This window comes from Lonchura striata, chromosome 3 (assembly GCF_050655825.1).
Source record: "Lonchura striata isolate lonStrDom1 chromosome 3, ASM5065582v1, whole genome shotgun sequence".
Classification (NCBI taxonomy): domain Eukaryota; kingdom Metazoa; phylum Chordata; class Aves; order Passeriformes; family Estrildidae; genus Lonchura; species Lonchura striata.
Window position 1 is genome coordinate 12,084,572 of NC_140705.1, and position 144,179 is coordinate 12,228,750.

Here is a 144,179-nt window from a genome sequence, read left to right on the forward strand (position 1 = left end):
ATGTACTCAAGGAAATCTCTACTGCTTATTTCCTGAAGCATATTCTGAATATTGTGTTGGTCAGTAACTATATGAATGTAAATTGAAAGAAGGGTCCTAGGACACCTGAAGAGTTCAGTGTCTCAGGAGTTGCTTCAGAAACAGTTCTCTTGCTGTATGTACATTTAACTCCAACACAAGCACAGGAAAACTGACTGAGGACCATTTCAGTTGTCTAGCTTGAATTTATTCTGGGCATAACTTAGTCCTACTGGTCAGCTGAGGAAAATAATTTTAGGAGCAGAACAACAATAGCTATCATATTCACTGTAGAGTTGTGGTTCAGCTTACCAGCCATGCTGCTAGAAAAAGCTTCATTTATTGTTGTTGCTTTGAAAGAAACCACACATGCCTGGCTGTTCAGACTATTCAGACTCTGTGATTTTGATCCAGGCTGAGAGCTCTTGAGGACCACTAATTTAAAAAAGTAGGAAAGAATAATCAACTTTTATAAATAGTTCTGCATTTATAAGGTATTATACATGGTACGTTTCTAAAAACAAGATTTGTCCCTGATGAACTCCATAGATCTTACCAAAAATTTTTAAAAATTGTTTTGTAATACTGTAATATACCAAAGATACGGAGTTTTCTGTAAGCTACCTTCTATAGCAAATGTAAAAAAAAATTACTGACACATAATCACCAAAATCAGAAGACAGCACTCTGAAAAATGTCCTTTCAATGACATTCACACATGATATAACATACATATATATATATATACAGTGCTTCAACTTCATATTATTGTAGATGCTGTGTAGCTTCTCAAGATTTCGAGTCAGCATTCCTAGGTGTGGGAATGAGGGGAGCCTTTTCTCCTCAGCTTGTCTCCATAAGTTATATGAGAGTTTGGTGAAAAATACAGGATTTTCAGCACAGAAAATAACAGAGAAGAAGCAGAGGTGTGGTTTGGGATAATCATGATGGCATGTGACTCAGGTGGGGTTGCTGCTTGCTTTCATGTTTGAGTAAAAAAATATGTGAATCATGGCAGGCACACATTTAAGCTGGATAAATACACTGAAGAAAATGTCTAACAGATTATATTTTTCAAAAATCAAACTCACATAAATTCCTAATCATCTATCTATAGCTCAGAACGATGGAAGTTATCCATCTTGTATTCTCGTGATTCCTGCAGTATTGGTTACCTCATTTGCATAAAATGAATAGAATAAATTGTTACGAATCCAAAAATATACGGTTGCCAGGATACATCTTGCTCGATGCAAATGAAAATGGGTTTATGCCGGCCAATTTAGAGCAGTTTGGAACTTAGGCATTTTCTTATTAACATTAATAGTGATAAATGAAATATTACATACCCAGTGAGCTATTGAAATTATCAATATTTGTTTGGCAAAAGGAATTTTACTTCAAGCAAGTCTGAACTACTGGTTGTACAATGTAATTCTACTAAAATACCCTGAGGTTTTACTGTAGAAGCAGCATTCAAAGTGAATATTCCATGCTTGCTTCTCTATAAACTTTTGAATTTAAATGGTAAGTTTCTTTAATTGTTTGTATGATTTCCAATGCTACAGCCTCTATCAACAAGCATCTATCGGTGTATAGAAATACTATTATTATGCTTTGCCCACGCATAATATGTGGGTAAAGTATTTATAGTTGACAACCATATAAAAAAAAAGTCTTAGGATCTAACCACATTTCGATACAATGACACTGACAAATTCTTATTTAATGTATAGTATTCTGACTTCCTAAAAATGACCAAAATATAATTGCTTTCTATTTTTAGCATTATATTTTACAAATCTTGATTTTTTTAAGCTGTACACATAAATATCAATATTTTTAAAAGCCTGCACCAAAAGTTAAACTATATCACTTTTTGGAGTAAATTTGTTTAATTTGCATTGAATGCCTAATGAAGATACTTAATGCATAAAATAATTACTTTTTTATTATTTGTCATTCAAGTTGTATACATGTCTTTAAAAGGGGATTATGTATCCTATATATTGACTTCCAAATAGGTAGATAAACAGGGATCAGCCTTCCAGCTGTATTCAGGTGAGACTCCAGTGTTTTTTGGTGAGTGGTGTAGCTGCCATGGCTACACCATGGTTTGTGGTCTAACCTGCCATGTCTGGTCCCTTGTCAGCAAAGGGCTGGCTGTCCATGCTTCTGCCAATGTCATGTGCCAGTGGATACAAGAGAGAAACTGGGGGTTACTACAGTCGAGGCTCAGTGTGCTCTGAAGAAAAAAGCCTCTTCATGCTGAAGATACCTGACACAATTGAGATGAGGAAGTTTATCCCCTTACTAACAGTTGGTTCTTTGATAGGAGAGCACTGTTCTTTCATAGGAAACAATTTCAGACACAATTTGGAGTTGTAAAATTATAGATTAAGTCCTCTCCTCTCCTCTCCTCTCCTCTCCTCTCCTCTCCTCTCCTCTCCTCTCCTCTCCTCTCCTCTCCTCTCCTCTCCTCTCCTCTCCTCTCCTCTCCTCTCCTCTCCTCTCCTCTCCTCTCCTCTCCTCTCCTCTCCTCTCCTCTCCTCTCCTCTCCTCTCCTCTCCTCTCCTCTCCTCTCCTCTCCTCTCCTCTCCTCTCCTCTCCTCTCCTCTCCTCTCCTCTCCTCTCCTCTCCTCTCCTCTCCTCTCCTCTCCTTTCCTCTCCTCTCCTCTCTTTTTTGATTTGTTGTGCCTTGGAAGCTACTGGCTTCACTCCTAGTTTTCAGTCACATAAGTGAAAAAGAAGATTATGTCCCTAAATTATAAAATAGCTCTGAGGTTCCTCTTCACAAGTTGCCATTGCAAACAATATCAGTGGTACTGTGAATTATACAAGTGATGACAGGACCATACTGAATATTCATATAATTTACTTCATAGAATATATAATTATCCTTTTTTTTCTGTGTTAACCACAAAAACAAATGGCTTCCAGACTGAGGAAATGATTAAGGGGCTGATTAAATGGGCACTGAAATTAAAGACCCTCTCCTTTGAGTTTGGTGATTGCTGAACAGAGCTCTAAAATTTTCTTTTCCTCAATATGCTCTTTGTAATAACCTGTTTCCTTTCAGACTGCACAGAGATAAAATAGCATGAAGATTTCCCTTTATTCTACAAATAAACTCCCACATGTAATACTGGAGAAAAGTGCTAGATAAATACATTAGTTCTACTTAGCAAGTTAAACATCAAAAGCTGAAAACTCATGTGCCCATATGTTTGGTGACTGCTGGTTGCGTCCAGATGATTTTGAATGCAATTCTGCATAAAGCAATGAATTTCAGGACTTGCAAGGCACCATACTCTACACAAGCCTAAACAACACTGTTCCAGGTAGATAAAAATACAAGTATTTACCAGTATTGCAGATGACTTTTATGAATCATTCTTTTTTTTTTTTTTAAAGAATCTATTTCACCATTTAAATTTCAGCAGATAAGGCCAACACCTAAAAAAATCCAGAGATTGCTGCTATGCTCCGATGTCCCAGCTGAGCCATGGTTGTGTATACATTGTCATAACTGTGAACTAAAATGTGCTAAAATCACCTCCAATTTCAGACTGCAAATCGATTTGAAGGGGATTCAGTATGATATTCAGACTTCTATGTTTTGGATGTCTGTCAGCAGGTGTCTTTAGCTAAGTGACTTAAATTTCCACTGCAGAGATGACAGATTCACTTAAGTAGCAATGAGCATTCTGACCTACATCTACATGTCACAGGACCTCCAGGTCTTCTGGAAGGTAAGTAGAAAATAAGGCAAGATACCCAAGGGTAACTTCAAAATCTCTGGATGTTTGTGCTATCCCACCCCTGGATCAGGACTGGGGTAGCTTTAAACTGTAATAACCAGACTATTACTGGCTGGCCCATTGCATTGTTCACCAGAGAACTGATTTTAGAAGCCTGCCTGCTTCTTGTGATGCGTGAAACTACTTCAGGAAAGCACTAGACCTGGACTTTAGTACTGCCTGTAATGGGAAATTAGACAGATAAATAATGTTTAAGAAATAGAGGTGTCTGTATACCCAAATTTAGAGGCACAATTCGGCAGTGTAAATGCAAGCACATCCTTTCACCTGAGAAAATTTACAGTTCTTGAGGTATTGGAACGGGGCTGGTAGAGATAAGACAGAAAATCATGGGTATCCTGAATATTTTCAAAGAAAAACTGGGTGATATGTTAGATAACTCACAGAGTCTAAGTGATAAGAAATCACTGAGGAATCTGATCCTTACCCAGTGCAAACTGAACTTGTCTCACACAAACACTAAGATAACAGTTTCACAAAGACAATTGTGGCTTGGCTACTATGCCAGTAAGCAGTTAAATAATTGTTTCCTGGTCTCTAATGTCATTGTCCAAAGCTGAGAATCTGAAATCCATCACCTGCCATTTTCCCTACAGGCTGATCAACTTTAGTCTTATGGTAGTATGTGATGGAAGCATGTGAACATGTAGATGGTGTACAGCTCATTTCATCAATATCTAGCAGTCCCTTTATTTTGGCAGGATTTAAAAGTTGGATTTTTCTAACTCCTAAATATTACCGGTATGCAGAATAAAAGTATTCTTCTGGCTAAGTCCTTGATGTATTCAGTGCAGACAACTTGAGAACATACATAGATAGCATGCAGTCAGAGAGTGAGGATATTTCCAAAAGATGGGTGGCAGCTGTGTCTTCTTTTGTAAAAGCATCCAGTTCAAAACACAACCATTATAAAGCAGTCAGAATGCGTGTCCCAGAAAAATAATTAAAAGGGGACATTACATTGCAAGCTGGGAATCTGAGGTTCAGTTCTTTTTCCTGGTTCAAGTTTTCCATGTGACTGTTCTTCCCACTTGAAAGTGGAGCAATGCTATTTACTTCTTTTAAAAGGTACTTTGAGACTTGTGGGTAAAAAATGCAAGCCAGCAGCTCAGTGTTCTACTAAGCTGGGTGCTGTAAGGGTAGCTATACTAAATGTGCTACAGCAACAGAGACACAGCCTTTTAATAGACTAAGTATGTCACTTGAATTATTTTCTAACTAGACAATTTGTAATTTTCAGACCAAAAGAACAATTCAAGGACATCTGGATCAAGCATGGGTAAAGGGAAGAAGTTAAATCATGAAAGTGATGCTGCTCTGGAGTGCTTGCTCAGAGGGAGTGACAAGCCAGAGGGTCAAGGCAGCAGCAGGCCCTACATTTTCACAGCTCTACCAAACCACTCAACTTCTCGCAGGCTCCAAAACTTGCCTTATTCATGAGAATCACACCTCTCTGAGCACACAGCTCTCCTCAGCACGTTTGCCCGGGGCAGAAAGCAGCTGTGAACTCTCAGGTTCAGTGGCACAGAGCTGCGATGCCTTTGAGGTCAGCATCACAGCTTCTCACATTTAAAGAGCTCAGCAAGCAAAGCCCTTTGAACAATTGAGCAGGTATTTCTGTACTGTACTTCTAATATTGTCACTTTTGTTTTTCTTTTCTTGCTTTCTCGCTCTAAATGACGCCCAGACTGGCTTTTGGGGAAGGGGGAAACCAAGTGCTGCACAGCCATTCTGGCGACTTTAACCTCATTTAACCCTCAGCACAGCCAGAGGAAGTACAAAGTATTTTCATGAGCTGTGAATGGGCTCAGATCTGGTTTTGACGTCTTGAGGAAGCGCTGCCTTCTACAAAGCCAGAAACACAAAGAATGTATGTGAAGTTCCGAACTCCAGGGTTGAGAGTCACAGAGTCACACAGACACCGTCCTTTACCACTTCCCCCCATCCCACAGCGGAGGCCACCGGAGAGAGGGGGATGGGATCCCTGCGAAACGGGGAGTGCTTGGGTCAGCGCCGATGTCCCCGGGCGGGGCGCAGCGCGGGTGACAGACACACGCACCCCTGCCCCGGCTCCGCTAAGCGGGCAGCCCAGCGCCCCGGCCTGTCCGCTGGGGAGCCAGGGGGTCCCCGCGTACGGTCTGCACGGGGCGGCAGACCCATCCCCATCCCTCTCCCTATCGCAGGGCGCCTCGGCCCGCGGCGGCGGGAGGCGGGTCCGGGGAGCCGCGCCCGGGGCGGCCGCCGGCGGGAGCCGCACGCAGCCACCGCGGGGCGGGGCGGCTCTGCCAGCGTCGCGCTGGGCCGGGCGGGCTGGGCCGCGCCGCAGCGCCGGCGGCTGATTCGGAGGCAGCGGCGGGGGATGGACGAAGGTACCTGCGGCGGCCAGCGGCGACGGGCGGCCCAGGTAAGAGCGCGGAGGCACGGCGGGGCCCGGGGCGGCGCGAGGTGGGCGCTGAGCCGCCTCTGCTGCTCCTTCTCTCGGCGCCCCCGCATCGCGGCGGGGCGGGGACGGCGGCTGCAGCCCCGGAGCGGCCCCGCTCCCCTCGCCCTCTGAGCCTCCGCAGCCGCCTTTGTGCCCGCTGCCCGGCCCCGGGGCGCCCTCCTCGCGGTGCCCCTGCCCCTCGCCCCGCGGGGGCTGCGGGCAGCGGCGGGGCGGGCCCGGAGGGACACGGCCAACTGTTGCCTGGGAAGCGGCGGCCCCGGAGCGCTGCCCGCGGCCCCGGGGCGGTGAGCGCCGGGGGCTGGCTTCGCCCCCAGCCCCGCTTGGGGAGGCATCGGGTGCGCTGCGAGCCCGAGCGGAGGTTCCCGATCGGCCGAGCCGAGCCGGGGAGATGCTTCCCCGGCCACTGGGCTCTCCCGAGTGGAAGTCTCCGGGTTTTCGCTGCCGGGCGGGGTGCCGGAGCCGCTGCGGCCGCAGGGACGCGCAGCGCCGGCGCGGAGCCGGCTGTGCCCGCGGCGCGGCCCGCGGAGCTCCGCGCCGGCCCGGGCTGTCGGTCAGACAGCGAGTCGCTGTGCCGGGCTGGGCTGCGTGCGGCGTGGGGGGTAAAGGGAGATGAAGCTTCCAACTTTGATTATTCGGAAAAGTTTCTATTGCAGCTGCTGGTGATTGCTGGATGCAGGGTGCCATAAGCGTGGTGTTTCCAGAGGGATGTACCTAGAGAGATGAAAGACGGGCTCTGTAACGCTGCATTCATCTCGTTTAAATCGCTGTCCATGCTGGGAGGTGTTAACAGCAAACAGCACGCTTGTATCATTCCTATCATTATTTTTCTCCTCATTTGATTCCAAGACCGTTTAGTTGTACTTATCTGGGGTTTGTTTTGCTAAGGTCTCAGTAATACATTGTGCTACTGTGTAAAATCGAATGCTCCATAATTCACTGCCAACACAGCGAGGCTCTTAACTGCACAGGCTTTTAGTGGTGCTGCTAATAACCTGCCGAGGGTGGTGATGTGAGTTCATTTCCAGCCTGTTCCTGGTCTTTAATTGCCATACAGGCCATCTTTACACTCTGTTTTTGTTGCCAGTTCTAAAGTCAATTTATATGTGTTTGGGAAAAGGGTAGGTTAAGGGGGACAGAGATATCTTTGCTTTGCTTTTTCTGTTTTGACCATCTGCAAGGCCATAAAAAAATTAAAATTACTTTAGCAGTGAACTCTTAGGAGGGAGATTTAGAATGAAATGCTGTCGTGACATGAGGTTGCCTTGTGGGCAAAGATTTTCACATGCTCAGCACAGCTATTCAAAAATATCCCAACTCCTATTACATAGGGAAGAACTGAGCTGATACTTCCTTTTTCTCTATTATGGTAACTTTCATATTTCTATAACATGCAAGGAAGACTGTTACATCAGCAATGTACTTTTTTAAAGTAATTTTAAAAATAAACCTTGTAATTTCTCGCATTTAAATCTCTTTTCTACACTTCTGTAATACCCCCAATCCCCCATCTCACCAGGCCCAAATTAAAAACTGATGATAAAGTCCTACTGTTTCCTATGGTAGACTTAAAAAAATGTTTTAATGAAACTAAATTACAGATTATGGGAACATCTTGAAAGGTTTGACTTAATTTTATAAAGAGCATAGAGTAGCAACCAAGAGAATTTTATTCTTCAGCTTAATCTGCTGTAGTATAGTTTAACTGCTGGTCTTTAAAGTTTTGCTTGATGTAAACTATGGCAAGTATAAGCAAGGCTGTCTGAGTTGCTTACATGTTTCCTCAAAGGCTGTGCAATATTTACTGTATTCCTCTCTGTACTTCTTCAGTACCTTCCTGTGCTGCTTTTGCAGTGATGCTTTGTTTTTTCCCTCAAGAACTTCTACTCTTTATTAAAAACTGAAAATAAACAAAAAACAAGTGATTGAAAAGACAGTGTATGCCAGTAATTAGAATAAACCTCTCTTGATTAAGTCAGAAAGGAAAAATAGTGATCATCTTGGGTACTATTGCATAATTACTGTTGTCAGATGTCATTTTGCCATGACAGTGAGTCTATTAGTGAATTTTACAGTGTTGTGAAGATAATTCATTGTTAGTGTGCTTTGCTTGTCCTCGTGACATCATTTTTGATGCTGTTTTGTCAGGCTGAAATATCTTGTCCTCAGCAGTGTGGCAGCCTTACAAAGGCATTGAGGATTTGCATGTGCAGTATGTTGCAGATTTACACATTGTGTGATATACAAAATGAGCTTAAATGCTGTATGTTATTTAGATGAATAACCATTCCTGTACTTTGATAGAAATAATATTTTTTAGGTATAGAGACACTATAAGTAAGATCTCTTTATCATATTTTTATCTACTTCCAAATGCCATTCTAATTAGATTTTTTGGAGAAATTAAAATATTTTTGTGGAATTACTCTCATTCTTGAGCACTAGATGTATATTGCATGCAGTAGCACGTGAACTTAATAATTCAGTTCACATTTTAAACAAACCAGAAAAATGCTATTGTATATCCAAACCCTGTATATGATGCAGACATCATTAGGTCTCCTGTTGAAATCCCTGGAGACAAACAGGGTATTTTGTTGGGACTATAAAGTCAGGAGATAGGGATGTATGGATGCTAACAATGTATGCTAATTTGAAGCAGCCAAATGCCTTAGTGTTTCCTCTGTACTGAATTCAGTATGTATTTGGATCCATTTCAATATTATCAATCATTCTTTTAGCAGTGCTTTCTACTCATGTTATCTAGGAATGCAAAACAGTAACACTAAATCAGAGAAAACAGTTTGAGAGGCATGAATTAAAATATTTAATATATGGGGCAGTTCGAGAGCTGCAAAAAATGTAGTCATAAATTTGAATTTTGTTGTTTAAATTAAAATTGTAATAGAAGCTGCTCTGCACTCATGTGAATGATGACAAGAGCAATCTGAATGATTTCAGCTGTACAGGTCCTAATTATTGTGAAGTACCAGGAATTTACCATTCCTCTACTTTGCCAAAATTCCAATTCCTGATTCCAGTTAAAATGAAAAACATGTCTTATTTTCTGTCTTTACATACTGCTCAATATAAATTCTTGATTTAACTGGTAGCAGTAGTTGATCCTACAGAAAAAATAACAGTAATATATATGGGACAAGAACCTTTCAGGACTGGTGTGACTCAGTGCAGCACTGACAGGCAAGTGCTTGAAAGATTTTTATTTAGTATTGTGGGTTTAAAATGTCTAGAAATGATGCCAACAGGAGGATAGCAATCATGAGATTTAGTTAAATATCACTCAGCCTTACCTTAACTCAGGAACGGTTACTTTGGCATGATAACAACTCAAATACTCTTGTCTAATTTATGGACTTGTCAGTAGACAAGTGCTCTGGGGGACTTCTTTGTGCATTTTACCTTTTTTTTTCTTCTGTCCATGACAGTACTTTTGTAGTGCTTTTCATCTTGGACGGGTTGACAGATTTTAACAACATGATTTGGATGACCAGCAGTGGCAAAGGTGAAGCTAATGCATAAGTCCTAGTCTTACCTTTGAGTAAATCTGTGTAAGGAGTTTGTGATGTTTATAATGTGTGAAATGTTCATTTTGAAGGTTCCAGTAGCAATGCAGCTTGTGTTAAGTGTGCCTATCAAAAGTGCTAGTCTGGTTTGGTTCAAGTCTTGGGTTAATAAATGTGATTCATGAAACTGTGTTCCTCAGGCCTGGTGAAGAGCATCCATAGCATCCATTCAGCATGGGAGTTGCTGTGTCTAGAATATGGCATGGAACATACTGAAATCTTGAGTTTGATTCCGTTTGTGTGTGATGAGCTCAAGATGACAGAGTGCAAGTTCGCACAAAAAAACCACTTTGGAGGTGGTTTGGTGTTTTTAAGGGAATGTGTAGACTTAAACTGACATTTTAGATAAAAGTCATTCTGTACTCTCCTGTATCTCTCTGATGCACATAGGTTTAACTTAAAGTTTAAATAGTTGTTAGAAGCTTTCTTATATATAATTTATAGGATTTGGTGTGGGGAAGAATTCTCTCTGCTGTATATTACTGCCTGAGTTCATAAATTATTTGAGTGGCCTATTTTACAACTAGATGGCTTAAAGCTGAGGTTGATGGTCCTAAAACCCATGTCTGAAAGCACACTTTTCTACATTTTTTACTGTGAAGAAAATGAGATACACAGGGCTTCTGTTCTGCATCCATCCATAGCTGTTAATCACTGAGACTGTTCTGGAAAGTGGAATCTCTCTCCTACTTCTTTGCCTTTGGCATCCAGAGATGGGAATGTTCCCTCAGGATTAAAATATCTTGTTTTGCTAAGAAATAAGTGTAAACTATTTACTCAATCTTGAGTAAAAGTATTTGCAATTATGTTAATCTCTCTTCTCTTCATGTTTTATGGTGCATTAGCTGCATCCCACATTCATTAAGTGTGACACTTTATTCTCTGTCCTTTTGAGCTCTAAGTGCCTTAAGCTCACATCACCATTTTCCCAAGAGACTGAAACAAGCAGATTGTCATAAGCTGTCCTTTATTTCACCTGCAACCTTTGGGAAAAAAAAAAAACAAAAAAACAAAAAAAAAAACCAAACCAAAAAACCCAAACAAACAAAAACAAAAACAAAAAAACCACAAAAAAACCCAAAACAGTAATTAGGCCAGAGGCCTAAACTCCTGCCCTGTGATTAAGGCATTCAGATGAGGGAAATCGGGTTTCTATAGGTGTTCCATACTTTCATCCAGTAAATATTTTTCCATTTCATAACTTCTGCAGGAATAGTCTTAGGACAGACAATGGTGGTTTAGGACTCTACCCTGGTGTGCAGAGATGTGGTTGGGAGGCAGTCTCTCAACCTGAAGGGAGTCTACCTCCCACTTCTACTTCCTCTGTGGTTGCTTTCCTGATGCTTTTAAATAGCTTGGTGGTGCTTGAAGGCATGCTCCTGCCCTCTCATCCAAAACTTCAAAATTGCATTACTCCTTTCCCCAGGAGCTTGTGAAAGGAATGTATCTTGCTTCTAGAGAGGCCTGAGGGTTTTACAACCCTTTTAATACCGTAGGTACCTCTTGAGCTTCCAGGAATAGGTGACATCAGTTTAAGGTACAGCTTCACAACTTTCTTACCTATTAGGTTAGGTGGCTTCCTGCTTGCTATCCCAGTTATCTTACTTTCCTTTCTATACCAAATTTTTTGTTGCAGCCATGCGCAAAATTCTCCTGTGAGTCCAGTTTGGGTTCCTAGACTTATATGGATTAGTAAATCTACGAAGAGTGTAGATTTTGAAGGGATGAAGGCCAGACTTTGGCAAGACTGAGAACTTCTGAAGAAAGTATTTCTTTTGGTTTTAGGACCAATTTGAGTCTGGTTTGATTGAGTTGTCCAGTGTAAATGTTTTGTCCTGGATGAGATGCTTTGCTACAACTATTGCATCTCTACTTGGTTAGCAGGCTCAAGGAGTCCAGAAGACCCATGTCCTGCATAGATTAATGGCATGGAGCACTTACTGGGATCTTTCAAAACAGCTCAGTGTCATTTGCCTCTGCAACTGAACTGAGCCCAGTAGTGTCCTAAGACTGTTGTTACCTAAACTGTATGTGGTTATTCTGGGAAGTGGGAGGAAAGGGTTGTTTTCATGTTTTTCAAAGATATTTCAGAGCTAACCTGCTTTCTGTTTTATTTTCTTTATTGTGAGTGTATTTAATACCTAGATTGATCATTATAATTTTCATTTTGCAGCTGCCCCAGATAAAATCTGGAAGGTGAGCTTGAGTTAATGGCTTTCTGGGAAGAGGGAAGAAAGTTCATCTTCTGGTTTCTCTCATGCATGTTAATAATGGTGTGGAGCTGTGGGGCTAAAAATTCATTACTGTTTCTTTAGCTGTTATCAAAATGCTGAGTGATGGTGCCACTTACAGACCAGAATTGGTTTTTGAGAAGAAGGAAAATTCTCTCTGGTTACTGATCCTTATGATTCCCTCTCCAGTAAATTGATTGCAAAATTGTATATAAATAACCTTCATGGGAGGCATACAGTAATATTTATTTGGTATGGATGATCTGTTGGTTCTGATTTTTCAGAGGGGATTGCTATAATACTGTGGAAACTGGGGAGGGAAGCAATGGCAAGGGGAAAATTTGATAACATTTCTCAGAGTTGTTGAGATCTGTTTAGATTTGAGAAGGATAGATTGTTAAATTTGTTATGTTTTATTTCCAGGAACAGTCTAATTTTGTATCAGTTGTACTTTGTCCCACCCACATACACACAGTCTGACTACTTGTACTGTATTGCTCTGTAATTGCAGTATTTTGCTTCAAGGATCATCTGTAGGCAGTTGGCGACTTCTTCAAATACAGATTTCATGATGGACTTTAGCATCTTTAGAAGCTTCTGGAAATAAGTCTGTAATCCTGTCCCTAAGAATTGATGGTGGCAGAGGAAATGAGTTCTGATATTTTGTAACTCTTAACAGCATTTTTTTTTATTATTATTATTAAAGCATAAAAGCCCTGTAGGACTGCCTGGAATCCTTCCTTCACCCTCTCCCAAGGTTGTGCTGCAGCAGGGCTCTGTAATAACAATTACTGCAGGGATGGTTTTGCTGTTCCAGATGAGATCATGATGGGGGAGCTGGAAGACAAGTCTCCCTAAAATTGTGTTTTACGCTCTGAACACATTAGAGATTGTGTTATTATAGTGCAATACTTAGGTCTTTGGGGGTTATGTTTTTGTTAGTGAAGGTGTTAAAAAGTCCACTTAGAAGTTTTTTATCAATATCTCTTGTATTCAACAGGAAACCAGAAAATATTTCCTGATCTTGAAGTATTTTGGGACTCTGTTGCCTGTAGAACTGATTTGTATTTCTATAGCTAGATAAGCTTCCTGCTTTTATTTATTTTATTTTTCCCTGAAAGACAAGGAGAGAGCACACATATTAGAGGTTCTAGATGTATAGGTAATATGTTTGTCTGGTTTTATACTGTGAGAGAAAATGATTTGGGTCTGACTAGTTATGCCTTTGTTTTACAGAGGTTTTGATTCATTGAGGCACAGACAGTATCATGTTGTCCTTTACTGAACTAGAAGTAAAACTGCCAAAAAAAATCCCCTTTTGTTCTGCTGCTGAGGAACACTGTGGGCTGCCAAATCCTGACAGTCTGAGTCACCACAATTGTAATAAAGTGTTTGTACTTAGTCGGTTGCTGTTATTCAGTGTCTTCTAATTTATTCATAAGGCAAAGGGACACCTACAGATTTTAAATACTACTTTTTAAAGAAATAGTCCATGTTTATAAAGAAATAACATTTGTCAATAGATAATTAAATACACTGTGGTAACACTTGAAAGCTTCTAAGAAGTAAATAGTTAATCTTTAACAATAAGAAATATACTATATACATATATTTAATAAATTCCATGTTTCGTGCAAGAGCAGTGCTAGATTTCAAAAAATGATGGGAGTATTTTAAATTCCTTTCTGAAGTCAGTTGTTTTGGCCATCTGATCTGACCTGATAATGATCTGATAACCAGAGAGACTGCTTCCTTCCTAAAAAAAAAAAAAAAAAAAAAAACAAAAAAAAAAAAACCCAAAAAAAAACAAAAAAAAAAGTTTTAAGGACAGGGCCTCTGACCATGGAAATGCTTATCTGCATTTTAGCTTTGAAGTGTGTGGGCCGTGACCCAGCAAGCCTAGCTCATGTAATTGAATTCAGTTGTTTTCAGCATCACTTCCAAACAAAGTAGTCAAGTTCTAGTAGTCAAGTTGTAATAGTCAAATATAACTCAGAACGAGCATGCGTAAAAAGCTGGAGGAAAGCAGGGTGGCTCTGACTCAGCGGTGGTACCTGTAAGGCTGACAGGAATGTTCCAAGACCCACAGCAGGTGTTCTGCCCATGGCCGTGTGCACACTGTGGTTCTCTGGCTGATGGATCCTGCTGCCTGTGCTTGGGTGGGAGTTGGGAATACTTATAAGTTCTTGATCCCATCACCTGTTAATGAAGAGGAGGTGGGTTTCTATATAATTTCTCAGTACTGAAGCTGTTTATGGATGTGAGTCCTCATATTGTCTAGTATCACTTATTGAGGCAGAAACAATGATTCCTTTCTTTCCATTGATAAAATAACAATAAGGCTTTTATTCTTGATACATAGGGAACTTTGGGTGTCATTTACCTTTCCCTACATTGAGCTAATGAAATTTACACAGTTCTCTCTCTCAAAGCACCAAATTTGCTAAACTGGACTATTAATTAATTTCCCCAATTCCATCTTGTAGGGCTGCTGGTGAAAAGGACCAGTGTGGGTGTGGGTGGTAGGCACTGGGGCAGCATGGAACACATGGAAATTCTTGCATCAGAAAGTACTATAATTTTAATTGCTGCTCAGTGTCATACTATCACTACAGCTGTTTCCCAAAGAAGAGGTTTGCCTGCTATTGACAGGACATTCATACAAAGGAAGGAGATGGTAGATAAGCAAATGCAAATATATTACATGCCTTCTATCCTTTGGTTTTTAATACATGCTGCGGTGATGAGGTCAGTGTGAAACATTCAGTGACATGTAATTATATATGCATTAAGTGGAAGTTGATTCATAGTGTCCCTCTCTGAGAGTACCTAATGCACTGAGGTAGGGATGTGAGAGGACCAGCACAGCTCTGAGCTGCTTAATTCATGTGGCACGGCAGTCCCGCTCAGCAGCTGACTTCCTTTATCCTTTTTTTTTGCCCATAAAAGGAGAAAAGTGCTGCCATATGACTCTCTTTAGAGAGAATCACAAGATGAGGTTGGGGCCAGAGGGAGGGGGTGGTGGGGGGGAAGTTATTCAGGTAGCTTTGTTTCTTGTACATGATACAAAACATTCTGCTTTCTGTGTTTAATATAGTGTTACTAGTAAAGTGTGTGGTAGTATTCCCTTCAACTGACATTGCAATCAGACATTTAATTATTAAAATAACTTTTTTTTTTTTTTTTTGCTTTCTGCACAGATGAGAGATTCTAAAGGGAAGGGATATAAATTAGTTTGGAAGGAGATAACTTCGGTTATAAGGGATTAGGCTGTCCTCCAAACCTGCAGACACTTTTCTGCTGGTTGTTAAGGAATGACTGTATGTGGTATTCTCCCATCTTGTGCCAGTGACTGTAGGTAGGCATGCCTGAATTCATTGCCTAATTTTGCACTGTTAAAAAGCTTCATGTCTGTTTTTTCCAGAAAGCAGATTAATTGGGTGATTCTCTGAAGATTTGCTCAGAGGTCAAATCTGGACAACTCTCTGCCTTCTCACAAAGTCCTTGAGATCTCTTTTTACAATAAAGCAAGAGATGCCTGACTTCCTTTGACGTATTCTGACAAAAAGCACAGTTTCTGATGAGGGTCACAATTTCTCCACAGAGTTGAAGGCAATTAGCAGCTCTAAATGAGTTCCACTCAGTTTCTGGCATGGGTTACTAGATGGTGTTTGATGGGCTCCTGATTCTGCATCAGAGTGCACAGCAAGCACTGGGATGGTAAACTCCCAACCATGCTGCCAGCTGAAATCCTGTGTGTGTGTTCAAAGCCATCTCTGAGTCGATGGTTCACAGTATTGATCAGCTTGGGCTTAGTCAGCCTTGCTGTTCCCTTTATTTACTGATGCTGTGAAGTGATTTGACATGTGGACATACAAATCAGCTGTCTCTCTTGTCCAGTCCAACACAAGATGTTTTAGAAATCACACAAAATATATGTGCAAACCACACTCTTCTCTTTGACAACTATGAAAAATGGAGATCTTCAATGCAAACATTTACTTTCATACAAAGTGAAGCATTTTGTCAAGGAGTCCAAAGGGAGCTGGAGAAAATTAACATCTTAGTAATGAACAGTCATTTCCTACATTTCCTAGCATCACCCTTTCTAGTATCACTGTAGGCAATCCTGAGCAAAAGGACCATACTAAGTATGGATCTAAAGTAATTTGTTTTTTCTCTAGCTGTTGTTTTTTGGGTGTTTTTTTTTTATATTAGAACTAGGATGTAGGCCAAGATCTATAAAAAACAGATGTCTGTCTCATGCCTGCAGTGTTATCATCACTAGGATTTAATAAATTTGTTACTTCATGTATGTGGGTGGGTTTTTATTGTGTTGTAGACTTCTGGTTGTTTTTCTTGAAAGATCTGACAGTTTTGTGGTTTATTGGAGTAATGGTCTTTAGTTGAGTGATGTCATTGTTGAGATATATTTGTCATCTTTTCATCTCTTTGGAAGACTGAAATTGTACCTGTAGTTCAAGGCACTACAGTTAAACTATTAATGGGTAAATCAGAGTGTGGGAGTTCATCTGGAACTATTAGGTTGGAGCAGATGGTTATTAGGTAGATTATTAGGTGGACTCACTGGACCAGATTGGCAGCTGGTGTTGCAGCAGTTATAAATCGGTGCTCAAGATTTTACAGAGTAATAAGCAGTTTTGTCAATATTGGCATGGGTTGACCCTGGTTGGATGGCAGGTGCCCACCAAAGCTACTTTATCACTGCCATCCTCAGCTGGCAGGGAACAGAAAACATAATGAAAAGCTTGTGGCTTGAGATAAGAGCAGAGAGAGATCCCTCACCAGTGACTGTCATGGGCAAAACAGACTCCACCTGGGGAAGTTAGTTTAACTTATTACCAATCATATCAGAGTAGGATAATGAGAAATAAACCCAAGTCTTAAAATGCCTTCTTCCCACCCCACTCTTCTTCCTGTGCTCAACTTCACTGTAAATTTTTCTACTTCTTTCCCTCAAAAATGAGAGAAGAAGGAGGAGAACGGAGGTTGCAGTCAGTTCAGCCTGCCTCTGCCACTCCTTCCTCCTGACATTCTCTTCTCCAGCGTGGGTCCCCTCCCACAGTTCTCCATAAACTTTCCTAATGTGAGTCCTTCCCATGGCCTTCAGTTTTTCATGAAGTGCTCCAATGTGAACCCTCCCAAGGGATGCAGTCCCTCAGGACAGGCTGCTCCAGCATGGGTCCCCCATGGGGTCACAAGTGCTGCCAGCAAACCTCCTCCAGTGTGGGCTCCTCTCTCCATAGGCCACAGGTCCTGCCAGGAGCCTGTTCCAGGGTGGGCTTCCCACAGGGTCACAGCCTCCTTCGGGCACCCACACCTCTGCTCTGGGGTCCTCCACGGGCTGCAGGTGGATCTCTGCTCCCCCATGGTCCTTCATGGGCTCTGGGGGCACAGCTGCCTCACCGTGGGCTGCACCAGGGGCTGCAGGACAATCTCTGCTCCAGCGCCTGGAGCACCTCCTGCCCCTCCTTCTGCAGTGGCCTTGGGGCTGCCGGGCTGTTGTGCTCATGCTCTCACTTTCTCTTCAGCTGCTCTTTTGCAGCAGATTTTTCCCCCCTTCTTAACTCAGTTATCCTAGAGGTGTTGGCGCCATCACTGATGGGGTCTGCCTTGGCCAGTGGCAAGTTGTATCATCCCATCCTGTTCCCCTTCACTGCCCTCCCCACTACCAAAATCTGGCCACGGAAACCCAATACACTGTGCCATTGCACTTGAGACTCCAGGGTGAGGAGTTGGCACTGAAGATGATGATATGTGAGGTCAGCAGTTTGTGAAAGGGTTGCATGTTTTTGTGTTGTCAGAAAGATTTTTCAGTCCCCTATGACACTGCATAATCACATCTATACAAAGTTTTACACACAGTAATTCTTGCCAAGTACAATATTTACATCCATATTTGCACCACGGTAGTTGTGTTTTCCTTTGTAAAGTTTTATGTGTCTCTCTTGTCTTTACAACAACTTCTTGCTGTTATCCTTTTTGTGTAAAATAAGGGTAAATGTTTTCAATTCAGGTTTGCATGAATTTTTTAAAAGTAATTAATTTGGGAATTCTGACTTGGACCAAAAAAAACAATTTGTGAAGACATATATAACTTTTTAAATTATTGAAATAAACCCACAGATCTGTTCCTAAAATGCTGATCTTGTAAGATTAATTTCTTCCTTGCCCATCACTCTTATGTGGGTGAAGTTAGGAGAAGCAGAATCTCAGCTGTGCATTGGAATGCAGTTGATAGACCTATGCCCATTTTATACCAGCTGACAATCAGCACTAATGTTCTACCGGCAGTCCAGGCTTGCCAAAATTAAGAAATCAGATGCTCATGTTCAGTCTATGTGAACACATTAAAAAGGTTCAAAACCTAGAGAGTGCAAATTTTCCTGTATGCTGCATATGATACTCATGGAAACTCAAATGCTCAGATGTTACATAATTATGTGGTTCTATTCCCCTGATTTGAAAGCAACAGCCACCTAGGCAAGGGTGATCTCTTAATTCTGAAACTCATTTGGCTGGTTATGGAATTAACTTCTAAAAATTATCTTCTCCAGAAGCAGCTGGGTACTGTATTTGTGATGCATGTTCATAGCAGGAACTAAATAAGGAGTGGGTATGGCATGCGACTCTACTGTTACATTTTTAGTCCTGCTCATGACACAGTTTTGTTCTATGCCAACTAACACTCTCCCAGATAATGCCTAAGCATAGTTCTGGGGTTGGGACAGACTATGGACTGTTTCCAAAACTCTGTTTGGATCTGGCTGGGCTGTATGGAGGAATAGGATTTTAGTTGTCCAGCTACAAGCTGTAACATGTTTGCTTGTTCCAAGCCCAGAACGTGGCTGTGTGCCCTGGGCTGTTTTATTTTTTGACATATATGTGGCCACAGATCCTGCTTTCCAGGAAGCTGGGATTCAGCAGCTTCTTCGGGGAGGCAGTGGCAGCATTGTCAATGTGCGCTTAGGAAGGTAGAAGAAAAATTCTTTCAAGCCTGGAAGTAATAAGCTGTCTGGGAAATTGGAAAAATGAGCCAGAGCCACTTAAAATCATGGAATAATTGAGTTTCATATTTCTTTTGTAAGACAAGCCCCGAGAATACACAAGTATAATCAGCCATTTTGAAAGCACTTGTTTAAGTAGATATATATATATATCTTTGAAGAATTATGGCCTGGCATTTTAAATCAAAATTAATAACCTGAGTATTAAACAGATGGCATCTGCAATATCCAGAGGATGTGTATCCTGGCAGTAGAGTAAAACTTATTCCTGACCTAAGCTTTGCTTTCTGTTAGCTAAAAGAGCAGTCCTAGTGCAAACCTGAGTTGTCATGATCCTTAGCTTTTCCCAGGGGAATCCCTGTCTTCAGCAGATGTCTCAACCCTCTTCTAATTGTCTGTTTGCCTCCTGTCTAGGATGTGCAAGTCTAACCTTACATTTAGCAAAAACTGTAGGGTGTGAAGTTTTGTGTGTGAGTTTTTTTTTTTTTCTATAAGCAGTGTTAAAGCTATTAGCATCTTAATGACTTAACAGTGTCTGGTCCAACAGACAGCTCAGGGGTTGACTCTAGTCTGTGGAGCACAGCCATCTGTCTCACCACCTTGCTTCTACAGGACATGAGGAGTAGCTGTTGGGATGGCATAGGCTTCTTGGTAACCTTGTCATGTGTTCCTCCACCTGGCTGTGGTCCAGCAATCCTGACCTCCCAGTCCTCACACGGACAGTGCCATTCCTGGGCTGGGAATTCTAGGTGCCGTTTGCAGTTTCTGTGGGGAGAGAATCAAAGCTCAGGTCAGGATGCTCTAAGGATGAACTGCCCTGAATTACTGGTATTGTCATTGCATTTATCTGTGTAAGATTTAAATAGTACCAGGTTGGTAATAGAGGTTTACATGAGTCTGTGTTTTTTTCTGTTTTTACATTGATAAATGTGTTCAGCTGCTACTCCTTTTTTGTTTTTATATTTTAACTCAGAATAAAACTCATTGCTTCATTTTGGAACTTGTACTTTCTACTTCTTGAGTAAAGGACTTCTAAAACATGAAATAATGCTGTGTGTAGTTAGAAGAGAGAGTTTGGCCTCTGATGCACACTTCCTCTCATTTAACTCTCCTCTTTTGCCTTTGAGCATTATGTAGTCCATTCTGTAATGCAGCTTCACTTAACTCCTTATTTCCGAATAGAATTAATTTAGCATCTCTGCTATTTATGCTTTGTGGAATACTGATCGTACAGCCTTAATTATTTCTTACACAGCAGGAAACTTTCAAAATAGCAGCTGTGTTTTTCCTTAAGTCAAATTGGTTGTGAACTACGACTGCTCAAATCCCTGGGAGGATAATAAGCTTTACTCCCAGCAGGTCCCCCAGAATACTACACTAAAGCAACTGAACTGACTCCCGTGTTTCATTGTATAAATGCATTTTAACTAGAGATAAATCTACTTGCTGCAGCTTCCCAAAATAGTAAAAGAGAATTTTCTCTTCTGTGTTAATATGTGATGGTTTGCCTCCTTGTTAATATCTTTCCCTTAGAGTTTCAGAGTGCCTTTTTTATTTCAGTCCATTTTTGTCAGGCTGGTGTTTAAGAAATGATGACTTTCCTTTCTTTCTGACTTGCAAATTCGCTCAAGAACAAGAGCAGTTGCTCATAAATACATTTCTTCACCATGTGGTTAAGTCACAGTGTTGTAAGAAAGTGTCTTGATACTTAGTTATTTTCTGAACTCATTAAAGTGTTCTTCTTCCTTCCCTCAGCTTTCCTGTAGAAAACACCTTCCAATCATGGGATGTTTATCTCCACTTTTAAAGGACTATTTTAAAGATACCAGACTGTAAACTAAACTTTTCAGAGTGGTTTATCCTCCTTCCCGCCCATGGCAGTGACTTTCTCACTCAATGGCATCTCTCTCAATCCAAATGTGATACCTCAGTGAACTTGCCTTGCAGCCCATTCCATGCAGTTATTGCTCACAGACAATAAGGCTTTCTGGCATCTGTTTGCAGTCTTTTTTTTAATGCTCATTTCATACCTGCTAATCACATTAACCCTGCAAATTACACTGACATTGGTTTTATGTCTCATTTGAGTTTGTGTTTAATTTTGTTTTATACTGAACGAAATTTAGATATCTGAGACAATTTTAAAAAAAATATTAAAAAGCAGACTTCCAGAATGTTGTATTTGATTAAAAATCTAGTTCAGTCCTAGCTACTACTTGAGTTGTGCTGTGGGACAGCTATTCTTTATAAGTTGCAAAGGTTTTGTGGTTTTATAATTCAGATGAACATCAGGAGGTTCTCCTTGATAGTTGCTGGGGTTTTCTTTCCAAAATTTAGTTTTTCTATATAAATGTAATTAATGCTGGAATTCCAGAATATTTCAGACCTGTGATTTTTGTTGTTGTTGAGTCAAGAGGGAAGTGGACATGTTTTCTTACGTGTTCAAGCAGTAAATGCTACACTAAACAGTAGTATTTAGAGCTGATTTTTGCAGCCCTGTAGCACTGGAGGGTCAGGAGTTGTCTCTTAGTCCATCATTGCTGTGTGGGAAAGGGTGAGTGTCTGGGTCTGTGCAGTGCTGCCAGTCCTTTCCCTGTCCTGAGGTGTTTGTGCAGCAGTCATTCACTAACCTGGTGTGCGCTAGTATGAGATTAATTGACCTTTGGCTCTGGGAGTAATGCACAGTAGAAGATGCCTTGCAGAGTACTCTTTGCTTTTGAAAAAAGGGAAGTTACTTTCTCTTGAAGGCATTTAAGTAACTTTTCTGATTTTTTACTCGTTAATTAAAACAGTTTCATTACTAACGATCCTTTTAAATAAATTTTAAAATCCACAGATTGCAGCCTCTGTTTAAATATTGGGAAGGCTCTGGATCATCTTCAACAAGGTAAGCGTCAACTCTGGTACTTTCAGACTTGCACAGAACAGCTGTGGAGCAGATTTGAACATCATCAATGATAAATGAACGCTCAGCCCTCATTGAATACCATCTTTTATGCAGTTTTACTTTGCATCTCACTGACGCTTTCAGAATGCTATCTGGGTATAATATTCTCGCCGTGAGGTTTTTATTTGTTTGCTTTTCTCATTATAGAGCAACAATTGAGAATTCTTCTTCCCATGTACTTTTTTCATTTACTCTACTGTTTGTTTTGAGTCATTTCACTGTTATTGTTCTGATCTGTTGAGACCCTTGGGACAGAATTGGCTTAGGCAGAGAGCAGGATTTGTTCACATCCCATTTGAAGTCCTGGTTCTATGATTTTTATGGGTCTTCTACTGCCTTTTTTTTTTTCCAAATTTTGACTGAGTTCCCATCAAAGTGTCTGAAATATAAGTTGCAAATACCATGCATTGCTACAGAACTGAAGAGAATTTGCAGCCAGCAGCAAAATTATGATAAAAAAAAATGTTCTTTCCCTAGAGAGAGGGAGTTCCTTGACTTGACCAGGTACTAATTGGTTCAAAGATTTGTTTGCACAGAGGAACTATTCCTAATTAGTTCCCTGTGTGGGTGTTCTACTTGGGCAATTAGTGTTACATTTTGATATAATTTAATCTGTTTTTATAATGAATTGTTACAATATGCAGTAAGGAACGTATTTTTAGGAAAAAAGCCCCAATCTGCACTGCACAGATAAATTCAAAGTGATAATTCCTCTTTAGGCAGCAATCAAGGTTACTATTTTGAAGTTAAATGAATAAAATTCCGTAATTAGATTAAACCCAGTTTTTGGTCACATATTTATAAATACAGCTGCAGAAACACAACTGTGTGTTTTTCAAAGCCAAAACCTAATAAAGTTGAATTAAGCTGATTTATGAACTGGATGGCTTGACCTCTGAGACTATGAGGATAGTGAAACTGAATATTTGGGAAAAGTGTTTGGGGAGCTATATTCCAAGCTTTTCTATAGTGGCTTTATTTTCCTTGTTACTTTCACCATTATTCTGGGGGCAAGCTTGCATCTCTCTTATTTTATTTAGAGAGTTAAAAAAGTAACATTAAAATAGATGTCTGTATAGAACCTTAAGAAGGACCTGGTCCCCTTGTTTTTCTAGTGATGTCCCCTTCTCCAACACTTGGTAAATGAAATTATCACTATTGGACATTTAAATTACATTCTTTATTTTAGTAATTTCAAAAGATTGGAAAATTAATTTCGGAACTTAGAACTGCTTTAACTGGACTTTTTTCAATATAAATAATGTTTTAAATGTAGCCTTTGTACTAAATTGCTAAATGTTTTGGAAATGTATTCCATTCCCATTTTTTCATTATTATATCTTTTAATTCTTAATATAATGCATGCCATTATTAGTGCACATTATTTTCCTTTGGCTGTACCAGTCTTGGCCACAGCTTGTTATAAAATCCCACCTTTCTGATGAATCTATTCAGTAGAATTATATGGGATAAAATTTAGTTTGAATACCTGATCATTTCAATCCTGCTGCATTTTTTAGTGGTATGACTACAAAAATTTTTGGATGTAACAAATCTGACTTTCAATAGAACAACTTCTATTTCTCGTGGAAATGTCTTTTTTAAACTAGAAAGTTTTATTGCAAAATTGAGATAGGGAAGAGCCAAGCCAACCCCAAGTGTAATCTTGAATGTTTTTCATGACAGACGGACGTTGAATGTTTAGCACCACATCTTTGGGTTTTTGAATGTGAATTGGAACCACTTTATTTCTAGGTAAGACATAACTGTGTGTCTGTATTAAATACCTGCTTCCTTTTATATGTGAATTGTGAGAAGGCTAAAGAGTGCACTATGCTGGACTTTTCTTTATGCAGTGTTTTTGTGTTTGTTAAATGAGTCCAATGTTACTTGGGATTTTAAGTGCTAATAGTTCATTTGTCCTAAATGTCTATATTCCCTGAGAGAAACCACACCAGCCACTCTGTATGGTCAGTATATGTACAGGACTTTATTTTGTGATCAGGTATATAGTTGTTCTATTAGCTCATTGCCATCTAGAAGGGTTAGCTGAGTACTGTCTGCCCCTTCTCTTGCATCAGCACCTTCACTCAGCAGGATGTGGTGGTTTAGGGAATTTGCTGCTGAAAATCTGTGGGATTGCAAAGGCTTCCCTGAGGATTACTCTTCTGTGAGTTTAGACGTCTGCATCAGCTCACTGCAGATTCACAGAAGTACTGGTGTCAACACAAGGGAATCAGTGCCAGTACCTGCAGCACCAAATTGTTTTATTGGCTTTAAACTTATTTCACTCTGCTTCAAGAAAAGGTTTGATACATGAGAAGGACTATGAAGAGGTTGTGAACAGCTGCAAACTTCAATAGCTGAGGGGGAAGCAGAGGGTGATAGAGATGAACTAGAAGGTTTTGATCTGGTGATATAATTAAAAGAAAATTTGTCACTGGAAACAAGCTAGTTCTTTGTGACATACTAGAGGTTGTGCCAGTCTGGCTCCTTGTGTTTTCTACAAAGATTATAGGGACCAGAAGGGACATCTCTGTCACACTTCACATGCAACTGAGTTGTGGTCAGCATGGCACTGGGGCTGCAGGGCTGAGAGTCACGGGCATCGGTTCTGGTTGTGACCCAAACTGTGCTGGCTGCCAGCCCTTCCTGGATTGCTGGGAAGCGTGAAGCAGACAGGACATTTGACCTGGAGCACTTGCAGCATCTAACACCTAAAATCTGAAAGGCAATAGTATCTTAACTGAACTGTCAGTAGTAAGGCTGTGTGAGATGGCAACTTTGATCCAGTGGTTTCTTGGAGAGATGGAAGCCATTGCCATTCTTTTAAGTTTACCTGCTTTAGTAACAGTAACATTCTTTAAGTTAACCCTGCTTTAGTAACAGTGAATGTTGTGATTAATTCAGCTTGCTGTGAAGGCATCCAACAAGTGAAGCTGTGGGCAAAAGACCAGGAAAACTTCCATTTGCGGGCAAAAACAAGCCCAACACAGCAGCAGCCTTGACTTTCTATCAAAGCCAGTTCACTCCCAGGTGGAGTCAGGACAATATGTCAAAAAGGTGTTTGCTGATCATGTGGAGGTTTGTTCAAAAGAAATAAAGCTACCTGCAGTGGTGGAAGGCATAGAGATTCATCACTTCGATGTCACAAAGGATGTGGAACCAGCGTAGCTGAAAGACAGCAATATTCCAGTTTCATTTCATTGGATGGGTCAACAAACCCAGGTCTAAGGAAGGAGGTAATGGGAAGGGTGGCAGGAGAGACTTAAGATGAAAGACTGCAATCAGAGCTTTGACAATTTCTGCAGGGTAGAAAATTATTCTCTGTGTTTTAAACTACTGATGTGAACTTGTAAGGACTGTATACATACAGCAAAGCTATTTTGCATATTTTATTTTTAGGTTTTACTTTCTCCATTAAAAGAGCTTCCAACCTCCTATTTTGTTACAGTGATATGGGAATTGAAATAGCAATTATGTACGTAACATACCTATTAAATTTTATAATAGCATTTCAGCTAAGATTAATGGCCCTGGATGATCCTGAGCCAGAGAGGAGAGAATCTCAAAACCAGGTGTTCAGCATGGACTTATCCATGTGTGTGACAGGACAAGTAAATGAAAAGAAAAAATAAAAGAAAATGGTAGGAGTGGAGATAAATACTCTTGATGTGACAGAAGAAACAGGAAATGGGGAGGGGAAAAAAAAAGGGTGAAATGAGGAAAGATTTGTTAAATTATGGACTATTTAATATTTATTCCATATAAAGTTAATAATACTATAGTGTGGTTCACTGTTTTTATGAAGTTCATTGGTAGAAAATAATAAACTGGTAGGAATTACACCTCATAAGAAAATTAATTACTATTTTTTTTACCTGATATATTTTTGAAGTCTAATTGTTGGCTGTTAGACCTTTTACAGTTAAGACTTTTTTTTCAAAATTAAACCCTCAAATATGACTTTGCTAATCTTAAAGATTAATTTTTTTTCAGAATCACCAAATACAAGCTGCAGAAACATATGAAGATTTTTGTGTAAAAGGAAAAGTTCTGAAAATAAAATCTTAATATAAAAATGAAAAGCCAATACTAAATTCTAAATACTAATGCAGCAGAAGCAATTTTTTCTGCTCTTAAGTGTGAAATGTTTGAGCTGTACTGGTAACTTTACATGATAAGGTTTTCATTTCTATCAGTACAAAGAGGAAAATTGAATCTTGTAGACTGTTTTTAAAATGGTCAGTATCCCTTAAAACTTTCAAAAAATGTGACATGAATTACTGCTTTAGTTCTCCAGAGTTTGAATGTCCATATCAGATTAAATAATAGTATAACTGTTTTCTGAAGCATTTTGTGTATGTTGTGATCTATTACTGTTGTTTTTTTAAATGACCTTGGGAGCGGGAGAATATGGGGTGGGAAGGGAGTAAAGTGGTTTTCGTTTTCAATTTCCCATTTTCTAAGAATACATTGGAAAGTTTCTTAATTAAATACTACCATAATAGACAGTTGGAAGATGAACTGATTATATTCAGGTCTTTACATGGTAGTATGTTCTTAAAATAGTAACTGCTTGACAAGAATTAGGCATCATTTTCCAACAAAAGTAGTGTGAAGTGTTTAAGATGAAGTTAGCAGTGCAGGGAGAGCAAGATGAAACATTTAGCCTAATCCAGACAATTAAGTTGGATGTCTGAAGTAGGGTTCACTAACTGGTTAAGGATTGATGTTGAGTGCCAGAATTAATATCTAAAGTCGAATCTCTGGAGTGAATTTGTACTTCACACACAAATGTGTCCTTAGTTTACCTTAGGCCATGTTAACTTACTAACATCTCAGGTATCTTGATAAAATGAGGAATACTGTGGTTGTAGAATTTCAGAATGCATTTCAAACATTTTTTTAGAAAGTAATTAAAAGTTTATAAACAAGTTGATAATGTTTCACACCTATTGCTGTATAGGTTTTGAGACGGTTTTTATCTCACAGGTCTTGTACAGGCATGTTCTGTATGGTTATGAGGAGTACCACATAATGAAGTTTTTAACACAGACTTCTAGTTAATTCATTGCCAGGTATTTTAGAGATACAATGCATAAATGTGTTTCAGGGAGAACTGTGAAGATAAGTACTGTGGTGATTGTAAGGGTTGCCTTGTATAGTTTGCCAGATGTGTTTTCCCAAGAACTGGGCACACTCTCAATCTGGAATTCAGCTTTATGCCAGATTTTGGTATGTAGTGCTAGACTGTGACTCAAAGCCTAAAATTAAAGTCTTTTCCTGAGTTTCACATCCTCAAAGATTGATGGTTTTCCAGTAGCTGTTAATGATGAGGCATCTGCTAATTTACAGGCACCTCAGTGAAACTTCATGAATTTTTTGAAATTAAGGGTAAAATTTTTCAGAAGTAGCAAAATACACAAACTCAGTTATTTCTTCTGAAACAAAAGCTCTAATTTTTCACCTGTGGGAAAAAATAAGGCCTTGTATTATCTCTTTTTTAATAAAAAAGTCTTTCAAATGTCGTTTTCTTTAATGAAAAAAATTGCAAACCCTTTTTTTGCAATGTTCACCTTCATTAACACAACTTGCTGACTTCCTTCCTCAGCTGCAGTTCTTCCTACACTCAGAGGTCAGCAAAGAGCAAGATCAACAAGCCACACATCTGGCTGTCTCTCTTTCCAACTGGAACAAAGAAACAATTTTTTAATGGCTTTTTGAGTTAATTGTAAACAATTTGGTTTTGGAGTCTCTGACTTGCAGCAAATGTTTGTCGTAGGCGGATGTAGGGAAGAAGGACTATGTCCTAATGCAATTCCTCTGTGGCCAGCGAGGAGAAAAAAAACACTTAAAAAAAAAGGAAAAGGAATGTCTTACTCCTTGTAGCATTGAAGTATGCTGAGAATTTTGAGTGCATATATAGGATATTTCACAAGCTTAAAATATATGGTTTGATGAGGCAGAGAAACAGAAGTCTTGCTCATTTAATTTTTCTGTAATCTTGTGTACAGTAATACTGATTTTTCCACCTCCTTTATTTTCATGAACTGTTTATGTATGAACAAACTGGCAGTGATAAAAGCTCAGGGACAAACAATAGGAATAGGGGAAAACTATTCTTAAATGAGCATTCTGTTCTAATACTTTCCTCTTTATATTTATATTGTTCCTAAAGGCATTTTTCCAGTAAACAGTTTTCAGAACTGTATATTTACTATTATTAACCCTTAATTAATATTTTGAAAGCAAATCCTTAAATAATTAGTGTAGTAGTTTTCTTACTTTCCTAGTTGTCATAATCTTTTATACTCCCTAGAATCAGGTAGCATCAGTATATCTAAATTATTAGAATTATCTTTTTTCTAAAGGTTTATGTAAATGTTTGGTGTGACTTTTGTACTTTTGCACTTCACAACAGGCTTGTTGATTTACAGCACCTCTGAAACCCCAACTACTTTTAAAATATCGTGCTGTAGTTTTATTTGTCTTAATTTGAACTCACATTGCACCCATATTTTAGTTGCTTTGTTTAATATGTTTGTCATTATGGTTTTTTTGTTTAATCTGACCATCCTGCTAAATATTTGCAAATTTGTTGATCTGAAAAGGAAATTGCTAGTGTTGTTTGGAATTATGCCAAAGCTTATGACAAAATTGAATAAAATTAATAATTCAAAGGAAATGTTTTCCATCTATTTGTTTGTGGGACGTTAAGTGTTCTGTATTATGATTATTTTTTGTCAAAATTAGGTGATTGGGTTGCTAATGCCACTTAGTGGATATCTGCCTTAACTGCAGCCTGTTCCAAAGCCAAATCAGGTTCCAGACGGCTCTCTTGATTTGTATAATGGAGTTTTCCTCCTGCCTAGAATATGTTGACTGTAGCATGTTTTCTAGAAACTTAATCATCAGGTGCATTTTAAGAAGTTTATTACAGCTAGTTCGGTTTTTTTATTAAATTTATTAAAATGTAGGAATTATTTATTACAGAATTTTGAACTTAGAGGAAAATAAGGATCTTATTTGCATACTTAATTTGATTTGAAACATTAAACAACAGTCTTGGTCACTTTGCACTGATTCTTTAAGTTAATGAAATATTAATTGATAGCAAGGTGATAATTTTGGTGGTGTAGGCAATGCTTTGCTTTAGCCCTTTTTGTTGGTGACTGGGCAAACACTGACCTGGAACAAGCTGATAGTTCAATAATTGATTAGAAGAAAATAGTGAGTACCTTTTGTTTGATATATCCAGAATGAGAGAGGGATAGGCCCTGCTGTAATTGGACTTTTTCACAATTCAGATAGAGAGCAGGACTTGATGGTCCTCATGGGTCCTTCCCAACCCCCAGAATTCTGTAATTCTCCTTTGGAAAATCTGAAAGGTGAGGTAGACACCAAATGCCTGTCCTACGGCTATAATTTAAAATTATCATTTCCTGACTATATTTTTTTAATAAAGATTCTTTTCTTGCTAAGTAGTTTGGATGGTAGTGTTAATAATTTGGTGTATTTGATACAAAATGTAAATGTATAGAATCCCATCTTTTATCTGATACCAATATATATATACATATATAATCTATATTGTATAATTTTTTCTAATATTATTGTTTAAAAAAAAATCTAGTCTATACAAAAAATATAATCCTTTTTGCAATTGGAAAGGGTTTTTTTTATGGAAAAGATTTTTTTGACTTTTGAAATGTGTATTGGTTTAGGTTGTTCAATTTCTTTTGAGTCCATGAACTCTGTTCTTTGAACTTTTTACTTCAGTAAATTTCCATTATTTTCCATCAACCCTAATAATCTTTAATCACTATGTATTTTTAACTAATCTCTCAAGCTTTTCTGTATGCTGTTTTTATTAGTAAATCAGTTGAATAATTTGCAACTAAAATAGTAATTGGCTCAGAGGAAAATAAACCAAAATTCAATTTGCAGACATGTTTTAGTGCTGCATTAGGGGCTGGTTAAATTAACGATGAAGATTGAAAGACAATACAAAGATTTTTGGTGTAACTATTTTTTAGAAAATTTCTTATCTTCCATTTGTTTACAGTGAAATTAGGTAATTGCAGGGTTTTATTTGCCTTCTGCCATCCTCCAGAGAACTCACATCATCTTAAGTCATGAGATAAGAGGGACCTGAGCTGATTCTTCTTAATGCGGCTGAAGTCACCCCGGCATTCCTCCTGCCCATAGACAGCTTTCAGTCACCAGAGAGCTTTGGTTAAGTCAATGTGTTTAATCTTTTTAATTTGTTACAGGTGTAATCTGGATGTATCTAACTTTTTAAATAGTTATTTATAATTTGAACTGTTCTCAGAAACTAGTGGATGGTGCCTTTTCAAGGATGTATTTATTTTAGATGTGACTTCTGTCACCTCTAAGTGTGATGGCAGGTTAGTTACAAGTGAAAATGAAACAGGGTTTTGTAAAAGTAAAATTTTAAATTTCGCTCTAAACCTAAATATAGTGTATCTTGTATAGTTCCTAGCTCTAGAAGGCATATGTCTTTGAAGTGGGATGCAGCAAAGGCAGTAAGAAAGTCTTGGATGTCACTGCTTCCGTCCATTTTTGGTAGCAGGTAACTGGCTAAAATTAGAGATCTTATCCTGTGTATCTCTTTTAGTTAGACTACAAAACCATTTATTCATTCTCAGCTTCTAAGCTGCTTCTTGAATTCAAAAGAAACAATGTTAATTCATACTTTTTGAAAAAGTATAAATAAAACCAGTGTTTCTGTATAGATGAGACTGGTGCCAGAGCTGATGTGACACATGGCAGATGCCAGGCAGGGATGCCCTGCTGAGAACCCTCACCCGCCTCGGGATCACAGTGCTAAGCTTGAGCAGCCCCCATGTGTGTTTCATCAACCTTTGAGTGGAAATGATGCTTCTGATAATTTCAGATGCAGTCACAGTTACTTTTAAGCTAAATTCTGAGTTTCAGCAGGAAGAAAGGGAAAGCAATATGATTTGGTTTCTAATACTGGTATTAGCTCTGAAATGTGGTTATTATAATATTGTCTGGATTAGTCTGGGCTTTGTTTGCATTGTAAGAGTAGAAGAGAAGGTCATGCCTTATAGCTGGAGCTCATGCAGCACTGCTGGCTGATCGTGGAGAGGGAGGTTGGTGCTGTTGGGCTGATTTCAGCTGGTGTGAGGGCTCCATGGCGTTTATTTAGGTGGGAAGGTGAGCTACGGAGACAGTCAGGGAACTGCTGCACCTCATTTATAAGGAAAGCCTGAGGGAGCTGAGGCTGTTCAGCCTGAAGAGGAGAAAAGTGAGAGTAGAGCCCATCAATGTGTGTAAAAGGGAGGATGTCGAGAGGATGGACCAGGCTCTCTTTGGTGGTGCCCAGCAGCAGGACAAGAGGCAATGGGCAAAAAATGATACAGAGGAAGTTCCACCTAAACTTGACAACGAGCTTCCTTGTGCAGGACAGATAGCCCGAGAGGGGCTGTGGATGTCCCGCAGGGGCTGTGGGTTGCCCATGGGGCTGTGGATGTCCCGCAGGGGCTGTGGGTTGCCCATGGGGCTGTGGATGTCCCGCCGGGGCTGTGGTTGCCCATGGGGCTGTGGATGTCCCGCCGGGGCTGTGGATGTCCCGCCGGGGCTGTGGGTTGCCCATGGGGCTGTGGATGTCCCGCCGGGGCTGTGGATGTCCCGCCGGGGCTGTGGATGTCCCGCCGGGGCTGTGGATGTCCCGCCGGGGCTGTGGATGTCCCGCCGGGGCTGTGCGTGGCTCGGCCTCGCTGGCGCTGTTCCCCGGCCTGGGGCGGTGCGGTGGCGGCCGTGCGGCGGCAGGGGGCGCTCCCGCGCCGTCCCGCCCGCGGCTCCGGGAGCGGCGCCCCCCGCGCCGCCCTGTCAGCGGTACACGCATGCGTGCGGGAAAGTGAGAGTGCGGCATAGAGTCACTACCGTGCATCAGTTTTACTGTCTTAATAAAAAGTTATTGTGCAAATTTCATTACTATACTAGGAATGGCTTCCAGGAGCGATTGAATTAATTACTGCAGAGCCTGCTAGGGTCATACATGCTTTCAGTTTTCATTTACACTTACAAGAAATCTAATTTTTAATTAAAAGGATGGTTTTACTTCCACACCATCCATACTAGTCCTTCCCTGTTTGTCATTTCAGACAAATGACAGAATTGTTAATATACCCAGAAAAGTTACAGTGGTTTTAGCAGCTCATGTTGAGGCACAAGGCTTGCTTGCAAATCAGTGTAAGTAAAACACATTTTTTGAAAATAGATTTACTAGAGAATGTGCTTCTTAAAGTATTAGGCACGATGCAAAATTAAGAATCTCTTTGTGTTTGCATCATTAAGAGGGCTAATGTTCTTGTCTATTAACACAGTTTTCAAGGCAGGCTCTTTTGCAGGAAAATGCCACCCACCCATTCTGCCCTGTATGCCTTAATGAATTGAGTCTTTAATTTTAAAGCATGTGCGCTAACAGAGTAATATCAGAAGAATTTAAAAAAATACATGGAATTAATTAAGAAAAAAAGAGGAGCTATTATTGAAATTTATACTTTTCAGTAACTCCTGCATATTTACAGGTTAGACTAGTGTTTTGGAGAAAACTTTCATTGTTTACTATTCAGACTCCTAATCCCTTAACTTGACTGTGAGAGCAGTCATTGAAAAATTCCAGAGTTTAGCAACTTTCTAACCTGCCTTATATTTAACTTGCAGTCCAGTATAATGATTAAACATTTCTTCCTCAGTCTTTTTGCTTACCAGTCTGTCTACCTCTGTGGCTTTGATTTGGTTTTATTGTTGAGTAGAAAAATTTACGTTTGTATTCATGGAATGTCTTCTGGATAATATCTCCAGATTATTCAAGTATTTTGAATTATGATACTATTTTCCAGAATATTTTAATTCTCTTCTAGCTTCATGCATATTTTAAAAGGGTTTTTTCTTTTTCTCTGCCTGTCACTAATTAAATGTATTGAACAAAACCAGATCTATACAACAGATACTCTATAAAAATACCATAGTCTTTTTTTTTTTTTTTTTTGCCAGTAAACTGCTGACAGCTGCTTTTTCAGATTTTCAGTGCTTGAGCAAATTTATGGTAGTAAATAACATTTTCTCTTTCCTCATCTCTAGTGCTTTGTCAAAGCTCCCGCTGTATATTTCTTCAAATCTGCCCTATGCTTATGCAGGTGTATTGATTTCTGAGGCTCCATTTTATGTCTCTTCTCCATCAGAATACCCTGTTTGTGAAATCAGTTTAATTTGCAGTTTTCTCCTTGTCTAGTAACCTCCTTCATTTCTAATTTCTCCCATTTCCATGCTTATATTCAGTTAATTCTCCCCATAACTACCATAAAATCAATAATAGCCTCTCAAAAGGACATTTATTAGTCCAGAAACCTGTAGAGATGCATGGTTAATTAATCCTCCTGAAGCTTCTTTCCCCATTCTGTTACTTGTGTGCCTCCATACTTCAGCAGAACCTTCATAATCACTTCCCTGGGTTACGTGGTCTCTCAACTTTATGTTTTGGGATGCTACCTGTTGTTTCTTTTTTTTTCCCCTCACCCAGACACACACAAAAGTTTTTCTCTTACCTTTTTCTGAAATTTTAAATACATTTTAAAAATATACATTATCCTGCAGTTTATTTAAAGTGGGTTTTCTTTTTTTTTTTTTTCTAGTGGAACTCTTGCTTTTTCCATCAGAAGCCTTGTAACAGCCTTGTAATAGATCAGCAAGTTTTCTTATTTTTGTAATGAGATATTAAGTAGGACCACTATGACAAATTTTTTAACTAAAAGCAGAAAATCCCTAGAAAGATCCACATCTCATCTTTAATTCCTCATATCTTGAGCTCTTGGTAACTATTGCCAGCCATAGCTGTCTTAATTCCACTAATGTCAATATCTTAGATTGAATTAATTGTCCTTTTAATATTTTAAGATGTTCTTTAACTTCTTTCTGCTTTCCTAGGAAACCATTATTGTAAAGACTATTCTGATCTATATTTTAGAAAATATTACCCTCCAAACCGTAAATACAAATAGCAAAATGCATTCTATCCTACATACTGACACATTCAGAGCAGATCACTAGGAAGTATACACTAAGAAATCCAGTCCCTGTTGGATTTATGTTTGACTTCCTGAGATTAGATGTGCTATTTCAGCATTTATGTATTAAAACAAGAAGAAAAATAGAAATAGGGAAAAGCTAGCATGCAAAGATTCACTTATGTTATCAACTGACACAACAAATAACTGGAAAATAAAATCACTCTGAGCAAAGTTTTTACCATAGCTGCCCAGAGAACCAGAATTATGATGATTTTCATCTTGTCTTTTAGATACTTGCATTGGATTTTCTGTGTGTATAATAAAAATACTCTGTGTGGCATAGTCAGAAGAAGTAATTTACAGGCAGAAAGAACCAGGAATGTTTTTTGTTTCTGTTTCTGAATTTTCACCCAAAAGTCGTGTTTCTGATTCTGATTCTTACCTGATCTAGCGTAGATTTTTCGCTCATTATATTCACAAGTATTGAAACCAGATACCTTCTCTATGTTCAGATAATTAGATTTCCAAAACTGAGTGAGTTCTAAAATGCCTTATTTCTTTTCCCACTATGAATTTGGTGGGAGATGATGAGGACAAGAAAACTTTTAAGAGGAAGATGGTAACGTGGCTCTCTTAGAAGATTTTGGAGGAACTAAGTCAAATTCCACTTGGGGCAAAATAGAGTGGTTTTATTTTGAAGGAAGAAACACTCAAACTAGCCAAACCTATCCTGTATCTTCTAAAGGTGTCTCCCTGCTGTGAAAATTAATAGAAGCTCCATTTGTTGTGTACAGAGGAATTGTGTCCCTGGTTTGTGTAAAGCATCTGTGCAGGCAACGCCATGTTCAGACTAGGTTACTTTAGTTACTCTGTTCAGGCAGTAGGATCAAAGTGCAGCAGTACTTTCTTAAATTCGGATATAATTTTACTCTAATTGCTTAATTGGATTTCATTCTACATTTTTTTTTGTGGTTTTTTGTTTGTCTGGTTCGTGTTTTGTTTTGGTTTTTTATGACCTATGAATCAAAATCCAGATATTTTTGATGCCTGGTTTTCATTCTTTCATGAAGGTTGCTCTGACATTATATACTCTGAAAATATGCAGGAGTTCTGTTCAAAGTAAATTCAGGTGTGAGGGTTGGCATATAGAAAAATCCCCCTGCTGGATAATTTTTAGGTTCATCTAAGGTAATTTTTTCTTTTTTACCTTTTAATTTTAGAGAAACCACAAGCCAAGTTCTGTAATCCTTGGGGCTACAGGTACTAAAGTTGGCCAACTCTAAACATTTTATGATTACTGAAAAACATATTTGTCATTACAACCCATTTATTAATTCCCTTTGAATTGCACCACTTTTTTGTAGTTTTTAATTGTGTCCTGCAATCTGCATATCAGTTAACAGCAAAAGCTCTTGGCTGGAAGTGTTCCTTAACTAGGAATTTTAATAAAATGGTTGTTCAAAGAGGGAATGATTCTTTTATCTTGAGTTACTTTCACCTTGAGCAACTTTCTTCTCTTATTCTGCATTTCACTTCTTTATAGCTATTTTTTGACTTTTAGTTTTGTTGGAGTTTGTTTTTGTCTGTTTACACTTCACCTGCCTAAGGAATGTGTGGCACTGATTTTTCTTTGCTTGTGTATAGGTTGCCACTTGGTGCTCTTTATGTATGTTGTTTGTATTATGAAAACCTTATAAATCCAGTGTTTAGAGGCCAGCATTGGGGATAATTTCTTTTTTTCTGGAAAATGAATATGGCCTGCCTTCTGAAAAGGGTTTGGTTATGTTTTTTTTTTATCTATGCCTTCCTAGAGAATACAGTACATACTTCATTATCAAATGTCTTTGGCGGTTTTGTGCAATTATCGCCTCAACACAAATGTATGCTGTTTTTACTTTTTTCTTAGTAAACATATTTTTAGAATAAAGTCCATAGAGAAGTAATACCATTTTAGAAGATGAACAGTATTTGCACAGCTGAGACTATTAAATATCCAGTGTTGTATTTTTTTCATCAATGCAACTGCTATTTATAAGATTTAAACACTTAGCTGTAAAACAGCTGAAGATAGTAACAATACCATAGCCATGCAAATGTTCTCAACTATAAGAAAATTGAAGAGATTATTAAAAAGAAACCTACTGTGGAATTTGATGGGAAGAAGTAATAGAAACATAGAATCATTTAGGTTGACAAGGATCTCTGAGTTCATTGAGTCCAGATGTTGACCTGATCTTGCCAAATCCGCCATGTCCGTAAGCACGACATCTACAAGTCTTTTAAATACCTCCAGAGATGGTGACTCACCCACTTCCCCAGGCAGCTTGTGCCAGTGCTTGTGCCCTCTCAGAAAACAAATTTTTCCTAATATCCACTATAAACCTCCCTGGTGCAACTTGTCCTCTCGTCTTATTGCTTGTTACCACTTCACTGGTCCTGCTGGCCACTCTGGGCCCACCGTGGCTCATGTTCAGCTGTTGTTGACCAGCAGCCCCCAAGTCATTTTCCTCTTGGTCACTTTCCAGCCAGTGTTCCCCAACCTGTAGCACTGCAGGGGTTGTTGTGACCCAAGGGCAGGACTCAGGACTTGGCCTCATACCATTGGCATCAGCATCAGTTCGGCCTGTCCAAATCCCCTGCAGAGCCTTTGTGCCTTCCAACAGGGCAACAGACCTGCCCAACTTGATGTTGTCTGTGAACGGGCTGAGTGCAATTGATCACAGAACACTGAGGTTGGGAAAGAGCTCCAAGGTTATCCAGTCCAACCTCTGATTGAACGCCATCATGCCAACTAGAGCCAAGTGCCATGTCCAGTTGCTTCTTGAGCACTTTTAGAGTGGTGACTCCACCACCTCCCTGGCCAGTTTGTTCCTGTTTTTAACCATTCTTTCCATGAAGAAATCCTTTCTGGTATCCAACCTGAGCCTCCACTGGTGCAGCTCAAGGCCGCATTCTCTCATCCTAATGCCAGTTGCCTTGGAGAAGAGACCAAACCCAAGCTGGCTACAGTCTCCTTTCAGGTGGTTGTTCAGAGTGTTAAGGTCTCCTTTTCTCCAGGCTAAACACTCCCAGCTCCCTCAGCTGCTCCTTATCAGACTTACGCCCCAGACCCTTCCCCAACTCCATGGCTCTTCTCTGGACATGCTGTAGCACCTCAATGCCTTCCTTGTAGTGAGGGGCTCAGAGCTGGACATAGCACTTGAGGTGTGGCCTCACGACTACAAATCCCTTTATCCAAATCCCTGCTAAATATGTTAACTGGGACTGGCCCCAGTACTGAGCCCTGGGGAACCCCACTCGTGTCCAGCTACCATTTGGATCTAACTCCCTTCACCACCACAGTTTTTTACCCTGTGTAGCTGTCCAGGCCATGAGCAGCCAGTTTCCCCAAGATAATTTTTTGAATCTTGCACTTCTGCTGTTTCCTCACAAGCACTTCAGCTAACTGTATGAGTGAATATCACAGTGATTTGGAATCATGCTAGTGATCTGAGAGATCTTGAGTTTGTTCAGATGCTGGTATATTTTTGAAAGCACGATTAATTATTCATGCAGTAAGGTCAGTTCCAGTGCTTTAATGATGCTGATGTGCTTAGTACATTTCCCTCAGACTGTGGACTGGATGCCTCCTGTCTCTACTCACTTAGGTGTGCCACTAGAAGTAATTGTTCTGAATCATCCATTGCCACTCCTGAGCTTGGAGCCTTTCTCCTGAAACTCCCGGTGGAGCTGCTCATGAAAACATACACAAGCCCTGCTTTCGTTAGGATGATCTAAATGAGGTTAAGCAGTAGGTATTTGCTGATCCAGCTCATTTTGACAAAAGCCTTTCAGACTGTGTTTATGTGAGCAAGATTTAAATATTATCTGGCAAAGGAGCACTGATGAGCTGCAAAGGCTTGAGATGGTGAACATGTCCTTTTTCACTAACACAAAGTTGTAAAGCTTTGTCTCTCTGTTACATCTTCGGTGTACTGCAGTGCTGCTGATGGTGTTGAATTGGTACTGATTAAATTAGTCCCGTGAGAGAAGAAATCAATCAGTACTTCTCTAGCAATTTGTATGGTACTGTAGCCGTTACTTGGAAGTGGTGCAAAACTCCACAGAATTGTGTAGTTGCTTAAAACAGTGTGTAAACCAAAATTTTAAAGAAGTGTTGAATAACATGATATTCAGTGTTCAATTAATAATGCCCAGTTTGGGAACACTTACTATATTTTCAAAACTGGATTTAAATACATAATAAATACATTTCAGCATACTTTCAGTATATATATGTAAAATCCATGGGAGATTTTTGGGGTTGAGTTCTGATTTTTTGGGGGGAGATAGTATTTTATATATTACAATTCAGAAAGAAACTGATTACTTTAATGGGGTAGAAGGAATTTATTTTCCCATAGAAGGTAATACCTTTAGAATGTTGAAACTAAATCAGTGACATTTTAGGAACACAGTTTTTTGTTGGAAAACCAGCCTTGATATTTTCTTCAAAGCTCAAGTTTTAACATCTGCTACTGGATAATGGTAAATAATATGCAAAATGCTAAATGTACCTTCCTGTTCATTGCTGGGTTATGGTTTATTTGTCTGTGTGCTAATTAAATGTTGGGCATAAAAAATTAAGCAATGAGCTTTAAAATGTCAATAATAGCTTAAAACCTATTTTCTATAAGAGTATGTAATATCTTAGGGTAAGCTTTAATGGTTTGGAAAACAATAAGGAAAAGTGCTGACATTGTTGTCAACTTGTGATAATTTTTAAAGTAGAGTTGCAAGTTGGAATTTTAAGGGATTTAGACACTAAAGAGGAACTGCTAGCATTTAGTGGTGTAGCATCAGCAATATTTTTATATATGCCTTGAGTCTCAGTTCAACATTTAAACTGATTTTACAGTAAGTAAAATAAAATGCTTTCCGGTTTAATGAAATAGACTTTTATGCTCCTACGTTAAACCTTTATGACTTGCTTCTGTACATCAGCTGTTATTTGCATTTCTCTTGCAATCACAGTACATATATATAGACCTACTCAGAATGTGTGCCATTAGTTACTTTGAAATCTCATTAAAATTATCCTGTAGGTGACTTTCGGTTCCTGAGGTTTGGAATATGTTATTAGAGTTTTTGAGGAAAGACAGTTTGAAAGGCTATGCAGAATAAAATAATTCTGTTTGAGGCAAAGATTTGCATTTATTAGCACTTCCTTTAAGTTTGGCCTTTTAATTTGAAACTAGAATTTAGTGTTGAATGATGAATTACACTTGCAAGTGGAAGTTTCATGGAACCCGATGTTGCTTTTAGTTTTGTTTTTTAGGAAACTATAGAGAAATTATATTAAAAATAATTAAAACATGTTTAGAGTGGCCTGAACCATGGTGCTGATGTTGAATATTACTATTTTTGGGGTTGATGTGCTTTGAAAAGAGCCTTCAGGATCAGTGGTAAATGCCACCTGCATGAACATGTGTTTATATAAGCTTGTGGCAGGCTTCGGTTCCATACTTGTGACCTGAATAGCTGGATCCGTTTCTACCCAGGGATTGAAGGAGAGGGAATAAAGTGAAAAACAAGCTAGGAAATGTAACACAAGTTCAGGAAAAATACTGAGGAATCTCCCAAGCCAAGATGTGCTGTACTTGTTTAATAAGATCAGAGGCAGAGCTTGGCACATGACCTGAAGCTACTCAATGCAAATGAGGGAGCGCATCCTCAGGTTTTTGGCACAAAGGGTTCCTTGCTGTTCGAAACATGCTATCAGCTAAACCAGCTCTGGATGCAGTGCAAGCTTTGGCAGCAGAAGAAATGCTTGGGTACTCTCTGAAGATTGAAGGCGATGAGGTAAGATATGGCTTAAAAAGAGTTGAAAGTGAAGAATCCAAGCTGAGTCAGTCATGTTGATTGTGATATTATTACATAATGTAATTTTTTTTCAAGATTACGAAAAGAAAAACAAGTGTGTGTACTTTATCATGTTTCTCCTAGCTGATGCTGATAAAATGTATTATACCAGTGTGCTGAAAATATTAATAATTGAACATATAAGTTTTGACACTGTATAAAATCTATTTTGCTCTGTTTGCATGTTTTTCCCCTTTCTGGGCTAATCAGAAAGTCAAACTCAGTTTATAAGGTGCTGATCTTGTTCTAAAAGTTGAAGTTTAAATATTTTTCTGCATGTAATGAATGTAACTTTATGAATAATGGAAAATGTTTCTTTGTGTTTCAATTTTGTATATGCAAGATGTTGCTAATTATGAAGGGCTTGACAGTCTGCTCACTGGATTTGTTCTGGAGAGAAAACTTTGAAGAAGTATTTAATGCAAAACAAAGCCATTTATTTAACAAAAGCCTTGCTTACATGAAATTACATGTTCTGAACAGACTATTGATTAAATTTATATAATTTTATGGTGTGGCTGTGGCTACTTTGAAATCTACAAGCCTCACATTACTTTCCTAGGTTTTCCTGATGTAGAAATACATCCTTTATATGCACATAGAAATTAGGGTTGATGATACTTTTCCTACTGTAATGCATGTGGGAAAACTTGAAAAAAGCTTTGTCTCCTCATGTGGAGTATCAGCCATGTACATGCTTAGAATAATTTTTGTGGTCTGATTTCTTAAGTGGGAAGAGTTAAACTGAATCACAGATGAACATCAGATGTGATCCCCAAGAGCCGTGGTTTAGAGTAATGAGAATATTTCTCTTTGAGGCAAAAATCAGTTTTCAATCTGTGTTTTAAATCTAAAATTACATTTTTCTACATCCCTCCAGGCAGATCTCTTTATCCTGATACGTGCTTTTCATGGTTTGACTTTTCTGTCTTCTGAGAAAAAGCTTTAAGTTTGACCAAGAAAGCTCTACTTCTACACAGTATTAGAATAATTTACCTTCCTAAAGACTACACTGGCAAAAAACCTTTTTTCAAATCTCTTTCCTTTTTATCTTCTGTTGAGACTTGCTTTTTTGAGACTGGTCACTTTGGCTTTTGAGACTTGTTCATAACTTGAAATGCAGAAAATTCCAAGATGATAAAACATAGGAATAACAGGTAAAAATAGGAAAATAGGATTCAAACCTCCCCTTTTTATTCTTTCTCTTTTTTTTTTTTTGTTTTTAATGCATATATACACTTTTAAAAGCTAAAAAGCTTTTTAGCTGTCCTTTCTGATAGAATTTTATAGAATCTTATTATAAGTTTATAAGTCTTACTGGTTAGAAACAACTAGATTTTTTCCCTTGTAGTGAGTTATTTTCTTAAAATGACATGGATTTTTTCTGAAGATCTAAGACAAGTGTTAAGATGTCAGTTTTTAATTGGAAATGGTATTAAGTAATCTGTAGTCCAGCAATTTAGAGAATTAACAAATTAAAGATATAGCTCTGAGTTTATTTCTCTTGCTAAGTGAATAAATTCATAAATGTCTGTTTATACACTGGGACGTTGTCCTGATGTTTAAATTCTAATTTTTTGAACAGAATTATTTCTGTGTTTATCTGAAGTCTTCCTCTTTCTGCGTAAATGTCACAGAATTGACCATCAAATATTTCTCATGGTCCAGAACTTGCCAAAATGTTGAATATATGATGCAGACTGTGTCAAGCTCTTAGCTGTAGTATTCTGAATTAATGTGTATAACTGTTTATGATTTTGTTGCATTTACTAGGTTTGCTGGGATGGGTAATCTTCTTAAGGTCCTTACCAGGGAAATTGAAAACTATCCACATTTTTTCCTGGATTTTGAAAGTAAGTTCAAACAATTACAAGGCAATGAGAAAATCTTTTCCTTGACTTAGCAGCAAATTGAGGAAAACTTTTAAAATCTGATTGCTTACAGTGTGTATTTTCCAGCACAACCAATCTGTCCAAGTCCTTGTCTCTAAAATAATTTGTTCACTCAGGACTCCTTTTCTCTTCCTTTTCTATTTTTCAGGAACCAAATGGGAAATCTTTTAAAAGTTCTCACTTGCACAGAGCTTGATCAGGGGCCAAATTTTTTCCTTGACTTTGAAAGTGAGCAAAGCTTCTTGCCTGGCTTGCCTTCTTTGCTTATTATTTCTTAATAAACTGCATGTGCTTATGCATCATAAAGCAATTCAAAAGGGATTTGCAAACAAATCAAATTACACTTCAGTAGAATATTACTTTCTGATATTTATAAAACCATACAAAATTACTTCATTCTGAGCAGAGAAAAGGGCAGAGAAGTAGTTATGCAAGTAAAATCCTATCTTGAATTAAATTCAAAACATTTCTGAGCCATTTTTAAACCTACATATGAATTGACTCAACCTCAGCTTTCTTTAACAAATCAGGGTTAAAAAAAAAATTATGAGTCTTCCTTGAATGGAAATACATATTGAAAATAAAAAGCTGAGAAAAAAAGTAGTGGAGGTGGAACTATTTTTGCTTGGTCTGGTGATGATTTAGCTGGGTTTATAGTCTAAAAAGTAGTGAAATGGTCAAAGTAGTGCTTGATTGCATCTCTCTAAATTGCATGGTTATCAGTTGCAGAACAGTGTTTCCTATTCCAGTTTTCTTGTCACATCTATATTTGATCCAAAGCAGTTTTCACTTTTGCTGAATACAGTTCCCTTGCGTCTACTTCTAGACACTATCACCAAATCCTTTAATATTGTTTTAATGTCTTCACTACATACGTGAAATATTTTATTTGAAACACTAACAGTGTGTGACGTTTTCTCTCTTAATACCTCTGTTCTAAAAAAAATACCAAAAGCTAACCAAAAAGTTTTGAGAAAATGTAGTGGTTTTAAAATACTTTCCTTTTGTAGCATGGTTTAAAAGAGCATTTCAGATTATTAGACACATATTTTGTCATCTTGAAGTAATTTTGTTTTTTAATAATTTATTTATGAATTATTTTCTGAAATAAGTAACTGACATGTTACGAGTGTGTATGTCTGTGTACATTCAGAAGCACTGCTTCAAAAAGTAATTTAAATACATATTTAAATCTGATGAAATTGTTCAAACATGCATTCTTAGATGAGAGCTAGAATGGATGACTGGAACTGTGCACATACCTTAATTTTCTCATCTAGAGCTTAATTACCTAATAATGAAAAACCAGTTTTAAAATACAAAAAAAAGGTTAATTGGTTAGTTTGGGTTTAGGAGGAGCCATATATCTATCCTTTCTTCTCTGTTTATATGATTTGGAAACTGTGTTGTCATCCCAGGATGTCAAACCTCTATCCAAACCAACACTTAATTTTTTTCTACCAAACTTTTGAGGGCCTTGGCAGTGCTCTGTGGCTTTGCCAGGTTATTGTGAAAGCTTTCAGCTGTTCTGAGCTTACAGGTTTAATCAGCCCCATTGTGTCCTTGTTGGCAAGAAAGCGTTCCTGACCCAGGCTGCAGGCTTGGCAGGAAACAGGTGCTCTGGCAGTGGGGAGCCTTGGTGAGAGGGGGAAATACCAAATTTGTTGCCTTGGCAGTGAAGGTTGTTTTTCTTTCCAAAAGCACGTGGCCAAGAACTGAATTAAGTACCCTCTCCCATAGGAGGTGCCAGTGGTTAGGGCACACTAGTCAGGCACACCTACCTGGAGAAGAACAAAACTGTCTTCTCCAAATCTGAGAGAATTTTGTGCTTGTAAGTGAAAATTTAAAAGATTTTCTCATTAAATACATTCCCAGAGGTTTTTAGTGGCACAAAATCTGTATTGGCTCAAAGGATGTGACTAAAAAATTTGAACGGCTATGGTTTTGTGCTTTGGTCTCCTGTAGCTGGCCATCATACAGTGGAAAGGGACACTCTGAGTGAGTGGACATGGGTCAGAGTCTGGTGTGGGCTGGACATGTGGCTCTCTGTGGCCTGAGCTGTCAGTCGAGCTCATGGGCGAACATGGTCACTGCAGTTGGGCATTCAGAGAGTGATGGGTGTGCTGAGCTGATGTGTTTGCTGTATTCATTGTTTGCATCAGCATCTTGCTTCTTATTTTCTGTGGGCTTTTTCATTATCTGGCTACAAAAAAAACGAAAAAGACAAAATCGTTTGACATCATCTCTTTTCCCCTACTTTCATGCAGGTGTCCACATTGTCAGTTGCAATTCTTTTTGACACCTAACATTATTCTTCAATTCAAACTGGAAACTCAGTTTTGTAACTCCATGGTCATACTTGAAAAAACTTGAATCCAGCATTAATTTCTGTTAATGCTGTGTAGCAAAAGTAGTTCTGTTTGCCCCCCAGTAAATATTTTAGAGTTGGGCAGTTATGCTGGGTCTGTGTGGAGAATAACATTCTCCATGCAGGTGGAAGGGTCTTTTCTTTAAAGGGGTGTTGCAGACTTAATGCATTCTGCCAAATTACTCTTTTTTAAGGTCTACTGAAAGGTTTAAATAGAAAAAAATTCATCCTTATTAGAAAATGCAACATTTTGCTGTTTTACACTTGAATCTTGATGGGAGTATTTTTAATCAAGCTGCTACCTTTTGGTCTGATTATATATCATTTAGTTTACCTTAATTCCTTCTTGGCATTCTGCTTGAAAATAGTGCTAGGAAAAGTGAGTGCCTGGCAAGTCTTGAAAGTGGCAAGTCTTGAGAATCTGTAGATTTCAGGATTCCACATTAAATTCTCTTGAAATGGATTTGTCAGTTTTGTCAGTTCAAGAACTGTTCAGATGTTGAATGTTGGCCTTATTTAAATTAGTTGCAGATCAGTTAATTCTGGGTTATTGAGCTCTATCTGTATCATCTTAAAATTCCTCTTTTTTTGCAGAAAATCTATTGTTAAACCACTGCTGCCTTTTTCAGGCAAAGTAAACAAATAATTCCACATGAATTCTTGGAAATAATTTGAAAGAGGCAACAATTTAACTTGAAGCTAAAAGACTAAAGCTTATAGATTATTCAGAGATGTCCTTAAGTGGCACCCACAGTCCCATCCTCTCCTCAAATTCTTTTTATCTGTTTCTAACCTTAATGTGAGCAGAGTAGGTTCATTTTTTTTTAATGTTAGCTAGTTGGATTTCACTTGATCTTAGTTAAATCTCTCTCATCCCCTCCAAGAATCTTATTTTCTAGGATTTCCCCCACAGACAGATTCATGAAATTTCAGTTATTATTCATTCACAATTAAAAGGGTCTATTATTAGAACATGTCTGGCAGCAGAGCAACTGCCCACTTTTCACATAATAGGTCATTAATTAATACCCTTGCTGCACAGGCAGCAAGGCTGGGGGTATAATTTGCACCCAGCCTGTGGGAGTTGCACTCAGTTCCTGAGCTGTGGAGTGCTCTGAGCCAGAGAGGTGTTGTGTGTGCATTCCCTGTCCACCACAGAGCTGAAGCTGGGCACTGATCTCCCTGGCACAGCATCCTGCCTGGAGCCAGTATTAACAATTTTGTGAACTTCACTTTATTCTAGCTAGCTTAGAAAGAATGAAGTTATTTTTAACCTGGAAGTTATTTTTTAGCCTCGATAGGGTACTCTTTCTATCCAGTACTGGGGATTCATTATTGTATGGAGTGTAGCAGGTTCTGGTACCCTCTAAAGTGCATTACTCACTGTTATTATAATGCCTTGCTCATTTCTGAGCTTTTGTTTTAATTTTGTCCCAGATTGGCATGGAAAAAAATCATTGTCATGGTGACAAATCTGAAATAGGACTTTAGCATTATGCAGTTAAATATGTGTACTGCTCTCTAACTTGCTGGCTGAGGTTATTTGCCATGTTCAGCAGTGGGCATGACAAGAAAAGCTGAAAGCAGAACCCATGAAAGCTCTTGTTTAACTCACTTTATTTTGCTATGCTGTGAAGGTCACAAGGGCATGGTATTTTTATGTTTCTACATGCACTGAAATGGAAGAGCTAACCAGCCTCAGTGGGAATCTTCTTAACCACCTAAGGGTTGAATAAAGTTCTCAGCTTTTGGTCTGCATTTCAGATTCAGAAAGGGTGTGTGAGTTGGAAGTTCTTCTTGTAGTCCTGTTCTTAGTACTCTTCATAGTACTGTTCTTTATTCATTAAAATTAATTACTGAAGTGTTTTTGCACTTCATTTGGTATTGGTAAAGGCACCATATCCTTTCTGTATTTAATCTTATTCTATGAATACTAATGCTTTACCTACCTAGAAGTTTCTATATTTGTTTCTAATGCACATTTGGTGAAGGATGAGGTAGATACCTCACACTGCTAGGAGAATTTTCTGAAACAAATGACAAGTATTTTGCTAAGAAAATAATGACGACCCTACTTTCACGCCCCACCATTCACCTGAAATTCTTAATGCATCCACAAATGAGCTGTAGTGGGTCCAGGTTTCCTCTTGTTCTTTGTAAAGTCTGAAGTTGTATCCAAAACATGGCATAGGCCATGTGTAAATGTGAAAGAGAGCATGTGTTCATGAAATGGATGAATTACCATGGTCTGGTTATTTCAGATGGAGCCAGAGGAAGTGTATTTCTTTCCAGAGCTAAAATTTTCACATTTTGCTGGTAGAATCTGTATATGGGATATCCAAGCCTCATCTGACGCTTGCATTAATTTGAAACAGAATTCATGTAGTTGTTTGGTTTAGGGTTCACATTAGAAACATTTGTCCAAAGGAAGTGAAAGGATACTCTATTTTGTCTTATTAAAGACAGAATACTATGATTGCTAATCATGAGCATTCTAAAAACTCAGCCTTGAAATGCAGTGAGTCTGGCCACTATGGTAACTTGTTACTGAGCAGGCTTGCATTCACCCTGGGTTGGCCAGTGGAAGTGGTTTCATTTATAAATGGGCTCAGGTTCCTGAAGCACGTGTTGGTTCTCTGGTGGTGTGGGGATAAGACATGAGCACAGCCAGCCACTGATTCCACACCATAGTTCAGGACTCGCATTTAATTCAGAGCAGAGAAACAAGCTTTGGTTTTGTTGAAATAGCAAGCCAGTTCTAAAAGTCAAAATCTGCCATAAAGAAGTCTCAATTCCTTTCAGTTGTTGCTGCTATTATTATTATTGTTGTTGACAGTAAGGTGAAATTATTTTCAAATTGATCCATTTCAGCTGACCATTTTTGGCAGGATCTTCTTGTAAAATCCCTTTTGAAAAATGGCCATGGTCTTATCAGAACATTTGTTTACATAACTTCTATTTCATAAATAAATGCATGGGTTTTTTTAAAAGAAAAGAAACCTGAATCATTCTCCCTATTTTTCTTTTTAAGCTAAATGCTTCCAACGTAAATACAAAACACTTCTGCAAGTGCAACCTAAGCCTGTTGCTCTGGAGCCTTTGCAGCCCTCTTCCTCTCCCTTCCCTTTTTTTCCCTCTTCCACACACCTACCTGCCTCTTGCTCCTACTCTTGTCTCCAGGTGCTGGGATACTACAGAAAGTTCAATGAGTTTCAAATATTCCTCCTTCCACCAACTTCCAAAAGATAAATTGGGAACTTTTGAAAAAGACTTACAATAAAGGGTGTTACTAAAGGCCTTTTTGAAGTCCCAAAGTTCTGGGCAATGTATAACATTTAGCACTAGTACTTTTAAAACAAATAAATTGTAAAAATTAACATAGAAGTACCTTGTTAACCAACAAGGTTAAACAAGGTGCTTCAGGTGACCTGCACATGCAAATTCTACATTAATAAACTTTACTAACAAGTTATTTATTCTCTTTTGTGTTAGTATTGACTGAAATGTTATTTTTATTATCTTGACTAATAAAATATAGATATTGATTTTTATGTGACTCCCACCTTCCCCTGCTCTGTTGTTGTATGGTATATAACTATTTCTCAGGATCACTGCATTCCATTAATGTCAGAAGAGTTTTCTGTTTTGCTTGTTTATCACAAGATGGCAAATTCTGGGATTTCTTGCAGCTTGAGGAAAAAACCAGTCTGGAACACTGTAAATTTAAAGTGTCTGATAGGTCAGTTCAACAGCCATGTCCCAGATGGGATTTTCCTGTGGGGAGATTTTCCCTTTGGTGCTCCTTTCCCTCACTTTTTGAAGGATAGTGGAATTTTTAAGTTATATGAAATATTTTGTTTATAAAATCCAGCTAAGTAAGCCCAGTTTATATTTATTTTCATTTCTTAAATAAGAGAAAGGAAAACTTCCAGAAAAAAGGAAAGTCCAATCAGTAATATGTGCCCAGTCTCAATGGAACTTATGGTGCCATAGGAAAATGGGAAGAGTTTTAACTACGAGTTGCTTTGAAGCTACAGACATGTAAATCTCATTTACTTTTGTGTCCTGTTTGTGCAAGGTCCATAAGTAACTTCATACATTTAAACAAATTATCCTAACCTGAAACATCATGGAGAGAATGCCTGTTTTCCATATACTCCAGTGTGAACCAATTTGTTCCTAATGGGGACTGTGTAAATTAATCCCATACTGATTCATGGGTAGAAAACTATAACTTTTCTTAACGAGATTGAGACAACTAAATAGAATAAGTGTTTTTAATATTTCTTGTCTATTAATGTAGAGATGAGTGCAGTAGCTCATCCTAATTGATGAGTTTTGAACTGAAGTTACCTCACTGCTTTAAATTCAAGCAAATAATCTTTAAGTTCTAAGATTCAGTTTCAAGGTATTTTCTTTCATAAAAATTAACATTCTGTCTTTACAAGCTAATACAAATCTAAGGGAAGAAACAGTTGTGTCTCTGTAGAGATGTCATTGTTCCTTCATATATAGACTGCAATCCCATATGTAGGTCATCCCATCTTTGGTCAATGCCTGTCATCTTTATGTTTTAAAGCAAAAGTAGACAGAAGATCTCTACCTTGTCAAATGTGTCAGTGTTCTGGGGATAACATCACTCCCTGGTGTCACAGTGCTGTGTAAATCCCATAGGAGGAGATTTGAATAGGAAAATTGATCTACTTTCAAATGTCATTTCTCTGAACAGTAAAGGTCTACAGGTCACTCATATCCTGAAGACTGATAAATGGCAGAGCTGGATTTATTTTAGTGGCAGGAATGATCCCTGACATACATAAGAAAAAACTTATTTTAATAGTATTGTGTCTGTTTTACAAAAGGAGAAATAAATTGCCCTGGTTAAGGAAACCTGGAGGAAAGTCAAAGTGGAGCAATATCCCACTGCTCCATCCATTGAATGGCCTGATTTTATCCCCAGGCTGCAAGAAAAGTGAGCAATTCTTTGTAATTGAGCCATGGAGCTCGTGAAAGAGAGGAACTGATGCATTATCCTATTTTCTAATAACATTGCTTTATGATACTGCTGCTCTTTAAAATGTTGCATTATGAGAAGAGGCATTATAAGCCAGAGCATACAAAAACTACTGTTTTTCCTTTCTTGCTATAAAAAGCAGAAGATTGGATGTTAGCAGAATGGCAGTATAATTGTATATTTGGAAAAAAAATAGTTTAGAATGGTTACACATACTCAGGCTGGATATGGTATTGTTAAATAGAACTGAGTAATCTTGCCACTTGTACTTCAGCTTCCTTTTGACTTAGTCCATTTTGCATTTCTCCTTCTTAGATGCACAGCCCACGGATGGAGAAAGGGAGGTCTGGAACCAGATCAGTGCAGTTTTACAGGACTCAGAAAGCATGCTTGCAGACCTTCAGGCTTACAAAGGAGCTGGACAAGAAATTAGAGATGTATGTTTATTAATGACAGTTCTTTGGAAGCAAAATCAGCAAAACTCGATGTATTCCTTGCTTCTGGTCTTTATCCAAGCACATTCTATGAACTCAAGTGAAAATCTCCTTAAAATGTATTTATAAAATACATAACAGATTATGAATAACATTCAGTATAAAGCTCTAGCTTGAAATCATTACATGATGGATGGCTGTTGGAACTTCTTTCAGGTTTTCTGTTCGTGATTAGTTACTATTTTTCACTTTAAGAAACACCATTTCATGTACCTTGTTTCATGTATCTCATGGCAGAAGTAATATTCAAGTGTCAGAAATACATGATACTGTTGCCCTGATTTTTAAAACTGTTTTCTTTTATAGTTCTTTCACAAGTTTTAAAGTTCTAATAAAACTTCTTTAGCTTTCTGATAATGTTTACATATTTCTACTGGAGTTCTCACGCACTGTTTATGTAAATAATTATTATTTTGCATTCTTCTTTGTGGGAGGAGAGAATTGATAGACTGTTGGGTGGCCATGGGGTTGGAGAGGTAGGAAATTCATCCTCCAATCCACTGTCACTTTTAGAATTCTATATATTGTGAAGTCAGAAATAAAATTAGCTCTTGTTCTCTCATGAGCTCACCAAGCTTCTCTGTACTCATTTCGTGTCCAATAACAACATGATACAGATAGTTGTTCTATTCTGTAAGTGGAATAATGAATTATAACTTCACATCCACTTCAGAGGAATCTTACTCTCTGAAACTGGTCCTGAAGTACACTTCTAAACTGTAACTTAGTATTTTCCTCAGGTGATCAGATTTGTAGATACTCCTAGTGTGAGGTGTTGTTTACTTAAAAACCTCAACATGTTGAGCTTTTCAAAAGCATTAAAACCCAAAAAAAAGGCTACTTTTGCAACCAGTAGTCACATAAAAAGTTTTACCTGATACTTTTACAATAGTTTTGCTCCCAAAAGAATATGCTAGAACATATTTCTATATGTCTGTGGTTCACCGTAATGAATGATTTTGAAACAGTACGTTACAGGGGCAGAGGGAAAGTGGAAAACATGGTATTTTTTTGAATCCTATGCAATGTAACTTCTCTGAATTCTTCTATGTTTTGCAATCTTTTTAAAATAATATAGGAAAAATCCAAACCACTTCTCTCTTGTTATTTATTTATCACAGGTCTTTACAGTAATATTTTCATTTCAGGCAATACAAAATCCCAATGATATTCAGCTGCAAGAAAAAGCATGGAATTCAGTCTGTCCCCTGGTTGTAAGGCTAAAGCGCTTTTATGAATTTTCACTCAGATTAGGTGAGCCCTGTTTTAATATTTCTGTTTTATAGGCTTTTTTATATATAATGAAAGAGGAAGTTCTGTCTTTCCACAAACTTCTAAAGCATTTTAGAGTTAATATTATTTCTGTTTGATATCAATGGACATTTAACTGCAATTGCATTTATCAAATTGTCTCTTTAATCTTAATTTCATGCTTGTTAGTTTGTCTGTATTACCTAAAAAGCATACAGGCAAAAAACTACATAATAAAAAACTACAAAGTTTTTCTGTATTTCCTGCCATGTTTCTGCACTTTTCTGGTCCATGTTATTTTTTGTAATTTGAATCCCCTGGAGCTTTAAAAGGATTGTAAGCTAGTAATACTTTGAGATTTTTTTTTTTAAGGCAGTGATAATGAGGAAAGTGTATCAATAAACTCTCTCACAGGGTGAAAATCCAAAGTTGGATGTGTTGTACACTGACTTCACATCCCAACAAACACAAAATGTGATGTGGTTACTCTTTGAATTAGGACTCTGGAATGCAATTATATGTATGAAGTGAGAGGGCTCCAAGTGCAAGGGGTTTCTTCTGCAACATCTTCTAACTATGTCTTTCACTTTTTGGATTATGCTAGTAATTACAGGCACAGAAGCTGATTTATATTGCTATCAGTGCCTAAGAGTACACTTTTAGTAACAGAGATGCCAGAATAATCTCTATACTGAGCTGATGGCTAATAGAGGAAGATGAAAGTGTTGAATATCTGAAAGCAAGAAAAATGCCTCCTCTAGAATTTTTGATAAGGATCCAGGATAAAGGGTGACAAAAATGGAAAAGAATTCTATGATACAAAATAGAGAGAAAATGGCAGAGCCTGAAGAGGCAGGTGTCTTTAATTAATGCTTCTCACTTCAGAATAGTAAGAAAAAATTTGTTTAGGGCTCAGCATGTTTGGAGGGTTTCTTTCCTTCAAATGCAGTATTTTTAGCTATGTAGTTAAAACTTTGTGTGCACTGACTACAATTTGTGCTTTTGATTTTTATTCAGAGAAAGCCCTGCAGAGTTTACTGGAATCCTTGACATGCCCTCCCTACACTCCTACTCAGCACCTGGAACGGGAACAGGCTCTAGCAAAAGAGTTTGCAGAAATCTTACATTTTACTCTTCGTTTTGATGAACTTAAGGTTAATAAACTCTTTCAATACATGTTGATTGTTGCTGTATATTTTGAACCAAAACTGATTATTTCCTGTCTCTCTTCCTGGAAGATGAGAAACCCAGCGATTCAGAATGACTTCAGTTATTACAGGCGGACAATAAGTCGCAACAGAATAAACAACATGCATGTAAGTAAATAAACTCTGATGTGCTGCACACAGTGAGGTATTTATTTATCAGGATGCATTTATGCCATTTTTGGTAAAGTTTTTGGTTTTGATTTAGTAGCTGTCATGTTCTCTCATACTGAGAGTTAATCAGCAGTCAGGATGAAGTGATTAGAGAGGACTGTTAAAGCAACAATCTGCTTTCTGACATGAGCATGTACTGCATCTTTTTCTTGCTGCTGGCAAGATTTTAAAGAGCTTTTCTGACTATTTTTCTTCTGTTTTCATCAGCTAGACATTGAGAATGAAGTAAACAATGAAATGGCCAATAGGATGTCCCTGTTCTATGCAGAGGCCACACCAATGCTGAAAACCCTCAGTAATGCAACGACACATTTTGTATCAGAAGTATGTAAAGGGGAAGAAAGGTCTAACATAGACATTCTTGATTTTAATTTTACAAGATAGTTTACTGAACACTGCCTTTTTCTTACCGTTTCAGAACAAAACGTTGCCAATTGAAAATACAACAGACTGTCTAAGTACTATGGCCAGTGTATGTAAAGTCATGTTGGAAACACCGTAAGTTTTATCTTAAATCTTGAGGGGTTTGTATGACAGTACTTATATTTCAATTAACCACCTGGGGTAACACTTTTTTTTCCAAGTGAATTCCTGTATCTATGCCTTAAGTTGTTACTTCTCTTATATAAAAAGCATGACCTGGTGTTAGAAAGCCTTGCCTCCCTTTCTAACCACCTTATGATATCTTTCATGAGTCAGTGTTCTGTTGGGGAGCGCTTACATGGTCAGTCTGCATTTCAACGAAAGGTTAAAATACGAATGTAATAATCTTATACACTTGCAGGCTTCAGTGTCTGTGTCTCGTCTAACCAGGGCTAAAGGCTGACTGCTGCCTCCTGCTTGCCTTTGCTGCTCAATTATTAGCACACAGAGGGCAAGACTTTGGCTCATTTAAGGAGATCTTTTTTTGGATGCAGCCATCTCATTCTAGATACAAAAAAATCACCTTCAGCTGATCAGCTACGAAAAAAATTATTTATACAAGTGTATTCAGCTGTACAATTGTGTTTATATCTGTTAATGTAGATAATAACAGCCAGTGGGGTTCTTCATTATTATTTTGCTATGCATTTAGTGGAGTGTATTTTAGGTTAGATGTCTCTTTGACTGGAAAACCCATGTAAAATAGAGCCAAGGTAGTCTTTCTGCCTATGAGTCATTTGTTCATGGAGCCATGTAAAGGGTAGAATTCCTGAGGTTTGTATTTGTTCATAAAAATTCTGAAGAAGTGTCTGTAGGGGTGGGACTCATCTCACAATCCTGAGGCATCATAGAAGTAGTAATTGAAAAAGTAGCCTTACGAGTCAGCTCATTTTTTGGAAAAGAGAAAAAAGCTGTGAGTCATCTAGATTGTTATCTGATATTTAATTCTAATTGTGGGATAATCAAGCATTTTCATGCCAAAATTTCTGTAACCTTTAAGTCTGTTCATGTTAAAATACTGTGGAAGAATAAAAGTTGAAGTTACTGTAGGCTGAGTGTTACTACAATACACAGAGGGAGAGACAGAGAGAGCATACTTCTGTTACAATCCACCTTGGTGAAGCCCTGAACTTCGTAGCTGCTGAACTTAGATCCCACTGAACTATTCCAAAGTAGGAATTTAAGCAAAAACAGTAGCTTTCCTTTGAGGTCCCAGCATATGGTGTATCTGAAATTAAACTGAAGTGTTTCAGATCAGTCTCCATCATATTTCATTAAGTTGTCTATGAAGCCATCATCACATACATTTTGAGGATCTCAACTCTGCCTGGGTATGATGAGAGGTTTACATCTGTGTGCTCTCTAACCATTCTTGTAAATTGGCACAGGCTTGCAGAATTCACAGATACTCAAATCCTTACTAATCTGCATCTGCAACCTTAAAATATACTTTTGGTTCAGATTTCACGGACTCCCAGTCTAGTTTTTAAAATTGTTTAGTAAAAGGTCTAGAATGTTTATTTCTTTTGTTCTGTTTTCCAGAGAGTACAGGAGTAGATTCACCAGTGAAGAGACCCTTATGTTCTGCATGCGAGTAATGGTGGGAGTTATTATTCTGTACGATCACGTTCATCCTGTGGGAGCTTTCTCAAAGACATCAAAGATTGATGTAAGAGAAGCCTTTCTTTAATACTCTGTAGGTTTGAGAGTACTAGTGTGCAACTCTTTTTCAGTGCAAGCTATGGCTTGGTATAAATAATTTTAATTGTTTTTGAATGGCAATTTAGACTTTGTCTTAACCTGCGCTCTTTAAAACATCAGGTTTTTTGAAAAGAAAATAAGGACCAGCTTTTTTATTTTCTTCCAGACGCAGATAATACTTTTTCTTAGTTACCTCTGATTTTTTGCTGACTGAACAGTTAGGCTAAAATAATTCTATATTACACTTAGCCTGGAATATGTTCTATGGTCATATTTTTTTTTTAAATCATGTAATGTATCAATGCTGAAATACTCATCTTGGCAATAGTTCTCTTTTAAATAAGTAGATGTTCGATGTTGTCTCTGCTTTGTCTGAGATCTGAAGTAACAGAACTGAAATGTTACTGTTGTAATGTTGATAATGATCCTTCTGTTTTATCTTTGGCATGGCGAGTCACAGAGAAATCAATCTTATTTTTCCATTTGAGAAATTGCAAGCACACATTAAAAGAGTACTCTTGTTTTTCCTACATGTTTTTACAAACCTAAATCTCACACACCACTTGTTTCAGCAGAAATAAGCTGTTAATAATGAAAAGGATACCAAGTCTTTCCCTTTACAAGAGAGATTTCTTCAAAAGAGAAGGAAAAAACCATATATTATTGCCCTCCATGACACTGGGTCTTCCTTAGCATTTTGCATCTGTGGATACCAGAATTTTGCCACGTCTCCTCTTTGACTGTCTACAGAGAGAAAGATTTGTCACAGAGGTGAATAGATTTGCTCAAGGTCATGAAGCAGATAGAGCCTGGGACTTGAATGCCGATTTCTTGAATGCTGGTTCAGTCTCTTGCCTACAGAAGCAGCACAAATGAAATTCTGATAGGACCAAATGTACATTGTGTGTACTTTGTTTCTCACATTTATCCTAAAGCCCTGTCATCTAACAGGAAAGTTACGTAGGTGTAAATGGGAGGCAGGAGATGTACAACTCAGTTTTGAAAAACAAGTACATGGTCCCAAATCTTGATTTGCGCAATTAACCGAGTGATTTTTTTTGTAATTCAAAAAAATCTCCTACTGTTTCAGATGATGAGTTTGTTTTGCTGTGGTAAACAATTCTTTTCTCCAAACTATTCACTTCAGCCATTCAAGCTGTTTCAAGAGAATTTCAGGGGCAGTGGAATATATTACCATTTCCTTACTCTTTCAAGACAGGAGACTGTATTTTAAGCTATTAATGACAGTCTCCTAGCTTAGGCATTTGTCTTCGTTTGCAAGACAGGTGTCTGCCAAGGAAGGAGGGAACTTCCCTTAGACTGGAAAATATGACCCCCTGCCTCTGAATTATTATAACTTTGAAATCAAGTGCAAGGCAAAGACATGGGAAATGGAGTAACAGTTCTTTACTAGTGTGTATAACAAGGCAAACAAACAATAACAATGGCAGCAAAAACAAACAAAAGAAAAACCCCAGAAAGAAGAAAGGCAGCAGGAGATGGAACCCTGCAATGGTGACGAATTCTCCCCACAGCCACTGCAGCCTCTCTCCCCTCTGAATGCCGAGAACCCATGAGAGCTGGGTGCTGCACCCAACCCCTTTTTCCCAGCCCAGTTCTCCTGGTGTCTCGGCCCTTCCCAGAGAAACTCCCAAGTCTCTGCTGTCCTCCCCTGAGCTGTGGCAACTTTTTTGTCTATCTTGAGTAGCTGGTCGTTATTGTCTCCTAGCAACACATATGGGAGAAAAATACCCCAAGAGAAAGAAAGAAAAGGAAGAATTATAAACCCCAGCATTATCCAACTTGTTTTAGGTATTCTGACTCTAACAGAAATGAAAAATAATTGTTTGAATTTTTATCCCCTTTGACTTGGTCTGATCAGATCTGCTGGGGCATGTAAACCAGTACTGTGTGATGTGCACATAGACTTGAGCTTCTCTAATTAAGGAAAAATAATGTCAAAATACATGGTGCTAGCCTTAGAATTTCATCAGATCTGTTATTTGCAAGGCTAGTTACACTTTGCAGGCAGAAGTGAGCCAGCTGAGCAGAGAGCAGTGTTTGTTGGAGTGCTCCCTGTCAAGGATGATGAGCTACATTTTCTGACTAATTTTTGCTGGCACATAAATGGACTCTGACTTAAATGAAGTGTTTCATCATCTGCTTCCTTAGTAAAGCAGAGGTGCTCTTCTGTTGGGGTGTGTTGGAAGGCACGGTGACAATCTTCAGCTGCAAAGAAAATTCTAACATGTAGATCTAGTACTCCAATGTGTCTTGGAAAATTAAAGGATTCAAATCTTGACTCATTTGTGTCTTTATCTGTAATTTTGAATAAGATGGAATTAATCTAGGCTAATTGCTGAGTAGCTAGATTCAATGTCTTCATAGCAGTGGGAAGAAATAAGTACTACTGGGGAAGATACCTTCTGAGTAGATTAGAAGAATTCCTTGTTTCTATTGGCTAGCTAGAGAATCCGTACAATGAGTCAAATGATTCTACTCCTGCTTTCCCTGCTTCATTTCCCCTTTTGTAAATATGGACAAAGTTTCAGCCTGTTTTTTACAGTCTCCACAAAGATATTTGTTCAGTGAGGTGTTAAAATCAACACCATGGACTTCTTAGGTTAAATTTTTAGCCACTAGTTATGAAATAAATCATAAGTTGTCACTGGTTAGGTTTACAACTAAAAACTGAATATTGAAAATTACTTCTTTGGATGCAAACATAAAAATAAAAGTCGAAGTTGAAACATCTCTTCTTATAATTGTTAACAGCAATGACACAGAATTTCCAAAATCTCTCATTTTCAGCTTCTATCAGATAGTTTTGATTTTTGTATTTTTTACTTGGAATTGAATAAATAGAGTGCAAGTTAAAATATAGACACTTGATACATAATTTACTCTCTGCAAACACTTATTGTAGTAGATGTTTTCTCCAAAGTGAAGTTTTTAACTTTGAGATAATTTTTAGCAAGTTGTGATGCTTTTATTGTGTCACGTAAAGCAGCATTAACACTCAGTAAGAAACCTGTATACGGTGAAATTTTTCCTTGTTTTCAGCTAGTGCAATTCATATATTATTGTTCAATAGTGGCATGCTTCTGTTCCCAGATGAAGGGATGCATAAAAGTTTTAAAGGAACAACCACCTGACTCTGTGGAAGGACTTCTGAATGCTCTCAGGTATGTGGGATTCAGACCTAAAAAATTCCTCTTTGTTTTTCTCCTAGTATCTTTAGATTTAAGATTCTTCACTTTAGAAGAATAATTTAATAAGATTATCCTCTCAAGTTTGCCTTTATCACCTTGGGTTTTTTATACTGATTTCTTCCCATTTAATTTCACTTGAATAAACAATAACTGTTAATATTGTAAACAGTATATCCTAGCTAATATTTGCTATATAGAACATTTTAGAAATGAAGTGTCGGATTTCTATTTCTCAAACTCTTAAGTACTTCCCTTCTCCCTTCCATCTTAATAAACCTTTTTTTTTTCTTTTAATCTTGCAAAATTATACAGCTTCCAGAAAACAGCATTCTAAATCCCAATCCTGTTTATGGTGCTGTCTTGGGAAGGAAAACACACAGGGGTCTGACACTTCTCTGAAGCTGAGAATGTTGTTAGGTGTCAAACCCAAGTTTTTCAGAGCTGTTTTGAGTTCTCTAGCTGTTGAATGCTTGGATAGAGCGAGAACTGCACTTCCACATTTGCTTATCATGTCTTTTGAACTAAAGTTGATGTGGAGTTAAATCTACAAGTATCAAGTGTGTTTCAAGCTTATGTTATAATCAGTCTCCCTGTTAGCATAAACAGTGGAGAATGCTTGGATTTAAATGGAAAAAAAGCCACACTAAAGCTCTTCAGTCCTCTCAGAATATATAAGAAGACTGCTTAGAGTCATAGATTATGCCAAAATTCAGTCTAGATTCCTAAGTGATTTTAGTATTTACCATGTTTCTTATGTCTTTTGCTTCTTTTCTAGAAAAAAATGAGAGATAATTTTGACCCAAGATTACAACAATGTCATAGGCAAATACCAAACAGAATTTAGCCACAGTTCTTGACCTTTTAGCAGGGAATAATTTATTGCATAGGGTATTTATAAGATAAAGAGGACCAGATTCTTGCCAGTTTAATTCCAGTGATCAGTAGAGGAAGTGTAAATTCCTTCTTTGTGTAACTGAACTGTGCTGATTTCAAAAACATGCTCAAGTGGTCAGACTTTTCCTATCTCTGCTCATTTTATAAATTATTGTTTTAACTTGTTATTTTTAGGTTCACTACAAAACACCTGAATGATGAATCTACTTCAAAACAAATTCGAGCTATGCTGCAGTAGTGTCCACAGACAAGTAGATGTTTGTATTGATCACAGATGTGTATGTTTACATAATTTAATACAGTTTGATGTTAATACTTGTGTGTATTTACATAACCATTTTCTTCACATTGCTAAAATATATGAATCTGTTCATAACCTGACTGACTTTATATAGTGCAACTTAAGTTTTTATTCTAGCCTTTATCTTTGACTTTTAAAATACTTTTTTACTTAGATACTTCAGTTAAAACAGTTTATCTGTGCATTTTAATCCTTAAACACCTTATCTATCAGAGAAGTAGTAGTGAAGACAAAATGGAAATCAAACTGAAATGTCAAAGGTACCACAGAAAAGGAACTTTAAAGAAGAAGAAAAAAGTTAATATAAGAGAAAGCAAAATTAATTTGGTATGTTTTGAAGAACATGTGCACAGTTTTTTGGTCAGTTTTAGGATCTTGTCAAACTAGTATGAATAGGAGAATAACTGAATGTTCATCACTCATAAAATGCATTGTCTTTCCTGTAATAAGTGGAGATCCACCTAATTTTATGAATTATGTGTTTGAAATACATCCAAAAATGTATTTCAAACAGGTAATTTTACCTTTTTAATTAAGTATAACCCCTACCTTTCAACAACTGAGGAAATTAATATCCTTTTTCAGATGCAGTATATATAAATAGAAAATATGGTTAAAGATCATTGATAGATTTTGAAAACTCTGTATAATTTTATTAGATTTAGAAAGGAAAAAAAATACTAATGCCTTGACTTAACTGGAAAAGGTTTGTCAGTGTAAATATTTCACAGTGAACTTTAACTAGCAGACAGCTCTAGCCAGTAATTTTTTGGCTGATCTAAACTAGTACACTCTTCTGTAGCAAACTTCCCTGGTGTCAAATCGGCTACATCAGACCTAGGGATGGTTTAAAATAAAGAGCTGATCTGTTCTTAGGAACTCCATTAAATTCTTAGTAGTGTTATTCATTAGATGAGTCAGAGTCAACACAGAAATATTTATCAGCTGACTGCTCTTCACTGGCTTTTGAGATGTGATTGATACTTCAAGAAGTTAAGTTCCTTGCTGAGTTGTTTGTTCTTACTTTCTGTTAAATTTTCCAGTTAATGGAATAGAAATACTTTGCCAAAAGTAGCAAAGTGCTCTGTTATGTGTGTCTACTGGGTGGTCTGCATTTGCTGTACATATTCTTGCAGAGGTCACGTTCTGAAAATGTGTTTGATTTTGTGTACTTTGCTTGCATGTATGTGTGGAAACTCCAGTGCTTGTGCACAGATTTAGATTTGTATTTGCTTATCCGCATATAGATAATCAGGGTTTGTGTGCTTTCACTGGAATTTTCATGCACATCTCTTCTAAAAACTTTATCTTAAGACTTTGAAAATGGATTTGGTCTGCTGGAACTTGGCTGCACTGTGGCAAACTGCGTCACTGAACTCAGTCCTTAAACAGTACTAATGCCACAAGTTCTCTGGAGTAGGGATTAATGTAAGAGTTTATTTCTGAGCAGAGCAACCCCTGTGAGGTTTGTCAGTCCTGATCAGAACCCACAGGTGCCAATGTCATGCATGTCCTGATACTGGACAGAACCACATCTCCAGCATTCATGTCACACCCCTGCAGGTGCAGCAGCCAGTTGTGATGTTGTTGTTAGGGAGAGAGAACTCACTCACATTAGATCTTCTTCTTTTTCTGAAAGCAATGACCACACTTTTTTCACAGTAGTAAATCCACTGTTTACAGGCTCCATTTTTAATGGAGGGACATTTAAAAATGTATGTTAGGGAAAATCCTGCTTTGTTCATAGTCACTTCCAGTTAGGTAAATTAGGTGGATGACAGGCCATTCTGTTGGGCTTTGGTAACTGAAGTTAACATATCCTTACCTGCAATTTTTTGTCAAACAATGAAATCTTATCTTTAAATACTGCAGAGAAAAACTATTTGTCACTTGTATAATAAAAATGTAAACCTTAAAGCATTCTGTGAGTTGTCATGTGCTGTTTCTGAAGTCATGGGATTTCTTGGCCTGCTTTGATGTTTTTGTACAGAAGTTTGTTTGAAATAATAAAAAATTTGGTACAGTAAGCTTTGGGACTCCCTATATTTAGTTACAACATAAACAGGTTGAGAAATACTTCATTTAAAGTTTTGGATCATATAGTAGGTTCACCTTTATGTGTCCTAAAAGCACTTGTTTCACTTGTGTGCTGCAACAGTATAACTTCACATCACTTAAAAAATCTTGTGTTTTTCTGGCATATATTAGTACTTGTTTGTCATCATGGCCAAGGGGAATTGTTGATACTGCTGAGGTCATGAATCCCTTCTCTGACTTTTGTATCTTCACATTAGTCATCCTGACCTATGGGGACCATCTCAGGTTGTGTTTATAATCAATAAGGATTATTGATTTAATTGTAAACCAGAGGATTATTCATTTAATTGTAAGATGAATTCAAATGAATAGCTTTCGGAAGAAGATCTATATTGACTAATGGTTAAAGTTATTGATCTCCATTTTGTCAATGTTTCTTATTTTGTCTCATTGTCATGTAAGAGTACATGTTTGTGGTAGGATAAATATTTAAGCCTCATAATGGCAGTACTTCAGGATGCTCATCAATGAGTGTGAATAGTTTGATTCAGAAGAGCCCTAAAAATTTTTCTAAGTTTTGTGGTGGAAGAAAATACTATTTTAGGGTTGTATTAATTTGAAAGACTAAGATTTGCCACTTTGAACAATAGAATGTGTTTGAAACAGAATTTATGACTGCTAAGCTTTCTGCTGCTACTGAATGGCTGTCATGAAAGGTAGCTTCTGAAATTGCATTTACTGGTCTCTGGTAGATCACATCACTCAGATAAATCATCTTATATTTTCCATGTCTACTAAAATTTACAAACCAACAAGAAGTCCTCTCTGTGTTGCTTTCTGTGTTGTATTTCAGCTAAATCTGAACTGGAAGTAAGAGATAAATGAATGAAATTGCTTGCATTCTTTCATTTATTCTGAATTAAACAATGTCAGACATAAATTTTTCATATTAAATTATCTGTCCAGTGCCAGTTCAGTAGATTCCCATTTGGGAAATGGAGCATTATGTTTTCATGCCACATCTGAACCAAAGCAGTACAGATGTCCATTTCTCAGCCTGTCAAGGTCCCTGTGAATGGCAGCACAACCATCTGGTGTATTAACAGCTTCTCCCAGTCTTGTATCCACTGCAAAATTCCTGAGGGTCATTCTGCCCCACCCTCTGGGTCATTTATGAAGGTGTTAAATAGTATTGATCCCAGTACCAACCACAGGGGAGCACCACTAGTGACTGTCAAGATGCATTTTGTGCTTCTGATGATACCCCCTTTGAGCTTAGAGTGCAGCCAGTTCTCGGTATACCCCACTGCCAGTTTATCCCATCCAGAGTTCACCAGTTTGCTTATGAGGAAGTTGCAGGGCCAGAAGCCTTGCTAAAGTCAAGATAAACAAGACATCAGCCAGTTCACTCCACAGGTACACCCCATCAGGTCCCACTGATTGTGTAGGTCTGACTTAAGTATTCCCACCCTGATCTTCCTAAAGTCTTTCTTGCTGCAGACTTTCTGGTTTCAGAAGCCTGGGATTCCTGAAGGCAAATCCTGCCATTAAAAGACTGAGGTGAGTGGACACTAAATTCCTTGATCTTTTCTGTATTTTTTGCCACAGGTCCCATAGCCCATTTAGCATCAGGCAGGCATTTTCTGTAGCTTACCTGTTGCTACTAATATACCTACAGAATCCCTTTGTTCTTGACCTTCATGTCCTTTACCAAATTTCATTTCAGAAGGGCCTTGGCTTTCCTAAGTCCAGCCATGCCCTCTTTGCTTGGTTTTGTGCTTGTCAGGAAGGACCTTTCTTGAGCTTGGAGGAGGAGGTGGTCCTGGAAAGTAAGCCAGCTCTCCTGGACACATCTCTCTGGGGTTGTATTCCATGCAATGCTTCCAACCAGATCCCTGAACAAGCTAAATTAAAATTCCCGTGTCTTAGTAAATCATCTTGTGACTGTGTAGTCAGAAATAGGCTTTTAATGTTTTTGGACTGTTAGAAGTGTTCTGTGGACATCAAAAGTCAAGAAATACAAAATCTTGCATATCTAGAAGTTTGCTTGTAGTTACAGATAGTTGGAAGAGGTGGAGTTTTGGTTCTTTTCTTTAAAATGTAGGACACTAATTATTGTTTCCTTGCCTCAGATGAATTCTCTTATCCAAAATTACAGAATCTGTTACTTGGTACTGTGATGCACACTGGGTAATGCAGTGAAAGTGAGCAGGCTGCAGCAGTGACATCAATTTGAATTGCCAATAAGAGAATAAAACCCAGTTTTGGTTAAAAAGCCAGTATAGCAAACTAGCATTTTAATGCAGCAGTCTGTAATGCTTCCTGCTACAGACTAATAAATGTGAATTCCTGGCTGCCACATAATCCAGATTCAGCAAACACAGAAGTTTTTCATATGGATTTGAGTCAAATATAACTCAGTGGACTTCAGTAGAGCTGTTTCTGATTGACACAGGCATAAACAATGCCCTTTGTCTTTTCTCAGTCGTGGCCTTTGACCCAGGTTGCCTATTACTGATCAAATTGAGTCTTCTCCTTGTGAGGATCAATGGAGTAACATGATAGTCTTGCAGAGATCTCCTGTGCTTGACTGCTTTGAAAGTAAAGCTAAAATGAACAATGTAGTAGGTGTTCTAGAAAATAAGTATATAGTTAAAATACAAGCCAACCAAGCACTATTCCCTAGTTTAAGAAAAAGAAACATTATTTTCCAAGACATGTTAATTTGGGTTCGAGCTGGAATTAATATAATAATAGAATTAATATAACTCTCTTCTCCTGGGTATTTTGGCTGTTGACCATTAAATATGTAAACTTGAGTATTAAGAACTTGACATACCTCTTGATATTTTAAAATTGCTCCCATAACTTGAAGGTTAGAATATTTGTATGTGGCTTGAAGCAAAAGTGCTATTACAGCTCATGATAATTCTCATCCTGTGAGGATCCATTTAATGTAAGATGCATATTGTTTTGGTTTTGTTTTCTTTTTATTTGGTTTTGGTTTTGTTTGGGCAAATTTTTTTGTATTGCATATAAGGCTGTGTTTAACTACAGGCACATTGACTATTAAATTCAGGCTTAAAAAATGCACAGCATCAGAGCTCTTTAATAGAAACCTTCCCAAATAAGATGCCTTACAGGGGAGTTGAATTAGGTTTCTTAGATTAACTTACTGGATAGGTAAATGTGAATCTAGTTGCTGAGATACTGAATATATAAGACTGAGGCAGGTATTACATCCCTAGGGAAATTTTTAGTTTGGCAATATACCACAACTTTTCTTTCCCCAATCTAATTGAAAGATTTTGTGGAGATTTTTGTTGTGTATCAAATTAAATGGACATATTTGTTCTGATTAATTTTGAATCCCCCATATTCAGATATACATTCATAGTAATGTCTATAATACTTATACAATGAGAGATTTTTTGTAACCACTGACTTAGTGGCTGTGTTTGCAGCTGTGTTTTGAAACTACAGAGTGAATGCCACATTTGTTTTACACAGCCTGTCAGATTGGCATTTGCTTTATTAAATTTGAAGCTTAAGATTCCTTTTGTTCAGTGGTTTCAGATTCACATTGAGACTCACTGTTATGATTATATGTTGTACAACTGTAATTAATTTAGATACACAGATAAGACCTTTTTTTTTTCTTTATTCTTGTCATTTGCTGTATAATTGACCAGAATTTTAAATTATACAAGTTTAGGTTAAATAGAATCAGCAAAAGTAAGTGCATGCTGCAGGAAAATTGCTTTAAATTATTTTGTTGAAAAATACTACTTCTGAGACAAGATTATTTTTCAAACAAGTAACAGTATTTTTATATTTTGTTTTATTCAAATAGAAACTGAGAGTTTACTGTTACACTTATTGCCTGAGTATGTGAGTAGTTTAAATCAAAAGGTGCAGTGTAACTGAGCTAAGAAAAGACAACAATTTTGTCAGAGTTTGACACAGGTGCCCAAAACACTGATAACTGTTCATGTTGAGAGGTTAGAGATTCCTCAGTTCTTTCATACTGATTAAATTAGAAGAAGGAAAAAAAAGTCATTTGTCTTTGACCCCAAGTGCAATTTGAAATGCCATACTTAATAAAAATTAGCCAGTCTAACAAGCAAACATTGTGGGTTTGAGCTTTGAAAGACACAGGCTTCAATTTAATTCAGATTATTTTCATGCCAGGTACCAGTGTGAACATTACCATGTGAAACAAAAGGCCCAGGACACAGCAGAGATTTGGCCTCTCCAAAATCATCCTAGGGGTTTGCGTGTATGTGAAGAGTTCAGTTCTTCTGGGGCTTTCAGTCAATTCTATCACAATTGTTTTGGAAACTTTTGCTGGAAGAATTCTGGGACATCTTCTATTGACTTTATGGATCAAAAAGCATAAAAATTAAAGATAGCATTGTAGACATAGCAGTGTCAGGTCAAACTGACAACTAATTCATGGTCATAATATTGGATCAGAGTTCCTAAAATGTCATCCTCTCCTTTTTAATGGCAGATTTTTTTTTTTAATTCTTTTTTCAAAATTAGAAAACATATTTTTTGCCTCCATTTGAAGTAGATCAGTTCTTCCACAGCTTTGCTTATATATATATTTACCTGATACGCTGTTTGAAATACAGTGGTTTTTTTCCTGCCTGACATGAACATCTTGAAAATACAGGTGACAGGTGTTACAAACTTACTTATGTGATATTTCAAGGCAGAGCACTTGAAACAGCCATAGGTTTTAAATGCTTGAGGTAGCAAATTATGCAATATATGCAGTTCTCCAAAGGGTATGAAGAGAAAGACCTCTAAAGACCCCTTGTTCTTTGTGTTAGGGTAGACTGATTTGTCCCCAGAAATCATAGAATGGTTTGAGTTGGAAGGGACATTAAAGTTCATCCAGTTCTGACCACCCTGCAGTGCTCAGGGACACCTCCTGCTGGACCAGGTTGCTCAAGAGCCCCATCCAGCCTGGCCCTGAACACTTCCAGGGATGGGGCACCCACAGCTTCTTTGGACAGCCTGTTCCAGTGTCTCACCACCTTCACATTAAAGAATTTCTTCCTAGTACCTAAACTGAACCTAATCTGTCTGAAGCTATTTCTGCCTTCCCTGTCACTTCAGGCTCTTGTAAAAACTCCATCTATTTTGATGGCTCCCTTTGGGTGCTGGAATACCACATTTAGGTCATCCCAGAGCCTTCTCTTTTTCAGGATGAGCAATCCCAACTCTCTCAGCTTTTCCTCATGAAAGAGATACTCCATCCCTCAAGTCATTTTGGCCTCCTCTGGACTCACTCCAACAGGTCCATGTCCTTCCTGTGCTGGGGACCCAGGGCTGGGTCTGGATCTGTTCATCCCCCAGCCTGGTGCGGCACCAGCACTTGGTCTTGTTGAAGCTCATGAGATTCCCATGGCCCCATTCTCTGTCTCTCCACTGTTGTCTGTTACTACCTTGGATAAAATGCCAGCTCTTACACTCATCTTCAGGAGAGGCAACAGAGCAGCTACGTGTTCTCAGTATCTGAAAGTTTTTTGCTTTGAGCAGTAATTGTTTCTATCCTGTACTGGGATTTCTGCAACAGCAAGAGGGAGGCAATACAAACAGCATTATAAAATAAATGACATGGTTTTCATTCTAATTTAGTTTATCTTTGAGGATCTGATTCAAAGTCTGTTTGAGTCATTAGCTTTCAAATTGCCAAGCTTAAAATAAACCTTAAAAAGGTCAAGCAAAACTTCTTCACTCTTACAAGTTGTACCTTTTTCTTCATATGTGCTTATAAATCATCTTCTCTGTCTAGTAGCACTCAGCTACCTGACAGCATCACCAGCAATGCTAATTTCCTCAACAGGGGTCAGCAGTTCAACCTTACTGGGTTTACTAGGAACTCCTTTGACTTACTCTCTCTGGTCTCTTCCATCTGTATCCACTTAGAATAAATGTCCTCTAAATACCACGTTTTAAGACATGTTACCTTACATTTGCCAAAACACAGGACTTTTACTCTGCCACAGTAGTGGAGAGTTACCCAGCATTTCTTTAGTAAGGTCTGGGTGCAATTTGCACTCATTGTATGTCTTAGTAACAAGAATTTTAATTGTAATTACAAGTAATTTTTAATTCTAATTACAAATAGTTGTTCAAATGGAACTATTCAATAGATAATCAAAGCATTTACATCAGCAACAGTATGCACCAACTCATAAAATCACAGAGCTTTTTTATCACAGATTCTAGAAACAGCAGCACTTACTAAAATAAAATTAAACAATAAATATAAATAATATCTATTTATATTATTATCTGCTGGGGGTTTGCTTGCATTTTAAAGCAAATATATTCCTCATTTATGCCCATATTGTGTTTGTTTTCTTTGAGATATAAGAAGTGTTTGCTGATAGAACAAGGTCTAAGTGTGGATCTGAAAGCACACAGAGGAAAGATTTTCTTCTGAAACCACTCCAAAACTTTTCCTCATCATAACAAAGAATAGTAAACATTCAGCTCAGCTGGAGATTTCAGCATCAGAACAAACTGTTTTGAAAGCTGTTCAATAACAGCTTTCAAAAAATACTGATATTTCATGTTGGAGTCTGCTGAAGAAATTTACACACTACTGATGGAAAAAAAATGACAAAGTAATTGAAATTTGAGTTTCAATTTGCATTCAGTGGAAAGACTGCATGAATCTTGTCTGACTTTGGACCAGCTTTAAGCTGACTTTTAATTATTACCTTTGTTTTGATTACATCAGGTGCAGCTAAACATACAGCTAATTCTCAAATTTATTGTAATAATATGAGTGAGAATTTTTTCAAGATGGGGGACTGGATTGTTTAATTAGAGTGAAATTGCTTTTATTGATTGTATTTTTCCCTGAGTTCGACTTGATTACTATAAACTGCAAACATTCTGCCAGTTCTGGGTGAAGAACTCTCTGCTGTCATACATAATCCCATTAATATAAGTGTCCTAGACATAAAAACCAGCCTTTATCACACATGTGGTGTGTTACATGAAGCAAAGGCTTTCATGTGCTATTTATATATCATGAAATGTAAGAGTATAGGGAAGGACAGAATTTGGCCCTGAGTTTAATCTTATTAGGCAATTATTTTTTCTGGGGTTTCATTGTGAGACAGATTTCTCTGTTATTACCAGTCCTACTCTGGCAACTTTTTTCCCCCTGTACTTAGATTTCACATAACTTTTTTATTTTACTTCTACTCAGATCTGCTTTTGTCTTATAGGGAAAGCAAACTAAGAGACTGGTCCGTTATCTCACATTTCAGTTAAGTCTAACATATATTTGCTTAGGGGTAAAAAAGGTTGAGGAAAAAAGGGAAATGTCAAAAATGAATAATAAATGGCATATAAACAGAAGCAGATTTTCTGTGATATGTTACCCCTGATAAACTTGATAATGTTTCCCAAATGTGTTGCCTTGGTTCAAATCCAAATCTACTGGTCAGGTTTTACGTGCTATTTTTAATTTTACTGCTTAAAAAACTTTACATCATCTTGTAGGAATTCCCTCCTACTGCATAGCTGTATCTAGTTATTTGTAGGTTAAAATTCATCTTAATATAGATTCATATAAAACATGTGTCACCACAGAGGCAGCAAAAAGGCAGATCTGGGTGGGTAAAACAAGCTGGATTTGCAAGGAAACTCTTTTTTTCTTTTTAATGAAATATGTTTTCCTTTGAGGTCACTGTGCTGTTTGATATTGTAGACTCCAAGGTCTTTCCATTCAGTAAACTTTCTTTGCCCTTTAAACAGTGAAATCAGAACGTGAGAGGTGAATGCAAACAACCAGAGACAGGGAGACCTGGAAATATTTAAGATCCACAAAAAGCCTCTAGAACTAGGCAGTGAACTTGAGACATTGCAGAGCAGTTCAGCTTTTTGGAATGCTTGAAAACAGAGGCTGTTTCCTATAAGCATTGACTTGGTAGAGGTACTCTACTTCTACATTGATAGTAGTGGAGATATTTATAGGGAAAGAAACTTTCTCAACATAAAATATTGAAAATGTGGAAGCATTAAAATGGATGGAGAAAGGAAAGGAATTATGCTTCCAGTGGCATGATACTGAGATGAGAAAACAAATCCCTCGTAACAGAAGAGCTTTGTAGTGCTACTTGCTGCTCAGTCCATTAGCTAGTGTTTATTCACTGTTATCCCACAGCAAGTAGGAGATATCACAGAATCACAGAATGTTTGGGGTTGGAAGCCCCGCAAGGATCATCAAGTCCAGCTCTTAAGTGAATGGCCCATATGGGGATCAAACCCACAATCTTGGTATTATTAGCACCCTGCACTGAGTAACTGAGCTGATCTCATACACTGCAAGTAATATCCTTAAATACTGATTCCATGCTTCCCAGCCTTAGCTAATTGCAATATTTTCAAGTAGGTTGGGCCTGATGAACTTCATCGTAAGGAATTTGACAACTGGGTTAGTACAGAGTGTAGTTACTTCCAAAGGGGAGGTGAGTCATGTGCCTGCCCTTGGAAGTCAGGTAGGGGTGTGAAAATAAGCCTGCATAAATAATATAGACCATGCTAGACCGTGTCCAAGCAGTATAGTTTCCTTAACAGAAGGAAGAAGCACAGAAGAAGCAGCAATATCATTTGCCTCCATGAGGCTTTTGATGCTACCCCACACTGATGACCTATAAGCAGCTAGAGCAATGTGGTCTAGATAAATCTAGACAGGGTAAATAAACCCCCTTTCTGGAATGCAGACACTCCAGCTCTGCAGGGTATAGGGTGAGGACTGAGAGCCTCTTCAGCCATGCTCCCGCCCTGTCACCCAAGAACCCACAAAGTCTATGTACAGCTTGAGCCTTTGGCTGTAGATACAAGTCTATGTACAGCTGTACATACATATAGATGTACATACAGCTGTACATACAAGCCTATGTACAGCTTTGAGTCAGTTGGGACTCGGTTGTTTTGGAGGCAGAGGCAGAACAAGGGCATGGCTGTAGCCACATCTTGCAAGTCAGCCCACTGGGCTGAGACTGTGCATGTTCCATTTATTAGTGGTGGTGTAGCTTTTTTGTGTAGACACTTTGGATCTTACTCCAGGTATCTGTGGTTCAAGGAGACAGAGCTTTGGGGTGGGGGAAAAAATGGTTAATCTGACAGGTTTTGTATTCCATTATAGCTTTTGTGTAGTTATTCCTTTAAACAAACACCAAAATCTGTTCATTTTTATGAAGGAAAATGTTTAATTAAGTGGTTAATTATGGATAGTCTCAGTTCAGTCAGAGAGAAAAAGAGATTTTTACCAGGATGAGCCTGGGAAAGAGTTCAAAAGGAATGTAAATAATTCATTATATCCCTTGTTGTTCACATTGTTTATAGATACGTTCTGCCACCGTGCATCATTCACAGTGCACCAATGGGGTGAGATGTTTTTACCTTAAGACCAATGAAATTGGTCTGCACCATGTGCTCTATAAAATGAGTGATGTATTTGAAATAAATCAGTTCACTTCTCGCCTTCTGACTTGGCGTCTTCTTTATCCCCATCCTGCCTCAACAGCGACAGTTAATAATTAAGTGATATTAAATAAAAATGTAGCTAGCTGATGAAATACAACCACTCCCATGTAGTCTAAAATGTGAAGCACTTATCATCTCTTGTACCCTGCCAGAACACCATAGTTGATTGAAAATGTAATAGTCCTGACTGAACTTTATGAATGTTAAGGCAAAATACTAACTTTCTAACAATAAGATTTTTAAAGCTTCAGTAGAAATTAGTGGATAAGATTTCCTTATGCTGGGTTTCACTTGGAAAGCCACCATTTTGCCCTTATTTACCAGTTCACAGAACAGGAATAATTATGCAAGGCTAGATAATCTAATCAGTGGGTTAACAGGGTTTGCATGAATACCCTGGAGTCAGAGATTACATTTGTTTTTCTTCCTTATTTGACTGCCCTTTAACTGTGAGTGGTTTGCAAAAGCCATGAATTATAATTAAATATAATCTGAGAAAGGTGAAGTGAAGCACAATTGAATATGGGTAAAATGTTACTCTCACTCCTATATTTCTAGCAGATAGTCAAAGTAGGTAAGACAAGAACAAATGAAAATATAATTGTTATAATGACAGATTTAATAAACTTAGATGCCAAACAGCCACAAAATTTCATGACCCATTCTTTATCTCACTTCCATCAGTGCTTGATCTTACCTGGGGATGAAAAGATTCCTCTCTTTTCAGCATAAACTGATGAGGACAATGTTTTGGCAGCAAACCTAAGTATGACATATTTTATGATCTCTTTCTTTTCTAATTTTTTTGTTTGTTTGGTTGGTTAAGTTTGATTTGTTGTGTTTTTTTTTCTTTTTTCTTAGTATGGATGTAGAGTAAAACCAGGGGCATGTGAGTTAGAGCTGACTGGCTAAATGCTGAGCCGTGGAGTTCCCCACCCTGGGGCTCCCTTTGCTGCCAGCAGCCACGGGTCTCAGGACCTGCTCGGAGGAGCTCACTGTCCCCAGCCAGGGCTGACCCTGCAGTGTGTTCCTGTGGTCTGCAGGCTGGTTTTCCTGCTGAAAGGCAGGAATCTGAGCTCTGATACGTCCTGCAAAGAGGCCAAAGATGGAAGCAGGATACAGCAGCAGTAAGAATAAAAGGAGAAAAATGGGCTGTGTACAGGACTGGAGGAGAGGAATGCAGAAAAAAACATAGAAGTGCCTCTGAGTGAGTTGGAAGAGGGAAAAATACAGCTTTTTACAAACCACAATCCATGGAGAATGATGTGTGTGTGGCTCAGAACAAGGGTTTCCTCACTCAGATGCCTGTGTAAACATGGTTGAGGAGCCAAGTCTCTTCTTTTGCATATTGTTTATACTTTTATGTAATTCTGTTAGTTTAAATCCCATCAGAAGGCAATTCTCAAAAAAAAAAAAAAAAAAAAAACAACCAACAAACCTTTCCTTTAATCTAAAAGTTAGGAAAATAAATTATCCCTCTGGAAAAAGTCTAAGAGGAGAAATCTCATGTTTTAGATACACATAATACTGCACCCTTCATAGTGGGAATGTAACGGGGGCAGTGCAGTACAGAAATTATATATTCCTTGTGTCCCGTTGAAGCATAGAAGGGTGCAGGTACAGGTTTCGAGTGCCTGTCTGAGAAAGCAAATTCATATAAAGATAGAATGATATCTAGAGGAGGCAGCTGAGATCTCTGGTGAACTGAACCCTTTCACAAGGTTTACACCTGAGTAAGGTCTTGAAAATTGAGGAGAGATCAATGTCAGCTTTAATTCCGGATATACAGCAGGAGAGATGTGTAGCCACCTAACCATGTCATTTAAATTGTGATTTTTGCTTGGGAGAGCAGATTTTCTGCTTGTTTTGTCTCCTGCCTAGTTTGAAAAGGCAGAAGCTGGAGGCTGTAGGTGAAACAATTCTATAGATCACAGGGATTGCTACAGGTGTTCTGTGCAGTAAAAAAACTGGCTGCAGGTTTAGTATCGGCTCGCTGACTTGTGGGACAGCCTACTCTCTGTTTTGCTCTTCTACTTAATCATAACCAAACTGGAAAGACAACCCAAAACCCACAATGGTAGCACAGAAGTACTACTACACAGAAGGATCAAGATGGTGCAATCAGAAGTCACCATGGGCTTTAAAAAAAACCAAAAAAACAGAAACTAAAACTTCAAAGGGAGAATTACAATCTTGTAAGTCATCTGCAATGGACAGCTGTATTTTTTAAGTACAGTACTTTACTCCTATCGTATTTAATCCTATTTCCAGTGAATTTCCCACTTGTAAAGATTTTGAATTCTTTTTCTGGTTTTCAGTGTTTATTGGGGTCCAATCGCAAGGTGCCTTTACAAGGTCTGTGGCTGAAATGACACACTATTCTGAGCCGGGTGTCATGTCACTTTCCCATATATCCTGTGTAGTGTCAACTCCTGCATAAATGTGTTTGAGAGAAAACAGGGGAAAACAGCACCATTTTTAGTAGCAAGATGTACTTGAGCTTTATTGTTGCATTTCCAGTCATTCCTACATTGCTATTACCTACAAATGTATTGGAAGTATTCTCTAGTCTCTGTGCCATGACTTTTTTTCCGTGAGAGAGGCAATTGACACAGATCTTTTGATAACCACCTTCCTTCTGGCAGTGGACTACTGATTACTGATTATTTTTCCTTTAAGAGATTCATTTAAGTGAATTATTTTGGATTAATATGGATTTTTTGTTTATTTTGTTGGTTTTTTTTTAATTTTTATAGGCAGATATGTCTACAACAATGTTCATGCTGAGTTGGTAATTCTAAGGACAAGTATTGTTTTGCAATTTTAGGGTATCCTTGGACAGGAGCTTTATATGTGCAAAGATGTTAAATCAAAAAACTGTCCCTGCCAACTGTGAGGAATATATTCCTTCATTAGTCTTCAAGGATGCTGTGTCTAATTTTTAGGAACTTTTTCTCCATGTCAAAACATCTCCTAATTTGGCACAAATCAGAATAGCTCTATTTAATGAGTATCTCTAATTAATCCAAGTACAGGATGTGAATTTATCTAGCAGTGCATTCTGAGGCAAAATATGGACAGTTTATGTTTGAACCCCATGGAACTATGTTGTCTGTGTAGAAATCCAGGCTCCTATTTTTGGTCTTCAGTTATATAACTATATTTAAAAAGGCAAAAATAGAAAACAGGGAAGATTTCAGTGTGAGCTGAGGGTAAAATGTAATTTTTTACCCAATAGTTCACAGCACCTACAGAACTACAACACTAAAAATGATGATGAGTGGGACCCCTGGACATCAGCAGCACCTTCATCAGTGCCAGGAAAGCTACACATGCAGAACCTGCAGAATGGGTTTCAGCTGTATTTTTGTGCAAAGCATGGAGGATTTTGGATGCATTGGTCTCTGAGGTCAGGTGGTAGGTGCTGCAGACTTAAAGTGTGCTCGTGCACTCTGCTTTCTGCTTCTCAGAGATGGTAAAATAAGGGACAAGTACACCATGCTGACTTCCCAAACAGAAATACTGTTTCATCATCACATCCTCTTTTCACCGGTCTCTGCTGGAGTGGACAACAATTCAGAAAACTTTGTCTTTCCCATGAAAAAAAACTGCAGTACCACTCTTTTGAAGAGATAGATTTGTCTGACTCTGAGGAAACTTTTGATTCAACTCTCAAAAAAATTAAACAAGAAAAATCAGGAGACGGGTAAGACGTATGTGCAACTTCATTACAAGAAAACAAGGCTTTTCCTGAGAAGACCCTGGTTTTGGAGGAAAGAGATCTTACATGTATGGGTGTGAGCCAAGCTGTGATCTTTCACATGGTTTATTTACAGGCACAGACATAGCCTGAGGTCATCAGACACATATTTCCCACTTTAATGTCCAATCTGCAGAACAAGTTGAAGAAATGTGAGTTGCATTTATGCTCTCTTCTCCATCAAATGAAATGTGTGTGCTGGGGGTAGGACTGTTGTGGCTCATTTTTCACAGGCAGCAGCCCATGGCTGGGTCTGAGATGAGGGAGAATGACATGGCAGAGTTTGCATCCATATACAGCAGGCCTGTGGTAATAGTTAAGCAACATATTTGGGTGTATCTGCCTTAATTTTTAAATTATCAGGGGAATGGAGTCTCTGAAGCAGGTCTCTGACCCATGTGGTGGAACTGTCTTGAAGCACACAAAAAACCCCTACTTTGCCCTGGTAACAAATCAGGTGATGTGCTACAAAAGTTTGCTTCACAGCTCTGTCTTCTCATGAGCATTCATTTCATGTCACCAGAATAGATCTGGCCTTATGTAAAACCTCCAAAATGCACATACAGGGGGCATCATGTCAGCACCATGAATTTTACTCTATAGATTCACTCCTTTTCAGCCACAAAAATAAATTGGGTCAAATACATTATTGTTTAACACTAGTCAGAGTTCTAGTATACACTTGTTACAATGCTTTTTACCACAATCAACTGGACAAAAGGCTCAACCACTTCCCTGATCTCCCAGCAATCACAGGAAGATGTAACAAAGAGTTATACCAAAATCTATCAAAGTCCAGTTCCCTACAACCAGGTGAACTCCTCCTGCTTGTGAAGGTCAGTGAGTAAAGCACGCTACTATACAGCAGCTTACTTCCAAATTAATTTCATAAAAATGAACTTCTCCTTAAAATTCTGCTGATGCACTGTTGAGTAACAAAACAAAGTCTCACCATTCTGTAAAACTTAGAATTCCTAGGAAACCAGTCTGAATTTTTGCCCATGTCTGGAAGTGTGCTTCACTGGAGGCAATTTCACCCAGCTGACTGAGCAGGGATCCTGTTCAGGAGGATCATCCCAAGGGACCAGAACCCAGATTCTCTCTCCACTTTTTTCCATGTTCATCTTCTTGTTTCTAGCAGTTGCTTGTAATAATTTCCAAGTGTGGAAGCTGATAGGGTGAAATAATGGAGAACCTTTTGCTGTCAACAGCAACCTGAACTAATTCTGCTTTATTAGCATTGTGCAGGATAATTTCTTGCCAAAGTGCAAAGGCTTCCTTGGGAATATTTTCAACAAAATCTTCTAGAAGTTGGTTTCATCATGAGGTACAGATGTTTTCCAAATTCTGTACTATATATTTTCTGTCACAAATATTTAACAGCTGATTGTAATCTCATTAGGAATCTCAGTAATCCAAAATTAATATATGTGTATAGAAAATTACTCATAGCAAAGATTTTCATCAGTAAGAACGGTAAGAAACAAGTTGGAGTTTTAACACGTGGACAGGGACTGTACACAGAAGGATCGGGTACTATAATTTATGGGAGCATATTATCATGGTGATTCAAAATAAATAACTTTATTATGCAGGTATGCAAACATTAATGGCATGATGTTATACCATATGGTAATGCTCCTCAGAAAATTAGATAAATGTTTCACAATTCCACTATGTGAATAGTTTCATTAAAACCATGAGGAACACATGAATGACAAAGCAAGCGGGTTTTTAATTGTAATTCAATATTTTGACTATGCACAGCACTGCTTCTCTGAGTCCTAGTGAGGAGAGGTATTCCAAGGGTTTCTGTTCAGCTCTATTCACTCATCCAAGTCAAATTCTTTGGACTGGATCCAGCAACTTTACACCAGTGCAAGTTCTGCCTGCTGGAAATGCCAAGATCACCTGTGATTTCAAAGAAAATCTGATGTGCTTGCAACCAGTTGTGCTCCAGCACCCCAACAGCCTCATTAAAGCTGGTCTCAGGAATGCAGAAGTCCAGCACCAGAAGTGAGCAAGTTAAAGGGGGGTGCAGGGGGAACCTGTAAGGCAGAAGTTAAGGAACTTCACCGGTGTCCCAAAACTATATCTATTAGCTAATCTTGGTAAAATAGAAATTGTTTTAACCACTTATTAATTATTTAAAACCATTCTCACTTTCTGCAAAGTATCACAGAAAATTATTCATAGATATCACCAGTTCATGCCTTAAACTGAGCACAGGAGAGTGTTTGCATCAAATTCATTGAACAGTGTAGAAATGCCAACAATGGTTTGAGAACAAGCAGCCTAAAATAATCTGTTGCAAGTTATAGAAATAAAGGAATTGGGGGTTTTATTTTTTTTAATTTAAATCCATACAGCTTGCAGCTGATATATTCAACAAGAAGGGTAACATTTGGTATACAATGCCAATCAGAACCTGAATTTTTTGAAAGTTTCTATAATACTGTATTGAATTCAATTTTTTAGAAACTTAAAGTATCACTGCCTAAAATTACTGCACTGCTTTTAAATGGCCTGTTTATATGCTGACAAAATCTAAATAAAATCTGACCATCAGCAATATGAAGTGTTTAATGAAATTAGCAAGAGCAGGCCTGTGTGTTTTGTGAGGTTAGGAAATTGTCAGACTTAGGAGCTAAAAGTTGATACCAGGTTTTCCCTTCACCTGTGGAAGCAGGAGAAGTTCACCTCAACTTTCAATCTTGTTGTTTTTTCAGTGCATGTAGCAGTTGTTCACTGGAGTTTCTCCTTCCGTGTCTCAGTGTCATTGCCGTGTAGCAGCCTGCATTCCTCGTTGCTCACCTGGAGTTTGGGTGTGTAAGCTGTGAGCTGTGGAACCCTGCGGGCTCAGAGGCCTCTGTCCGTCAGTTTTGCTGTGTTTCATTGAAGTATTTTTGGGTATTGACTGTTACTTGGGCAATACTGGGTACATTGGGCAAGGTTTATCAGGAGCAAGCTCAAGACCATTTCTTGTTGCTTCCCCAAGCTTCTTTTTGTCTCTGAATCATCATCTACAGGTGTAACTACTCCATCCTATGTCCACATTGAAGATGAACATTTAGTCCTCTCCCCAAAACACTGTCCCCCTCCTGCCAAATTAGCTGTGCTCAGTGACTGTTTTAGGGAAAACACACCCTTATACTGGTGCATTCAAAAGGCCATGGATGTGGTTTTTCGAGACTTGTTTTAATGACAACAGTTAGAAATAGTCTCAATTTTGTACACATAACTCTCCATTAAACTAAATTCTTTTTAAACATCACTTATTTTCCATTCTGTCCTTATCCACTTCCAAGGCTAATTACATTATCTCTTTTATAATATTTGTACTTAATCATTCATGACCCTTCTTGTCTGATTATCTGAACTATAATAGAAAGTGAGTTAAAAAATACAGGCTAAACTGCAGGGTAGTTCCTGCTTTCTAATCAGAGATCTTTTTTAGCTTAAAAGTGGCACTACTGATGTGCTAACAGAATTTTTAAAGCTTCAGGGTTTTTTTTTCTTGGTAAGTATGAGTTTGAAGTACATATCCAAGAGAACTTTACATACTTCAGAGCATCAATAGGGCTACAAAGATGATCGGGGAGGGGAGCATCTCTCTTAGAAGTAACTGCTGAGGGAGCTGGACCTGTTCAGACTGGAGAAGATGAGAGGAGACCTCATCAATGTCTGTAATTATCTGAGGGGAGGATGTCAAGAGGATGGACCAGGCTTTCCTCGGTGGAGCCGAAAAATGAGAGACAACAGGTGGAAATTGATGCACAGGAAGTTTAACCTGAACATGAGGGAAAATTCTTTACTATGCAGGTGACCACACACTGGAACAGATTGTCCAGAGAGGCTGTGGATCTCCCTCACTAGAGGTGTTCAAAGCTACCTGAGCACAACTCTGAATTACGTGTTCCAGGGAACCCTGCTTGAGCAGAGAGGTTGGAGGACATGACCTCCAATGGTGCCTTTCAGCCTGAACTATTCTGTGATGCTGTGATCTTTGACAGCTTTGAGGGAAGTGATTGAATCACAGAGTTAAATGTTTCTGTCACTGGAGAGCTAAACAAGCTGCTGTAGAGGTGGGGATAATTACTCATATGGAAGCAACTAGACTGGAAAGTCCTGACCTGCCAAGGAGAATAGATAGTTTCTGTCATTTTGGACAAGAATCATATATGTTCACAGGCTAAAATGTTCTTGAGCTGGGATTTGTGAAAGACTGGATTCTACTGTCCAGTGAAGGATGAAGCAGGAGGAATCCACCTCTTGTTCTCCTGTCCCTCTCCAAATGTCTCCCTTCATGAGCCTTGAGGAGTACAATCCATAACATTTGTGCGGTAGTCACAGCTGATGTCAATGACAACCACACAGCACAGGAGTACACAATGGCTGAGAAGGCCACCCAGTGCCATCAGGGACTAAACGTGTGAGGGGTGACGGCAGCCAACACCCAGGAACACGGATCACCAAAAGGTCTACAGGCCCGGTGCTCTCAGCAGATACCCAGACCACTGTGACACCCGGACAGCAGTGCCACCCCCCAGCAGTGTCACGCTCCCCAGCAGTGTCACGCTCCCCAGCAGTGTCACCCACCCCAGCAGTGTCACACAGCCATGCACTGCCACCCCCCAGCAGTGTCACACCCCCCAGCAGTGTCACCCCCAGCAGTGCCACCCCTCCAGCAGTGTCACACCCCCCAGCAGTGTCACATCCCCCCAATACTGTCACCCCCCAGCAGTGTCACACCCCCCAGCAGTGTCACACCCCCCAGCAGTGTCACCCCCAGCAGTGTCACACCCCCCAGCAGTGTCACCCACCCCAGCAGTGTCACCCACCCCAGCAGTGTCACACCCCCAAGCAGTGCCACCCCCAGCAGTGTCACACCCCCCAGCAGTGTCACCCCCAGCAGTGTCACCCACCCCAGCAGTGTCACCCACCCCAGCAGTGTCACACCCCCAAGCAGTACCACCCTGTCCTGGGTTGTAAGATAAGCTTGTATTCTATTTGCCATCTGTCGAAGGTTGGGCAAGTTTGTTATCTCTCCCAAAGACAATGGTTTGCCCCGTAGAGGCAATGGTTTGTTTATACACTATTGACTGACTCACTGCCGGGCTGGTAAATGTAACATCTCCCATTGTGAGGGGTCCCACCCAGAGGGGGAAGCCAAGTACTCTATTATTGTATAAAGGGGTAGCTTTTTGGGGAGACGAGGCAGCTCTCTTTGCGGGACTCCCAGAGAAGCAGCTCTCTCTCTCTCTTCGCGGGACTCCCAGAGAAGCAGCTCTCTCTCTCTCTTCGCGGGATCTCGCAGCGAAACAGCCGGGGAGGCGGCGGCGGCAGAGCTCGGAGGCAACCCCGGCACAGAGGAAGACCAGCCCCACTGCCACCAGATCTTCAGGGGAAACCTATACCCTTCAAAAGATCACCACTGCAGCTGCAGTTCATCAACCACTGCAAGGGGAGCAATCGTCCCAGCAGGACTGCCACTGGCACCCCGAATCCTCAGGTTGTGGACTTTTTCACTGGTTTTGTTTGTACCAATTGCATTTGCCTTTTTAAATTGTTGTCTAGTTTTTCTCCTAGTAAAGAATTGTTACTCCCATTCCCATATCTTTGCCTGAGAGCCTTTTAATTTAAAACTCCTAGTAATTCGGAGGGAGGGGGTTTACCTTCTCCATTGCACAGGAGGCTTTAGCCCTCCTTCACAGACTCCTGTCTTGTCGAACCAAGACACACCCCCAGCAGTGTCACACCCCCCAACACTGTCACCCCCCAGCAGTGTCACCCCTAGCAGTGTCACCCCCCAGCAGTGTCACCCCAGCAGGGCCGCTGGGGGATGGTTTGGGGCAGATGTTCTGCGGCGTTTCCTTCCCTGCGGTTCCCTCTGTGTGGTGTGGCTTCCGAGCTGTGCCAGACGCGCCGAGCGTTTTCCCGTCACCGCCAGGCTCCGGGCCCGGCTCGGCTGTGCCCGTACTCTGCTCTGTGGGATCGCTGGCAATATGGACAGTATGGACAAAGCCACACGCAGCTCCCTGAAAGCTTTTTGCTATCCGTTAAGCACTGAATGAAATTGTAAATTTTCTATTAGACATGTAAGAAGTGGTGTGTCAACACTGAACTACAGGGACAGGAGTCTGCATCTACTAGCAGTCTGAACATGGACAACCTGTTCTGGAAGCACCAAGAGTGGTGATGAGTGATGTCCCTCAGGGTCCCTATTGGGACCACTGCTGATTAATGTCTTCATTGGTAACATTGGGATCAAGTGGGAACTGGGAGAAGAACTCATTGAGAGCAGCCCTGCCGAGAGGGACTTGGGGGTGCTGTGGGTGAGAGGCTGGACATGATGCAGCCATGTGCCCTTGCAGCCCAGAATGACAAACGTGTCCTGGGCTGCATCCAAAGCAGCGTGGGCAGCAGGGGAGGGAGGGGATTCTGCCCCTCTGCTCTGCCCCAGTGAGAGCCCACCTGCAGTGCTGCACCCAGCCCTGGGTCCCCAGCATGGGGAGGACATGGACCTGTTGGAGTGAGTTCAGAGGAGGCCACCAAGATGATCAGAGAGATGTAACACCTGCCCTATGATGACAGGCTGAGAACATTGGATTGTTCAGTCTGGAGAGGAGAAGGCTTTGGGGAGATCTTAATGCAGCCTTTCAACACATGAAGGGAGCTGATAAGAAAGATGAGGACAAGACTTTTTAGTAGGATCTGTAGCAACAGAACAAGGGGTAATGATTTTAAACTTTAAAATAAAGTGTAGAAGGATAAGGATGGTGGAACAATGAAAACAGGTTACCCAGAGAGGTTCTAGATTCCCCATCCCTGGAAACATTTAAGGTCCTGTTGGGCAGGGCTCTGAAGTACCTGAAGAATGCCCATTTGCAGGGAGGTTGGACTAGATTGCCTTTAAAGATGCTTTCCAACCCAAACTATTCAATGGTGCTAATGGTGCTCAATACTGTGGACACAGTCAGCTCATGCTGGTTGACCTGGGAGCCCAAGGACAGGACTTTGTCTCTTTTGTGCTCCCAGGATTGAAGTCGCCAAGGAGCTCACATGAAGAGCAGAAAGTGAGACTGCAGAAGGTCCATTGATATAACAGTGCACAAAAAGCAAAGGCTATTTGCAAAATTCATGTCTTCTTATAAGGTCTTGAACTATCTTGTATGGAAAAACATAAATTTCTAGGAGAGGGCTAAGAGTTCCGGAAATAAAATACAGTCATGGTTTCAATCAATATTATTCCTGCATATGACCAGTATGGTATGGTAACCAAACTGGAATTTAAATGCTATGAAAAGAAATGTCTTTATCATGTTAACATTAGCCTCTTGCTGTTATTTCGTCATCAGTCAAAACAGGGGGATTCTCTCTCACTTTAAGTCATTTTGTATTAATGGGCAAAGGAGTTCTTGATTAGTGATTCTTTGGATTGTTTTGGGTTTTTGTTTTTTGGTTTTTTTGTTGTTTTTTTTTTTTGTCGGAAACCTGCTACCTTTGACATTCCTCTTTCTGGAGTTTTTCCAGTGACTTTGGTTTGCACAATATTCACTTAATGACATGCTTTTTGAAATCCCACCTTGGAGTTTTCATTTAGAAGCTGTTGGAAAAATCGGATTTTAGGGGGAGACAATCAATAAGGTTGACAGAATGCAAGTAATGCATATATAATAAGGGAATATAATGCATTTTCAATCAGTTTTTAAAAGAACTAGGGAAGAATGGACTTGCAAACAGATTTCTACACTGCAGGTTTTCTCAGTGCAACTAACCCAACCAAAGGTAATTTTTGTCATTAATGCACAGGGGGTCTGGAGGCACAGGTGTCACAAACACATGCACTGTACTCTTGTGTTTGCTGCTAGCTTGAACTTAGCTGAAGGTGAGATTTTGCTTCTCTTGACCCATAAGAAGATGCAATTCCTTAGAACAGAGAGGCTACAAAATACTAAAATAAGAACAAATATCTACAGCTGCAAGTCTCATTAAAATACCACCCATGAAACGTATTTCAAGGAACGAATTTTGAAAGCAAGGATCCAGGACTTCTTATGCCTGGTGGCCCATAGAAACTTCTCTTCTAGCATTTGTGTTCATAAACTTTTGATGATCACTGTAGCATAGCATATTTTTCCTCCTTAGCAATACTGTTTTAAGTGTTCATTGGCTTCTGCCCCCTGAGATCACACAAAATGCCAATTATCTAGCAGTATTCCCACTCCCTGCTCCCAGCTGGCTGGTGTTATCTAAAATCAAAATTCTTGTGGATAGACTCCATGTGCCATTTTCTGCAGTAGCAAGAAAAAAAAAAAAAAAAGCATCCCAACAAACCCAGGTCACCCCCCCAAACCCAGAAAAGCCACTTTTCAAGACTTCTTAGACTTCTTTGTGTGCATAAGCTTGACATTTTAAAACTTTGTTGTGCTACATATTGAATATGAGAAGAACAGATGTTCTGGTGAGAAACAAGGTCTTTTGGTGGGATGTACAAGCTCCTTGGGTGGAGGTAGAGCTTAGAAACAGAGCTACTGGAAGTAGTGCTCAGCATTTACTGAGGCTGTTCACTTGAAAGCTGAAGTATGTCTTTTTTAACTCAGGAGATATTTGCTAGTGCTTTTTCTATGAAACTGACAATGGACATTGCATTTCAGAAGAGCATGAGCAACTTCGATGAACCTGACTCCTGATTTCCATGTATCCCCTGTGACCAGAGTTTCAAGGCTTAGTGCCTGCCAGCTGAAGGTCAGTAGCTCACATTTTGTGCGTGCATTTAGTTTGTAGCAAATGTGGGTAAAAGGAATTTCACCAGACCTCTGTGAAAAAGGTAATTCTTGTGTGTTATCCTTGGTGGCAGCAATGGGCTGCGACTAAGTACACAGGAGCTGCTGTGGTTCTGCTGATGCAAGGTAACTCATTAATATTCAATGACTTGATCATGTGTCAGAGCCCTCTATTTTCTTTAGCTCCTTTAAAAAGTCTTAGGCAGGGATTGTACCTTGGGAAGGACCTTCCACCTTGGACAGGTAGGATTTTCCCAGGAGTTTAAGCCTGCAGCAGCTGGTGGGTGTTCTGCCCCTGAGATTTTGCTGTGAATCACATCTAAGTAAGAAAAAAATTCAAATCCTATCCTGGCCTATGGCTGCTGCAGTAAATCTGTAAAAATCACTCCTGCTGAGCTGTATGGATCCACATAGGCCTGTGCAGAATGTAAATCACATAATCCTGAGAAAACTGCCAGGGCCGCAGAGGAGAGAAACTGCATCATGCACAGAATATGTAAATGTGTGTGGAGAGGGAGATTCTTCCCCCCACAGGTGATTTGTGAGAGTTAACATTTGGGTTGTGAGATATTTAACCAATGCCTTCTCCTCCCTCAGATTTTTTGGTAAGAGCTAGAGGGGAAGACACAAGCAGCCCCTTGAAATACAAAAAAAACCTGAGCTGGGGGTAAGGCAGGGGGACAGGCAAAAGTAAGTTTTATAAAGCAGATTTTTTTAAAAACAGGCAATTAAACTCAGGATGTTATACACCTTCTGTCAGCTAAAGTGGATTTTTATGGATATTGGCTCATGGCGCTTGACTGAAGGTATGCCAGGAATGCTGGATAGGTCAGCTGGGTGATGAACTGACACGTCCTAAAGGAGTGAGATAGGATGCCAGAGCAATACCACCATTAAAACATGTGTTAGGGTATATCAGTACAGAAAATTATCAGCATCTCCTACTTTTAACAGTCCTCAGTCTGCACAGCAGCAGTGAGTGGACCATGAGATGTTTTATTGATGACACCAGGCACTGTGAGACAAACTCCATAGATAAAGATTTTCAAGTTTGTTTTATGGTCTTTCCAATAAGGAGTAATCTATTTTTCAATAAGACAAGAATTATTTACAGTCATTTAAATTATAACAGATGCCTGAAATATACATTAGCTAATTTAGCATTAACAGGAAGATAATTACAAAGCCAATACATACCTATTGATTGCTGCAAGTGTGTTTACTGACCTTCATCATCTATCTACTCTTACATGCACACAGTCTGCCAGATCGTTCATTTTTTAGTCTTAGAAGAGGACCAATACTAGGGATATTGATAAGGTTGTTAGGTATTAAGGTCAGAGGAATTTCTGCGTACAGGAAACCAGTTTCAGTTATTTCAGTTGTTTAGAAGTTTTCCTATTTTCTTGGCTATTTTTTTTTTTAATCTGAGTCTGTCTTGTATGAAATTTGGTCCATATGCACATAAGTTTTTATTGAAAATTCTTCAGCTGTTTCTGAAAACTAATACAAGAGTTTTAAGAAAAGTATATGTTTTTATAGCTGTTACAGAAAGCTGATTTACTTCAATCGAGTTACCCACATGCCATGAGACTTTAAATATGGAAAAGGGGGAGACTGTGCATTTTACAACATCTTGGTCTTCATCTTCCCACAGCAGCAGCACATGTCACCACGTTCTTCCTGTAAAGTCATTCCTTTTATAATTTCATTGTCTGCATTTTTACAGACCCACGTGTTCTCAGGCCAAGGCTTTTTTTGTACATGAGTGGGAGCTTGGACATAGACCTCCCAAAGGCCCAGCCCAGGTAGATGGTTTGACCTCTGTTTCTCTGCCCAGCCTCAGCTCCTCACATCCTACTCACAATTTCCTCCCAGTCTCCTGCCACAAGCTGCTTTTTTATATTGTTATTGTTGTTATTATTATCATTAACTTGTTTTGTTGTCTGTTTCTTTTTTTTTCACAGAAACACAGTGTGAAGTTCAAACTCTCATTTCATATTCCTAAAGCTTTTCTGTTTGTGAAGTTTATTGTGGATTTCTTTTCCCTACAATTTTTTTCCTCAGTTTTCCTGAGATCTTTTCCTTTTCTGAGGCACATTTAAGCCTGTCTGGATTCTTCTAAATTCCTGTAGTGCCATGCTAAAACTGCAGCCTTTTCCCTATAGGGGACTAAAAATATTAGGAGTGGTAAAGCTCCTTGAAACTTCACCTGCACACCTGCACAAGGGTGAGGCTCCATTTTTCATCCTCAGGGCTCACTTACACCTCATGACCTCATCCAAAATCCTCACTCAGGTAAAACTCCCCTTGAAATCAATAGCTGCAGAGACTAATTAAGAACTTCTGGATTGGAACAACATCTTGTTGGAAGCTAATTAGGGATGATTCAAAGTTGATTACCTACAGAAAAAAAAAATAGGCATTCTTGATTTTCTTTTATATTCTTCTGGGAAAGCTGAGAGTGGCTGCAGAAAAAAATGTTTGTGTTGATGTTGTGCTTCATGTGTGGCTGTATGTAGGTGGTTTCTCTTTGTGACTCTTCAACACTGCTGAAAACTTCATGCTAAAAGAAAGAAATAAATGATAATAAAATTTTTAAAAGGTGCTAACACAGCACTCTTTCACAGCCCAGCACTATGTCTGGGCTGTGTACAGTAGGATATAGTTCCTGTAGGCACAAGAATTCCTGTAGAGTACTTAGGATGATGTTGTAGAAGCCCGGGTGCTGATGCCAGGCAAGTTGGCTTGAGTATTTACACTACAATCTGAGATATGTAGTTTTCAATGAACAATACCAAAACACTAAAAATTGTCATTTACAATTTATTTTTTCTCTCAATGACCTGTAGAATTTCATTCATGCTGACAATCATGGACTGCAGCTTTCAAAAAATAAGCACAGAACAGTAGGTTTTTTTGTGCAATATATTTCAGATGTGGCAATCTTTCTCTGACTCCATTTCTTTCTTTGACCAAGTGGGGGTGTTCTTGGCATAATATTTATCAAGAATGCAATCCAAAAATATGTGAAAATTCTCTGCTGCCACCTGAGAAGAGTTGGTTCCTGTCTATCTTCCAGCTCTGACAGCAACCAGATCACCACTTTGACTGGATCTAAGAAATGGTCTTGTTCTGAGAGTCCTATTATAATAAAATACACAGCCATAGTTCTGGAGCAATGCATTATAATTAACATAATAATTGGAAAAAATATGAAATAATTGCCCTAACAAAAATGTTCTGCTTAATGTTTAAGTCTCTAGCTGAGGGAAGTTTTTTTAATTTTTTTTGTTTTGTTTTGTTTTGTTGGTTTTAAGTGATGGAATTAAATAAGAATTCTGCAAATGGTTTCCTGTGGTCTATGAAAAGTTAGCCTTTTTTCTGAACTCAGTTGTTTATCCTATCTCTGTGAGTGACTAAATAGCTCTGGAATTATATTAATCTTGACTTAAGGTTTACATGGGTGTATATAGACTTTTATGATTTTGTACCATTACACCTAAAGAGAGAAAGGAGTCATAGTTTGCAAGGACCCTGTTAGGGTGAAAAATGGTACAAGATTTCAAGTCACAAGGAAAGGCTGTGACCAAGTCAGGAAATTAAGTCAGGGTAGTGCCAAATATAACACCGTCTTTTCTATTTTCTTGTCACTCTTTAATGATTACTAAAAGTAAGAATTAAGTAGGTAGCTCAAAAAACTGATCCACTTGACCCATTGCCAAGAAGGACTGAGCATGAAGAAAATTAATTTTAGTTTTGCAGACTTTTATTAGAGCTGTGGACTTTCTCTTAAAGGGGACTTCTGCTTCCCAAAAATGAAAGATCTGTCACCTGAAATATCTGCTCCACAGTCACATAAGTGGGATAACCAGCAATCAACAATCATGGCCATCATCATCATATAAGGTGAGAACCCCTCAGCTTACAGGGACAGTGAAAATGTGATGTGAAAGTAATGAAGAGGCTAACAATGTGGATGGAAGGAATTACTATTTTCTTTTACGAACAGGAGCTGTAGCTGAAGCTGCTCTTCCAAATAAAGCATAAAGTTAGATTGCATGTTTCCTTTGTCCCACACAGTGCTCTACCCACAAGCCTGGACTGGCTCAAGTGAAATGTGTGTGTCTTCAAGAACACATCTGTACTCACTGTCATCTTGGCAGACATCATCACCCTGACACAGGCATGTTTCAGCTTTTGTTATTTAAATCACAAGCCAGTATTTCCCAGAAGATAATGCCCTAGGCCCGTGTGATGGTCCCTGCAGTAAACAGTGTGAAATTGCACTCCACTTGTGCACATACTTGTGCACGTGGGTCTGCCATAATGTTCATCTACATCCCAATAACTTCAACCCAGGACAGCAGTAGTTAGCAGATTAAGTATCCACTTTTGTAGGAACAGGTGGCTGAACAGGAAAAAGAGGTGTCATTAGTGGTCTAATCAAGCCAGACCTTCCCTGATCAGAGGTTGCAGTGTGCTCTCCACCCACTGCAGAATTCACAGAGAAGACAACTATTATGACTGCCCCAACCACAGGAAGAGTTTTAATTGGTACTCATACCAAAGAATCCAACCACAAGGCACAAATCCATTTAAAAACCTCAAATTTCATTAGATCTGTTGCAGATGGAGCTGCTTGTCTCTTTAGGAACCACCCCTTACTTTTATTTGTGGCAATTTCATCAGACTTTTCATGTTCCATTTCATTTGAGCTAATCTCTCTCCATCACAGCTGGCCAGCTGAGCTCTGAGGAACAGATTTATGTGGTCCCTGACTGCTGCTTGGCAAACTTGGCTTGTGCCATTTCAGTGCTGAATGATTCTGCCACATCTGCTCCCTTTCTGATTTCTGAGCACTTTGAGCTATATCACAGGGCAGCTGTGGATCAGTGAAGGTTTAACAGAGAAAAAAAGATTTACAGGGGAAAAAAATGTCTGCAACTCCATTATTTGTCTTCTTTTTCCAAAAAGACCCCCTTCAGTATCCCAATGTTTGCTAATGGATACAGTGAGTTGGTTTTGGAGCATATGTATTTCATCCCTAAACTAAATCCAGTTGTCTGAGCAAGCTTGGTACAACATCCTTTTACCAACAAAGTGTTTTTTCCTGTCTCTATGAACTGCAGATTTTCCTCTCCGTGTGAATTGCTTAAAGGATTGCTATCTACAGAGAAAGGCAGGCACCTCTGCAGGCAGACATTCAGGCCAGCTGCTTTTAGGACATATTGTAGGCACTCCTTCACAGTGCCTGTGTATAATACTAATGTGCAGGAGGGGTGTTTCTTGATGAGTAGCTTTTTGCAACAAGATCTAAACTTGAACATGGTTGAAAATGTTACAAAATATTACTCAAAATATATGGACTATAACCTGTCACATACATAACATAAAGCAGAACATAATTTTCAAACCTCCTTTCTCAATTGGAAATTAAGTGGTTTTTTTTGGTGACAGCCCAATCCTCATTTGAAGTAAACTGGCATCAGCAGCCATCAAAATCAATAAGATCATGCAATAAAACAGCAGCTAAGGATGTGGACTTAACAGTATTTTATTTTCACTAGGTAGAAAAACGTGGGGAGGCAGCTGTGGCCTTGAGAAGAGCCAAGCAAAGCCATACCTGCTCTATGTCCATCTCTGTCTCTAGGGAAGAAATGCTGACATGAAAGAGTCAACTCAAATGGACAAGAGGCCAGTGAAGTCAGTCTGTTTCCACCCCAGAGTGGACAAGATACAACTCTCCATGATGACAATGGACTCGTAGAGGTGTTAGCACAAGGAGCTACCTCATGTTTGATTTGTAGTGCTCTTTACCTATGGAAGAAGGAAGACCCTTAAGCTATCATCCTTAGGTTTAAATCAGATGAGCTACTTTGACTACCAGAGTCCCAAACTCCTCTAAATGCTCAGGCCCTTTATACAGGTTACAAGGAAAAGCAACAGTTAATGCTTTTTCAAAATTATATCTTACCCTTATGGGATCTAATAAATTCTTTACATCTTTAATTATAATGCATCCTATTTTATATTAACATATACATTTTTAATTCAGATTACTTTCCTAATAATTATAATAAATATTAATCTCTTTATCACTTTTAAATGTAAAATTCTACAGTATATTGCAAGTACATGACAGTACCACTCCAGATTTTAAGACAGGCCAGAGGAGAACAGCTGTAACTTACTGAGGTAGCTGAGAAATTTCAGAAAACTGCGTATCCCCAGACAGGTTTAGCTTCAGATTAATATATTTTTGCCTTGGAAAATAGGCATTGCAATACGCAAAAGCCTCCATCACATTTTTGTGTCACTAGGGGCAACATCATAGATGGCTTTAACAGAATTTAGGGAAAACATCATCAGAATTTTCTGAAATTAAATTTAATCTTTAGGTACAGTTCTACAAGTCCTTAATTTATGTTAGATCTGACAGGATTGGTGACTACAGTGGAGCATATTCCATTATGTGTGATGCATGGTATCCTTTCATAAAATCAGGTAAATGGAAAGATGGGACCACAGTAGTCCTATTACCTTGTAATGTTTTGAAACCTTAGAATACCTGAATTTCTTACTTTAACATCTTCATGTGAATATCAAGAAAGAAATGGCCCCTCCTGACAGATGAGCATGTTCCTGGCAAGATGCCAGGTGTTCCTGTTTGGTTACATCACAGCGCTGGCACCAAGACAAGGAATCAGCAGGTTTGGTTTCCATGAGGAAAAAATTCTTCCCAGTGAGTTTCTGTGTGATGGGGTTTTGATGTGATCCAGGATGTTTCTTAGGTCTGTAAGTATTTTCTGCGTGGTGAAAGGAAGCGTTATGAGGAGGAAGGCCCTAAAGCCTGGCAGTCAGGGTGGTTTTGGAGGTAACCCCACCCCTGCTCTTGGCGTGCTGCCCCCCCTCTGCTCAGTTAATGACATCCATAGCTGGGGACTTCAGAGAGCTGTGACAAATGCAGCTGATTGATTGCATTTCTCAGGCCTTGCTTGCTGCTTTTCAAGTGCAGACCAGCTGCTGGAAGATGTTGCATCAATTCTTGCTGTAAGGCACAGCTCTTAGTCTGAGGCACTACTTCAGCCTTTTCTGGGAGCATGAGTTCCCCCAAACTGAAACCTTGGGCACTGTACAGGGATATTTGATTCATTTTCTTTTTTTCTTTTTGTTAAGCAATAACTATTAGCATTCAAATTATTCTCTGCTTCCTGCAATGCTCCCTAAGATAAGAGTGGTTCAAGAATGTACGTTTGTGGTAATTAAACGGTCCTGAAAGTGCAATGTCAGGAAATGTATGGTTCTCTACTCTTTTTTTCCTTTTTCTTCCCCCCTCCACCCCCCCTCCCCCCTTTACCAGCTACTTGTCTATTTCTAGAAATACACCTCACCATTTACTTCAGAGCAGTGACATGGAGAAGCAGATATTTAGAGGAAGTCCATTTGCTTCACAAAAACATCCATTACCTTTATCACGTGAGGAGACAAAAAAAAAAAAAAAGAATCAATTACAATACTTCACTTAGGAATGACTAATTGAATTGTGAAAAATATACTGATACTCTGAAGTCACTGTGGTGAGCTAAATACTGGCTCTTGTAAAAGGCAGGAAATGTAGATAAGATGCTGATTCAATTGATTTGAGGTTAGAATGCATTTTCAGTTTGTGTTGATGTTTTAAGCTTGTCTAATTTCCACCAAGTCTTATTAATCAAGATTCAGGGAATTAGAAGAGAAAACTGCAGAGGATTTGCACCTACTTGGAGAAATTAACTCTGAGTGCTAAATACACCTCATGCCATCCTGCAGTCAGAGATCAGCTGTCAACTCCATGTTTAATCACAGATCCACTTAAATTAGTCATTTGGCTGGCTCTAGTAGGTCATCTATCTTATGTCCTCTGCCATCATCCACACTTGCTAGCACCTTCAAATCCTGCAGGTGAAGGCAGAAAAAGAGGCAGAGGCTGTTGCTGGATGGTCTCAGCTGGATGTGCTCGGAGTCCTGCTGCTGTTTGGCTGTGTCTTGTATTAGTGTACTTTGAAAAGCTCCATCGGATGTTATGGAGACTGGAACTTCATCACCTGTGGTGTTAAATTCTTAGGAAGATCCTCGGCACAACTTTAGCCAGAGACATCCTCTCTATCCCGAGTGCCTCAGAAATGCTCAGAAGTTATCACAGGGCAAATACCAATTCCAGGAGGCTCTTTGGGTGAATGGCTTCCATTTGGGTATTCATGCTGGGTGCAGTGTTCTCAGTTCAGGTTTTACTTTGTCCTTTGACTTCATTGGGAGGGAATGATGTGGCTCAAATTTCATTTACAGGTGCAAACATTGCTTCCATGCTGCAATAAATAACTGTTCAAAATAAAATACTGAAACTCGGGAAATCTAGCGAAAAAAATTGAGGTTTTTTAATATATAGTGCAAAATTAATCAAATAATGTGCTAATAAATGTCAGTTAATTCAAATATGAAAAGCTGCAGATGGACATAATATAATTACTATGCTTCCTTAGTAACAAGCATGTGGTTCATTACTGAAGGAGACTTACATGTGCTCCGGAGATCCTCTCTTTCCCATTCCCCTGAGCTGCAGGAAGGACGAAGGAATGACCTTCCTGTCCCAGTTGAGTCCACCCTACAGACACATCCAAATCAAAAGGTAGCTTTTATTTCTAGGGCTTTCTGAAAAGCTTCTAAAGAGGAAAATGCTTTGGTCTTTGCAATGTCCTAGGGGCCTGATCCGAGCACTTTGCAAGCAAAGAGAATTGCTGAGTTTGTTACAGAAGGTGAAATCTCAGCCACTGAAATAAATGCTGTCATCCCCTGATCCACTGAAGTTAGAATTTAAGTTCATTTCTACTTCAGTTCATCGTATTGAAGAATTCTATCTCCATATCTCATAGCTTCAACACTTTGAAATAACAATAGTTCAGCAACATGCTTCAGTTTACCTACAATGAAAATAAAAGAACATTCTATAGGCATACTTAATTTAAACTGGTTCCTAATTTATTTTTCTGTTCTGGTTTGTAAGATAAACTTGTATTCTATTTGCCATCTGTTGGAGGTTGGGCAGGTTTGTTATCTCTTCCAAGAACAATGGTTTGCTCCGAAGAGGTAATGGTTTGTTAATGGGCCATTGACTGATTCAATGCAGGGCTGGTAACGTAACACCATCCCATTGTGAAATACTCCACCCAGAGGGGGAAGCCAAGCACTCTTTTTTTTTTTGTATAAAGGGGTACCTTTTGGGAGACAGAGCAGCTCTCTCTTTGCGGGATTTGGAGAGAAGCGGCTCCTTCGGCGGGACTCACAGAAAAGTGGCCCCTTCGCTGGATTCCCAGAGAGACAGCTCTTTTTTTCTCTGCTAGATTCCCAGAAGAAGACCGGCCCCACTACCACCAGATCTTCAGAGAAAACTATACCCTTCTAAAGATCACCACTTCAGCTGCAATTCATCAGCCACTGCAAGAGGAGCAGCTATCATTTCAACCGGACTGCTACCAACACCCCGAATCCTCAGGGTGTCAGGTTGTGGACTTTATCACTAGTTCTGTTTGTACCAATTACATTTGCCTTTTTAAATTGTTATTTAGTTTCTCCTAGTAAAGAATTGTTACTCCCATTCCCATATCTTTGCCTGAGAGCCTTTTAATTTAAAAATCCTGGTAATTCGGAGGGAGGGGGTTTATCTTCTCCATTGCACAGGAGGCTTTTGCCCTCCTTCACAGACTCCTGTCTTGTCAAACCAAGACATTTTTCTAATATATTTCTAATATAAACACTAGAAGGGCTGGTCTTGTTTGCAAGATGAAGTGTTAGATTCTCTGGATTCTCTCCCTGACTCAGTATCCTTTGTATCTAAAGGATTTGTGATTCATCATGGTATTAAGAAGGAATACTTCTGTTAGAACTGATCAGGTTATTCATTACAGGAGAAGAAAAAAAAATCAGGAAATAAATGTGTGTTTATGACCTATGATCTGAAGAATAGAAGCTTTGAAAGATAGAAGGGAAGAGATTGTGTCTAGTACTAAGGCCAAGGTGGAGGTAAAGGGAAGAGAGAAAGAAGAGAGGTAAAAAAGGTAATCTATGCATATTTTTAGTCCATGTTTACATTGCAAGATGCTTTGATGCTGGACATGTCATGAAAAATGGTGTTTTAGGTACATTCTATCAGTGTGGAATCACTGGCCCAAGCACCTTTCCACTTTCAGGCAGGACCAAGGTGTAATTTTACATTAGAGTGCACATGGCCCACTGGATGACATGATTCTATTGAGTGGGACTTGGCACTATTCCTGGGTCAAGCACTGCTGGAGAGAGCAGAAGCCATAATTTACATGGACAAATATCAGGGGAAGAAACACCTGATGTTGAAGTAACTTGCCTGGACAGACAACAGGTAGCTGGCAGGACTGGAAATTAAACTGGATTTTCTAACTCTTAAATCCATTCCTTGCTTGTTCAGTGACAGCATACAGAAGTGTAAAACAAAACAGAAAATGCAACAAGCCCTTCCCTTCCCTTCCCTTCCCTTCCCTTCCCTTCCCTTCCCTTCCCTTCCCTTCCCTTCCCTTCCCTTCCCTTCCCTTCCCTTCCCTTCCCTTCCCTTCCCTTCCCTTCCCTTCCCTTCCCTCCCCTTCCCTTCCCTTCCCTTCCCTTCCCTCCCCTTCCCTCCCCTCCCCTCCCCTCCCCTCCCCTCCCCTCCCCTCCCCTCCCCTCCCCTCCCCTCCCCTCCCCCTCTAGTGACTCAAGGTCAATAGACTAAAGCTTTTACATAAAACATTACTTCCCAGCTAAATTGTTTCCTTAAATCTCATTAAAATGAACTTTGAACCAATGAGGATACAATTTTGTGTCAGATAATTTTTGATCAGCTTTTTCTGCTTGTGAATAAGATGCAGTGTGTTTATTAATATAAAGTCAAAGCTGAGTCCCAAATGTAGCTTCAGAAAAAGAACTTAAAGAACACAGCCTTGCTAAATAGAGATGCAACACATTACTGTGTTCAAACACAGGGAATATAGCAATTCTGTATTTTAGAAACAGGTTTCCACACATGGTGTGGATGCCTAAATGAACATGTCCTAGAGCTCTTAAAATCCAACAAATTTAGAAAATTGTGATGTCATCCTGAAAAATCAGATTTTTTTTTTTACGGGGGAGTTCTCAAAGTGCATACAAGAACAAGTACAATTTTTTTTTTCAGTTGTGTCACATGCAAAAAAATGACAGTCACTCCAGTATTGTTGCCAAGGGTTTACACCACATATTTCCAGTGCACCTGTTACATGAATAAAAGTTGCACTGCCAACTGAAATTTTATCTGACCATGTCCACATTCTATACTAAAAGCTGGCCTGCAACTGAAAAATGAAACTCAAGAGCCTGATGGGACTGAAGAAATGCTTACACGGACCCTCACTTTTCCCATGTTTTCAATTAATTGCAGGATGAGCTACTTAGATGAACTTAATTTTGTATAAAAAGACAGTCATGAGTACAGACATACTGTGGGAAAATGAGTCTGGCCAATGAACTGGAATGAGATGGACAGGAATGCAAGCTGTAATTCTTGCAAAGTCCTTTGGCAACATCTAGTTAGGTTTATCACAATACAAGAATGATATTTGACACAGTGAAGTCTTTGTTTGTATTCTCTTGTGAATCTTTACACTAGGACAAATTCACAGTATTTCCATTTCCTGAAAAATTACCTTTAGTAATCCCTTATGGGAATTGTACCCATGTTGCTGTCAATATATTTTACATTGTCCTTAAATGTTGACAAGTGTGCAAAGACCCCAACAACTGGTTAGAGCCTTGACAACTGCAAAACAAAGATGTTCTGTGCTGGCCTAAGCTTGAGAGAATGAGAGAAGTGCTGGAGCCAACTACATACTTTGGGCGTTTTCCAGCTCTGTCAGAAAACCCTTTTATTTTCTTGTTTGGCAACAAATGGCATTAATGAGAACAATGAATTTCAGTAATTAGGTTAAGAGGCTTAAACAAACAACCTAACTAGAACAATGAAAGATTAAGATGGGAATATAGATTATTGTGAGTTTATTGTCATTGTAGACTGATGAAAGTTTAGTTAGCTAGCTGGCATTTATATTATTCATTTAATCACAAAGTTCATTCCAGACCTGTCCATTTCTCTATCTGCTGTTTGGGTTTAAGAGCAAAAAAAGTGCATAACAGAACTGGAAGAAAGTAAATCTGAGAGATGCTGGGGGGTGAATTGCCTGCACAGGAAGTATATTCAGCCAAGGAACAGCTGTAGGTTTTTTCAGAAAGGAAGCTCAGTCCATGAGTTAACATCTCATAAGTTTTTGGAGAAGAATCCCTCCTCTTCTGCTCACTTTTTGATCTTGAATAATTCACTTGAAGTTTCCCATTAGCTAAAAATGGTCCTTAGATATAGAAACAATTCTGTCTTGCAGGAGTGTTGCAAAGCTTATGACATGCTCAGATAAGGAATTCATTTAAACATCTTTCAAACAACTGTAATATTGCAAATTACCCTACTCATTGGCTTTGGCTGAAACCTGAGGCCTTTGCAGGCAGGCTGATGTTTTTGGTGTTCTTTCTCTGTGATACTTTTCAATGGCTCTTTACCTGTGAAGCTGCTGTATGTTTTCCAAATTGCCCTTTTTTTTTCCTTTTTTTTTTTAGTTGTATGTCATGGCAAACACGTTTGAAAAGAGAGTTTGTGTTTAGAACAATTAGGAGAGAAACAAGGAGGGACAGTTCACTGGAGTGGCAACAACTTCATTTTAGTCTTCAGGACAGAAGCTGATGTAGTCATAAAATTCAGTTTTGCGGATAAATTTCTTCAGGAACAAGTGAAGCTTCTTTGTACATTTTCAAGCTTTCATAGTGGTGTAACAGGATGTGTTAAGTGGTGAATAAATGTAAGAATAGTGTTGGACTGGAAACATGCTGCTTTAAAACCACTAATTGCAATACTTAAATATCTCAAATATTATTTAGTATTTTCTTCAAAGTGTTTTCAGAAGGGTTCAGTTTATAAATTCAAAACCAGTTTGATGGTGAGGAGGGATTGGACTGGAAATTAGGCTGATAATGCATTTTGCTTTGATGCATATTTGCTACATACCTAAACCCTCTAATAATGCACATCCAAGACTCTCAATTGTCTATAAATAAGACTTGATAACATTATGAAGTAAGACAGGATTTGGGAAAAAAACAAAACACGTTATACAATATGTAACTTGCATGCTAAAAGATACTGAAAAAAATAATGTGATAAACTAAAAAGATTGAGGAAAAATGTTAGCATGATAAAATGTAGGTTTGTAATGTATGCTGGTATAAATGTATATCTGAAGATAGAGTGATGTTGGAAAATATCAGTGTCATGATGTTGGAAAAAAATGATCAAATACTTCTTAGAAGACATAGAATAGTTAAAATTAATTTTAAAATGGCTGGATTCCTAGAAATAAAATACAGATGCTGTACTTCTACCATATAAGAAGAACAAATTTCTTTGTGGCTTGTCATGGTCTAGGGAAAATACAAAGTAACTTTATGTAGAATTAAACACTTTTCACTGGAAACAGATGCTTTGCACACAAATTGCTCTAGGAAATCTTTAATTTTTAATCCTCATTTTTAACAAATTCTGGAACACCAGGAAAATTCCAGAAGTCTGAAATTGGGTTTGGAGTGAGGCAAAGCTAAAAAAATTCTTACAAGATGACTGGAGTTCAGTGTAGGTCAATTAGTCTGACATCTGTTCCAGAAAATATAACAGAAAAGCTGGGAAGAGAATCAGCTGAGAAATAATTAAAGGATAGAAATAAAATTATTTCCAGGCAACACGGTTTTATGAAAAGCAGATCATGTCAAAGAAATCTCACTTTATTCTTTGATGAAATTGCAAGCTTGTTTGAGTAATCTGATTTTTGTAAAATATTTGAATTTGGCAGCACAGCATGTTCTGATTTAAACATTGGCATCATATACTATTAATAAAGCAAATGTTTTATGAATTAAGAACTGGTTAAGTGATAGATCTTAGAAAGAGATTGTCTCCAGGAAATGATCAACAGCTGAACATACTTATAATGGAATTTCATGGGGATCAGTAGCAGACCTGATACTATTCAACGACTTCACTGATTATTTTTGAAAATAAATAATTAATCACTTATGATAACATTTGTAATTAAAACTGAAAAAATAAAAGCAAGTTGGTACAACTTGCAAGACAATGAGGCAAGATGATCTTTTCATAAACAGGACCCTGCAAAAGACCTAGGGATCAAAATAAAGGAGTGACCTAATGTGAGGTCTCAGCATGGTAGAAGTGCTGATAATTAGCTGTAATTGCAGTCTACCTGCAAATGTAGCTCTGCTCTTCTCTGGGTCCTGGCTTTTCAGTGTGCAATCAGCACTGGGGTGTCTGTGCTGCACTTCTCTGCCCTTCCTCTTGTGCTGGTTTGTATGAACTGAGACAGCTCAGATGCTTTGGATGCCTCTGCCAGCATGATGTAATTTTGCCCTTGATCACAATCCCACTACTTTCACAGGGAGAATGTAATGGGTATTAAATAACCCTTCAATCTAAGAGGAAGGAAGTAACAAGAAGCAATGTTTGGAAGTTGAAGACGTGCTCATTTGAGTTAAAATGTATTATTGTTCCTATATACACATCACTGGAAGAGATTATCAGGGGAATGTCCAGCTTTAGTCAAGCCTGTGCCTTTAAAGGAATGTAATTTTGTGAAAGAGGGTGGCAATTTCCATGAGACCTAAGTGAAAAATGCACTGTATAACTTTCTCATTATTGTTTTTAAGAACAGAGACCTGGTGGCAAATTCTGTTTACTGCTCAGAACAGTTAGCTTGTTGAAACTGATTTTGGAGGGGAAAACGTTGGAATCTCATATTTATAGGCAAAGTACATAATATGTACAGAAGAATCTGTAAAGAAAAAGAAAGTTCATAATATAACACACTAAAAGTCAAATCTGAAGCTCTGCTTTCAGGCAACAAGCCTGCCAATTGAAAAAAATCTTGGATTGCCAATGCTTAATGCTTTTCAGATGACAGAAAGGGTATGACTTCGAGAGGTCATCCCCTATCTTAAGTCAAGATCAACTCCACTGAAGGCTGATTAAGAGAAAAATGAAATGCCAGTAACGTTAAACTCACAGGTATAAAAAATGTCTTTCCAGCAACAACATAAATGACTTCTAATCCAACTGAGGTCCCTCTGTCCCACGCATTGCAGGGAAGTAATAGCAGCTTCTCATAAAACCTGTGAATGTTTGGACGCCTTCTTCTGCCCACTTTTGTAACTAACCCTTCTGGATTTCAGTTCCTGTAGAACCACTTATCCTATCTGGCACTTATCCTTAGGGATCTTTAAAGATTATTGATTTGAAAGATCACAGTAGTTTGCAGTGAAAGAGTGATATTGAAACATTTTCTTGATAAAATGACCTTAAAAATCACAGCTGATTCAGTATTTTTTAGATGGTACATAGTTGTACATCTTCAGTATAATTTCATTTAGGAAATGTTGCTGTAAGATGGGCTGACTGGGAGAGCATGCTGCTGGCAGTGTTCATTTTCCATAATGAATTATTTAGGGATGTAGATGTTCTCCCATTAATGATTTGAATACAAATATTTAAATATTGACACAATACTTCTAGACAAAATAATACAAGAAATAAAAAATCACTGATACTGATACAGCTGCTTCGGGAACATCTGAACTCTGACTTGTGTAAGACAATGATTGACACAATCCACTCAAATTATATCTTACAAATCCCAGACAAAGAGATAAAGAAATGTAGAATTGACAGCCTTGCATCAATTTTAATAAGCAAGGCTTGACCTAAAAATAGTCCAGAGGAAACCACAAAGATGCTTGGAAGACTAGAGCACCTCTCCTATGAAGACAGAGGGAGAGGGCTGGGGCTGTTTGGCCTGGATAAGAGAAGGCTCTGGGGAGGTCCTGATGAACATTTCAGCACCCAAAGGGGCTGAAAGAGGGTTGGAGAGGGACTTTTGACAAGCGTGCATTACAATAGGGGGAACGGCTTTAAACTGAAAGGGGGCAGCACGTTTAGACAAAGTATTAATGAAAATTTCTTTCCTGTGAGAGCTGTGTGTAAGAGACAGTCCAAAGTTTCCTTCATTTGCCTCACAACCGCCACAAGGACCCTGAAGACCTCTGAGAGGAGCTCTGGCCTGGCTGAAGTGGTTGTTTGCCAAGTGGCTGTTTGCAGGTGCACTCGCTGTGCTTCTACAGAACATTGCATTTGAGCAGGTTGTGACAAGCGGTGGCTTGTCCCTGCATGCCAGCACCTGCTTCACAGACCAAGGGGCTCTTCACAGACCAAGGGGCTCTTCACAATGGTCCATCAACCACCCCCACCCTGTGGCCATGTGCCACTCACTTTGGCTAAGGACTGTATAAACTGTAACTTTCTGAGAAGACTTTGGTGAACCCCCACGGACGACGGTGAATCCATGTGGCTGGACCATTGAGGACCTCGTCTCAATGAGGAGTAGCTATTTCTCTTTCCCTTCTTTTCTCTTTATTTCTTTATTTCCTTTTTTGTCCCCTCTATTGCATTTGTTGTGATTAAACTGATGGTCCCCTGCTGTTTGGCTTTTTGCACGTTTGGGATCAGTTAACGACCATCACAACACCCCTCTCCTCTAAGCAGATTGTGACACTGTGTGACACTGGAACAGACTGTCCAGAACAGTTGTGAGTGCCCCATCCTGGGAAGTTTTGAGAACAGTTTGGATGAGGCTTTGAGTAACATGGTCTAATGAAAGGTGTCCCTAGTCATCGCAACAGGGCTGGAACTGAATGATCTTTTAAGTTCCTTCCAGCCAAAACCATTCTATGATCCTGTGAATTCCACAGGATCTTTCTGCTCTCATGCATTATCACAGTGGTGTCTGTCAAGAATAATGTATTTTACAGAATCACAGAATATGCTGAATTGGAAGGAACCCACAATGATCTTCAACTCCAATTCCTAGCCCTGCTTAGGACACCCCAAGAGTCACCCTATGTACCTGAGAGCACTGTCCAAATACTCCTTGAACTCTGGCTGGGTGGTGCTGTGACCACTTCCCTGGGGAGCCTGTTCCAGTGCCCAACCACTCTCTGAATGAAGAACTTTTTTCTGTATCCAACCTAAACCTCTCTTGACATGACTTCAGGCCATTCCTTTGGATCTTTTCACCAGTCAGCACAGAAACCTATGGTTTTGAGTTTACAAAGACTAAGAAATTACATTCATTATTTAAGGGAGAACAAATTTTGAGAAAAGGAGTATAGACTCCATCATAAAGCATTTGCACTTGTATGAGAACCTGTATTAATTGGGGAGAAACTGGGTAAGGAGAGAGCAGGATTAGTCTGTCAGCAGAAGGGTAGGTGAGCTCAAGGCAGCTGTGAAACCACGCTTGAAGTTCCTTTTGTCAAGTTAGCTTGGATTCCCCAAGTCCCTGATGGACCAGCTGATGTCCAAGGCAATCAAAGAGGTCTCTAGGCAGGAGTCCTGTTTTACATAGGAGCTCTGGCCACACATCTGTGCAGCAGGGTTGGCTCAGGCCCTGGCTTGATCTCACACTGCTCAAGCAGTGGTACAGACATCACCGTGCTTCACAGACTCTCTTATGCTGTTTGTGATGCACACACAGTGAAAACATTGTGCCTGGCCCAGTTTTAAAATATCTGAAAAGTTGAGTCTAAAGTGAAAGTTGGCAGAAACCAACAGATACAGAAGAGAGAGGGGAATTACCACTGGAACACCAGATCAGCTGTCCTTCCATTAGCAGCTATTTATTTATACACAAGGTGGGAATGTAGCCTTAGCAGTCAACACACAGCATATAAACCACTGCTCGAACTCAGATCACACAGATGACACTGGCAGTGTCTCCCAACACCAAAGTGAGTACAGCAGCAGCTTGTGTCTCCTAGTGCTTCCTCTAAGGGGCATCACAAGCATTCTCCTTTGGGATAATGTTTGCTTTGCACTGCCAATCCCAACCAATAGACTCCATAACAACTCTGTGGTCACAGGCCAGAGCAATCCTTGATGAGAAATATCAAGGAGGTTATATGTTTACTATCCAAATTCCAGGGCTTGCTGATCAGGAGGATGGAGAGCAGCCAAAATAGCTTTTCCCATAACATTGAGGGATTACTTCTGCTTCTTTGTGGGTTTACCAGAGTGTCTTCCGCAGGTTAGTAAACACAGGTGGAGGAGACACCCGCATTACTCCATCCCTGGAAGTGTTTAAAGGCCAGGCTGGATGGGATCCTGTTCCACCTCATCTAGTGGAAATTGTCCCTGCCCATGGTAAGGAGGTTGGAACTGGATGATCTTTAAAGTCCCTTCCAGACCAAACCATTCTATAATTCTCTGAGTCTATGATTCTATGAGTCTGTGAATATATGAATCTGTGAGATGAAACTGATGAAGAGAAAGAGAGGAATTTATATAATCTCTCTAAAGGAGGTCAAATATTACTTTTCTCAAGTAAAAAAACCCCTAGAATCTCATGTATCAGAGGAGAGGAATATGCAAAAGATTTCATGTAGAAGATAGAAGCATTCTTATAGACTTAGGTTCTATTAACCCTTGCTACACTATGTTATTTATGTGGACACTAAATTTCTCTTTAAGATTATGTGTTGACTCATTATGACAGACCTTAAAGGAAAACCTTTAAGCTGCCTCAGGCTGTGTTCAGCAAATGTGTTTCTTAGTTTATTCAGTGAAGATTGGATTAACTGCTCTGCTTCTTGTCTAAAAGGTTATCTAAAATAGACTCCTTAATAATTCTGTTGGAACTCTATTCATGTTTTACTATAAACACAAACTTCTATTGCTGTAACTTTCTAAAGAGTTACTCTGGCAAAAACTCACATAGAGATTCAGTTACAGGAGTGAACAATAGCAGCATATTCTGTCTTCACTGGCTACCCTCATCTGAACACCTCTGTAGAGATAGTTCTTCATTGCAGTAGATGCAATGAAGGTAGATGCACTGTGCTCAGTCAAGCACTGTGTGCTGTACTGTTGTCTTTCTCACCTGGGGCAGGAATTGACCCTGAATTTTTAACTTGAACCATTAAACGCTAAAGGTGGTGTAGCTGCAGAATGACATCTTCCCCTCTGTACCTCCAACTGCCTGCATTGCACTCAGCTTTGCAGAATGCTTTGAACTTACAAGTTCTCTTTGCTACAATGCACAAGTACAAAGAGTGGAGGCTTCAGCTGTGATTTTTCATATATGTGCAGACTTCAGCAGTCCTGAATGCATAAACTTTACCAAACGTGATTTGGTTGATTAATTTAATATTTATTCAAACACTGTAATAATATTTTGTCATGGAACATTCCTATTATGGGCTTTGCTACTCAGATGTAGCTAATGCAGAACCAAAAAAGAACAACCAGCTCAGAAAGTGAAGGAGTGGATGTCAAGTAAAGGGCCACTGTCCAGCAGAACATGAGAAAAGAATTAACACATTTTGAGAGGACAGCGGCTGGTCTCTGAAGGATGAAACACAGTTCAGTGTTTCTGTCATTGCTCCAGCTGGCTGACCTACAGATTGGCTCCAGACCTGGGAACAGCTTGACCAGTTATCAGCCCAGAAACTTCATGCTTCAGCAACTGAGCATGTCAAATAGAAATGTGACAAATAAAAATGCTAATGAGATTTTATATAGAATTTTGTGAGTGAAATATAGAAATAATGAAATATCATGTCAAAGGGGGTAGTGCTTTGGAGGGGAAAAAAGAAGAAATTTTTTCTGAGTTTGGAAAGGGATAAATTTAAGAATTTAGAAAGTAGCAGATATTAGATAAATAAATAAATAATGAGGCCCACATAAATGAATAAACTTTACAGACTTACATTACCAAGTATACTAAAATGAGTGTTAGTAATTATTAAACATACTTCCTAATTAACTGGTGGCCTCTTTAGATCTGTCTATTGTGGAAATACAGAATCTCATTCTAAATCTGAATAAAGTGGCATATCCACCAGGGGAACGTGCAACCCATACAGAGAGGGTGCCTCACTTTGCAACTGTGTAAATACATCTGTTCATTACATAAGTAAGTAAATGAGTTCATTATGGGAGGAGTAATTAGCCATTGGATAAAGGTAGAGCAACAGTTTGTGCACTGTGTGCTCAAAAACTGGGAGAAAAGGCATAGATATGCTTATTTCTGCACACAATCTTTAGTAGCTATGTAAAAATCTATAGAAGCTCTTTTTTCCTCCATTGCCTGAGTCGCTGAAAAATTAACTGTTGAGAACTACAATAATGCAGAATGTTTCTCAGCTATTTGGAGAAGTAAAGAATACAGGAGAAAAGTGAAGTAGACTCAGTAATGAATAATGCTGAAAGGCTGACTATTACAGGAATATAAGAAAGGCAAAATATGCCAATTCTGTGGGCACAGGAAGGACTAAGCACCAGTTTCTTTAGCAACTGGAGATGCTGCAGTGATGTCTCATGGACGTGGGTTGGCCATTGCTACAGCCTCAGTGTTTCATTCAGTAGTAAGATGCAGGATTGATGTACTGGTAAATGGTTCCTGGATGATGATGTTTCCTCAGTCTTTTCAGACTGTGTTGGTGTCTCTAGGTCTTCTTTTGTGTCATCCCGATTATCCTGAAATTACCACAGCATTTGCTTCCTCAAGTGCTGCAGTTAGTTCTGCAAAGGCCTATTTTGGTACCTGGTGAGTCCTGTTTAGAGGATGGAGCATAAATCTGCTTAATCTGTGAGCAATGGCATCACAGGCCCAGCCACAAGTCTGGTGCAGCAAAGCAAGAAGTTGGATTTCGTGTTTGGGACCTGATTCTCCTCTCCTCCCTGCATCCTCAGGAGAGACTCAGCTTTAGAGATATGGACTCTAGTTTGGATTTAGGCTATCTTTTCCCCTTTGGGTTTCTGCAATATCACAGTATCACAATAAAACAAAAACAAAAACAAAAACAAAAACAAAAACAAAAACAAAAACAAAAACAAAACAAAAAAATACTTAAACACCTGAAGTAATAAAGACTTCTCTGCAAAATATGTTTCAATATTTAAATAACTATTTCTGGTAGTCTTTTGGGTAACAATATAGTTTGATTGCTGGCCATTTCCTACTATGGAAATTTAAGGGACATCCTGTATAGTTTTACTGTAATAAATAGGATCTGAAAAAAGCAAACTCTAAGGCAGCTAAGCAGATTGTTTTCCTGAACTGCTTTTCTCTCTGAAATATTTTGTTGGCATGACATATACTGTTTATTGTTTTACATGTCTTTATAGCCTTCAGCCTCTCTCTCTGTCAACACATTACTCTTCAGCTTCATTGTGCTCTTCTGTCTTCTCTGGTGCCGTGGGAACATAAAGCAAATGGTTCTACTGTTCTCAGCCAGAAATTGTTTTTCATTATAATTTCAAGAGGGGCTTTGAAGTATCTACTTAGGCTCTCACGGCTAATAAGAGACAAGGCAGTTGCTATGCTACTTGTTGATTAAATGAAAACCAGACCTGATAACATGTGAAATCTTCCTGAGGGAAGTGTTTCTCTTATGGAGATGAGTACTGAACAGTTAAGACCTGAAGTTGTATGTCTAAGGTTAAATGCCTAAATGGTCATTTTAAGCTCTGAAAGCAATGAGCTGGCTATCTGGAGTCAGAGTGTCAGTGGGTGTAAGACATCACTGACACTTCCTGAGCATTTGGGAACTAGGGGCTTTGAGGACAAAATGTTCATTTTGTATTCTGAGCATTAAAAATCCTAAAATTTCATTTAAAAACTGGGTGAAAAAAAAATTATTCTTCTGACATGTAATGTGACATAAAATTCTAATGACACCCAGGAGAAGATACTCAGCTCTGCCAAAACCAAGATATCATATTTGAGGCCATAAATAACATGTAATATGTATGAAGCAACATTTCATACTTGCCACAGTTTGAAAATGAGTTTATTGTGAAAATCCCAAAATAACACTTACATTTCTGTAACATAATATAGACCTCTAAATTTAAGACATCAATCTAAGCTAAAGCCCTGAATCTGTTTAGAAATTGAAAGTTTCTTAATGTATGGGATTTCTCATATATATGTTTCTTAAGGGGTATGTTCTACCCCTTAAGTCAGATTTAAGACATTCTGAGAGCACCAAGTGCAGAATAAAATAAAACAATAAATTTCACTGTGAAACACAACAAAAAGAGGTTCCAGAGCATTAATGGTTTTGTACATTTAATTTAAAATATCATACTTAAACCTGCAGCTCCCTTTCTTTTTCCTTTGCTGTTGGAAATGGGCAACTCTGCAGCAAAGGATATAAGAGGCATGAAACCAAAGAAAGAACAGGCAAGAGAAAGTATAATTTTATAGTCCAGTGATTTAAGCACTGTTGGAAGAGAACAGAACTGGTTCTGCTCTGAACATAATTTCCTTTTATATGTGTTTGTCTGTTTCAGTGGAAATGCAGAAGCAATCCCCAGCAGCAGAATAGAAAATGATATTACACCTTGTCTCACTTGCTGTATTTTTGGTCCCACATTGTGGTTACCATGTGAACTGCTTTGAAGAGTGGTGAATATACCTATAAGCTTGTGTTTATCATTTTAGAGTAGTGATATTAATTTAGTTCCCTTAAGCTAAGAAGGGTTTTCTTCTATTCTGGTTTTTGGTAGCAAAACACCTGACTTTGTAGCTGCTCACAAACAAATAGGATAGCAAAGATCAGCATTCTGGCTTAAATGAGAAGCAAACATCAATTAGATGAAACCATTGGTTGGCAAAATTTGAGACAAAGAGAGATGAACATTTTTCAGATACGTTTCTATTTCCATCTGGAAGAATCAGCCAGCTGCTGTCAGCACCTTCCTCTCCCATATGTGTTTCCCACCCCTTCTCCAGATTGTCTAGATTTTAGGTGGTACATTACATTACATCATAGGACTTTCTGGGAATGGGGTTCTGCACAGGGGTCATCAAGATGTGTTATCTACCAATGTATTTCATGCATGTGGTATGCTAAAATTTCAATGATTTCCTTAATGCCTTCCTCTGTGTACTAGGAGAAGAAATGACAGTTCACTATCAATGTGTCATTAGACAGTAAAACTAGAATTTTTCTGAAAACAACAGTTTTTCAAAGAAAAAATACTTTAGAAGTTAAAATAATAGAACATTTAATCTATTAATTTGTTCTCTCTGAAAAGGGCATGAAAGTAGAGAGATTATCCTAGAGCAGCAATGTCCACAGACCTTTCCCACTTTATACCTTTATTTCAGGTTCATAAAAGAAAAATATCTGCTGGGATATTTTTTTGTTTGTTGTGTCAGATTTCCTTTATTGCACTTGGCAATTTCATCCAATCTGTGCACTGAAAAAAAAAAAAGAGAAATCTTCTATTTCCAAAACAAACAAAAGCTCCAGTTGCATGGTTACCAGCCCACATACTAAGCCCTAGAAATATCAGATCCAGAGGGCTCAGGACTTTGCCAAAGAAACAGAGTGCTTTAAATTGATTTCTTCATATGATAATAACAGGGGGTTTAACCACTACATCATAAAAAATTATGCTGTAGCCAAAACCTTTACTGTCACTGAAGTCAAGGGAGTTACATCATTGGCAAAGGGGATTCTAGTTCTTCCCGAGCAGTTTGTCCTCATGCAGCCTGCAGAGGGAAGTTTGGCTCCATCACAGAGGGCAGGTCTCACCAGGCCACATGCCTGGTCTGTCAGAAAAGAACTTTAAAGACACTGTGAACTTTATATCCAGAGATTAAGAGGGCATAAGAATAAAGGCCATGGGAGGATGAAGAAAAGCCCCTCAATGGTGGTTGCCATCCCTCTCATATTAAGAGATAAAAAGACAGACATATTTGCATGACTTTTCTCTGCACATTTCATGATAACTTGATAGTTTCAAAGGCTATAATTACTTTGGCTCTCCTGATGATGTGGAACCACTGGAGATATGTTTTAAGAAGCTGGAAGGAGCCATTAAACTGGTGGAAGTGCCTTGCTAAGGATCACAAGATAGGGTATCATGGGTTAACCCCAGACAGCAGCTAACTACTGTGCAGGCACTCATCAGTCTTCCCCCCTTCCCCAGTGGGATGAGAAGGAGAATCAGGAACAAAAAAGTAAAACTCATGGGTTGAGATAAGAACAGTGTAATAATTGATACAAAGTAAAATACACCAATACTATTAATAAAAAGGAGATGGAGAGAAAAAATACAAGAAAAGCAAGTGGTGCATGGCACCATCCACTGACCAATACCCAACACATCCCCAAGTACCAATTGTCTCCTCTCAGTCAACTCTTCCTCAGTTTATGTACTGCTCTCTTAAGCAAGAGAAAAGGTCCTAAACAAAAAATTTTCTTCACAGTTCAGTTTGTAATTCTTCATGAATAACAAGCTAAAAAAAATTCTTATTCATCATGTGTGGGTTCTCTATAATCGTGAACTTAACAAGTGAGCTAACATCAAAGTAGTCATTGAGATGTTCTTGATTTTCTGCCTAGCACTGAATGTGCCTTGGACTATGGCTTTCACATCAATGTTTCATTCAATTATAGTTTTTGATTCAGGTAAATCCTCAATCAACCTTTAATTCACAAACCATGGCTGGTAGGATTTTGGAGTGAAAGAATAGTATCTGTGGCAATGGAGGTATTGCACATTGAAATCAGTATTGGGTATTCAATAGAGGGAGCTGGAAATACCTGACACAGTACAAAATTTCAAGTAAGGTAAAGATCACCGTCACTGCTAAATTCATGCTTGATTGGGAAGGATACACCTGACTATTGCTACCAAACTTTGGAGACTGTTTTGATTCCAAAGTCAATTCATTGTGAACAATGGATTCAAAGTGCCATTTTCCACCTGTGTTCTCAGCCTGAACACACATACACACAGAGGTACATGGTATTCCAGGGGTATGCTATCTCACAAGTGTATGAACTCCAGGACACAACCTTAATAACTGGGAGGACTGGAGATTCAGCAGACTGACTGGTGAATCTCTGCTGAAATGAGCCATATTTCATTAACATCTTTTGATTTGCACTCTACACACGCTCAGTTCTGTGAGCAACAATTGGCCCTCAGATTTTCCAGCTCAGTCTGGTACAGCTGCCTGTGGTCTTTTTCATTGCTCCTCCATCTCTAATTCCTGTCCCAAGTCCTTTACTTACTGCCTTTTTGATTCTGTGGATGCAACAGAAAGCATCTCTTCACACTTTCAGGTCTGTAAGTTTGTCTCTTGATTCAGGTGTTTTTGTCCTGCTAACCACAAAAGCACCACCCAGCCACAGCCCCAGTAATATCACCCAGGTTTGTCTAATCTGTCTGGGCACAAATCTGGACAGCACAAGGGCAATGGTCTCCTGCTCTGTGGTTGTCACTGAAGGATCTATGGTACCTGTGTTCTCCAGGGTGGACTATCAGACTTCTAATGGTTTAGTTTCAGCTGGTGTAATTGATTGACCTGAAAAGCAAATGAGTGAAACTCAAACTCTTTGATCTAGGTATGGTGCTCTTGCAGCAGATTTGCTGTTGGAATGAGACAGGATTCAAGAGAACCAGCTGGAGTCTGGTATGTAGGATTTTCTGGACTAAAGCCAGGGAGCTTAGTTAATAACTCAGCAAGACAGGCTGCTCCATCTTCTAATTGGCTGCCAAATTCAGGCCCTGAGTGCCCAGTTATTCATGCTGGAACCAGCACAACTGGAAAAGTTCTGTATTGGTACAGATTTTATGGTTGATTTATTCTGTCAAAAGTGGTTGAATTAATCTGTCTCTTTGCATATAAAACATAGGTTTCAAGTGGCTTGTGGGCTACAGAACCTCTGACTCAAACCATGCCCTTGTCTCCATTTGAGCATCACCATCCTTATAAAGGGCTGGTGTGAAGTTCTGTGTTTTTCTCTCAGAACAAAAACCTTCTGTGTTGTGTCTGTCTTTCAACCTGAGCTGGAGATAAAACAACCTGGGTGATACCAGGTAAGAATATTCTGTTCCACAAAAGTGTCTACACTGTCAGTAGTTGTGAATCACAAATAATGGGGGACAATATCTGATTGCCAGGGGTCCTTCTCTAAGACCTGTCCTACTTGAATCTTTGCTTTTGGACATTTTGTTTCAGAATTATGGTCTGAGCTGAGCCTCACAACCAGAAGCCTATAAGATCTTTTTAGACAATATGAAGTTAAACACCTTGCTAAATGTGTAGAAAACCTCCTGTAAAGTACATGCATCAAAACCAGTGCCCTTGTGATGTTCAGGCTGACAAAGGATTTGGGGAAAACTGGCTTAGGAGAGATGTATTTATGTCCAGGACACTGAGGTGAAAAAAACAAGATTTAGGAGAGCAATGCTGGTTAAATATCTCTAAATAAATGTTGAGAGCCTGTTCTCAAAACAAAGAAAAGAGAGCTTATCAAGAATGATTTTTCTAGGGGGTAAAGTGCTGGCTGAAAAAGGCATGAAACTCTTCTAACAGGAAAAACCTCCTCTTGTTTGCTTCATCCTAAATTCAGTTGAACAGAACTTTGTATAATCTGTAAATAAAAGAGACTGGTGAGACACCTGAGCTGAGTGCTCACACCTCCTGTAAACTAGCTTCAAGGTTCAATTGTTTTCTAACCAGGTTCTTCTAACCTATCAGAGGAAGAACTGTAGAGGGTCCCTTATGGAATGGAATTCAGAACAGACAAAATCCTTGAGCATTAAACAGAAAAGGGTATAGCTAAATTGTCCCTGTGGAAAATCATGGCACTGCAGAATAGAGAAATGAAAGAGCAGGAAAGACACCACGACAGTGGCAAGACAAGCAGAAAACAACTACAGCTGTATATGAAATTATGTGGAAAATAAGGGAAGAAGGGAGGTCATGTAGTCTTAGAAGAGAAATTATGCCAAACAGGCAATATGTCTGGGCGGCAGGGATCTTGAGGATGAGACTGATTTTGTTGGTACTGTGGAAAAAGGAGCAGCAGGACATTAGGGTGGGAAAAGGGGTGAAAGAAATGGAAGGTGACATGAAGGTTGAAAGCCTGAAAAGAGAAAGAAAATGTTTCAACCTCCAAAGATCCGACTGTGATTATGCAGCTGTCAGCCCTGCCCCTTTAATTAACTAATTGATTAATTAAAATAAAGCACTTAATCTCTCCATTTACATATTATGCCTCCCACTAACCAGCACTGACTGCAGGGTCCTCATCAGAAAGCTCCTTCCTATTTGAATTCGTGTTGGTTCCCAAACATATTACTTTGTAAATAGGAAATGACAACATTGGCTCAGTGCCCCACTATCCTCGCAGCCCTGCCATATGTCAGTATCATGCTAAACATAGTAAGCAGAAGACCCAACAATATAATTATTGAGGACATCTGTCAGCAGCACAAGCTACATCTGGGATTAGTAGCTGTAATACTGGAAAGACCTATAAGAAGCAGGAAGGAAAGTCCTTTTTTGTTTGCTTGGATTTTCAATAGGAGCCAGATCCTCAGCTGGTGTAAATTTAAGCCATTCAAAGAAGCTAATGAATCCAGCATCAGCTGATTCTAGCTGAGGATCTGACACCGAAAATGAGGCCAATGTCATTAAGTATGAGGTTTACTATTTTCTGTATAAAGGTAGAATGCCTCAAAACATTTTGAGTTTAGAAACTGGAAGATCATTTATTAGTGGGGCCAGCAGGTACAGACTGTCTTTTATCTCAGATCTGAAGGATTGTGGACAAGTTTGGAAAGCTCCTGAAGAATATTAAAATTTCTCTTTAATGTTCTTTGTATATGAAGCATGTGATAATTTTATATTTCAAATAATTATAGGTAGAAAAAAAAATCTTTTGAGCACATTTAATAACACTTGCTAAATTTTCTTCTTCCATGGCAGAGTTTATCTTGTAGTTTGCAGAGGCAGACTATCCTGTGAAGCCAATGACACATACAGATTTATTAATCTGAGGGCAAGCTCCTGTTGGGAAGCCAAGTAGCTGCATTAATGGAATGCTCCTTTTGAGTTAATATCCCCTGTAGAAATCATATAACCATGTCTGTACCATGCTGTGCTCATTCTAACATACTGTAGCTCTCAGCAAGCCTCAGTATTTCAAACCCCATGTTGTCCCAATATTGGTTATATGGCAGCTGGGATGGAGGCTACCTATGCTTAAATACATGGCAGAAAAGCTTCACTCCACGGATCTGCACACAAGCCCTGAGGACTTGCAATCAGTTCCCAGCCCTGTTGTTTGAACACCAAGTATCTGATGATGACTTGGATCACTGCCTTCAACAGAGAAGCTGAAGAATTATGCCTAAGAAATGTTAACAGGCAGATTTTGTGTGGCACTAAGAAAAGTTGCTTTCTGAAGCCTCTAGTGATGCATTAGATGAGAAATGAAAGAGAAGAAAAGTTCATCTCCCCAGAAAAAAGCTCTTCCTTCATGTGTCATATGAAACTTTTCACTCCTTTACGCTCTGTATTGACGAACAAGGGTGTCGCGTCTTTGCCCTGAGTCAGGTTTGTAATATAAAGAAAATGAGCTTGAGCACTGATATCTCCCCACTTTTTACATTTTTTTGTTTTACAAGGTATCTTTGAGCCTTATATCCATAACCTACATATAACAAAGGATTACAATAAAACAGCAGATTACAGAATTGACAGAATGTAGGGGTTTTGTTTTATCCTTAAACTGAGAAAAATATTTCCTTATGTCAATACACTGCAAATTTGGGGGGGGGAGGGGGGGAAGGTCTAAGAGCGTTATGCTGCTTCACCTCACTCATTCAGTAGGAGATTCACCAAGACACTTATCCTTCTAGTTGGATATCTTTGTGCCTGTACATGAGCTAAGTGTTTAAACTCTTCCTGTAGTCAGCAAAGACCCATCCCAGGAAGCCTGTAGGTCTACAGAGAGACCCAGCTGACTAAAGGGTCTGCTTTGATGCACTGAATTGCCTTGCTGAGGTGTTTATTGCTCTCTTGTGACTGTAGAGGAAGCATATGGAGCCTAAAGCCATAACTGAGTGCCTCTGTACAGCCTCCCAACCCATTCCCTGCTCAGGCTGGCAAACAGGGTAGCCAATTAAACAAGGTTAGAAATATTAGTTATTGTGATGAGACGTGAAAAAATAATCTGATACAAACCTGTGACAACACCCAAGCCATCAATACGTTTTCATTTGCATAACACCTAAAGAACATTTTCCTTCCAAAATCCAACTGTGTCCTTCCTAGACAGGAGGGAAAAAAGGCAGGAGCCCTGAAATGCAGAGGGCTCTGTCTTGCTCCTGTTGGTGCTTTTCAGTGGACTCTGCTTGAACCTTGCGTGAGTGTAGAGATGAAAACACATGATTATGCACTGGCTGCATGTATTTTTCTGTCAGAGGCAGGATCTGAATGAGCAGTGGCTTTGTTTAATTACATTTTCTTAATAAAACAAAAAATAAGTTTTCTTAATAAATCAGAAAAAAACCCACTCCTTTAAAAGTGTTTCAGGCCTCTGGTCTCTTAACAATACATCCTTTCCTCTTCACATGACAGATCATCTGAGAATATTTTCCCTTGGGTAGAAAAAGAACAAAAAAAAAAAAAAAAAACAACCAGCAAACAAAAAAACTCAAGAAAACCCCCCAAAACCAAACAAAAACCCCAAACCAATCCCCTTTCCCCCTCCAAACCGACCAACCAACCAACTAATCCAGCAACCCTTCCTCCCTACAAAAAAACAAATAAAACCAACCAACCAAACAAAATGCAACAGGTCATTTAGATGGCAAGAGAAAAGTTAAAGAAATTAAAATTGGAAAATTTTTATTGTTTGATTTTCAGGAATTTTTGTCATCAGTTAAGTGAGGATAGCTGGTTTTGTTTGTTTGTTTGTTTGGTTGGGGTTTTTGTTTTTTTTTTTTTGTTTTTTTTTTTTTGTGTTAAAAAAGAGGACAATCCAAATATCTTGAGCCTATGGTCTGACCCTGAAAATATAATTTTTCTGCATCAGTAAAGTATCTACCTTATTGACAGTACTTACATTTGGAAATTTCTGTATTGGATAATAGTTTGTAGGACTTGTTCCAAGTGGGGCTAAAGTGAGACTGAGGTACATACCTTTAGTTTGGGGGTAGATTTCACTATTACTGTTGGGGGAAAACACCCAGCTCAGAAAACTACTCTATTTCTTTCTAAAAATAAAAGATTACTTCAGGAACGCAGACATACAGAATGAATAAGTAGTTCCTGTCTGATTGCAGCTCTGGAGTGAATTGAGATGGTCAAACTGAAAATAGTGCTTGGATGAAAAGGAGTCTATAATAGAAACCATGCAGGAACTTTAACACCACCAGCAGTGCCAGCAGACAGCTTGTAAGAATTTCAGTCATATGGGGAACTGTGCACCTATTGGACGTGTTCACCAAAAGATTAACTTCAAAATCTACAGCCTCAATTTCCTGAGTTTAACTGTGTCTGAATGATCTGTGAGTTTTAGGGTAATGTGTATTTAACATGCACCTCTATAGGAACTATGGACCCATACAGTGTGTCTTTATTTGCAATGCTACAGACTTTACAAACATTCATTTAGGTGTAGCTTATTTAATTTTTTAATGGGCTAATCCTTGTTCTTTCAGGAGAGTTTTTCTATACACAAAGCAATTACTTAAACTAATGCTTGTTTAGCTCACCTAACCAGAGCAGTCACGTAATCTTTTTGCTTTTTCATATCTTGCCAGCAATTTTATTAATAGAATTGGGCTGTTCCTGTCTGAAATATTCTCTTGCAAATGTTTCCAGGCAGAACAAGAATGTGAATAACCTAGTGTTCAGCAATGAGTTTTAAACAGATTCTTATTCTCCTGTCTGATTTTGATAAGATCAGTGCAGTAACCATCACATAGACGACACTTATACCATTGCAGTTGATTTTTGTTTAGGGCAGTTAGCTAATATTTGTGCTATTGCAGGGAGGATTTGAGAGAGAGATGGAGGATGGAATTAGTTTGTTAGTTTGCTTTTTTCACATTTTCAAATCTCCCTGAAACCACTTTATTTTTTTGGTATCATGCTGCAAAACTTGCCTGAAATTTGACTTCAGTTTTCTCAATGTCCTGCTGTATGGTTTTGCTGCTCAGATTCCTACCTCTCTTCTCTCTCATGAGGTCACATACACGAACAACAAAGAAAACTTTGATTCCAACCTTTGTTAAAACCCAAGTTGTACATCCTAGCCATTGCAACAGATGCTTTTTTGGCTACCAGTTTAACAAAGGCATTTAATGACTCCTTATGGCAGCTCTTTCTTTATGGAATTAATTCCGTTTAACCCTCAGGATAATGGCATTTACTAAAAATACATTAATAAATAGCATCATTATTCTATTTTTGTATTTGCAAGAAACAGAGACGGACTCTCATTTTGGTCAAAATCATAAAATTTCTCCTGACATCAAAGGAACTACCTTCATGTCAAAGTGCTGTAAGCTAATAAAGAATTTGACCAGGCCGTTTCTTACTGTATGGGAAATATTTACTGTGATTAAGCCTGTAAAAGTGAAGCACCCACAGCCCCTTCTGTGCTGTACATTCAGCATTCAGCCTCACCATTGCTGCATCTAAGGCCAGGGTGCACTAAGGCAGAATGAACATCTATTATATACTTGCTTTTTCCTCTCCTTCCCAGGCAGTATTCATGTGCAACAACTCAGAACACACCTGTGTGCTTATGCTGCTCAAGGTAGGGTCAGAGATGTGCAGATTGCTTTTCCAGCAGGAGGTGGTGAGGTTTGTTGTAACTCTTTGTTCCCATGGGAATTTATTTCCCACTCTGGGTCAACACTGAGGGGATTCTATCTCATACCCTGACACCCTTACAAATGTTTTACCAAAGCAGCTGCTTCCTTCAGCTGGGAAATATTGATGTGCCAGCTTCATGTGTACTTTACTCTCAGGATGCTACTAGTGGGCTCACTTTGCTTTTACTATTCCCTCCTTCACAAAAAAAGAGGTCTTGCTTAACTTTTCACTTCCCACTTTTAAAGTAAACTTATCCTTCAAGGGGAAAGGTCTTTCTTTAATGTTGCACCATACTGAAAGAAGCCCCTCCAAAGCACTGCTGGTTTCTACCTCATCAGTAGAGAGGATCTCCTCAAAAACCACCAATTGGAGCTCACAGTTGTTGCAAGCTAGCCATCCAAAGAAATGAAATGCAGAGAAATGTAAAAATATTTCACAGCAGGAAAACAGGGAGGAGGAAAGCAAACAATGCAGAAAACTAAGGATACAGGGGAAATTCATAATGGAAGAAGAAAGACATTGAAAAAAGGGGTACTTAAAAATAGAGAAAAATTCCATATTTGAAAAATATAGTAGTTTTTATAAAAGCTCATAAAAATTAAAATAGAATTGCAAGGTACAGAATTTGAACAAAAAAGATGCCTGAATATCTAACGTGCTGACTTTGCTCACTGCATGTATTATTACTTCAAAGTGGTGTTGAAGACTGTTGCAGTCAAGACTCGGAGGCAGATAAACTGTTAAAGCACAGTTACCTGCTACACAGAATATTATTTTCTAGCAGACTGGTCCCAGCTTCTTAATTTTAAAATTGGATTTGCATAGCTACGAACATTCTTAATTTTTATAGCAACAAATTGCCATCAAATTGGATTGAATTGTTGCAGTGTTTTAAAAACTTGTGATCTGATTCTGCAATTTTATTAAAAATTACATGTTGTTGCTTTAAGTACAGCAGATTCCTTTCATTTTCATCTACAATGGAACCCTTCAGTACAATGGGCCCTGAAGACAATTTTCAATGCTGACTCCTCTGCATTCTGGCTTCATTTGTGGAGATACACAAGCAGCTACAATTACAGCCTCAGATATGACTTTAAAAACACACTGCTTTGTACTTCAAAAGAGATATGTCCCCATTTCTTTTTCATATGTCTTTTGTCAAGCCTTTTATTTTTCACAAAGAAATACAGAGCTGACCTTAAAAAAACCCACTTTTTCCAACAGAGTAGTCAAAATTATCCTGCCTGAGTAAATCTGAGAACTCTTTTCCTGATAGAGCCACCAGGGAGTATGAAGACATATGTTTCATTTGTATCTCTTGGAAAAAATGTGGGCTGGCATGCAAAAGAACATCATTATAACTAGACCTAGAATCTTACCAGTGACTGGTCTTTGAGAGATAGATTTAATCTCAAATGAAGGCCTACTGGACTCATTGAATGTACACATGGATCCTGAGGGCTATAACTGTATGGGGAAGCAAGATGCTGACTGACTTCACCCAAAACTTCCCTGACCTGGAAGGCAACACATTCTCTGGGTTTTGATACCCTCAAGTTTTGCCCATGCTCCTTGCAGGGTCAAAGTTAGTGAGTATGCTAGGAACTGATTTTCCAGAGTATCCCAGAAAGATAGAAAAACTGGTGTCACTCCTTTTTTCACTTATTTACCTGGAACAAAGAACATGCTCTGTGATATAGAAGGCTTGCTCTCATCTGCTTTATTGCATTCCTATTACTGCAGAAAGGCATAGACCCCAATTCTTTATAAAGGCCTCTTTCCACCAGTTCACAGCTAAAGAAAGTTGTTAAGTAAAGAAAGCAGAGAAACAGCTCAGCACAAGAAGGGCAGAGAGACATTTCTGAGGGAATGTAATAACTACAAGTCTTAATACAAAAAAGTCAACCTAAAGTCCTCCTTAGTAAGAACGACAAGTCATGTGTCTTTGCAGCCAGAATTTATGTTGCACCTTTCCCCCTTCACCCTGGTCCCCTGTTCATCCATATGATGGCACTTCCTGGAGCAGCACACCTGTGCTTTCTTTCTATGGAATCAAGAAACCAAGGATGGGAGGGAAGAACAATTGACTTTTAGCAAGGCCAAGGCACACACTGGAGATGGGGACCAGACAAAGTCTAGACAGATTCCTTAGCTCTCTGGTTATTTTTAAAAGATTCTTTAAAACCAACCATTTGGTTTTTATAAAACTTTCAAAATGTTGTATATATTAATACTCTTTGGGTGAAATATTAAAAGAAATCTTTTGCTGTTCTGAGTCTGTTATTTTAATAAATGCATCATCTCCTGCTTCTAATATGATTTAAATGCTAACATTAAAAAACATTCAAAAAGACTAATTGGAAAAATACACATCTGAAAAAAAATGTTTTAAATTCATTTGAAGGATGTCTGAGTGTAATGCTATGTGTTCTTATTTATAAGGCTTTAGTAAATGAAGGACTTTCAGATGCTGATTCTCTGTTTCACATTCCTCATTGCCTTGTATAAAATAAACTCTCTTGCACTTGGGAGGGGCAGACATTCCCAGGGTTGGACTCAGGCAGTGTGATGGGAGTCTCTGTGCCATATACAAGTGCTGCTGGCCACCTTCCCCACACAGATCAGACAACAGCCCCACAGCAATGTGGAAAGCTGTAAAGCTGATCAGTAGAACTATGTCAGCTTCTTTAATGGTGCTGCCTTTAAAGCTTGTATTATTAAACCAGTTATGTATTAAAAACAACATCCATTACAACAAACCTGAAAGATAATGGCTTGGAAAAATGAGTCAATAGTCTCAAACATTTTGAGAGATATGAGTCTATGTCTGGAATTTATATACATTCCTGGTATTTTCCCATCTCAAAGGCACAGTAAAGTTGCTTAAATATAATGGAGTGGGGAAAGCCAGGAACACCAGATGATTCATGTAGGCTTCTGCCTCCACTCAACTCATATTTTAAACATCTCATTGAAGTTTATAATCAAATGCTTCTATAATTTTCTTTATGGTAGTGGTAAGCAATGGTCCCTTTGTCTACAGTCTGTCTCATAAATATAAATTCAACTGTTACTTCATGTTGTGCTAGATCTAGGTATAGGAGACCTTTGTTAACCTAAATAGTTTAGAATTTCCCTAGTTATTACTAATTTTTCTAGAACCCTGACATTAAATTTACATTGGCAAATTCATAGATAGCTCCTTGCCAAGAGAAAAACTTGTATGGAAAAAGACATTTCACATCCATATAGTTGATGAATATGTCTGATAAAGCAATTGAATAATATGTTATCTTTAAAAGATATATGTTTTTACTCTATGAGTAATACTAAAGTTTAGGTAGTTTTAGTAGCAAATCTCTTTAGGAAATAGGAGGTGCAGAATCAAAATATTTTCTGCTGTCATTTGTTCTATATGATTGTCCTCTGTTTGAACAACCTAGATGCCAAAATGCAACTGTCTTGATCTTTGTTCTCTTTTGAACTTTCCAACTTAAAATGTATCTAACTTATCACAGTCGCAGTGGTTTCTCTTGGGAAAACTGACTTTCAGAACCCTTTTTTTATTTTGTTAGAATCATGCAGGACTATATGATTGTGAAAATTGTGTCATTGTAGAAATTCAAAAGAGTGCATATAAGTGCAATGAACACCCTGTTACTACATATAGAAAACAGCAAAAATGAAGGAATGTCAATTAAAGCCATGTCAGACTCCAGAGCTAAGAGTGATCCTACCATCATTCTCTAGAAAATATTCTAAATATTTTCTTTTTATTCACGTCTTCCAATAAAATAGAAAAGTCATCAAGGGGGCTTCACACTGTTAAAAAGACATGGATCTAATCGACTTTCTAAATCTCTTTCTTTACTCCTGAAGTGCAGATCCAAAGCAAACTAATTAAAAAATGGGATGTAAAAAGAGCTGTAAACTTGTAAGGTGATAAGAGACCTCATCTGGAGAGAGCTTCAGACAGAGTGTACACAGGACATCTGGCACAGATGTGAGGAGCTCACTTTGTTGGGCATTTGCAACATCTGTTGTGCATTTGATCCCACCAAGGCTGACTACTGAAGTGCAGCAGTGATCTCAGGGTGATGGTGTTCTGGGCTTTCCATAGGCTGGCAACCAGAACCAGAATATGCCTGATGACCACGTCTGGCATTTCGGAATGTCAAAAGGTCTGATCAGAGCCATTCTTTTGTGTGATGCATCAAGTATTTTTCTTGAGCAAATGTATTTCTTCTGGCAGGAATGGTAAGAGGCAAATGTAGCACTGGCCCCTACAATAAATGAGGGCAAAGGCTGATGTGTCCCCGTCTTGAGCTGGAGGTAGCTCTGGCTTCCAAGTGCTTTAGCTTTTCTTTGCAGACCTCTTCCCCATACCATTCCACAAATGAAATAGGGCATTTGCCAAATAATCACAGAGTGATCAAATACATCTCATTGCCAAGGAGATTTTCTTGGTAACATCCTCTTAAATTGCTCCAGGATCCTCTCTATGTAGATACAGAAATAAATCCACACTGCTTTCTTATTTAAATTATAAGATTATTTGTGAATTATAGGGCTGTCTACCATTGTTCAAATACACAAAATTTAACTATTATTTCAAGAAATAGGCTCACTGTTTCCACAAAATAGCCATTACTTTTTAGAGTTCAAATATGAGTGACCAAATTAATCACTAGTTCACAGTCTGGCAAAAACACTATAAAGTTTATTTAGATATAGTTGTTTTTCAATCAAATCTTGCAGACCCTTATTATACTCCTTTGACAGTTCTTACTATGGGAGAGTGTAATTTGTATTTTTTAAATCACTTTTCATGTGCAGATTCCTTTAGTCCCTTTGGGATATGTTGGAGGGCATCAGAAAGGTGCATAATAGTTATACATACTATTATGCCTGAATAACTGCAGGGTACTGCTAATCCTGCTGTTAAAATGTTCATAGGTTTAACTGCAGTTTGGGGAACAGACGCAGCTCCCTTACCCACCTCAGTTTGCATTTGTTTGCAGTACAAGTCTGTGATTCTCATTAGCTAGCATGTCTGCCTTCTGCCACAAGCTGACTTACATTCCTCCCATCTGTTGCAAACCCAATTTAATTATCAGTCACTACTATGAACATGACAACAGACACTTTTATGCACGAAGGTTCTGCCCTTTTCTCCTTTGTCAGAATTTTTGTGATGTTATGTTTTGAAGTAAAGTTTTCCTAGAAGGTTAGTTCAAAAGATCTGTTTCTGGATACACCATGCTTTTATTAACATTATGTTACAAATCCAGTAATTAAAATGAAATCTATATTTTCATACTGATCTAGCCTATTATTTTTCTACTTGAATGCTTGCAAAATGGAATATTTTTTGGAGTATTTTTACAACTAAGTTAGAGATTTTGGAATTACTTAGTATTGATATACTGCATGCATCTCACCCTTGCCAGTTACTAGAATGATCTGAACCAGAAAGGCAAATATAAATGAGAGATTGCAAAGAAATTAATTATTATTAAGCTAAAAGGAAATTAACTAAAACACAACTAGCAATACATAATGGAAAAACAAATCAGAATGAAGAAATGATGAAAAAGAATGGAATAATTTAAATATAACTAAATATAATAATTTAGTGGGAAGATAAATAATCTCTATCTGAATTCTAGTCTCTGTAAACTGATAAGTACTTGTATGAATGAAGGAGAAAATTCAGAACCAAGAAATCCTCATAGTTCATTTGTAGACTAGTCAATTTATATGCTAATGGTGTTAAAAAACTTTACGTATACTAGAAACATTTAGAAAACAGCAACAAAACCAAAATCATTTTCCTATTGAAAATTGGAAATTTTGAAATAAGCTGTGAAAATATTAAAACTTTTTACAATTTATCAGGCTTTTTTGTGAACATCTGATGCTGGTTAACCAGCCAGATTAATTTTGCTTTGCATACATATCAACCTATGCTCTTTGTACTGGGGTTATGTATGAAAGTTTTGGTATTGAGGGGGTGGCTGTAACTGTGTCTTCTCCAGACCATAGAGACCCCAAGTTCTCCCATGTCATACAGAGCCAGTTCCAAGACGGACCAGTCACTGGTGAAAGATGCACCCATCAGGGATTTTGGCAGCACCCATGTGCTAACACATCTAAGAAAGTGATAGAGAACCTGAACAGCAGTTATGAAAGGAGTGGGGAATGTGAAAGAGAGGCCTGCAGGAGCCAACCAGGAGCAGAACCAAGAAGGTGCAGAAGGAAGGGGAGGAAGGTGCTGAAGCAGAGATTTCCCCTCATCCCTGGAAGACCATGGTGAAGCAGGCTTTGCCCCTGCAGCCCAAGGGGGTCTGTGCCAGAGCAGAGTGCAGCTCGCAGAGCATTCCTCGCTGAAGCTGCTGCAGCCCATGGAGAGGAACTCACACCAGACCAGGTCTCCTGGCAGGACCTGTGGGCCAGGGGGACCCACGCTGGGGCAGCCTGATCCTGAGGGACTGCACCCTGTGGAAAGGACCCGCGCTGGATGGAGAAGATCATCAAGGGAGTGAGGATGAAGAAGCAGCAGAGATGAAGCCATGTGGACTGACCACAACTCCCATTCCCCATCCTCCTGTGCCACACAGGGGGAGGAGACAGAAGAGTAGGAGGGAAATTAAGCCCAAGAAGAAAGGAAGAGTTGGAGGAAGGTGGTTTCAGTTTTGGTTCTGCTTCTTATTATCCTACTCTGTTATTGCCTGTGAGGGTAATTGGTAAATGATCTGCTTGTCCTTGTCTTCACCCATGAGCTTTTCCATTGTATTTTCTCCTTCTGTCCTGTTGTGGAGGGGATAGATGGGGCATCTGGCAGCACCAAGGTGAGCCCACCACACTATATTTGAATAACTCCCATAATTTATTTGAGTGTTACACTCAATTTTACAAAATGCATTCTTCTTTCTGTTTGCTTTCAGAGACAAAAATGTCCTGAAAAAAATGTCCTTTAGTGCTACTTCCTCAAACCATTTTTAATATATAGCAGGACTTCAGTGGTATCTCTAATTCATTGTGTGACACTGTCTTTTAGACTCTGCTTTGATTTATCATTTGATGAAACTTCAATTCATGTGGGAAGTCTCACGTTAGCTCTCTTGCTACTTTTAAACCAAAAGAGGACAGGTTTAGATCAGATATAAGGAAGAAATTCTTGGCTGTGAGGGTGATGAGGCACTGGAACAGGTTGTCTGGAGAAGTTCTGGATGCCCCATCCCTGGAAGTGTTCAAGGCCAAATTTGAGCAAACTGGTCCATGGCAGGCAGGTTGGAATGAGATGATTTTTAAGGTCCTTTCCAATCCAAGACATTGTATGGTCCTATGGATTTTATCTGGATTCCAGGTGACTTAAGTTCTAGTAATTTTGGAATGGGTGAGAGCATGAAATAATGAGAGATTTTGCCGGAATTATTTTGTTATAACATTTCTGAGCATGTGCAATGCTTATGCTACGAAAGTACTGTGAGGCACTTGAAAGGACAAGACCTACCAAGGACGATTTTGCTAATCAGAGGATGCTAAACCTGGCATAATTAATATTCATGTTATCTGGCTGGAACATGCTTTGTTGTGCACAATTTTATCATTCCTAGCTGTCTTTCATCTGGGAAAAAGCTGATTGACTTATTTCAGGAAAAGACTGGAGACATTACCTGGCATATAGCCAGTATAAATAAACTGAGGACCAGACCTGAGAGCAGTTACCATATCTGAAAGATAACTATTTTATAAATACAGGTGCATCCTAAAGTCAGGATGTGAAGAAGCTGTATACATGACAGGAGACCAAGGAGGAGATTGAGAGAGTCAGGGTATTGAGTGAATTGGAACAGAATCTGTAATGACTGATCCAGGAAGGGGAAATTACTTATTGGAGAAAAGGCAGGCAATCTGAATCAACAACAAAGTTTTGTAATTCTTTATTTTCAAGTAATTTTGTTAGTCCCCTTCTAATTTATTTGCCTTATGACCAAAATTGCTGCTGCCCATTCAGTTTGTCTATGAAGTCCCATTGTTTGAGTATGTCCAAACACCATAGACACATGTATGGGTCAGTCTGAAGCAAGCCTATTTGTCTATCTACTAGTCTCAAATCGCCTCCAAGAATCAAATACTACGCTGGATTTTCAGTGCTCACCTTTCAAAGCAAAAGCTTTCTATTTTCTTTGCTTTTAAATACAAAGTCTAAGTTTTTCTCCCTCCTTTGAAATGACTTGTTCACGTTTATGCCTCAGGCTTCACCTCTCCATTTATTGATAACATGGTCATTCAATATTCTAGACTGCCTTTTCTGGCAAGCTCCAAAGGACCAGAAAAGGCTTGCCATCCATGGAGAAGAAGTTGCTTTCTACCTCTGATACAAAGCAGGGCAAACCCACACTAATGGTGTGCTTGCTGCTCAGTCCACCTTGGACATCCTCAGACAAGCCAGTGAGAATATAAGCCTTAATAACAAATGATGTGCATATTGATCAAAACTTTGGTGGAAAGAAACACTTCTATGATCAGGATTTCAGCAAATAATATACTTTAAGCTATATCTAATGTGATGATGAGAATTAAAAACTCATTTCTCATTGTTTAGATGAGTAGAGAAAGACAACATTTAAATTTACTTGTAAAAGTGAAAGAAGAAAACAAGTAGTTGGGACATTTAAAATCAAAGAGAGGCAATGAGGTGATCAGACTTAGTTGACAATGTTTGAATTTCTTTAGAAACATTTGAAAATCTAATCAAATTCCTATATGCAATCTGTTAAGCCATTCTGGTGAGCAGAGATGGAAAAGACAACTTTTTGAGAGAAAATCCTTTTTTTTATACAGATCTTGTCTGACATGATCTCTATCATTTGACAAATGTTTTTGGTGCTGAGGCAGTTGCATTTTGAAAGGAGAGAGGTATACAAATTTGCAGCTCTGTTGCAAACTACATGGCTAAATTTCAGCATCTTACCTATCACTCCATCAAATCTAAATTTCATGCAGAGAGCTTCCATTGAGACCCATGACTGGATTTTCTAATTCAGGCCTTGAAATATCTGTGTTGCACCATCTGGCCTTTATATATGGGTTTGTGTAATAAAATACTTTTAAGGACCACAAAGTACAACTATAATTACTTGTTTTATTTTTTTTTTATTTAAAACTTCAGTAGAAATCTATTTATTTCAGCTTAAATAGATTTTTGGCTCAATTGCAGTATTTCTGCAAGTGGTGACATTGCATGTTGCAAACTGTGCAGTGCTGACACCAGCAAGTCCAAATGCTGGCCAATACTGTACACCATAGTAATCCAGGGACAAGGATAGCAAATGAACATGTATTTAAAGTTCTCTGATAGGATTAATCATCTGACATTTTGCCACATAATCAATAACTGGATTTTTCTCCCAACAAAAAGCCTAATTTTTGCTGAGGAAGCTGTTCACTCCTAGCTAGAATGTCAATGTTTTTGGCAGATGATTGATTCCCCCTATATTTTATGCATTCAGTTTCAAAATACAAACAACAGATGGCTTTCTCAACAGTCCTAAACCTAGATTTGATTGCTATAATCCACTCAACACTGCTGGAATTCACACCCTGCAAACTTAAGGTGATCTGCGGATCTCTCTTCTATTCCATCTCAAATACAACCTCTTCAAATGATCAGGTACAGTGTCAAGTGATGGAGACTTCCAAGCAGAGTAGGGTAAGACCAGGAGAATTGTGTCACCCTTAAAGCTGCCACAACACTGAAGCAATGGTCACAGCAGCCTTGCTCTGGGTAGAACTTGTATTAAGAATGAATGGAAGAACCAGACCACTCTCCAGATTAGAGCCCTCATCAGATGGACCCTCCAATTAGTGCATGTTACTTGGACCTGTTACTTGTTTGAATGGAAATTCTTGGGCTGGGCCTGAGAAGATTTGGCTTTTAATTAGGTAATTATAAATCCCTAATTATAGGCTGATAATCTTTTCAATATCTCTTCTGAACTTGCCTTCAACTAGACCAGATGACTCGGATTTACCCTCATCCTTGAGGAGAAAGAGATTTTTCTTCCAGAGATAAGAGCTGCTGTCTGTAGATCATGGGTGATTTGGTGTAAAGATTACTAGTATTTTTTAAGCTGCTTAGAAAAGGCACTATGGTTCATTGTTTTTTTTTTTTAATTGCCAATAGTGAATATGTTATAATGTGCTTTCTAGAACCAAATCTGAATCTGAATGACAGAAATACCGAAATTAGTAGGAATAGTACCTATGCCTAGTACCTGTGACAATAAACACGATTTTTCCATGTGGAATGCAGAATCACGCAAAATTCAATAAAAAGCTCTTGTAAACAAGAAGAAAATTGGACACTTTATATATGTAATTGAGAGGCCCTGCTGTTTCTTTAGTGAAAGCTGGCACTAGTGAAAGATAACAGGCTGTTAGACTTAGGGAAACTACTCACAGGATCAGTTTAGCTTCAGGAAAATACCAATTTCATCCTAAAACTGATTTTAAGGAGTATCAAATTTACTTAAGAATCAAAGTAAAATCAAGAGAATAATCATGGAAACAAAAGAGGTTAAAAAACAATATTAAAGATTATTCCTTTGAAAAAGTGACTGACATTATCAAGAACTCATATTAAACAACTGAGATAAACAACACTAAAAGAAAATTAAATATTTAGTTTTGGGTCACATGAACTATATTTGTTAGAATACAACTTTGAAATATTTATTTAGTTCTGAAAAGCTGCTTTTTTTTTCTCCTGTTAAAATAATGACTATGTTGATGCAGTCTACCTGCTTCAGATTTTATAATTATGTCTATTAGCATGAATAGTACGACCTACAATGAATTTTTATTATAATTTATTATTTATCCCTTCTTCCCCTGTTTGTTTGTTTGTTTTTTCTGTGAAGAGTGTTTACTTTTAAATAGACGGGCAAGATTATCAAGTATTAAGATTGTTAAGTAACTCTTCTGATATCCATCCTGATACCCTAGTTTGTGGTAGCCAAGAAGCTGACCCAAATTAAGAATATGTGAAATCTACAACTGTTCTCATCAAATTACTAAATGTGTTACATGCAAGGTTGCTTTCTGATCATTACAAAAGCTTTCTTTTTTAATTTTAGGGTTTTTTTTAATCAGTTTGGGACACATTTTCCTCTTTGGTTAACCTACCTCTTACTGGGATAAAAAAGGCATTGTCCTCTGCTGGAAGAGTGATATGATGAGGAAACCACTTCTGCAGGAGACAAGCTTGTGGTCAATCTTCTCTCCACATACAAGCAAGAAAAAAGCTTTCTGTGAAGGAGAATTTGAAATAAGGTTTTCATGAATCATTGTTTGCTGGACATGCCAGGGAAATCTAAATTAAGGAAGGCATCCTTTCACTTAGTTAAGGAAAACCACAGTTCATAATTCTTTCAGAAACACACAATGGCCAACTTTGTACAATTTAGATAGTGAAAGCCAAGACAGATTAGATTAAAAACTGGCTAGTTGTATTTTATAACTCTCCAGGAAGAGTTTTTTATGAGAATTGGAGGGGAAAAACTTAACTGCAGCAGAACTGATCAGAAATTTTTGACTGCATGGTTTTTAATTGGAAAAGTTAAATGTTCAAAACCTAACTTTGTATAGAAATTCAAAAGTTTAAAAGAAATTACCTTTGGAAAACTTCATTATGTCAGAAAGGGATTTCAGAGTTTGTTATAATTAGACAAAAACTGCAGAGATCAAGAGTCTGGCCAATGTCCCGTTGCCTTGAGGCACAGTATAACAGGCTTCCAATGTAAAACATGTATGACATGAAACATGAACACAGATTTGCTATATTCCAGGTGAATGTCTTAATGACTGGGTACATATTTAATGTTGTTTTTTTTTTTTTCTTTCTGAAGCAATTTTGTTATTGTTACAAGCTAAATTGCACAGCTGATGTGAAATAGTCTGACGGTGTGACATTCACCAGAAATACAAGAGGCTGGGAAGCAGTTCCCAGCCCCAAGAAGGCCAGAACAGTAACTTTCTCTCCCCTGCTTCATAAAGACAAGGGGGTACCCTAATTAATCAAATAGTCATAATTATTACCAATTGCTAATAGCTTAAGTGAAGTTGTTACTATATCCAAGATGTCTCTAAATTTCCTTAATTCATTAGCTTATATCTTCTTAAATAAACTGGTCTTTCACCACTCCTGACACTTTGTGTTTCTGAGATTTTTTTTTTTTAAACTTTAAATTTAAGAAAGATGAACATAGAAGTCTGAGGGAAAGATGTTTACCAAAAACAAAACAATTATCTGAAGTATTATGTCCAGAAAATTTATGTTTTACTTGCATCTAGATCTGGAACCAAACTTTGTGGGAGTAATGAACTATAAAGCTTTCAATGATGAATCTAAAGGCTAAAGATTTTCAGACGTCTTGGAAATATTTGAAACATTATAGATAATGAATAAAGTGAATCTAATTTTGCATTTTAACAGTATTTATATATATTATTATTTCATTTATGTTTGAACTTCATAATCATCGTTTGAATCAAAAACAGCTATTCAGAAATGTCCGGAAGGACATGAAAAAACAAACAAGTCTCATCATTAAGTTTTGATGGTTCATTATAATTATTTATTAGTTCATCCCTTAATTCCAACTAACTCCAACTCAGTATTGTTCCCTGAATTGGTATAAAATTCTGAAAAATTGAGAAATATTATTAACATTTTACTTAAAGACAGGTAAAGATTGCACCAAATTTTATTTTCACTGAATACATTGAGTTAATTCGTGCCTTATTACTAAGAATATGAGAACATACAAGTCCATATGGATGGGAAACAAAGGAGTCAGGCACTTGCAACTTCATTACTCGGTCTAAAAAACACAGTACACTTCTAGATAATTTCCTCTGAACATTCTTGATTAGCAAACAGATTATGTCTTAGACAGCCCCATACACTAAATGCATCAAGGGCAAAATTTGTGTTGTTATATCTACATCCAATATACATCCATACTGGGGTGTAAGAGAAAAAATATTTGCAGAAAAAATTGAACTCTTGACAGAGAGAGGAAAAATGAGGAAGTTGAGCAAGCCTTTTTTAGTGCTTAAGTTAAAGTAAGTTAAATACATGCTGAGAATAATAACTCTATTCTAGGCTTGACTGTGATAATCAATTAGCCAGTTGGAGAGAAAAGGGCAGTTATTATGGGAGTAGAATATTAGCAGAAGGAAAGTGATAAAGGCTGTCAGCTCTATGAGTTACAGATGGTGACATGAAAGTTAGCTCCTGCAGAACTATAATCAGGGAACATAAAAATGTTTGTATATGCCATGAAAATAACATCTCTTTTTCAGTCCATGCTTTTTAGAGACAGCATAAAAACTAATGCCAAAGCCATCTTTTGCAGATGTTTTAAGAGGTTGAAGAAAGAGTAATTACTTTGAAGAGGTTTTTCTCCATAGTCCTTTGCTGACTCTCTTTGTGAGCTCATTTGGATGCATAGCTCTAGTTTCACAGATGATGTTGGATGTATTAGCTGAAGAATGCAGCATTCTGGCATGCACAGGTTTAAATCTGCTGGATTTAAATAGTTCTTTCAGCACTGGGGGCATTTTCTTCAGTGTCTGTAGACAGATGATGGCAGGATTTACTTATACAGAAACTAAGAAATGGTCCTGAGATATCGTAAGACTTTCATCATATAGATTGAGCCCTTTGGTAGGAAGTAATGATTTTCCAAATTCTTTTAGCCATCATGGTAATCACTGAATTTCTCTATGGAATCACTCAACAGCCAAAGCACAGAAGCTTGCTTTCAGCTCCACTAAAGCTGGTTCACAGCATTGAATCAAGTTTCAAATTGGACCTAGAGATAATCACTAAAATTAAAAGTGAATACATAAGTAATGGGTAGAGCATAACAAATAAACACCACAGAAACCCAGATGATGCAATAAAATGTCTGCTCTTGATGTATCAGTCTTGGTTCTGCAGTTCTTTCCATACTGGTTTATATCATCCAGCACATGGGAAATCAGGTGCTTCCCAACAATTGAAGATCATCAACACTTTCAAAACAAGCACATGAGTTTCTGTAGATTCCTGCTAGCAAAATATTAGGGCTCTTGATCTATGGAAATAGATTTTGATCTAACTTCAGACAGGGAGGCACTTCAATGTGTCTTTTTAGCTCAAAAGAGTCAAATCCTTAGTTTATATCAGATCATAAAGAAATCAGGATAACAAAGAAAAGAGACAAGATAGCTATTAATCTCATCTCAATTTGGTTATCTGTAGTGGGAGATGTCTATATCTAAGGTAATAACTTCCTTGAGCTCCTTTTATCATAAATGAAGAGGAAATAGGTAATTTTGGTACTCTAAACAATTAGCTGAGATGTCAATGCTTACAGTGTAAATGTTTACATTTATTTAGGTGAATTCTACTCTGAATTGCTTTAACATGTGACATTTAAGTGATGATGTCATGCCCCTAAGTCTGAGTTGATTTCTGTGGCTTCAAATCAGCAATGTGCTTAACAGTATCCTAATTTTAAGCAGATAAATAGTCTTATTGAAGTCAGTGGTTATTCACATAGCAAAGGTACATTCCAATGCTTTGCCGATGTGAGTAATGTGCCACATATATTTTTCTTGCAATAACTCTGCTACATCACTGCAGTGATTTCTCTGTACAGTGGAATGAATGTTTTCAGAAAGCTCTCTTAAATTTTTAGGATTTTGGCATTTTTGTAGCAGATGCTGGTAAATTACCAAGATTCATATTCTTTCCTATTTCATAATAACATTAAAATCCAATAAAATATAACTCAATGTTTTGACTACTGCATTAATTGAACACTAATGCTGGTTCCATCCCTTAGGGTTCAAATATAATTATAGACATGCTAATTTTTTTCCACGCTTCATATAAAAAAAGATTAGACCAAATAGCAATATGTCACCAAAGCAGTAAAGGTCTTTTTAACTATGTGACAGACACTTCAACAAATTCATCAATCATCTATGTCGTTTCTAATCCTTGAATGCATAGATGGCCCTAAGAAGTTATGAGTGTGCCTACATTTTCCAATTGTTTTGTAATTCTGATTTAATGGAATGAGTGTAGTTTAAACTGTAAATGCTTTACCTGGATCAAACTCTCATCTCAGCTGCGAGAGGAGGGCTCGGTTATAGCAAACTGCAGCCTGAAGTTGGAAATTGTGAATAAGGAAATCTTGCCACTGAGGTGTTTGATGCCCTGTTTTGACCTCAGTGGGCACCTGACCAGAATACGAAATTCTGGGCTCAGCAGCAGCCCTGGCCCCTTGGACCACGGTGGGGGAGCACTGCAAGGAGAGGGTGTCCCATCTCCACTGCAGCAAGGGAGAGGCAAACTGTTCAGCTGGGTGAAAATTAAACATGTGCCTTAGGTTTCTCATGAACTCCCAACACAGCCTGTGGTGGGATAAAAGCTTGGCCTTTTCTCCACCAGGTAAAGAACAATGCTTTGCTTGTAGTTAACTTCCATATCAGTCAGCTACTCAGACCATTGAGATCTTCCCAAACAGGCCTCCCTGTAAACTATTTTTATACCAAGATATCCTGTAGCAGTCTTTACAAAAATAAATGAACTAGTGACATTAAGCTGAAAGGTAAGCAAAGGTGTTGAGTGTTAAACATATTAAGAGCAGGGGAAAAATCTGTTAATCATTTTATTAATGTTTTCTTTTCTGCCAAAATCCTTGAAAATGCTTGTAATTCTTTGCAGCTGACAGGCTGCTGATTTTGCAGAAAGAAGAGGTTTTTGAGTTCCTTAACTGTAAGTTACAGTTGTTCCTTGTTTTGACTGTTGGAGAATTAGTTCAATAACCTCCCAAATAGTAAGTGCCTGTGTTCTTAGAGCTTAAGTATAAGAAGGTCTGCATCTGAGAATAATTATAGTTAAGCAAACACTACATTGAAACACAAGCTTAATAAGTTGCACTGAAGCAGTGTAAGGGACTGTCAAAGTCATTTTGCTGCTGTATGGATTTTTACAACACTGTTACCTCACTTATTTGAAGGATTCCCCTCTTTCATACTCTCTAAGTGACATTCAAGCATTCCCAGGCTTGTGGGAAATGGCAGCAGGGATGAGGCTTTGAGTCCGTGATCTATTCTGTCCTTTTACTGTGCCCATGGCAAAATCCATGAGGCCAGTCCCAAGCTGTGCACTCTGTCTAGCACTGGTGCTCTCTTGAGGACTGTCGTCGTGGCTGACAACTTTTCCAAACTGATGAGGAAGCTCCTGCTAGCCTTCAGTTGTGCCAGGGAGATTTAGATTGGAAATCAGGAAAAATTTCTTCACCAAAAGGGCTGTCAAGCATTGAAACAGGCTGCCTGAGGAAGTGGTTGAGTCACCATCCCTGAAGGTATTTAAAAGACCTCTAGATGTGGCACTTATGGACGTGGTTTAGTGGTGGACCTGGCAGTGCTGGGTTAATGGTAGGTCTTAATGATTTTAGAGGTCTTTTCCAATCTAAATTATTCTATATTTATATGATTCTATGACTTTTAGTCTTCCTCTGATGCATGTCTTCAAGCAGATGGGATGTTCCCTATTTTGAGAGGATAGGCCCCACAGGCCCAAGTCCTGCAAGATGTGCTGCAGAGCAGCAGCTTTCTCAGCTGAGCAGCTTCTGTGCCCTTGCTCCCTGCTCAGAGCATGTGGGTCACCGGGCAGACCAGAAATGGAAACTGGGCAACAATCCCTCTGCAGCAAGGAATAGAAAGTTTTCCAGGGACACAATTCCTACCAAATCCCTGAGGCTTTTTTGACTTTCCTAAGCAGTGTGCTGAATCACCTGATGCTCCTGGGCTTGTCAGCTGCCCCAGATCTGAGTAGCAGTTGGTTTTGTGTGACCTGCAGGCAACAAAAGCCATTTGCCATTTTGCATGGTCATACTGGTCTCCACCACTGAGCGTTCTTCCCTTTCTCTCAAGCTTTTATCCTCTTCTTTCCCTTCCCCTTCCAAGGCAGTGAAAGGTGTAGTGACAGCTCAAAAGTGAATAAGGGAATGTATCTTTCCCTTCCCACCAAGAGCTATTGCTTGGTGGACCTGGCAGTGTTAGGCTAGTGGTTGGATACAATGATCTCAGAGTAGTTTTCCAACCTTCATGATACAATGATTCTATAGGAACAAGAAATTGCATCTAAATTCTCACTGTAAAAATTAATTTGATAAATTTATGTAATATTTTGGATACTTTTGGTCTTGTTTTGATTTTCTTCACAATTTTATCACACTGAATACATATTTAAATTTTTCTATGTGTGTTTTTGTTTTGTGAAGTGATAGGCAGACTGAGATTCCCATACAAAAAACCCTATGACATTTTTCATTGTCTAATGTTTAATGCTGACAGAATCACTCAGGCAGCCTTTTTTTTTTTTTTTTTTTTTTTTTGTGGACCAACTCCTTCCAGAGACACTGACAGAACAGAACAGACTCCAGGGTTTCAGGTTACAGAAATCTGGAATAGCTGTATCACACAAAGAGCATTTGTAGACTTCCTATGCTGTTTGAAAAGCAGAGGCCCTTAATGTATTATACTTGAATGAATAAAGTTAGATAAGCCTTATCCTTCCTGATAGAAAATAAGCAAGCAAAAAAAAAAAGTCAAAATAAAAAAATACTTTTTATAAAACCATCCTTATAGTGCAATGTGAGCATGTTTTCATGTTTATCTGAGGACAATGTTAAACTTGGATAATGAACTGTGTTAAAACCTTTTAAAGGCAAGATAACAATATAAGGTCAGGCAGTGAAAAAATCAAATAATTTTGTATTATTTTCACCTCTAATTTTTATGAACCAAGTACAAAAGTTAACATTTCAAATGTACTATGGTCTATAGTGCATATTTTTTTGCTCCATCTTCATTCTTACAATCTGAACATTTTGTTATTCTGTGAATCAGCTGTGAATAGGCTGCAATATCAGAGACTGTGGTCTGGACCTGATGAAATAAATGATGAAATGAATTATGGGATTGAAACAGACTTGCACCATCTTTATTTCAGCTGCTTTTTAAACTTTTCTAATGTAAATTACTTTTATTTAATCTGCATCAAACATCAATATGTATTATGTAGTCTCAGATAAAACATATACCTTATACCAGAAAAGCAGTGTTTAAAAATATTTTTTTTTTGCTACTTAAAGTATAATTACCTTGTCAGTCTTAAATAGCTCATTCACTACAATCTCTTCTACACTCCAAATTTTCAGGGAAATTACTGGGTTAATTCAGGTCAATGCCTTTAAATTAAATCTAAGAGCAACAGGAGCAGAGAAGAAGTAAACAGGAATTAAGTACAAAGCAGACAGTTACAGCAACATATAGGAATTATGTAGGGTTTGCCAGAAATACCAATCTCATGTGGAGACAGGAAGAATTACTGCAGGGTACATGTCCTCACAGGGAGAGAAATGGAATAGAGTTCCTATTTCCAGCAAAGAAGACTGGAAGACTGAACACTGCAAAAAAAAACCTATTTAAACCCAGGATTGAACAAAGACATGATCAAAGCTGCCAGAAGCCCTGAGATAGTGACTGCACAGTTTTAGGACCAGTTCTACACCTCTTTTAAACCCACTGCCTTGTTTCCCACACCATCTCCCCATGCCCTGTGGTATTCATGTTTGTTTTCATGGCTAATGGGCATGGGTAAAAGCCAAACTGCTTCAGTTTATGTTGGCATCTCTCCATTGATTTTGCATTATGTTGGCACAGAATGCAAAATCAATAATCTTCTTATAGCCTTTCTGTACTTCACTGGACTTTCACAGCTGACATCTTTTGCAACTGGTATTATGGACTGAGAAGTATTTAGAAATTTTAGTTTCCTGGTTGTAGGAGAAAGAAGTGAAAGTAGGTTTTCCCTGTGGAAAGCATCATGCACAGGATGGTTAACCTTGACACAAAACCAAAATAAAAGTGTGGATGTTAGTGGTATAAAAGACATGAGCTGGGAGATGAGCCCAGCTTAGAAAGAATCATTCCTTTTCAGAGCAGACAGACCAGGCTCAGTTTCTGCTTAGTGGAGATCTCCCTAGACATGGCATTAGTGACATTGAGAAAGCAAGCACACCAAAATTATTGTTAAATTAATTAATACGCAGTTAGAACATTCCTAATTTCAACATAGTGTTACCTGACTGGTGCAGGATATTTTGGAGCTAGAGATTGCCTGTCTGTATTTAGTTATACAAAGTTCAGAGTGAGATATGCAATGTATAATCTAGTCCTTCTAAAACTTAAGCAGTATATAATGATGGCTGGAAACAACATTCAATCAGTCCAGAGAGGGTTATGCCTTTTTTATAAGTCCTGCAAAACCATTGGGAGTGCTTTGTTTCTCAAATATAGACTGAATTTTAAATTTAGAAAACAATCTCTGTCATATTAATATTTTTTTATGTGTTTCCAGTGAATTCAGGCAGCTTTGAGTAAAGCTTCTGAGACGAGGTGTTGACTGTCCTGCTAAACCTGAAGAAATATGTGAAACAGATGAAAGAATCAGAAAAAGAGATGCAGTCTCTTGAAATGGAAGGGAATAGAAGTACCTCTCTAGTATCAAGTATGATGTGAACTGAACTTAAACATAAGGGGCAACCACATCTGTTTTGGATAGTGGGCTTTAAATTACCCAGGTATGAAGTTTATAAGTGGCACCTTACTGAGTTAGTTTTTTGCCTGCCTTCTGTTTACAGAGATTCCTTATAACTTCACCAACAGTTGGATGTAGACTTATAAAGCAGTCTTGGTCGTGTATTCTTACTCAGAGACAGAATGCAAACTCTAGATGGTTCCTGCAAGATTTGGGATGGGGAGACTACAATAAGTTTTATCTTTCCCCAGTTTTCTCCTTTCTAGGCTGAATATATTTGCTATATTTTCTCAAATACTGTTTCAATCTAAGTATCTTTTTTATCTGTTTTCCGCTGGTTTTGACTCTATCCAGTTGGGTACCTAGTTTTTATAGCAGTGTAGTCAAAACTCTATTCAAGCTGAGGCCTTATGTGTGCAGGATAAAAAATAACTACCTCCTCTGTGTTAAGCCTGTTGCTTGTTAACAGCATCGCATTTTTCACCTGGACTTAGTTTGTGATCCACTCTAACCTCCCTGCCTCAACCTTTTCTTTTTTCTAGCATGTTGCCTAGGTAGTTATTCCTGATTTTCTGTTTGTGTGTTCAATTTCCTCTCTCAACTGTTGCTTTTTTTTTAAATTTCTATTTCATCATGTTGCTTTTGGATCATTTCTCCAATTTGTCAGGATCAGCTTGAGCAGCAACCACAGCTCCCCATGTGCTTCTAAGCTCTGTGTTACTTACAAATGGCACGAGTCTCTGTACTGTCATTCATGTATTTAATGAAAGTAAGGAATAGAAGAAGGTGCTGCAGAAATGTGTTGCCAATTTGAGAGAGAAATGTTGACAACTTCTCCTTGAGTATTTTTTTTTCAATCACTTGTGCATTTATCATAGAGTCATTTGTTCAAGATAGTATTTCCTTCTTTGGCTGAGGAGAATATCATGCAACACCATGTCAAAAAACTGACCAGACCAACTGGAAGAGATTACTACTTTCAGGATATCCAGCAGCCTCTTCCAAAAGGAAAGCAGCTAAAATACTGTTTTATACCTTGTATTTGCTCTCCATTTTTAAATTTTTGTTCTCATTTATGTTATCTGCCTGTTTTGCTTCCTCCTCTTACAGTTAAGTGGGCTGCACTGTACTGAGAATGGTCTTGTGAACTCCAGGGGGACTGGGACCTTGGCATGTTTTGCAAGAGCCTTGAGCAAACTGTAATGCAAGAATCATGAGTAAGGAACTTCTGCAATTGCCCAGAGAAGTGTGGCTGTGAGAGTGTTTAAAGGGAAAGCAGACTAAGAAACAAAGTCACTGTGTAAAACAAATGTTTTTTGATATTTTGGTATTTGCTTTTGATTTTTGCATTATTGTGTGACATGTTTATATTTCATGCGATAAATTGTGTTTACTACTGATTTAATTGTCTCCTAAATGTTGTCTCAGTCCGTCATTCCCTGAAAAGGTGAATTCAGTGAGAGGAAGTGTCAAAAAGTGCATCTGATGCAGAAGACCTGCCTTCTGTAAAATATGAGATGACTCTGTGGAAACTGCTGCCACAGTTTACAGTGACCAAGGCTGTTGTGGGCTATCTGACTCACAGATAAGTAATAAGGAGACAAACTTCATATGAATGGTGATACATAGCAGTTTTGAAAAAACTATTTAATTTAATGTCCCAAGAATTGGAAAAAAATATTAGTCTAAGAATTTAAGAAAGAGAAGACTACTGCTGACTAGAGAGCTTTCAAAATGCAGCTCTGGTTTAGATGAACTTTGCTTCAGATCTGGTATAACAATTCTGCTTCAAAGGTCCCCCAATAAGCGCTGTGATGAAAATTATTAATTAACTCATAAATGCCTCATTTTACCCTAAGTGTAAAAAAAAAAAAAAAACAAGTAGCATAGAACCAAATTGGTTTTCATGCCTTAGGATAAGCCAATTGCCTGAGCCTTGGGCTCTGGGTCCTGGTTTTGTTATGACCTTGCAAGTAGGGCTGGCACTGTCTGGCTCTGCTGGCTGGCTGTGTGTGCTGGGCAGCCCCAGCACCTCTGCCTGCCCAGGGAAGGCTCTTGGAGCAGCTGCATGTGGCTCCTGAAGACAAATCCTTCTCTGCCTTTTCTTGGGGAGAAACTGTCAAACTTTTCAAAAGTGACTGGCTATTCATCAGGTAAACTGGAGATAATATGGGATGATTAACTTCCCTCATTCCCAGAAATATTCAAGAAGAAAAAGATTTCAATAAATCAAAGCATGTGACTTCTCTGAGGTTTCAGTGTTATAACTTAAAATCATGGCTTGGTCTTTATTCACAAAGGAATTTTTGACATTTCCAAGGTTATCAATGTTTCAGATGTTGTGGAAAGGAATAGCTGAAGGAATGTTGTCCCACATTTTGACCAGATGCATTTTAAAACAAATTCAAAAATACTTTTGCATGTTTATTCTCTGAGAATAAACTTTATTTTCTACATGGCAATAACAGAAATGAACTCAAGGGAAATTACTCACATATTGCAAGAATGTAATGTGCCCCTTCACTTTCAAAGGGTTGGCATCAGTGTAAATTATTGCTTACAGGTGCTAAGTAACCTCTTTGATGGTTTTTTTTATTGGCTGACTCAGATTTCGTAGGAAGATAAAAAGCTACTGTAAAAGAGCACTTATTTAATTAAAAAGAACTAAGGATTTTCATAGCAAAGAAATGGGTGTGGATGGGTGATTGTTTTGGTTTTTGATTTGTCTTTGGACCAAGACTGAAAATTTTTTATCAAGTATTCTCTCTACCTTTCATTTTCATATTGCTATTTCTATCATGTGGTTGAATGCAACTTTTGTCTGAATAAAGACTATTACACAGATTTCTTTTTCAGTTAACACAATAGTGATATTTAGAAATTGTGTAGGCACAATGATTTTAAATCCTTCATGTAATACAGTCCTTCAGATGTACTGATTTGACTTGTATCCTACATCCTATTTCTTACTTTCTGCAAGTTCAATGGAAATGAAACTTCAATCAAATTTAATGCACATGGACATATTCCAAGAAGATTCTTCCTTTTATAGTATCAAAGTGATTATCAAAAAGGCCCAATTTAAATAACTTCTCCTCCAAATTCAAAATTTGTTAACACATTTGAAAGTGCAAAAGGCAAAAGCTAATTCTGAGCTTGTTTCAAATACCAGTAAGTTCTCATCAAATTAATTGCTTTCCCTTGTAGTGAAGTAAGGATAGATAAGAAAATCACTTCATGAATTTCATACCTCCAAAACAGATTTGCAACAAAGCCTGTGATTCTTTCCAAGAATTTTTAATGGAAAACTCCAATAAATTTATGTTTTCTCTCTCCCCTCTCTAAGACAATATTCTCCTTCTCCCCTAAAAAAAGAGCACAGAAAGTCCTGCTGCTGGTTTGCATTATAATAAAGCACCCAGACACATAATTTTATCAACTGTTAGTATGCCTTTAACAAATCACAATTAAATATTAACAGCCTGTGGAGCAGCATGGAGGGCTCTGCAATCCTTTGAAGGTATATTTGCCAATTAAACAAAGTCTGACATTAGACTAAAGGTGGCAAGGATCCAAACCAGAGAAATGAGAATCAACCACTTCAGTGGCATTCATTAGCTAAACAGACATTCTTTGTGTGGCCTGTTTCTTTGCTACTGCCAAATCCACACCCTGTTCAGGAACTTACCCAGGCTCAGATAAGCTTATTATGGAAATAACACTTTGTCACCCCTTACAACTTGCTTCTTGTTAAATTATCTTTTATCTTCTTTGTGGTATTTGTCACCTCTCCTTGGGTGCCCCTTGTGTGGCCAAATGGTATTGTGATTGATTTGGAATAATCAGGTTCTAAAGGTTAATTTGAATTAAAAGGACAATATTTTGAAGATTCCCTCTTCAGTATCATCACACAAGAATGGTTATAGAGAGACATTTGTGCACATACATTGTGTTAGGATTTTTGGCAATGTGTGAAAGTTTAGGTGCTAGTTTGGGTCATGTGGGAGAGCACAAATTTTCCTGAAAAGGAAGATTTGGATGGGAATTCTCTAGCTTCTACATGGCCTGCCCAAAATTTTGTTTCTACTGCAAACCCTGTGCTGAAACAGCAGAGAAACAGCATTAAACATGGTGTTACCTCTGCATACTGAGAGCATGAGAGGGAAAAAAGGAGCTTTTCCACTGTTCTTTTTTCTGCTGGCTGAGATAAAAGCCAGAAAATCCTGGTGTGGGATGCCAAGTACCCTGGAAAAAGAGGCTGTGGCAGCCTTTAGTGTGCATCACCCAAGGAGCCTGCAGAAGGCACACAAGCTTGTGTCCCCTTTTCTTCATTCTGCAGCTTTAGAGTTACTCCACTAAAGACAAGTTACTCCTCAAAGGCTTGGTCTAGCTTACACCTGTGCCTGGAAGGATATCCACACAAAGAAAGAGATTTTTGCCTTTGTGCCTCAAAAAGATACAAATATAGTAAGAGTGGAATTCAGTCTCCTCAGAAACAGTTTAAAGTCATTGAGGTAAAACTGAATATTACCATCCCTTCCAGGTCAGGGTAATGCTTGAGTATGTTTCTAGGATGGAGAAAGAAAGGAAGAAAACTAGGCTAGTTGTTCCCAGCAGAAGGTGCAGAAGCAGCTAGTACAAAGACTGTCTCCTCAAGTGACCCTACTTCTGTGGCAATAAGTAGTTTTGCACCAACTCTGAGCCCAGCCTTATCACAGACACCGAAAACAGGTCCTGTGGATGTCAGGGGTGACAAAACATGCACACCAAGACTGTTTTTCTGTATTCATATGCATATGTTGCCTATGCATACTGTTGCAGCCTGTTGCTGACATCTACATTTCAATACAGAGTTGTCCAATCTTGTGGTGCTATGCACACATCTTTGGTGACATTCTCAGCTCTGCAGATAAATACTTTTTTTTATCTCTTTCTGTGCTGGAGCACTGCATTTCATTTCACTCATCCTCCCTCACAAATGCAGGGAAACAAAATATTCATCACTAAGTAACTGCAAAAGACTGGAGAGCCAAGTGAGGGGAGAGAAGTAATTTCTTGGGCAAATGCTTAAATGACTATCATATTTTGAATGGTTCCTTGTATTAGTCATATTAAAGCTGATACCCTAGTTTGTGCTATTTTATTATGTATTGGTTTATTTCTACGATTTATGACAGAAACTGTATTGGCACAGATTTTTTTTTCTACATTCTATATTTTTTTCATATATATGCCTCATGTATATTCACTGTAGTCACACAAATTTTATTTTCCATATACAAATAGAAATGTATCTTTCACCAAAGCAAGAAAGACCAAGAATATCTCAGGGTTGAATTGGTCCACTTAGGCCTCATAGGCAATACTGAAATATGCCTCATTCACTGATATTACTGCTCATATCTCACATATTACTTCAGTTTCACTGTTTTAAAAAAGGCTCTGTTTAGTGTTCCATGTACAGGAAAAATCCTCGCCCCAAGTCACAGGAGTGTTCTCTGCCTGAGACAGATATGAGAGAAAGGGCATTAAGAAACAAGCTTTCTGTGTGAGCATCAGGATGAAAACATCTTATTTTCCTTGCTCCAGTAAAGCACACTTCCTCTGAAGTTCCCAATCCAGAGCCTCAGCAGGTGTCTATCTGCCTCAAAGTTGCTGGAGCTGTGCAGATTTGCACAGTGAGGGTTTTTTTTTCTAATCTGCTGATTTTGACATCACCCTTACTGCTGATTTAATGAGCCCAGTGTCATAAATAGGATTATAGACCCCAGAGGTCTAATTCTCAGCTCCTTAATACACTGAAGAGTAACAGTAACTATGGTAAATAATTGCCTCAAATCAAATCAAAATTACAGCTTTAAATTTGAATGCCGGAAATGTTTGCACAGTGATCTGTTCCATGGAAATCTCTTGCCTTTATCAAGCTCCCAAGGGAAAAAGATGGCACCCAAGGAGCAAATGTCAACACCACAAATGCTGCCTTTGTGAGAGTTGCACAGAAGGCAATGCTGAGGTCAGCTGCAATCAGCTGAGACCGGTGGTTCTGAAGCAGGGATGTGGCCAGACTGTGACTGTTCTCTTCCAACAACTACTTTTTTTACCTGCTGGACTTGGGTAAAATCAGGATCTAATTCATAACATACAGATGTACTGTGCAGTTCTCACAGAGTGTGATGGGAATTCAATAGATGCTTCAGGAAGCTAAATAATTATCTGGAGACTTAGAGCTTGTTCTGTGTTTATTTTTTGATTCTTAATTTTCAGATACGGCCTGACTTCCAGGATATCTACATGGGATATTTGGTCACCTGGGTAATTATAACAAATATTCTGCTTTTATGTTGTTATTCACATTTTTAAATTCAGTTTGTAAATGAGGGCATTTTATGGAAATGGAGATACAGTGAGGCTATTTGCTAATAACCCAAGATGAGCAAAGCAAGATACTCAGGTCTCCTATCTCTTTTCTCACACATTGTCCTTTACAATCATCAGCCAGTTTTCAGCAGTTGTAATTTGGGCTGGCATTAGTGAATGCAATCTGATTTAAGATACATAGATGCAAATTCTTCAGTGTGTTTTCTAGTATTCATGAGCAATTCTAAGTAAATGACATTTCTAGATGTGATTAGCTCTGCATATCCCAATATGAGTATATGTAAAAGAGATGCAGCTATATATTTTAGCACACACAAATGTGCAGGCATAGGCACATAAAAATATTTCCTCTCTCACACAGATATGCATGCACATATACAACTGATGGTAGATAAAAATAAATACACCATAGGGAGACTTTTTAGATGAGCACGTATTGTGCTTGCCTTAAGGACTTGATTAATTTCATTATAATTTGTGCAGTACTACAGAACTATTTTCTAAATGAGATTAAATACTATTTTCTAAATGAGATAAAGATGCATATATAGAGTCTATATAAGACCAGTTTCCCATGGAGAACTGCAGAGTTAAACCAAAGAAGGCAGGAAGTATTCCAGCAGGAGAGGGAAAGAATACATGTTTAAGCAATAGACTTGAAAATTCAGGCAGTGAAGGAAAGAGCAAATTGAAAGCTGCTTAGATTTACTGTAGCTGTAATGTGTGTTCTGCTTATTTACATAAGATCTATGTGATTATCTTCTCTGCTGTTCAGTAAGAATAGTCCCTACTGTAGTATCTGCTGCAACACACGGTACTTTTGTTATCTCGGATATGCAGCCCACTTACTAAAGAAACACACTAACCAATATGTAATGTGAACTTTTGACTGTTCACAATGTTTGGAGATGAAGAATATATTACACCACCAGCAGATACAAAGGGTAAGTCTGTATTCCCCAGTGGGCAGATTGCTCTGGTTTTACTTTGGGCTTAGCAAAATTTCTGTTGGTTCTTTTTGTTGCTGCCTTTGAAAACAAAGGTTCTCCATTCTGGACTTTATTTTAATACAGTTCTGAGACCAAATACGGCAGTGTATTGGTTGAGAAACTGAGGCCTTTTTGTAAAAATGGAAGAATCTCTTCCAATTACAGCTTCAGGTAATGAAGTCATATTCCCCCAGTTTGCTCTCCCCAATTCACTTTTGTTTATACTTTTCAGGGCCCATGATGGTGACCTTGGTTCTCAGACCTGGAAGGACAGTTTTGTCTGACCAAATTGTGAAGAGAGCTCACTAACACATTATATGGAGTCCAGAGTTATACACTAATGCAGAACAGGATCTGTAAAATATAAAAGCTAAAACTTAAAGCATCAGCTTTAATGTTCCTCAAATGTTATTTACTCACCCTGCCTACCTGAATCTCCTAGATGTTCTCCTGGTGTCATCCTTGTAGTCTGCACTCATCCAGTTACCACCAACTTTTACCCATGGAAAGGAGAATGAGTGTGTGAAGGTCAAGATGTGATAGGAGTAATGTGGACATTTTTCTTCTGAGACCAGCGGCATCATATTCTTCAAATGAGTATTCAGTTATAATTTCCTACAGAGAAAGTAGTAATCTGGATGTCCAATCATTTGAGCTTTGTTTACAGGAAAGAGCTTTTTCATTTTAATTTTTTTTAAGTTTTACCTAGTTACTTTGAAATATAAAGGAATTGTGTCTCAGATCCCAAAGGGAATGAATTAAAGACTAAAACATGCTGTGGTGGCAGAAGACTCTGAAGCTCTTTTAGTTTTCTTCCTGGCAAAGCAATATTCATGGATATTTTAAAACAAACAAAAAATGCTTTTATTAAACCTGACTTTCATGCTAAGCAGATGAAGGAATTTTGAATTCACCAGTGACAGAAAATTATTAACAGATTATCCTTTTTTCCACCATGAGCAAGAGCTCTTGGTACTGTCTCTCAGTGTGTTCTATGTGGGAGAAAAACATTTCACACTTTCATGATTTCTTCTCATTTCTTTTCCGGTCCAGAATGACAGGACCACTCTTGTGAAATGCTACTGACTCACAAGAAATTAGTCAGTACATTGTTTGAATACGAAGTTGAGAAAAACGGAGCAAGATATTGTTTAATAGTTAGATGCAGAAGAATTTTATCAATTGTCCAAGGAAAAAGGAAAAATTTCACTAGGAAAGATAATTTTATCACATATTTGATAAAGCAATGGTGGGATAACTCTGGGAAATGTGAAAGCATTGCAACACTGCACCAGCAGAAGTGCTACAGAGCTGCATTTGGGAGATCTCAGCTCTCAGATATGTGGTTATTAGTAACTCAAAATGAAGAACTCATAACAGCTTAGAGTACATTTTTACTGTTTAGCCATCCTGTACCAGGGCTGGTATTCAGCCCATGTGTCTGGTCACAAATGTATTATTAAAGTGCCTTTCCTCCTGGTGGACGTCTTTATGCTCTCTATTGGGAGCTAAACATACAAATCACACACAATAGGAAAATTAGCCTTAATTGCTTCATCAGCTAAGAAATCAAGAAAAAGCTGATGTTCCTTCAATCACGTCCATGTCTGAATAGACAAGTTTTCCTATCTTGAATCAAATACAGCCTCAGAACTCCTCTCCCTTATAAGCAACTTCCTCCCAGAACCCAAAGACCTGGGTGTCCTGTGAGCTGCATGGAGCCTGGTGGGAATAAAGTCACCCAATAGTGACCTGGCCACAAGCCTTCAGCTTTTGTTCTCAGCTAATGAAAGCATTCTTGGCAAATGGTTTTACTTTAGGTCACCTTGCACTCATCCAAGAATTCAAACTCAAGTGGCACAATATGAATGTCCCAAGCCATTGCTCTCAATTATGGCCCTGCTTCCAAAAAACAATCATAAATGGCCTAGGGTCCTATTCTGTTATTTTGGCTGGAGTGTCCTGTTGGCTAGCCAGCTTTGAATGCTTCAGTTTCTTCAGTATCAAACTTCTCAATGAGTGCATTTTACAGCATTTTTAGTTTTCTTTGTAGTAGTAGTAGTAGCAGTAGTAATAGTAGTAGTAGTAGTAGTAGTAGTAGTAGTAGTATTAGTAGTAGAGCTTCTAGTGGAGGCTATTCCAGGAGAAAGTGAAGGTTATTCCAGCAGAAAGGTCAATT

The 144,179-nt window shown here is 38.5% G+C and overlaps 1 protein-coding gene and 1 long non-coding RNA gene across 13 annotated transcripts; both read left to right on the plus strand.

Annotated features, from left to right (window-relative positions):
* The first annotated feature begins 6,107 nt into the window (after positions 1-6,107).
* On the plus strand, positions 6,108-60,988 carry CYRIA (CYFIP related Rac1 interactor A). 12 transcript variants are annotated; one of them, XM_085574521.1, is made up of 14 exons: positions 6,108-6,243; positions 21,959-22,009; positions 23,756-23,824; positions 41,806-41,885; positions 42,073-42,152; positions 49,622-49,743; positions 50,949-51,054; positions 52,069-52,205; positions 52,290-52,367; positions 52,638-52,754; positions 52,849-52,928; positions 54,396-54,522; positions 57,669-57,739; positions 58,835-60,988. In XM_085574521.1, the coding sequence occupies exons 5-14, from the start codon at positions 42,080-42,082 to the stop codon at positions 58,896-58,898; spliced, it is 975 nt and encodes a 324-aa protein (XP_085430647.1). In that variant the 5' UTR covers positions 6,108-6,243; positions 21,959-22,009; positions 23,756-23,824; positions 41,806-41,885; positions 42,073-42,079; the 3' UTR covers positions 58,899-60,988. The 12 variants fall into 12 exon arrangements, 9 of the variants coding, with proteins under 9 accessions (XP_085430647.1, XP_021381052.1, XP_021381050.1 ...); XR_014953575.1 differs by lacking the exon at positions 42,073-42,152 and having other exon boundaries at positions 57,649-57,739; XR_014953574.1 differs by lacking the exon at positions 41,806-41,885 and having other exon boundaries at positions 57,649-57,739.
* An 18,396-nt stretch (positions 60,989-79,384) lies between these two features.
* Positions 79,385-92,706, plus strand: LOC146767793 (uncharacterized). Its single transcript, XR_014953576.1, has 3 exons — positions 79,385-79,792; positions 82,938-83,028; positions 92,447-92,706. It is a non-coding gene; the product is annotated as an uncharacterized LOC146767793 (long non-coding RNA).
* Positions 92,707-144,179: the final 51,473 nt, after the last annotated feature.

Coding starts and splice junctions, on each gene's coding strand:
- CYRIA (XM_021525373.4), top strand. Junction 49,744..50,948: donor CTGGACAAGAAATTAGAGAT/GTATGTTTATTA, acceptor TTTTCATTTCAG/GCAATACAAAATCCCAATGA. Junction 52,929..54,395: donor AAAGTCATGTTGGAAACACC/GTAAGTTTTATC, acceptor TCTGTTTTCCAG/AGAGTACAGGAGTAGATTCA.